Source organism: Coregonus clupeaformis, chromosome 1 (assembly GCF_020615455.1).
Source record: "Coregonus clupeaformis isolate EN_2021a chromosome 1, ASM2061545v1, whole genome shotgun sequence".
NCBI classification, from domain to species: domain Eukaryota; kingdom Metazoa; phylum Chordata; class Actinopteri; order Salmoniformes; family Salmonidae; genus Coregonus; species Coregonus clupeaformis.
The window spans coordinates 61,706,178-61,850,356 of NC_059192.1; the positions used below are offsets into that span (position 1 = coordinate 61,706,178).

The 144,179-nt window shown below is 44.1% G+C and overlaps 2 protein-coding genes across 3 annotated transcripts in view; both read left to right on the forward strand.

The window, feature by feature from the left end:
* Positions 1–7,571: 7,571 nt before the first annotated feature.
* LOC121571544 (AT-rich interactive domain-containing protein 5B-like) lies at positions 7,572–96,875 on the forward strand. 2 transcript variants are annotated; one of them, XM_041883075.2, is made up of 10 exons: positions 7,572–7,648; positions 7,932–8,192; positions 22,785–23,019; positions 37,421–37,651; positions 73,838–73,968; positions 74,397–74,649; positions 79,420–79,472; positions 80,876–80,973; positions 92,743–92,947; positions 93,110–96,875. In XM_041883075.2, the coding sequence occupies exons 1-10, from the start codon at positions 7,628–7,630 to the stop codon at positions 95,036–95,038; spliced, it is 3,417 nt and encodes a 1,138-aa protein (XP_041739009.1). In that variant the 5' UTR covers positions 7,572–7,627; the 3' UTR covers positions 95,039–96,875. The 2 variants fall into 2 exon arrangements, with proteins under 2 accessions (XP_041739009.1, XP_045078057.1); XM_045222122.1 differs by having other exon boundaries at positions 79,444–79,472.
* A 32,758-nt stretch (positions 96,876–129,633) lies between these two features.
* The window catches only part of LOC121571553 (protein ZNF365), a 20,717-nt gene continuing 6,171 nt past the window's right edge, over positions 129,634–144,179 (forward strand). The window contains exon 1 of the mRNA XM_041883093.1: positions 129,634–129,790. The gene's annotated coding sequence lies outside the window, so the exon portion shown is untranslated. The remainder of the gene's footprint in view (positions 129,791–144,179) is intronic.

The window sequence follows — 144,179 nt, forward strand, 5'->3', positions numbered from 1 at the left end:
CCATGTCACGGGTGTGATGCACGTACCCCTACCCCCTATTAATACCTGAGCATCACTTCCTCTTTTCTTCCCTCGGCTACACAGGTGAGTGAGAAGTGGATGTAGAAGACTCCATACGTGAGTTTTCCATTGTGTGTAGAGTATACTCCATTTTGGGCGAACCTTGCTCCTCGCAGGAGTGCTCTGCAGTGTTTTGTTGTCTGTTACGTTTTGTTTTTTTACAGGTCGACACCGTGCTACGAAGTAGGATGAACAGGTTGGGCCAACCTGTTCACGGCGCGAGGCTTAGTTGTCTTGTCTGTGTCTGTCCGTCGGTTAGCCTCCCGGCTAATTGCAATACCTGTTGCTTATTAGCTTCAGCTGGATGCTAGCCTCTTCTCTCTAGAGTTTGAGACTGGGACCCGCGCCTACCCAGACTAGGGGAGACTCTGTGTGTTATCTAGCTATAGCTAAACACTGTTGCTCTCCAGAAGTAGGACGGGTGATCTCAGAGTCGCACCTTAACGTCCAGCCTAGCTAGCATACTCTCTTACTGGCTCGAACTGCAGCTGTTGCCGGAGTGAGATTCAGAGCATGCGCGCCTCACTAATCTCGCGAGATTGTCAGTTGAGTTTGGCTCCTCACATCCATACCTTTTGGAGATTATAAGTGGAATTTCTCAAATATATTCTGATATCCATAGAATATATTACTTAATTCACAGATTTCCCTGAGAACATAACTACTTTATACTTACTCCTGGTATAGTATTAAAGGGGTGTTATACAGGTTATCTGGTCTATAAAACATATCTGTATTTCTGCTTCTGTCTAGACAGGGAGAAGATTATCCATGTCATACTACTGCGATAAATGCAACGCTGGCTTGCCTTCGGCTGATGCACATTCCACCTGTATGATGTGCCTAGGCTTAGAGCATGTCATTCAGGCTGTGGATTCCCCCTTCAGCTGCATGTATTGTGGTACTCTCGGCCCATGCCTATGTGAAGCATGATTAGCTATGATGAAGGAGACAAATTCTAGAGGCTCCGGGAGCGGCCTCAAGTGTAAACAACCCTCCTCAGTGCCCCCCCCCCACCAAGCAGTCCAAGAAGGACAGGGGATCTACTCTGGATGAGTTGGAGACCCAGGCTGCCTCTCTGTCTTCACAGCTCTGCTCTCTCAGCCCGACAGGCTCCATTGAAGACTTCAGACAGGATCCTGATGCTATCGCCATCCTTGCTGTTAATGACCTAGACGAAGAGACCTCTGAGGCCGGTTCTGGGTCAGCGAACCATGGCTCAGAGAGGGCTGAGAGTGAAGTGCCCGTTCATCAGCTGATATGCAGGAGCTCCTCTCTACGGTTCTGAAAGCTCTGGATATTAATCCAGACCATAACAGCAGCCCAGGCAGAGTGTACATTCCTCAGTGCCCCAAGTTCTCAGATGAACTGCGCCAATCTTGGGCTAAGGTGAACTCAAGGTTCCATGTCTCAAGCCAGTGCAAGTCTTGAACCATCATAGCTTCTCCCGATGAGTTGGGACTGGACCAGTACCCCGTCATGGACCCCATTGTTGCGGCCATGGTCCTCACAGACAATGAAGGATATCATTGGTAGGTCTACCCGCTGTCCTCCAGAACCTCATCGGGATGCTGACGACCACTTAAAGGACACCTTCCTGACCTTGGCCATGGTGGCTCGCCTCATGAATGTGACCACTCTGCTGCAGGCAAACCTGCACGGTCTGATAGCTCGCCTGTCCACCGACGGTGACCCTGAGCTGACGGCTGAAATGACTCAGGTGTCCACACTCCTCTCCCTCTTAAACGCTGAGATGTCACGTGCTAATAGCAAAGACCTGTCTACGGTCATCTATTCACGCAGACAGCTTTGGCTCTTACAGACAAAGATGTCGGCCTCCATGAAGAAAACCTTTATGGAGCTAACCATCTCCCCAGGCCAAGTTTTTGGTCCTGGTGTGGACGCCATTTTGGACCAAACGGCGAAGCTGCGGAAGGACAGAGACCCTGCAGTCTTTTATGGGTCCCCCTGCCCCACGTTACCCTACCCAGAGACGATTGCAGTGTATACCTTAGCTCTACCCTGCCTTGAAAGGCTGCTTGGGCCCTTGCCCTAATCAGCCACATCAACAGGCTCCGGGTCAGCAGTGGCAGCACCAGCACAGGCAGTGGCATAACAAGCACCATCCCTCTGCTCCGAAGAAGGATAGACCCCCTCAGTCATCCTGATGGGTGTGGCCCTGGCATCGGCCACTTCTCCCACGCCCATCGGGCAAAGTGGCAGGAGCTTGTGGAGTCCCCCTGGGTGCTGGATACAGTACTACAGGGGTACAAACTCCAGTTCTGATGCCGGCCACCACCGTTCAGAAGGGCTTGGTCAACTACAACAACCGACCCCCTGAAAAGAGAAGCTCTCTAACTGGAGATTGCATTCTTCTCCAGCAGGGAGGCAATCAGATAACTCGAACCATCAGAACAGCACAGTGGGTTCTATGAAATATATTTCCTAGTCCCCAAGAGGAATGGTGGCTTTTGCCCCATCCTGGACTTGAGGCCTCTCAACCGATGCTTGAAAACCCTCCCCTTCAAGATGTTATCTCCGTCCCGCATCTTACAGGCTTTCAGCCCAGGACAGTGGTTCCTCACTGTTGACCTAAAAGATGCTTACTTCCACATACCGATCCACCTGGCAAACAGGAAGTTCCTGCGCTTTGCATTCAACGGCATAGTGTACGAGAACCAATTGTTACCTTTCGGCCTCTACCTGGCACCAAGAACATTCACAAAATGCATGGATGCCGCTCTAGCTCCCCTAACATTACAAAGGATGATAGTACTAAATTACCTAGATGATTGGCTTATCTGCACTCAGTCACGAGAACAGGCAGCAGCATTCACAACATTTCTCCTGAAGCACATCTCAAAGCTAGGCCTCAGGTTGAACATGCAAAAAAGCCACCTGGTCCCCACACAAACTGTAATGTTCGGGGCATGCGGATCGACTCGTCTCTAATGAGGGCTCACCTCACCGAAGAGCGAGTCCAGAAAATTGTAGTTCACCTCATTCCTTTTGTCCAAGACCAGAAGGTGACTGTTCTTCAGTGTCAGAGACTGATGGGTCTCCTCTCTGCAGCCTCTCTTTTGACCCATTGGGCCTTCTACACTTCAGACCCCTGCAGAGGTGGTTCAATGCTCTGGGTTTACACCCCAAGGAACACAGGTATTGTTGCCTGACTGTGTCCAAGGAATGCATGTGAGCACTGGCAAGATGGCGATCCCTGAAATTCCTTTCAGGTGGGATACGCCTGGGCAGAGTCCATCGGAACTGGTTCAAACAGACTTCCTTGACAGGCTGGGGAGCAGTATTGAGAGAGAGGGCAGCAAGCGGGACATAGAGCCCCAGCTGGTCCAAACTCCACATCAACATGCTGGAGATGAGAGCAGTCCAACTAGCTATGCTACATTTTCTCCCACAACTGCGGGACAAACATGTGCTGGTACAGACAGACAGTACAACAGTGGTAGCGTACATAAACCACCAAGGGGGTCTGGGTTCCATCCGCCTCCACCAGATCACTAAGAGCTGTACACCTCCCAGGGATCCAGAATACTGCAGCGGACATGCTGTCCAGGGAAGGCCCTCCGGAAGTGGAGTGGCGGCTACATCCCCGAATAGTGAGTCGAGTGGCTGAGGAAGAGGCTATACGCCTTCCCCCCGATCTCGCTAATTCCAGAGACTCTGGACAGAATCAGGGAAGCGGGCCACCAGGTCCTTCTGATTGCCCTGAGATGGCCAAGATGCCACTGGTTCAGCACAATACTGTCACTCCTAGCAGGGACACCATGGGAACTACCTCGAAGCCTGACCTATTTTCACAGGCAGAGGGCACATTGTGGCATCTGAATCCCTCCTGCCTGCAGTTATGGGCCTGGCCGATTAACAGCGAAAATGGTCTGGTTTAGATCTTGAGCCCTCTGTTGTTAACATCTTACAGAGTGCCAGGGCCCCATCCACCATGTCAACCTATGACACGAGGTGGTGCGTGTTCTGCCAGTGGTGTGGAGAGCAGGGGGTTGCTCTAGAATCTTGCAGAATAAAAACTGTGCTCCAGTTCTTGAGGTCTTTATTTGATGCTGGCAGGGCTGCATCCACATAAGGTATATGCAGCAGCCATTTCAGCATGTCATGAAGAGCAGGGTGGACCACTTGGCAGTGTCACGCCCTGGCTCTGGGACTCTTATATGTTGAGCCAGGGTGTGTCGTTTCTATGTGTTTGTGTTCTGTGGTTAAGTTCTAGTGCTTGTGTTTCTATGTTGGCCGGGGTGGTTCTCAATCAGAGGCAACGTGAATCAGCTGTTGCTTGTTGTCTCTGATTGGGAACCATACTTAGGCAGCCGTTTGGGCATTGTCATTTGTGGGATCTTGTTCCGTATGGTGTGTATTGTAACCAAGGACTTCACGTTTCGTATCGTTTGTTGTTTTGTTCGTTCAATAAAAAAGTATGTTCGCATTCCACGCTGCGCCTTGGTCCTCTGTGTATGACCATCGTGACAGGCAGCCATCCGCTCATGGCAAGTTTTCTTAAGGGAGTCCGTCGATTATGCCCCTCAAGAGCCCCCTCAGCTCCCAAATGGGATTTAGATCTGGTTCTTGGATACTATCCAGACCTCCCTTCGAACCGTTAGATGTTATAGACTTGAAACATCTCTCTCTTAAGACTGTGTTTCTGGTGGCCATCGCCTCTACCAAGACAGTTGGTGAGCTCCATGCTTTATCTGTTAGTGATGAGGCCTGGGTAAGGCAAGCATTACTCTGCGGCCTAATCCTGCCTTCCTAGCAAAGGTCCTGCCCCCAGGTCACGAAAACAGGGAAATGGTGCTAACAGCCTTGTCCACCGCCATGCCCCCTGGGGCTCATGATGTTGATGTATGCGCTCTGTGTCTTGTGAGATCCTTAAATGCGTACGTGGAGTAGACTCAGGCGATCTGTCACCCTGATCAGCTGTTTGTGTGCTTTGGAGATACAGTACAGGTTAAGCCTCTCTCAAAACAATGGTTGTCACATTGGATTGTAAACACTATCCTGCAAGCATATAGCCTAGCTGGCCGCCCAGCGCCATCCTCTGTGGTAGCGCACTCCACAAGGGGAGTTGCCACCTCCTGGGCACTACTTAAGGGAGTCCCCCTCTCTGACATATGTGCGGCTGCCAGCTGGGCGTCCCCCAGTACCTTTGCAAGATTTTACCGGGTGAATGTGGCTGACCCTCGTGGTGTGAGCTCAGCTGTGCTTGGTGCTGCCCTTCCCTCCCAACAGTATCCTGTGGTTAGGCCGGGTACTGCCTCGAACACCTATGGTGATGTGTTGCTCTAGGCTGTGTCCTACGGGAACCGACTTACTCTGGTATTGTTATCCCATTGGGTGACTAGCATAGTCCCTCAAGCGAAACCATGATTCTATGAGCTAGGGACTATGCTAGTCCAGATGGCGGTTCCCTTGTAGCCTCAGGAAGTCTTGAGGAAGTGATGCTATGTGCCCAGGTATTTATAGGGGGTGTAGGGGCACGTGCATCACACCCGTGGGACGGAATTACTCAGATATTAATACACTACATGACCAAAAGTATGTGGGCACCTGCTCGTCGAACATCTCACATACCTTTGTATATATAGTGTATCTCATTGAGTAACTAGCATAGTCTCATTCAAACTCCCTCTGCAACCGTTATAATGTCAGAATATGTTCGTTACTCACAGAGCAACTATCTTAATTTACTCCCGTTATGGCCAGTATGTAATTCCAAAAAAGGGCTAAATAAAAATGTACAAGCAACCAAAAAAAATTCCTCTTTGACAGGTCATTCTCATTGTCAACATCTATAATGCACAGATACTGGAGCAGGCCTTACCCTGTTTCCTGCAGATATTGTCCTCAAATGTTAGGCGATCAAACTTATAGGTTCATCTTGCATAGGCCTACTGTATAATGTCAGTCATTTTATCTGTTGGTGGCTTTTTAACCACTGACTAATATGTTTGTCACTTTTCCCAAATCAGTCAATAAAAAAATAATAATGCTGATAAATGGAATGCGATCAATATGCCCTGCCTCCATAATTTGAAAGAGTTTATTGCATAAAACTGCACTTAAAAATAGCCGGTGTCAGTCATGTTGCTGTTGCTTCCCAGGTAAAGGGAGGGCAAGGGTGGATAACGAATGAAAAAACAGTTGGCTACTGGAGAAGGCTTTATCGGTGAATGAACCCTTCAATGAGCACTCTTCATTAACATCATTCAAATCACGGTCATCATTGACAATCGTGTTAATTAGAATTTGTTTGAAACTTGTACAAATCGTAAGAAATATCTACCTCAAAGAGTGTAAAAGAGAAGACTATCACAACTGTTATCCCCGGTCTACACAGTTTAAAGGTTCTCCTGAGTGGCGCAGTGGTCTAAGGCACTGCATTGCAGTGCTAGCTGTCCCACTAGAGATCCTGGTTCGAATCCAGGCTCTGCTGTAGCCGGCCGCAACCGGGAGACCAATGGGGCGGCGCACAATTGGCCCAGCGTCGTCCAGGGTAGGGGAGGGAATGGCCGGCAGGGAGGTAGTTCAGTTGGTAGAGCATGGCGTTTGCAACGCCAGGGTTGAGGGTTCGATTCCCATGGGGTATGAAAATTAAAAAGAATAATGTATGCCCTAACTGTAAGTCGCTCTGGATAAGAGCGTCTGCTAAATGACGTAAATGTAACTGATTTTAAAACCATTGAAAATATCTTACGTTTTACAATCTCACATCTCAGACATCTGTCTCAGGCACTCTGACATTAATAGTCCTCCTAATCGATTATTGCATATCGGTCCTCTGCACAATTGAGAGTAGACTAGCCTATGCACAGCCTATAACCTAGAGAGGCTATGCTTGTTATTTCAGCATAATGGCATGCTAAATACATTTCCATAGGCTCTCGTGACGCTTGGCCAAATTTGTGTTTGAACATTTGTCACTTATTATTTATAGGGTACTTCGTTCGAGAGCACAACCGAACGTCTTTGTTCCCACATTAGACAACATTTGATAGCCTTTAACTAGTTCCGAGTGTAACATTGTTTCTTGAAGGCATCCAGAACGAGCGCCCTTGTATCATTACTGTGAGAAATGTTCTTTCATACAAACGATTTTTACACAGGTCCTGGAAGAAATATATTTTAAAAGATTTTTTAAAAACAATTATAAGGTAACACAATCTTTTTCCATTGCACATAATTTAAATACACTATTGAGGAATTATCAGACTGATGCACAGTGTTAATCCCATAGTTATATTTGTCGAATTCAATTCAATGATAGTAATAGGCATATGTGGTTTTCCTGATTGAATAAGGACGATTGTATTAGTACAAGATTATCTACTGTGGATTTGTATTAATTTAACTGATGCACAGTAACAAAATACATGCATTTATGGTAATTCTGGAGGAACTCAATATTTTGTAAGTGTTCTATAATGACAACAAACTGATTTTTTAAACAACATAAAAACATAGGGTCCTTGCAGGACCTTCGGTAATCCGTTCAATCCAACAAGTTTGGAGAGCGTGTTGAGTTTAATCAATTCAGAACGTCGAGATGGAGCCCAACTCAGTGAAGGTAACATACAAACATAATCATCCACCAACATATTCTACTTTCGCATGATATTAACAATTTGGAGACAGCTCATTTACAATACTTGTATGTTTTTTTGTTTACACATTATTCAATATATAGTTACATGGTTCTAAATCAGTCAGGTGTTATTTAGTGCGTAATTTAAGAATCTCTCAAGCCATAACGTTAGTAATTGCGCATGTCGTGCCATTTAATGGGTTTCCTCATTTATTGAATATGAATAACTCATTAATTAAGTTGTTTATTGCTATTTTCTCCACAGTGGGTAGGCTCTTCTTGCGGTTTACACGGACCATATATATTCTACAAAGCGTTTAAATTTCACCGGGACGGTAAACCAAGAATTCTGTCCCTCGGAGACTTTTTCTTCGTGAGATGTAACGTTAAGCCTGGGGATCCGATTTGCATAGCGGAGCTACAGCTGTTGTGGGAGGAAAGGACTACTAAACAACTTTTATCAAGCTCAAAACTTTATTTCTTACCCGAAGATACTCCCTTGGGAAGGACAGTTTGCCATGGAGAGGTAATAACCTTATTTTGCTCTCACAACTTGCCTTATGCACCCAAATGAATAACATAGCCTATAGACTAACAAACATTCTTTGTTGATAAATCAATGTGACATTTTCTGCATTCGTTGGTCATTAATTGTATAATATGAGCATGCATGATGTGATACCCACATTGATCCATCACAAACGGCATAATGTGTCTATTACTGTGTTATTGTCTACTTAGCCTATTTGTTCATTGTGTCGACTGCTGAATGTGCAGTTCAATCTTATCCAGCTATGCGTAGTAACGCTCGTGCAGGGATAATTGTATTAGGGGCAGAAAAATCCCTATAGCCTACGAATCCAGCGTTTGTAATTTGATTTCTTCATGATGGGTGTCAAATGGTGACATATAGGCAGAAAGCATGAGATCAAAACTCCTGGATTCAATAACATCGAGTATTTCATCATAGCATATGAATGGTTGCTGAATAAGCGCACACAACCTATTGAAAACGAGTGCTAACATGTCTAACAGGTTAATCATTTTCAAAATGGCTATGAAATCATTCGCATTCCTAACGATATGATATTGTTGTCAGATCAAATTTACAGCCCTCTTACCCGAGGATCAGTACAGGTCGAAATGCCAAAGCATTACAAAAGGACACTTACTGAAGTCCGATATGTTGGCATTAGCAATATGATTAACTGAGGCATTTTGTTAAGTGGTCAAATATGACGCCTGTATCACATTTCATAAGCGCGTGGCAGAGAGCGAAAACGCTTGGGTTAGTTTTGTATATGCTTTTCTTGTGGGGTATATAAAACAATCAAATATGTTCTATATGCCACTGTAGCGTACCCAAATAGGCTATTCGACCGAAAAATATTTCAATTTGATGTTGTATCACTTGATTTTAAGGTCACATGAAATATGCCTGCAGTTACAGTTGCCATTAGGGAGGACAAAGCCTGGTTTGTATTTGATTAGCAATGCAAACATAACCGGATTTTCCTTTGCTGATGGTTAGCATTCTTTCCTCTTGAGTAATACAGTAGCTATCACATTTCCTTTTCATGAGAAAGGTATTTATAGTGGATGCTGCTATGAATAAATGTAACTTAATCCTTTTTTCTTTACTCAACCAGGATCATCCAAATCCTTCCTTTGCATTAGCCTTTATTTAACACAATGTAATGACTTTGTAATTACATTGAGTGCATGCACAGTCCATCATTTAGAAACACACTTGTGCAATAAGGACAAGTCAGCCCCACCCCTTGAGAAGCCCGATTTGCATTGTAAAGTGGTAATATCCACATGATTGGATATCTGGACAATATTATTTGACTCCTTCCAGGATCAAAGGACAGAGTGACTCCAGAGTGTTGGTAGTGGTAAATTGATAGTTATAGCAATAGCCTAGAGCACAGCTGAAGTAGAGTATGACATAACATATGATGATATCTAAAACTGTGATCTTGATGCCAAAATCAAGACCCCGTTAAATGTGATTTCAAACTTGACCCTCAAAGCAAATTGCTCTACTTAGATTACATTGGACATGTACTCAAACAGGTAGACTGGCTGCAGTTATTACCAGTCAGTTAATTATATTTATGCAAATCTGCATAGCCCGAGACAGCTTTCAATTTATAAGATTTACTTCGTAGTTATAGCCTCTGACTAAGGGGTATGTCTAACACTACTTATTTACAGCACAAATGTGCAAATGTCATGAGTACAATAAGTATTTTCCTCAGTGTGATAAAAGGAGGTTATAAATCTCTCTGGATATCCCTTCTTGAGTTCAATACTCAACGTATTATGTCATTTCCCCTCTGGCTCGGGTATTTGTATGCTCTTCGCCCCTCCCAGTGTAGGCAGGGACAAGAGAAACCCATGTCCTACTGTGCTCATTTTGCTTTCGCTGACCACCCCTCTACTCCACCAGCTAAAAAAAGCCTGCATGCTAATGTGAAAAGGCATTGTGTTGTGTGGCACACCCATTATGAATATGATACAACCTCTATTTGTCTCTGCATTCTGTGGTCTGAGAACCGCCTCTTGCAAAACAGTCACATGCGTTAAACTAGTTATTGAGTGACACAGTATTAGGTCTTGTCCTCAAAGCCCCCCTCCGGTACATGTTGGCTCAATACACTGTCTTTTTTTGGCTCATGTTTCAAGAGAGCTGTTTTAGATAACACTTACAGCTACAACCTCTAAAGTGCTGCTACAGCTAATTGCTTATGTGTTATCTTTGCCGTACTCTAGGTACCCTTTGTGGAAATGGAAAATTAGTAGTGTGGTATTTTTGCATCATAAGCTAATAATTTGTTATTATCTCTGATGTCACTGCTTCTCCACTCTTACTATAAATGACAAAGCAGTGAGGAAGGAGAGCAGTGACTGCAGCAGTTGTATTGATTGCAGTATAAATAAATGGTGGAATCTGTCCAGAATCAGCTTTGGTTCATGGCAACAATCCATACTGGTTATGTTTGAGTGCTTGGGACCTGTTTGTAGGGAAATCAGATGATATATTGTTTTATTTGCTTTTTCTCCGATTTTCCTGGAGGGAATATGTTTGCAAAAGTAATTTTCCATTTATGTTATCCGGGGGTCCAGATATTCAAACAATAACTTAATAGAAGATGTTATAACGACTTACACTACATGACCAAAAGTATGTGAACACCTGCTCGTCAAACATCTCATTCCAAAATCATGGGCATTAATATGGAGTTAGTCCCCCCTTGCTGCTATAACAGCCTCTACTCTTCTGGGAAGGCTTTCCACTAGACGTTGGAACATTGCTGCGGGAACTTGCTTCCATTCAGCCACGAGCATTAGTGAGGTCGGGCACTGATGTTGGTCGATTAGGCCACTCCAGAGAACGTGTTTCCACTGCTACAGAGTTCAATGGTGGCGAGCTTTACACCACTCCAGCCGACGCTTGGCATCGCGCATGGTGATTTTAGGCTTGTGTGCGGCTGCTCGGCCATGGAAACCCATTTCATGAAGCTCCCGACGAACAGTTATTGTGCTGACGTTGCTTCCCCGAGGCAGTTTGGAACTCTGTAGTGAGTGTTACAACCGAGGACAGACGATTTTTACGCGCTACTCTTTTCAGCACTCGGCGGTCCCATTCTGCGAGCTTGTGTGGCCTACCACTTCGTGGCTGAGCCGTTGTTGCTCCTAGTCGTTTCCACCTCACAATAACAGCACTTACAGTTGACCGAGGCAGCTCTAGCAGAGCAGAAATTTGACAAATTGACTCGTTGGAAAGGTGGCATCCTATGACAGTGCTACGTTGAAGGTCACTGAGCTCTTCAGGAAGGCCATTCTACTGCCAATGTTTGACTATGGAGAATGCATGGCTGTGTGCTCGATTTTATACACCTGTCAGCAACGGGTGTGGCTGAAATAGCCTAATCCAGTAATTTGAAGGGGTTTCCACATACTTTTGTATATATAGTGTATGTGAGATTCATACTGTTTAGTGAGCAGGACACCAAATCTGTCACAGTTCCCTCAGCCAGAACCCAGAAGCAGACCAGGACAAGGAGAGTTGAACGAAGGTGAGGGTTTATTTAGATACAAAAAGGTGCAGAATAATCCAGGGACAGAGCGGGCGGCGTGGATGAGTTGTTGGGGGTGCAGTTCTAGGTCCAGTGATGGCTCGGCAGCCGCCGACCATCAGGCAGAGGTGGGGTGAAGGTTCCGGACGTGTGACTGCAGATGGGACAAAAACGGAGGTAAGGAAACAATAACCCAACAAAGTACAAAACAACAAAACTCACGTAAGATACTCTAAACTGATACTCAGAACACCTACTGTTCATGGCTAACGATCCGGCAGGAACTGGATGTTTGGCCAGAGCCTAAGAAGGGTGATGATGAGGACCAGGTGTGCAGATTGCTGATGGGATGCAGGTGCGGAAAACCAGAGAGCTCCCCGGAGCGTTCCCGAACCCTCGGGAAACTGGAGACTACGAACAAAAACACTAGTCACCAGACAGGACCCGACTCAGACTGCCGGGATCGTTACAGTACCCCCCTCCGACGAACGCCACCGGGCGGACTCCCGGAGCGCCAGGATGGAGACGGTAGAAGTCGCTGATGAGGTCAGCATCTAGGACCTGTCGCCGCGGAATCCAACTCCTCTCTTCAGGACCATACCCCTCCCAGTCCACGAGGTACTGGAAACCCCGGCCCCGCCGTCTGGAATCCATGATGCGACGCACCGTGTAGGCAGGACCACCTCCGATCATCCGAGGAGGAGGAGGAGGAGGCGGAGGAGGCAACAGAGGACTGAGGAAGACAGGCTTGAGGCAGGAGACATGAAAGGTGGGATGGACTCTGAGCGTCCTCGGTAGTTTGAGTCGAACTGCCACCGGATTGATCACCTTCTCCACCACAAACGGACCAATGAACTTCGGTAACAACTTCCTAGACTCAGTCCGTAACGGAAGATCCCGTGTGGCCAACCAAACCCTATCTCCGATGGTATAGGTGGGAGCGGGGATCCGGCGACGATTCGCCTGGAGCTGATACCGGTCCGAACCTCTAAGGAGTGCCTTTCTGGCCCGATGCCAGGTCCGGTGGCAACGACGAATATGGGCCTGAACAGAAGGCACTGAGAGCTCCTTCTCCTGAGAAGGGAACAGGGGAGGTTGGTAGCCATACAGGCACTGGAAGGGAGACATCCCAGTGGCAGATGTAGGGGAGAGTATTGTGGGCATACTCAACCCAAGGCAACTGAGAGGCCCAGGAGGTGGGGTTGGAAGAGACCAGACAGCGTAGCGTGGATTCCATCTTCTGGTTGGCTCTCTCCGCCTGACCATTGGATTGGGGGTGAAAACCAGATGTGAGACTGACTGTAGCTCCAATGGCCAAACAGAAGGACTTCCAGACAGCAGAGGTAAACTGAGGGCCACGGTCGGAAACGATATCACTGGGCAAACCGTGGACCCTGAAAACCTCCCTAACCAGGATCTCGGACGTCTCGAGGCAGAGGGAAGCTTGGCAATAGGCACAAAGTGGGCGAACTTGCTGAATCTGTCCACGATAGTCAGAACGACCGTGTTCCCCTCAGAAGCGGGCAACCCCGTGACGAAGTCCAGGGCCAGATGCGACCATGGACGCCGGGGAATAGGAAGGGGGTGAAGTAGTCCAGAGCTGGGCCGATTGGTACTCTTATTCTGCGCACACACTGGACAGGCAGCAACAAAACCCCGAGTATCCTCGGCCATGGCAGGCCACCAAAAACGTCTGCGAAGAAACGCCATTGTCCGAGCCACGCCAGGGTGACAAGCCATCTTGCTGGCGTGGGACCATTTGAGGACAGCAGGACGAACCGACTCAGGCACAAACAACCGACCGGGTGGACCGTTACCGGGACCGGGCTGAGTCCGAAGGGCCGCCAGCACCTCTTCCTCAATCTTCCACATGACTGCTCCCACGACGCAGTTCCGGGGGAGAATTGTCTCGGTCTTGGACCCACTCTCCTCCGTCTTGGAGAACATCCGGGACAAGGCGTCCGCCTTGCCGTTCTTAGATCCAGGTCGGAACGTCAGGGCAAACTTGAATCGTCCGAAAAACAACGCCCACCTGGCCTGCCGGGAGTTGAGACGTTTAGCCGATTGCACGTAAGCAAGATTCTTGTGGTCAGTCCAGACAATAAACGGTTGCTCCGCCCCCTCCAACCAGTGGCGCCACTCCTCCAAGGCAAGTTTCACCGCGAGAAGCTCCCGGTTACCCACATCGTAATTCCTCTCTGCAGGCGAAAGGCGACGAGAGTAGTAGGCGCAGGGATGGAGTTTACTGTCCGTGGAGCATCGCTGCGACAGGATGGCGCCAACTCCCACATCAGATGCGTCCACTTCAACGACGAACTGACGGGCCGTGTCCGGTTGAGAGAGAATCGGTGCGTTGGTGAATCGCCTCTTCAAATCCAGAAACGCTCGATCCGCCTCCGGATTCCACTTGAAGGTCCTGATACTGGAAGTCAAGGCAGTTAATGGAGCGGCCACACGGCTGTAATCCCGGATGAATCTGCGGTAGAAATTCGCAAACCCCAAAAAATCTCTGGAGCTGCAATCTCGTACCGGGCTGGGCCCATTCCAGAACCGCTCTAACCTTCTCCTGATCCATCCTAATCTCACCCCTGGAGATGATGTACCCGAGAAAGGATGTCGTGTGGGCGTGAAACTCGCACTTCTCGGCCTTCACGAACAGGCGATTCTCCAACAATCGCTGCAGAACCTGCCGGACATGCTGGACGTGGTCGGAAGGTTCCTTCGAGAAGATCAGAATGTCATCCAGGTAAACAAACACGAAGAGACCGATCATATCTCTCAGGACGTCGTTCACCATACTCTGGAATACCGCTGGAGCATTGGTCAGTCCAAACGGCATCACCTGATACTCGAAGTGACCCATCGGTGTATTGAAACCCGTCAACCACTCGTCCCCCTCTCTGATCCGGACCAGGTGATACGCATTGCGTAGGTCTAGCTTGGTGAACACCGTAGCACCCTGTAAGGAGTCGAAGGCAGAACTCATCAAGGGCAGGGGATACTTGTTCTTGACCGTGATGTCATTCAACCCCCGATAATCAATACACGGTCGAAGAGAGCCATCCTTCTTACCCACAAAGAAGAATCCTGCCCCCAGGGGTGATGACGAGGGACGAACGAGACCCGCAGCTAGGGACTCCTTGATGTAGGTCTCCAACGCCTCACGTTCAGGTCGGGAGATACTGTATAACCTTCCCTTGGGGTAGACAGCTCCAGGGACCAGGTTGATGGCACAATCATAAGGTCGGTGGGGAGGAAGTGACAGAGCCTTCTGCTTACTGAAAACTTCCCCAAATCGTGATATGTCTCGGGAACCAGGGACAAATCTGGGGGTTTAGCCTCAATCACCTGACTGGGAACCGAATGGGGGCAGGCAGTCTTGAGACAGTTAGCATGACAATCAAGGCTCCAACTCGTTACCTTGCCCGTCACCCAATCGAACGTGGGATTGTGTTCCTTCAGCCAGGGGTATCCAAGGACCAGAGGAACATGGGAAGACGGCAGAATGAAAAATGAAATCATCTCAGAATGATTCCCCGACAACCGCATCTTAACCGGCTCAGTCCTCATCGTGATACGTGCCAGACTACTGCCGTTCAGAGTGGTCGCTTCAATGGCTTCCGGCAATTGCTCCTTGGAAAGCCCCAGCTGTTCCACCAACTCGGCATCAAGAAAGCTTCCATCGGCACCTGAATCGATAAAAGCGTTAAGCGCTAAGCTCTGATTCCTGTTCACAAGGGTAGCCGGGAAGCGGGGTCTGACAGAGGTACTGAGAGGTTGAAACTGGCTCGCTAAAAGTCCTCCCAACTTTAGCGAGCCGGGCAGTTTGACGACCGCCGGGAACAAGTGGAGATGTAATGTCCCGAGCGACCACAGTAGAGGCAGCAGTTGGTCTTACGTCTATGTTGACGCTCCTCCTTGGTTAACCCGTGCCGCCCCACTTGCATGGGTTCAGAATCGGGAGAGAGGTCCTCTCCACTAATCCTTTGTGGTGGAGAATGATCGACGTGTTCTGGTCCACCACCCGACCCGACTGGGAACTGAGAAGCTGATCGATTGGACGGACCCCATTGCTTCTCCCTCCTTCGCTCTCGGACTCGATTATCCACCCGAATAGACAAGGCTACCAAGCTGTCCAGGTCACTAGGCTCCGGATAGGAGATCAACTCATCCTTGAGCTGCTCCGACAGACCCTGGTAAAAGGCCGCTTGCAAAGACTCCTCGTTCCACCCACTCTCCACAGCCAACGTCTTGAACTCGATCACGAAGTCGGCCACGCTGCGAGTTCCTTGGTGAAGAGAAAACAGGCGCCTAGCTGCGTCCCCTCCTCGGACGGAATGGTCGAAGAGCTTCCTCATCTCGGCCGTGAACCCCTGGTATGAAGCCATGCAGGGATCCTGTCGTTCCCAAACGGCTGAAGCCCACTCCAGCGCTCGACCACGCAGCAACTCAATCACAAAGGCTATCCTAGCCTTGTCTGTGGCATAAGAGTAGGGCTGTAGATCGAACACTAATCCACACTGCATAAGGAAGGAACGGCATCTTCCCAGCTCCCCCTCATATTTATCCGGCGTCGGAACCTTGGGCTCACGGAGGGACACAACTTCAGAAGCGGCAGGCGAGATGGGTGAAACCGGTAGTGGGTCCTCCACCGGACACTGGCGTTGGTTCTGGACCTCCGTCAGGCCGGTAGAAAGGTTCCGAACTGACAACGCGATCTCCTGTAGTACCATGCTATGATGGCCCAACATCTTCTCCTGCTGGGTAATGGCATGGCGAACAGAGTCCAGGTCCGCTGGGTTCATTATTGGCCGGATCGTTCTGTCACAGTTCCCTCAGCCAGAACCCAGAAGCAGACCAGGACAAGGAGAGTTGAACGAAGGTGAGGGTTTATTTAGATACAAAAAGGTGCAGAATAATCCAGGGACAGAGCGGGCGGCGTGGATGAGTTGTTGGGGGTGCAGTTCTAGGTCCAGTGATGGCTCGGCAGCCGCCGACCATCAGGCAGAGGTGGGGTGAAGGTTCCGGACGTGTGACTGCAGATGGGACAAAAACGGAGGTAAGGAAACAATAACCCAACAAAGTACAAAACAACAAAACTCACGTAAGATACTCTAAACTGATACTCAGAACACCTACTGTTCATGGCTAACGATCCGGCAGGAACTGGATGTTTGGCCAGAGCCTAAGAAGGGTGATGATGAGGACCAGGTGTGCAGATTGCTGATGGGATGCAGGTGCGGAAAACCAGAGAGCTCCCCGGAGCGTTCCCGAACCCTCGGGAAACTGGAGACTACGAACAAAAACACTAGTCACCAGACAGGACCCGACTCAGACTGCCGGGATCGTTACAAAATCACCCTTTTCTCTCAACAATAGCAGGAATTTGAGGCAGAAGGGGAGGGGGGAGCCATTAAGTCTGAACTGAAAGTGAATTCCTTTTGCATTTCTAAAATACATGTAAATTATTATCATGTTTTTAGGGCAGTACTGGCAGTAATTTAAAATGTAATTTAAACTGAATGTCATGCACTTCAAAGACAAAAACACATAATTTTGGTTTATGTTATTTCCATACACATAAATGTGTTTTTATATGCTGCTATTCTTTGATATACTGTATGTAATAATGTGTTATAACAGTGACTTTTCCCTCCACAGATGAGAAATTGGTGGTATTTGGATTGATTTACACCTTGTCATTGACAAACAACTAACATCAAACATTTCCCATAATGCATGACTCTAAGCCCCAAGCTATAGTGGATCATTATAACCTTAGAGGACTGAAACCACAGATGAGCTGTTTGAATGTGCTTAGCATATTTTCATTATTTAGTGAATGCTCATAGCACTGCTTCAGCCTGATATGATTTAGTCTTTGATTACACACCCCACAGTCAAACTAAATCAGATAGTATTCAGTACTGTGTGTTTTAAGTATTTTTGAAATTACACACTGTACATTTACATTTACATTTACGTCATTTAGCAGACGCTCTTATCCAGAGCGACTTACAAATAGGTGCATTCACCTTATAGCCAGTGGGATAACCACTTTACAATGTTTTTTTTTGTGTACAAAACAACATGGTAGCTGCTTAAGTTTATAGTAGATCTGATCGCCAATATCTTGCAGGCATATAGATTGCAGGCATAAAACAACTATTTAACCCAGTTCCATTTTGAAACAGTCTCAGTAGAATATATTAGCCCTCTAGCATCTCATGGCCTCTTTTTTTAGATAGTTGGGTTTGTTTTGAGACACTGTAGCCAAGGTCAGTGCTGAGGAGGAAAGATAATGAACTCATATTGCATTTCACTCCCTCAGCCGAGCGCACCAAGGAGCATTGTTCATGTCACCATGTCCATTACTCAATTACTAATCTCCTTTTGGCCCAAGGAATTCCTGGGTTGACCCCCTGAGCCACCAGACTGAAACCTTCTCAGCATGACAGGGGCTGTCTGTGGGACTCTGACTCTTAACTGAAAGGCCTGTCCAACCAATGTACCGCTTTGCCCTACAATGGTGACATTTAGGAATGTCCCTTACTGTTCAAATACTGTGTTGTTCTTTTTACGGTATGATATGGAATAATATGGATTTTATGGACCTTTAGAGATCATGCAATTATTGTGTAGTAGCATTAATTGTTGAATTTTAACAGTCATCAAAGCACACTGTTCTCTGTAGTCAATAGGGACTTCAGCTCTACTTTGCATTGCTTTGATGCTAAGATTGCTCTTTAGATCTAGTCTTCCTAACATTACATATAGCCTTCCCCTGTGACCTTTGCTTCATGTCAATGCACCTGGAGCTTCAAGCACATCTGAAACTGGCTAATGACTCGTTATCACGTAATTGATATACTGTATCATTTATTAGTAGTCCTGGGGACATTAATTGCTCTTACACAGTTGACATTCCTTACATGTTATGTCAGCGCTCATATATTATTTGTTTTAAAGTTGAAAAAAGGGGTCATATCCAGTTTGTCCTGCAGGGGTGAAAGTAGATTTAATTTCTTATGGTACGGAACACAAATAGCCTACTACAAAAATTACAGGGTAGCCTACTCTGCTGACGCTGACAAACAGATCAATAAAAACGATGTTGTCTGATCCATATAATCGGCCTACGAAAAGGGGAGACACAAATACAATATGAAGTCCATCTAACCTGGAGGATGAAATTATTGTCCAAAAACAAACAAAAGTGGCACTGACCCAATGATAAAGACAGTGAATATGCATACTCACCAGGGGATATGGCCGATGTTCTCCGCTGGTGCCAATAAGATAGGCTACTGTTCACTCAATTAAGTTAAGAATTTTGATAACTAAAAGACAGATTGGAGTTTTCCCGTGATTGTATTTTAAAATATTGTTATATGCCTGGCTGGGTCTCTCTGCTTTTCACTGACAGTCGCAACTCAACAATCATCTATTTAGTATTTGCAGCGCTCGCTGCCCAAATTGCGGGCCCTTCCGACTGTAGGCTATGCAATTTAAGAAGCTAATGATCCTCTGTGGCCAAATCATGCTTTCTGGTGTAGTAGCCTATTTTGAATGATTTTATTTATTTATGTATAGACAGGAGTAAGCTAATTAGGCTATAGAATTTTGGCTATTAAATTTACTTTAGAATTTACCCCTAGCCTTATGGACACACTGCCTATGCCTATTAATGAGGCATAAACACAACCAGTCATGATATTTTCAACTGATTATCAAACAATCACTTAAGAAAGGTGCTCTAGTAGGCTACTCGTGCACATTTGTTCACTCACAAAATAATTTCAGCATCCAAACCCCAACAGTGCACCCGCAATTTGATGAATGGAAAGAGACATCAGTTACAAAACACCACGTGTATTGTAATGCCATTCTGCGATTGTCATTAGGCCTACACTCGGTCTCGGCCACTCATCTCCGTCTTGTCCGGGAGTGTCTCGGCCACTCATCTCTGCCTTGACAAAATGTAAGTGTTCTTCTCAAACCACAACGCAATTAGGAGGATATACCACCCAGTTTCCAGTTAATTCGCACATTTTTCATGTGGCTGACATGCAGTAATGTTAAATTAAGATTTAATAGCCTATAGTTTTTTGGGCATGTTGTATTTATTGTGATAGGCTCACGTTTACCGGTACGGCGTACCCCCACTATTTATTTTGCCGGGATGCCGTACCGGACCGTATTGCCTTTCTTTCACTCTTGATGTCTTGTATTATTTATCATGAACCTTTGTAATAAATCACATTGTAATATTATTGCTCCATAAACAACTAATATAATATAATAATATGCCATTTAGCAGACGCTTTTATCCAAAGTGACTTACAGTCATGCGTGCATACATTTTTGTGTATGGGTGGTCCCGGGGATCGAACCCACTACCTTGGCGTTAAAAGCGCCGTGCTCTACCAGCTGAGCTACAGAGCAACTAAGGTTGTTGTAAGCCTAGTCACAATATCAACCTTTATTTGCAGTCTGTCTTTTATGTTATTGTATCCAGTGTTGCCAACAAATTTTCAGGGGAAGTTGCTAGAGGCAGGTCGATTTGTTGCTAAAAGTTGCTAAATGACATTGTGATGTCATTGCGTGATGACGTCATTACGTAATAACGTAAAACTGCGTCATTACATAGAATACACAATGTTACTCAAATTGACTGGCCATCTCGGCGACAAATATGATTTGACATTTGTTAATTTAGATTTGTTTGTTTATTATCACATATTTTTATTTGTAAAAGTAATATAAACACAACACATTTTATATGATCAGATAATTTTATTTTTTAAACACAACACATTGAATTATTGAACAATTACACATTATTGAACAATTACATTTTTTTTTATTTTCTTATTAACTAGTAAACCTACACATTCTGAACAATTATAGTTTTAAGCAGTGTATTGGTAGTTAACATGCTACCTAACTGATCAACATTTATAGGTACAAGCTAATAACAAGGTATATATGCTATCTAATTGAACAAGCAACTTAACTCAAATAATGATGTGTGCGCTAGGCATCTCTCTCCAGCTCTCTCCAGGTTGTTGTGCTGCTTGGCTGGCCTGCTGCTGCCTGTGCACGAGCTGAGCGCCTGCTGCTGACGTCACTCACAATGCACTTTTGCAGCCAGGCACGTGTGTTGTGACTGAGTGTGTGACAGAGAAAATCGTTTTTTTTGTGTAATTTAGATGGAAAATGCGTGCACTTTAGCATTTGAGTCACTTTTCAAAAGTTGCTAAAAGTTCCAAATAAATGTTTAAAAGTAGCTAAATCTGTTGCTAGGTGCTGTTTGTAAAAGAAAGTTGCCAGGGTAGTCTGAAAAGTTGCTAAATCTAGCAACAAAATTGCTAAGTTGGCATCACTGATTGTATCATATGATAAAGAGCATGAAATGATATAGCAGCAACCTCTTGTGAATTGTTTTATTTGAAGTGTCACTTCTTTCAATTGTTAGCCTCACGAGACCTCTGACCTATATATGCAGCTTGGTGGTTTTATCTTCCAGTTCCTTCCACAGTACCTTAACTCATATGTCACTCAAGTAAATCAAGTTACAAAACAGGATAGTTGGTTACATGCTGGCACCCACACCTGTCACATAAAATGTAATGATGTTAGGGAATACTTTCTGTGAAGAAAACTATACAGTATGTTATGAATACACTCACTTGAAATACCTAATCCATTGTGAAATCTTCTGAGTGACGTAGTATCAATTATAATATATCCCCTATGAGTTGCCAGTTTAGTATGTTTACGTAGGCAATTGCATCAAAGCACAGGAAGAATTCCAGAGGATGTTTATGGCTGAAGGCATTATTGCTTAAGAATTTCAGCTATCTGCTGTAGATTGTTACTAAAATGGAGGTCTATGTCATGGAAATGTGTACCAAAAAAAAAAAAGGTTTCCTTGCGTCATGCCAGCACGCAAACAGTTTCAACCACCAACCAACCACCACTTGACAGCTCAAGACAGCTCATTATAGGAGGGAAGAAACTCATGTCTTATGTTTCCGTTTACTGAGAAGACGCAGAAATAGGAAGCTAACCAATACAGGTTTTCTTATTTACAGATTTGTTTTTGGTTAATTTGTTTTGTTAGCAGTGTGGAACTGGGATTGTGCAAATTTACTCTGTATGAAGAGTAATAAAGGGACTGTACAGATGTAGGATCTTAATTTGACACCCTGTTGTTGCAGGAAATTTCCTGCACAGCAGGAAATGCAAACTTGTAGTGTGTTTGAGGTTTAAAACGGCTTCTTAAATTTGTAATTTTCGCTTAAAAATCTGCATAAATTAGAATCCACACAATAATTCACATTTCCAGTTGCTGCAGGATTATGTTCCTGCTGTGAGAAAGTGGTCAAATTAAAAGATCCTATATCTGTATGTACGTGTATGTGTGTGTGTGAATGCTTAAAGGTAGCTTCAGGGGAGAGGTGTACAGACAGATGCAAGGTAAGCGTTAAAAAGCGTGTTTCTCCAGATGGACACATCTGTCCTCCAGATTCCGCAGCTTAATAACAATCTCGTACCACTCCGGCCCGATAACAAGCACAACAGCGCCCATTACTCCTCAAAATGAAACCACGTTTCGACATTTCTATGTTAGGATTTTTCCATTGCAATTCCTCGAAAAGGGAAAGATTGAAAAAGTTATTTTAGTTTGCCTCAAAGGGTTGAAACAACCTGGAAAACAACTTGTTCAAGGGTGTTAGACTAGAGTATTACATTTGAACAAAAGGTTGCTTAGAAAAGTTCACCCTAGTTACCATTGCAAGGTATGACCCCATCTCTAATAGTAACTCTTATATTAGTCTTAAGGTGGTGTTAGGAGTTGACATATCCCTGGTAGTTATTTTCCTCCTGACCTCACACTCCCTGCCCTCGCACCTCTCTGATTCATAAGGGTTGGGTTAAATGCGGAAGACACATTTCGGTTGAATGCATTCAGTTGTGCAACTGACTAGGTATCCCCTTTCCCTTTCCTTCTCTTGTCTCTCTTATAGCACGAGGTCATTGCTGTGTCAGAGAAGGTGATTGTTCGGTTGGAGGACCTGGTGAAGTGGACAGTCCCAGAGTTTTCGGAATGGTCCCACGGGCTGCGGGCAGCGCCTCTGAAGCCCTCTGTCCTGAGGGAGCTGGGCACCAACGGGCACAGAGAGGCACTCCACAGATACAGGGAGAGCACCTTCACCAGCGGCCTCAACTTCAGAGATATCCAAAGGGAGAGGTCTCAACTGGGTGAGGACAACAGATTTCCTGTCTTTTAAGCTATTTTGTTTGGCTGTCGATCTGTAGTTTGAACAAGCACTAGAATTCTGAGTTAGGATTTACATAATCTATACATGGAATTATAACTGTGTTATTAATTATAAACCTCTTATAGATGGAGGCTTTGTATAAATAATTACCAGTTTGGATTAAACATCACTGTAAGAACCACAAATGCACTATAACACATTTATGACCAATTCAAAATGGTTTCATTATGCATTTATTTTTGCTCATGTTACATAATTGTACAGTTATAATTGCATTTACATTCCTGTATAATTGCCTCAGACCTCTGGCATCCTTCATTTGTATCACTGATGTGTCATTGAGGTATTTGATAGCTGCATTGTGGCAGTGGCGAACCGTGGCTATTGGACCTAGGTCTTTAGTGGGAGAAAAAAATCTTCCAACACGTTGTACCAAACTCAAAAATCAAGAAAAATAACAGAAACATAGCATCAATTAATGCGCCCAACTGAATCAAACAGGCCTAAGGCTGAGCCACGCTTTGGGCTGCCATGCACACAGAGGCAGCACCCGCATGGACAATGCTACCAGCAACAACAACCACACTGCTTACACAACCTATGGTAGCCTAATGCCATCACTGTCACATTACATCACGTGGTCCTCTGTAGCTCAGCTGGTAGAGCACGGCGCTTGTAACGCCAAGGTAGTGGGTTCGATCCCCGGGACCACCCATACACAAAAATGTATGTATGCATGACTGTAAGTCGCTTTGGATAAAAGCGTCTGCTAAATGGCATATTTATTTATTTTTTATTTATTATCACCAAAAGCGAAAACAGTGACACGTCAAAGGATGTGAGTTTGACAGGCTTGTGATGCTGAAGGACAGCGACTGTAATATGCAGCGTGCACCATGGAATGTTTCCCAATTGATATATACAACTATTACTTCCCATTGTAAACACCTTTTTTACGTTCAGCACACAAAATCTAAAGTTTAAATGCAACAATGTTTCACACACAAGTTGTTATCAAAGAGATATCTAACAACAGCAAGCGAGCAGCAAAAAAAACACAGTTCCACTCACCAGATGATGATCATTTGAAACTTAACTTCTTGTTGAAAGTTCATTTTGAAAAAGGCGAAGCTAACAAATTAGCAACAACATCCTCTTCGATAACACCTGCTGCAGACGCTGCACACTAGCCTACAACAAAAGCTAGCTAGTTAGACCCTGGTCAAACTACTGCTCGCTACTGGGCAATGACCTGTCGGCATTCGAGAAGGTGGAAGTTTCCATAAGTTTTAGCAGAAAACAGCCCCACCCATTACAAATCAAAATGTGATTGGTTGATTCCACTATCACTCCAATATTCTGCCCTAATATAGTTGAATGGCAGATGCCATCTATTTACACTCATAGATAAAAGGGTTCCAAAATGGTTCTTCGGTTGTCCCCATAAGATAACCCTTTTGGGTTCCATGTAGAACCCTCTGTGGAAATGGTGTTACATGGAACCCAAAAGGGTTCTAGCTGGAACCAAAAGGATTCTACCTAGAACCAAAAAGGGTTCTTCAAAGGTTTCTCCTGTGGGGACAGCCGAAGAAGCCTTTTAGGTTCTAGATAGAAGCTACACTCTTAGTAAAAAAGGTGCTGAGGGCCCAGCCAGTGGCTGACTTAGCTAGCTAGATTAATCTCCCCAGAGACCACCAAAGAAAAATCCTGATTGGATATTTTTTTCTCTTCAGTGTTAACCCTTTCCTTTCCAACACAAACTGAAGAGATTGAAGTGATTGTATAATTTCAGCCAGTAGTTTTGAAAGTCGTGCTCACGAGCCAAAACAGGTCCCCGTTTTTTGTGCACTACGTCATCCAATTGTGTACTATGTCATCCATTTCGTGTGATATATGTTACGTCCTGCAAAAAAAATGTTATATATGTTTTTGCAATTCATATGATATGTTACGAATCCAATTTGTACAATATGTTAGGGATTTGTTGTGCGTAGCCTTTTCCACTGACGGCCCCTGTCATCCAGTATTGATAAGCGCCTGAATTGGCACATATTGGCTGAAGAGTAACATGCTACACATGATGTCAGAGCTCAGGTTCGTTCTCCGTTTCACAGCGCTGTATTGGTTTTGACTGAAAGCTGTTATAAACTTGAGCAACGCGCGCGACTTCAATATGCCCCATCCCTCCCGCTAATTGGGCTACTTTTGCACATTTGTTGTTGTCTGAGTAATGGAAATGCTGTAAATCAAGAGTCGGTGTTCTGAAAGATGAAACGTTGACGATTATAATAAATACCGCTTTGATGTCATACAAGCAAGCCAAACACCTGTGAGTCCAAATGTGCACTTCACATTTCCATATTTGAAAACTCATGTCAGTTACAGTATCAACTTTTATGATCACTATGTTTGATCCACAGTTACAAGGATGACATGCGTTATACCCTGAGTTGTCCTGAACAGAATGAGCCTATGTTTGTCGTATTGTGAAGAAAATTTGCTACGGAACACGTACTTGAATGCACTCATGACTCCATTTTATGCGCACCAAAATTACAATCTGTTTGTCTGAAGTACCTTGTGAATGTCTCCCACTGTAAGATCATATTTTATAACTTAGCTAGCCATGTTGGCAATAGAATAAGCTTTCAAATGATGACAACCTTACCCAGATTGTGATTTATAATGTTTTTGGATTGTGTAAACAACAACAGTAATTGTACGATGGTGGGGGCTGTGTTCCAAACAAAAAACTACAAGTGTGCTTGCCTCAGTTCCTCAACGAAAAAGTACCTTATAGTTGAAGGCTCTTTCCTTGAGTCATAAAAGTGCATTGAAATTACTTAGGAACTGTGCACAGTTTGGAGAGGTGTGTGGCCACTTGGAGACACCAGTTAGACCTTTCACTCAAACCCTTGTAATTGTTTTTTCTTATCTTGCACCTACTCCAAAATGTAAATTCATGTTCTTATTATGTTACTGAATGTACCCAGAGTATTCTCGGATTTGATTGTTGACAAATGCTGTGAAAGGTAGAGTAAATGTCAAATGCACATAAAAGCAACAGTGTAATGTTTGGATTCAGTCTTGTGTCAGGTGAACTGTTGTGTCCTCACCTTTCAATTGCTACCATGGTCATGCATATGCTTTTTATAGTTATTTTATTAGAAACATTTCAAACTATCCATATAGGCCAAATTCCATGAGTGTAAGGGGTTTTAATTAAGATCCCGGACTGCATCTTTAAATCAGAATATCATTAAAATATTATTGAAAAGATTAAATAGAAATGAAAAGGACAATTATTTCATAAATCCTTAGGCCTTCTCTTAAGGCATAGAAGGCCCTCACGGCTCCCCACTGCTCATTGTGGTATTTTACTGCTGCATTGAACAGAACATGAATCACAAGATATAAAGGGGGCTGATGAGTCATGCTAATCGTTGCAGATATAAAACATTTGTTTGGTTTATTTAGAAGAGGGACCTAACATTCCCTTTGAATAATTTTTTGTTTTTACCGCTTCAGACGATAGTGAAGCAGCAGAATTGTCATATAATGTTAATGATACATTCAGCATTCTCTAACTCCAATTTCATATTTTTCTATTTTGGTTTTTCTTTTTATTCGTAGTTAACAGAATCCTTCCTGTCTTCATTTAGAAATCTCCCATTGAATTCAATACAAGTAGAAGGTCTAGTCACACATAGTTGTATCAATTTGGGATTGGGCCCAACATAATCACCATATTCCTGTCTCTTTCTAGAGATACTGCTGTAATGTTTTTCAATAAATAAATTTTCCAGTACCAAAAAACATTCGACTAGAGAATGACTGAAAGAAGAAACAACATAGACAAAGAAAATGGAGAAAAGGCACTTCAGAATGAGCTATTGATGGTTGTTATTGTTTTGGGTGTTGTGTATGATGCACATATCCTCCAGTAGCTGAAGAGCTTGCTTGTTTTTGCCTTTGAGTGTTGCATTGCCCTTGAATACACTCTATATCATTACATTCTCATACAGAAAGTGGATTGGAGAATCAATAATGGCCGCTTTGTCGTTCTACTACATGAGGAATCAATAGTGTGTGCCTGTGTGTGTGTGTGTGTGTGTGTGTGTGTGTGTGTGTGTGTGTGTGTGTGTGCCAGTGCTTCTCTATATGTGTGTTTTGGTGATTGTGTAATAGGAATAGCAGAAAATATCGGAGGGACAAAAAAAGCTGTATTGATTTATTTTTATTTTATGTCAGTCTCGTCACCTTCTAATATTGTCTGTGTCTGTGTGATGCTAATGAGCGATGTAGCCATTAATGACTCCATCAGGCTGTGTAAATGCACTTGTCCCTCCAGTGGAGTCTCTCCCTGGCTGCCTGCTGAATGTACCGGGTCAGCAGAACTCCCCTGGCAGGGCACCAGCAGCCCTAGCCCTGTGGCATGTGTTCCTTCGCTTGCCTGCCATTGTCTCTCTAATGATAAGAGAGGAATCATTCAACAAGGGCATGCTATTCCAGTGAGCTGCAGTTTGGATAGCAACATGGCTGTGATGAGTTGATGATTTGAAATGAAATATGACTCAAAAAGAGATATTGCAAGCATTCCTCAAGTGTCCTGCTGCTGTCTTTGTAGGTTTTGTTAAAGCTTCTGAATCATTATTTGATATTTTTTTGAAATTATTATTTGTAACTCAATGAGTTTCTTATTGTTGGATAGAGCTTTTCTGCTTTCTCAGTTATATTCAAAACATGAATGATCTACAGTATATATCAGAGCCATTTATTCATTAAAATAACAGGATACGGCCCGAGATTGCATAGAAATCAATTTTGCGCTAAATAGTAATACACTGTTCTATTGTTAGAGGGAAACATTTTTTATGCGAGTGCATCCTAATATTTCCTGGCAGACAGCCAATGAGAAGTACAGCCCATGGAAAGCTTAAATAATGCTCTCTACAATTGTGTCATGAATAGCAGAATCACAGTGCTATTGCTCTTTATGTGAATTATATGATGTGATATTATAGCAACTAAGCTACATGCTCTGTTCACAAAGGATATGAAAACAGAGGTCTCCACTGTAATTAATTTGAACAACAGTGCCCTTGCCTTGCCTGCTAGCTAGAGCGCCGCATCGACCACAGTGATTTTTAACAGTGTGAAGCGAGAGTGGAGATTGCTGTCATAATTCAAGTGCCAACTTGAGGAAGAATTAACTGTTTTCAAGGCTCTCCACATACTAAATGGTCAGGATTAAGAGCAAAATTACACTTATCTGGACCTGCAGCTGTAAAGAGACCAATTCCACCATGCAGCCTTTGCAGGGAAAGTTTACATTCATGTCCATCCATCCCCAAGAGAACTGTCCCAATTTTGGGCCTGTCAAAATTGGTTTCTTCTTGTTCTATTCCAGTGGACTGGACAGGAGACTGATAGATGTTGTGTAATACAGTGAGGAATAAAGAGATTGTACAAATGTAATCTGGTGTTAAACGGAGCACCTGTGTTCTATGTGACAAAGATGTAATTTCTGGGGAAGATATAGGAGCAACCTCAATGTGTTGTTACAAGAATAATATGATATGAGATCTCTACCATACAGCACATCTGGCTAAATACATATGGCTTAAGATGTTTGTTTTTATATATGTTTTTACATTAGAGCTTTTTACATGTAGTATATTACTGTGACATCAATATCTGCATCTAGCCATCTACTGTATGTTCCCACAATTAAGAAACGCCCCGATGTTGAGGAAGGAAATTAGGGTTGAGAGAGAGAGACAGAGAAGAGAGAGTGAGAAGAAAGAGAGAACATGTGTGGATCATTTGGGTCATGATTAATCCTTCACAACTGCAGCTCCTTCACCCAGCAAGACTTGTGCTGTGACATGATGACAGGGATTGTGCTAGGTCACATTTTTGACTCTCTCTCTACCCCCCCTCTCTTACTTCTCACCTCGCTGGAGGTCTATGATGAAATTATTTACAGGAAGAACATTCAACCATGCTGCTTTCTAGTTAACAACATGTACATTCCTACTAGAATAAAAATTTTATTTTTCACAGGTGCTCCATATAAATATAATTAATCCAGTGCATGAAGCATTATACATTATTTATGTCTATCCAGATTCTGCCACTGGCAATCTTCAGAAAATGTTTCAGTTTGAATATATTGAATTGATACAGTCTATAGATTATAACCTTCGCATTATCGTTCAGAGTTCAGCAGAATGATAAGAGAATAGAAACCAGATTTCTTTCTCTAGGTTGAATTATCCCAGTAATAAACATATGATTGTAGTTTATGTAGCTTTTCTATTATACTGTGGGAGGAAACAGACCATGACAAATATATTGTGATCCTATAGACAAAGGCATGGATTTGAAATCAAAGGATGTCTTGTTGTAAAGCATATTCTTCATTCAACTGTGTATTAATCAGATAGCTGCCATACGCTCCCTTTGTCATCTTCTCTCCCCTATGCAATTTCCTCAAACGAATTCTTGAACTATCCAAAGCTTTTGAAGTAATTCAATGGAGTGTTCTATTGATTGTGCGACTCTGATAGCAGTGGGTTTTGGTTTATGGGCATGTCCTTTTCATTATATTCAGACCTGTTGGAGAGAGAATCACAAGCTGTTTTTCCCTCACTGATCTGCTCATATCATTAATTCCCTTATGACTGAAGTTTGGCCGGAAGCCAAATAATTCTAAATCTGTAAGCAGTAAATTGTGTGGTGGGGTGGAAAAATCTATTAGATGTGGGGAGTGTTTGAGCATGCCTCGAATTTGAATGGCCAGAAAAACACATCCTAGCAGGCATGTGCTTTGTAATCAAATTTGGATTCCGATGGCAAAACCGGTTTATTAATTTCATTTTCTTTCAAAATGTCAGATAATGTTTGTGTAATTTCAAGCTGTTTTTCACCTGTGTGCTCCAGGGGGTGAGATGCTTTGCTGGTGGACTGTTAAACAATGGGAACCCAGTGGTGATCTCACAGAGGAAATGAAGGGTTTTGTCTGTCCATTAACCAGCTCTGAAACAACAGACCTGTTATTGATGTGACCTCTCCTATAACATGAAAGGCATCCCAAACAGCTAGATACATAGGGGGAGCATTACTCCACTCAAAGGTTCCCTAATCAAGTTATCTTTATTGGATTCGTTTCATTAAAGTTGAGCAGAAAAAGACAGTAAAAATAGACATCATCATGCTTACATGCATGCATAGACACACGCATACACAGAACCAAACACACACGCACACACCACATCTCTTAAAGCCATCATAGTGACATTATTAATTTCAACCTGAAGGCATTCACTTTGTTTGCGAATATACAATGTGGCTTTTATTATATAGTTTGCCAAGGCTCGTAGAGTCAGTATGCCTTACCCTTTAGTATTATTGCCAGCCCATCATCCCACCATAATATCCTTGAATATTTCATAAGAACATATATTAGTCCATCTGTGTTATGAATGCATTTCAAGCTGCTCCAGTTGCAGTCTTTTTGTGCACATTACAGTTAAACGCTGGAATTCAATCAGATCTGCACTGCGGGAAACCCACACTGCAAAAACAGCTTTGCCATTCATATTCACTGCACAGGAACAAAGCAATTTTTGTCAGTGGGGGGTTGTTAGTGCTGTCAAACTCAGGGTCAATGATTGCCTTCCCACTGACATTGTTTAAGAAAAGTTGCAGTATTCGTAAATCATATTGAATAATGTGCATATTTAAAGGTAGACTCAGCAAAATGACGTTGCCACGAGCAATACCGCAGATATTGCGATGAGCGAGATGCAATACTTCGCTCTCACACAGTCACACACAGTATCTGTGCGTGCACACGTTCGCTTCACGTTGTTAGAGCGTGGTAGGTACAGGACCAAAACCGCGAAGAAGTTTAGCCTTGTGCTTCAACGTTCTTAGTTGTTGCGGAAATTGACCCAGTATTCTGTTTACTTTGTGCACCTGAGTCTACCTTTAAAATGTTATGGTTAGTTTACCCATACAAAGTGTTACATTTGGGAAGTACCTTTGGACAGTTTGAGCAATGTTTTGTTGTTTCTTAAAAAGTGTGATACTTTTCACAGGTAGAACAAAGAAAGACATAGGCCTAGTTCATAGACTTAGTAATTCATAGACTCTTTTCCATGCTGTTGTCCTGGCAGTTATTTCATTTCCGTCTTTTGTTCATTAGCCCTGTTACTCTCCACCATTTACCCCAATTATTGTTGTGAAAACTAATTAAAAAGGAGAGTGAACAGTTTATTTTAGGCATACATCATGGATTTTTGGAGGCAGTTTATGGCAATCTTATTTTTACACAACAATATGAATATTTGTATATCTAACTGTTCAAGGTTTTACATTTTGAGGACAAAAAAACAACATTATTTCATCAATATGGCACTAATGTCATTATTCCGTTATTAGAAATATATGTTTCAGTAGTTGTTCTTACATTAATCCATGTAAATTGTTAATTGTACTGGATGTAATTATTTAATTAGTTCCAGTTGGCTTAGCCTATCTACTGTTTATTTTAAGCTTCCCTGTACAGATCTGCTAATATGAGAGGTTCTTACATAATGACAGGAATTCACAATGGGCTCTGTTGAGTGACTGCCCCCTCTTCTCTCATTAAAGTCCTTAGAATGGGAAACATGCATGTCCTCAATAGTCTGTAGTTCACTCCCCTTTCCTTTCTGTCTTTAACTGAAACATTAAATCATGTTCCTTTTTATACTCTGTATGCCCTCAGTGATCTGCCATGATTTACAATGGGGGGCTTTGAGGAAATATACACAGCAAGTTTCATCAGGAATGACATGTAATTCCCTCTGACCCAATTCCCAATCTTGGCTCAAATGGGAACTCTGTGTCCCATTAAGGGTATATTTAAAGGAAAACTCACATCAATTATATTCTAGAATACACAGAAAATGTACAGGCCAGGAACTCAGTCACGATCGTTATGATCCAAGATAACAGCTGCTCAGTTGAGTTTGTGTCGAACAACGCCACGTGACAAATGGAAAGGCCGGCCCATCAGAAGAGATAGTATATCATCACCTGGGAGAAAAAGCCTTTAGACTTAGAAATAGTGGAATTAAATGCCTCAGATTTTCCCTGACCTTCTTTTCATCCTCAGAACCAGTCATTTACACTGATAATCTCTTTTGGGCAAGGTTTTCTATGTAACAGCCTGGCCAGTGTTAATAATTTGTAACTGAGGAGTAGTGCTACACTGCAGTATCTGGATTGGGAAAGGCAAACAGAGCCATTAATCTCACTGGATGAATAAAACAAAGACTAAGGTACGCTGTTGGGGCCTGTTTACCACGGACAAAAGATATTGACTGTCAGTTCGGTCAAATCTCTGTTTCTGCTTGTCTAAGTCGACTTTCTTGATCCTACCAATTGTACCTTTCTGGTATAGGCAATTACCGGTCTTATGTTTGGAGTATGGTTGTGGTGATGCAGGGTTGAAGCTATAATTTGGTTCAGGCATAAAATACCTCTGGAACATTGGGATGCTGCCTTGTTTGTAACAGCCATAGTCTTTGATAGTCAAAGGAACCAATTTGGCGCAAGGAGCTCTGAATAATTTCATCATGTATTACAGAGCCTATTAAATGCAAACTTTTCAATCTAGCAATCAATAACGCAGACAGCTTACACTGGCCCCATGCCAACGACATTAGAGCTGCTAGCGCTTGTTGCTAGGGAGCAGAGCCCGCTTAGGGGAAGGAATGTTTAATGTAATAGAATCACATAAATCAACTCAGGGAAAGTGCTGCGTTCTTTTTCTAAACCATTTGAAATAGGAGTATGTTTTTAAAAATGTCGTTTAAGAACAGTGTGTAGAGTAATTGTGCTGTTTTTTTATTCTTCTGTATGCATAAAGCTGGCCTAAATTCTTGCGCAGCACACTTGAATAAATGGAGGTGAACATTTATTTTTGTCTCAGGAGGACACCCTCCCCCTCTCCACTCCTTAAAAAAATCTAGAACAGAAAGAGGCACTTTAGTGCTGTTAGATAATTAAGAACAGGAACCAACTTGCAGAGAGAGCAGCCCTCTGCTGCCCTTCATACCATTTCAATAGAACATTTCCTCTGGGTGTTTGTGGCCTTTTGTGAGAATACCATTCACTTTGAAGGCTTTATGGACATGCCTTGTGAATATAACAGGGACTAATAGTTCTCTTAGGGCTGATCTAAACCGGGAAATGTTTTGCTGCAGCTGATATTATTGGTTGCTGTGAAGAGGCGAGTCAATACTTGAGTGTAATGCAGCAGTGGTGATTGGAGCCCATTGAATCAAGCTAGTTGTTACTGAAATATTATTGTTTTTTTGCATTCCGTCCAATATTTATTACTGGCAGATGCCATGCTTTTTTGGTTCAATAAAAACAAACAGCTTGAGAGCCAGCATGCATATAGCTCTCTGTCTCACGTCCTTCATACGAAAAGTGTATATACTGCAGGAAAGAAAGGAGGATGAATCCGATATGTGTTATACATTATGAAAGGAGTCTTTGGTAAATGGAAACAAGGCAACCTCTGAAATCAATACAGAGCTGAACAGCAAAAAGGTAGTGGATGGAGAGAGAATACAAAATAGTCTCCTTCTCCAGTTTCCCTCATTTATTCTCTACTTTGAAAAGCTTTACATGTTGTTTTGATATCTGTGGGGTACATACTGTAAGAACAGATATCAATGTGACGTTATTGGCTCATACATTTATTACCTCTCGCAAACCCCATCACATATAGCTCCAGTAAATTCCTTGGCTGGTTAGATAATGTGGAAATGTTGACAACAGCAAATTTCAGCCGAGTGAGTGATTTAGGACTTAGCGACTGACAGATAGTATGAGAATAATGTATGTCCGCATTTTTGCCTCAGTGAACAGAACTTCAGTCACAGTCTTTTGAAAGATCTTGTCAGTTTTTTTGCCTGGTGAAATTATTTTAAGCTTGTTTGAAATGTAAGCCATACAGTTTACAAAAGCTATTTGGTTAATACATTGGGTTTTTCCTAGTTTTTTGGAGTCTGTGTTTGAAAATACATTTTCCTTTACTCTTCACCATGTAATCTCAATTTGAAGGAAACCCACAAGTAGGTTTGAAAGGGTTGCTATCATTGACCGGAGAAGTGAAAAGCAAAAATGCACTCATTGCCTATGGTTGTTCAAAGTAATGGTGATGCAGGAAGCAGCGGTATTATAAATAGTAGGCCTATATCCCAGATTCATCGACCTTGTCCTTGAGTTGCCTTGTAATTGAGTTCTGCACTTAGATTGCTTATGCAGGCACTATAATCCATCTACTGTATAGTTACAGTTGAATTGCATATTGTGTAATACACTCTTATATGTCCTCGGTTATGAATAGTAATGACCTGTCTTGAATGGTTGTGTTTATGCTGATGATACAGACACTGTGTTGTGTTTATTAGTTTTGAGATGGCTTGACGATGCATGAAAAAAAAAAATCTGTTACATGGTAGTTTAATCATCACAGAAGTGCCTCTAGGTCCTACACAAAAGCTGTTTGTCAAAACCAGCTGCTTTAGTCGAAAGTAGTAAAGAGAGAGAGAGATCAATTACATCATGTCCCTTCTCTCCGGCTTTTAACTCTCTAGTGACAGAACTAAGGCCCCAGCCAATTAAAATTATTATGTAAAGATAACAATGTCCTTTATTTGGAAAGGTCAGACTTTATGAACAAAAGGACATAAAGTGTGTATACCATTACGCACACGCACCTTCTCTCACACACACACACACGTACTTAGTCCTACTATACAGCAAATGCCCCATGGCTTCTTCCCCAGCAATTTGAATCTAATCAAGAGAATGCTGGGAGGGCCCTCAGGAGATTGCCAGGTTCCAGGGTTGGCTAGTTCAAATAAAATCCTTGACATTTGGAAACAAACCAAGTGCCACCAAGCAGTAATTGCATGCGACCACGGAAACACACATCTGTGGTGTTTGTGTTTGAGGAGGGGGCTTTCAATCCCTCCCTTTTGAAGTATTAGTCATGTGTAGTTAACTGGCTCTGTTGTCTGTGAAGGGCGGCTGTATTGGACTATGGTACCAAATAGGGCTGGGCTGTGGACTCCAAATAGGAGCAAATGGTGTCAAATGGAGGTGTGCCACCTGGCCCTGTCCAATATAAATTTTTGTAGGACTACTCAGATCATATTTCATATCAATAATTATCATCGACAATGTCAATGATATTGATAATTATGATATTTATTATTATTAATATCACCCAAAACCTAGTACATGTACAGTACCTCATATAAAAAGCCCCATTGTTATGTTGTGGAATGTTTGAGTAGGTGCTGCTGCAGAATGCCTACATTCAACACCTCATTATGCATAACACCTCCGGCTGGATATTTGCCAAGTAATGCTACCCAGGGATTGTTCAACGAATTCTAATAGCTAAATATTCAGTCTATACATACTGTATGCAGAGTGAAAGAGAGAGAATAAGAGAAGTAGGGAGAGAGAAGGGAGGTTGAATGAGTGAGTGTTCCATTTCTTTATGATTTATCTTTCCTTTGCCCTGTTCTAGCAGTTTTGCCAACTCAACCTTACATTTCCGTAGATGTGTTGCAATGCATACATGGTGGATTTTTATGATTATATGGGCCAAGGGGTATATTTTATTATTTCACATCTAACAGGACACGGTTTGGGCTCAATACTAGTATAAGTTAATTTGTGGAATTTATTTCCTTAATGCGTTTGAGCCAATCAGTTGTGTTGTGACAAGGTAAGGGGGTATACAGAAGATATCCCTATTTGGTAGAAGACCAAGTCCATCATTATTTTAAGACATGAAGGTCAGTCAATACGGAACATTTCAAGAACTTTGAACGTTTCTTCAAGTGCTGTCGCAAAAACCATCAAGCACTATGATGAAACTGGCTCTCATGAGGACCACCACAGGAATGGATGACCCAGAGTTACCTCTGCTGCAGAGGATAAGTTCATTAGAGTTACCAGCCTCAGAAATTGCAGCCCAAATAAATGCTTCACAGAGTTCAAGTAAGACACATCTCAACATCAACTGTTCAGAGGGGACTGTGTGAATCAGGCCTTCATGGTTGAATTGCTGCAAAGAAACCACTACTAAAGGACACCAAAGAAGAAGAGACCTGCTTGGTCCAAGGAACACGAGCAATGGACATCAGACCGGTGGAAATGTGTCCTTTGGTCTGGAGTCCAAATTTGAGATTTTTGGTTCCAACCACTGTGTCTTTGTGAGACGCGGTGTGGGTGAACAGATGATCTCCGCATGTGTATTTCCCACCATAAAGCATGGAGGAGGAGGTGTTATGGTGTGGGGGTGCTTTGCTGGTGACACAGTCTGCGATTTATTTAGAATTCAAGGCACACTTAACTAGCATGGCTACCATAGCATTCTGCAGCGATACGCCATCGCATCTGGTTTGGCTTAGTGGGACTGTCATTTGTTTTTCAACAAGACAATGACCCATCACACCTCCAGGCTGTGTAAGGGCTATTTTACCAAGAAGGAGAGTGATGGAGTGCTGCATCAGATGACCTGGCCTCCAGAATCCCCCGACCTCAACCCAATAGAGATGGTTTGGGATGAGTCGGACCGCAGAGTGAAGGAAAAGCAGCCAACAAGTGCTCAGCATATGTGGGAACTCCTTCAAGACTGTTGGAAAAGCATTCCAGGTGAAGCTGGTTGAGAGAATGCCAAGAGTGTACAAAGCTGTCATCAAGGCAAAGGGTGGCTATTTGAATATAAAATATATTTTGATTTGTTTAACACTTTTTTGGTTACTACATGATTCCATATGTGTTATTTCATCGTTTTGATGTCTTCACAATTATTCTACAATGTAGAAAATAGTAAAAATAAAGAAACTGGTACTGTATATGTTTTTTCCGGTCATAAATTGCATGATATACATAGCGAGATCAGCTGATAGATTTTAATGGATTGTCTGGGGTTTTCTCTAACAATGTTACCACATTTTCTACCTAAACTGCCTGTTTCTGAATGACAAGACTGCCTTAAGTGGCATTTCTTACATGCTTGTCTTCCTAAAATGAACAATCCTGGGAAAACTGCTGCTTGAATTTACGTGTAAGTTGCTTGTTACAACCTGTCAATCTAGATGTGAAAATCTCTCAGTTGCCTTGACATTTGCTTGCCCTTTGCCTCTGCTATTATCAGTTCACGTCATACATAAAGTATTATTAATTCCCCTATCCAAGTGAAATGTGTCATTATCAGGGGGTGTGTATGGGTTTAAACTATATTTGTTTGAAACTAGGGCTAACTGTTTGTTTCTACATTTGTTTTGTTCCAGGCCAGGAAGATGACGGCAAGAAGGTGCTGGTGCTGAGCTACCCCCAGTACTGTCGTTACCGCTCGGTCCTGGCCCGGCTCAGAGAGCAGCCGTCGGCCCTGCTGACGGACCACACCGTGCTGGCTCTGGGCGGCATCGCCTCCCTACACGGCACCACACGCATCCTCTACTGCAGGGACACCTTCGAACACCCCACCCTGCTGCAGAACGAGAGCGTCTGTGAAGAGTTCGGTAAATCCCAAAGCGCTAGGGTGCAGGTAGTAACTGCTCTGTTTCAAAAGGTTTTCTCAAATTTTGCGCCGACGGAACACCACCCAGGGTGGGGTCACTTCTACTTTGATTCAAGTCACTTCAGGGGATGAATTGAAATTCAATTCATGATTTCAAAATTGCTCTATATGGACTTGAGATGATTCAATTCACTTCCTAAATTGACTGAATTGAAATTGAACTGACCCCAACCCTTCAAAACACACCAGACTGATGAGTATCATTGGTCCTTAAGATAGTCTTTCTTAAAAAAAAAATGTGTTTCCACAAAGAGCACTGTTGTATAGCTTAACTCACAGTAATTGTGGAACTGGTCAAATGTTTTGGAGAGATTGTCAGTGTGGGTAATTATATTTTAAAAGAGAAGCGAGGAGGTGAGGGGAAACTGTTTTACACCTAGGAAAATACGGTATGAATAGCAAGCTCACATCCTGCTGCTGCTCATACTGTTGGCTCATAGTGCCAGCGCCGATTAGTGTTACACCACATTCAGGCACAAGTCTTTTTCACACTGACTGAAATTCCTATATGTAAACACCACTTCTCTCAATACGCCACATTAATGTGTGTTTTATTCGTGTTAGGAAATATTAAATTCACCAATGATTAATCCAGATTTTTATTAGGTCAAGTGCCAGGGGCAGTGAATAATGGGCCGTTGTTAAAGCTAGAAATGTATTTATTTACTTTTATTTTACCTTTATTTAACTAGGCAAGTCAGTTAAGAACAAATTCTTATTTACAATGACAGCCTACACTGGCCAAACCCGGACAACGCTGGGCCAATTGTGCGCCGCCCTATGGGACTCCCAATCACGGCCGGTTGTGATACAGCCTGGACTCGAACCAGGGGGTCTGTAGTGACGCCTCAAGCAATGAGATGCAGTGCCTTAGACCACTGCACCACTATTGTATTTATGCTTTTCCAATGCTAATCCTGACCTTTATCATTGGCCAAATCTTTTTCTAGGGGTTGCCCCTTTAACAGACGTTCTGTTGACAAACCGCCACCTCAGGGCGTATGGACATAATGTCATTTGTGTAACTGCAGAATTACTGGAACACTGCTGATAATTACAACTTTGCTATCTAGAGAGGGCCAATGAGTGACACTGTCATTTATATAAACTTGAAGGTTTATTTTGGTTTGGTTACTCAAGGGCCTAGTAATAGCAAGGCAGCTTGACATGTCAGACAACTTTCTTCCGATTTCTATATTCATGTAGCCTCATTTCTACCAAACGGAGAGGATATTGACAATGTGACTATCACATATTATTATCACATTTTCTTTGAAAATACTCTTCTGTACAACCGCACAGATATGACAGAACAAAAATGGTTAATTACATAACATAATCTAGAAAGAAAAGTTTGAAGTAATATTAGCGTTCCAAGGCTGTTCCTCTGAGAGATAGATAGATAGATAGATAGATAGATAGATAGATAGATAGATAGATAGATAGATAGATATATAGATAGATAGATAGATAGATAGATAGATAGATAGATAGATAGATAGATAGATAGATAGATAGATAGATAGATAGATAGATAGATAGATAGATAGATAGATAGATAGATAGATAGATAGATAGAAGCAGTATGATTACCTTTGCTCTTTGGGAATCATACTAGAATTGTAATTCTGTGAGAGAACATGTTATCGTGAGCATTAGTATAATTACCTGCCTGGCAACTGTGGATCCATGCTTTCAGAATATTGTGAGACATGTTATTCTTATTTTCCTGTGACAAAGTAATAATGTTGCTTACCCTCCCTGCCCCCACCTCTGAGAAACATAATACCCATTGCTTAAACAAACAGTGTTTTGAAAGCTGGTGAGGCACTCATGTTTGAGGTGAAACTACAGGCTCATTCCTTTGTTTAGTCTTTTATTCTAACTGCTATGTCTGGAAAGGAAATAGAATCAATATCTATTTGTGCAAAAATGGTTGTTATTGTTTGCCTGTTTGGGATGTTTCCACTCATATTTGGTTTTATGTTCATTAAAGAGGAGCATTTTCTGGAATCCATCTGAATTATTTTAGTAATCCTCGGGGGGGCGGGGGATTTATTGCTGGATATTAATGCTTACAAGATGCATAGATCCTAAAGAGATTCTATTTTTAACATATTGTGAAATGGAGGACACTCGCTCTGGAGTGTAAACTGTGTTAATGTTCCTGTAAAAGCACTGTAGCATGGCCAGGATGAGGCCAGAATGTAAACACACTGATAAAGGAATGATTTCCTTTGTGTGCTTGTGTCACTCCCCTCCACTGAATCCCAGTAAAGCTGGAGATTGCCTAAGACAGGCCCATTTTATCCTGCTAAACTGTTAACATGTGCTCCCAGATAGATTGGGAGAATTTCTGCTCTGAAACCTTTTTTCCAAGCTAAGATCAGGATATATAGCTGGCACTGTTTTTGTGTATTTGGGTAATCATAGAGCTTTCATTTTCTCATATACACTGAGTTTTTCCATAAGATGTTAGCAAGAACCTCACATTGGTATTGAACTAAAAGCATTTTCGGTCCACTGAATTAGCATGACTGTGTGGTGAAGCATAATATCCCATATTTTTCATCCTAATTAGAAACATACAGGACAAGCTGCCCAGATGCACATTATTTCAGGCCTTTAGTCTGTACAGAAAAAAGCCTGGAGAGATATCATTTATCTGGACAGAGCGAAGAGGGAGAGGACTTTCACAGGCTCTTGATGTGGCTTCATTCCTACACAACACATCTTATAGAGGTTGAGGAGTAGCATGCTGGAGCCTGGCGTCAAATCCATGAGTCATGAGTGATGATATTTTACACCCTTGTAGTTTGTATTTTAAGTATGTTGTGAGGGGGCTCTTTTGTGCCTCATATTTGCAGGTAGGGGCATGTCGGTCTTTTTGAACATAGTTTATGAGTATCGTAAATAGCATCATTCTTACTTACACTACTCTCTCACATCCTCATTACAGTACAATGGAGGAAGGCCTCTGTGTTAGTCATCGAGGGAAATATCTCACTATTTCTCAGAGGAATAAATTGCCCTACAACCAGACAATAGGTAAAGTGGAAAAGCATGCCCTGACCTATTTGAAATTAATATGATTATTTATAATCACCATGCTGGAAGATTTTACATGACACAGTCGCAACGATAGCTCTTTGGTTAACTCAATCCCATCAAATGTAACTGGAGCGTAATCTATGAGAATAAATATGGTTTATTGATGAATGGGTGTGTTTATCCGTGCATTCATTTATTTATAGGTCGCTGTGATTTCTCCCTTCCGGTAATGAATAGCATAAGTCTTGAGCTCCTCCACTGCTCGGTAGTTATATATGAAACAGATTGTTTGGTTATTTAAAACCCCAGACCCATTTAGTTTTTGTTTCACTCTGTCAATAGCAATAATCTGAAAACGTTTGAAGGTTAGCCCATTTTTTGCAAATCCCATATTACGTAATTTTGTCTGTTTTACATTCGCGCTCATGGAAAGACATGCCATATTTGGGACAGCCCCTCTGTGTGTTGTTAGGCTTGACTTTCATCCTTAAAAGTATTTTTTTTCTCTTTAAACAATAGCTATTAAACGACACTGCCAACTCATAGGCACTAGGCAAATCTGAAACTGGACTTCATGTAAACTCTCCAGATATGTATTTTTAGTTCATGACACTATTAATATATCTGTTTTATAGTTTCTAATTATATATATTTGCTAATGGGACAGGGCAGATGAGATGTATGGTGGTGGGGTGGGGGCAGAACATTTGTATATTAAAATCACGCACTGTGACTGGATCTAAATGGAGTAGGGTGATGTTATCAAGATTGAGGTCAGAGTTCAGTGCAATCCTTACTCTTCTTGTCAGACTTGTTTTGGTTTAAAGCTGGCAGAGTTTAGAGAATGATGTGTGTTAATGAGTCCCAATGACACACTGCAAAGAGCATGAGTGTGTCATATGAAGAGGAAAGTGGACAGAAAGAATGAAAGGCAGAGAGGGAGAGGGAGAGATTTAGGTGCGCTTAAGTTACATTTTGATTAGCATATGCATGATTCTGAAAGAGTAAAGAAAACTTGTTAATCTCTACATTTTAAATTAAATTGATTGTATTGTACATGTGGGAATGGTATAGAGGGAATTCAGTGCTTGAATGTACTTTTATATTAGTGTACATTAGTGTACACTCAAGCACAACAATTATGAGTTTGCACAGCACAAAGCATACACATTCACACCCTCAAACACACTCCATCCAATGAGAATGATATCATAATAAATGTATTTGAACAGTTTAATTGGCGCTTCCTGGAATCACTCCGTTTCACTTCATTTGATATGATGAAAGAGTAATGTTCCCTCCCAAAGGGTGCATACACAACACTGCATAAATAAAGCTGCAGTGGAAAATGACAGCAATAATAAACAAGGCAAATTCATGTGCACTTCTGCAAATTTTAGTTCAAATTGCTTTTTGTTTATTCGCTAATCATGTTAATTAGCAGATCTTGTTTTAAGTAAATTGAATATTAATTCTAGAAAAATGAAAGAGCATGGTATTCAGTATAAGTAAAGTATCAGAGAGTTGTTGGGTAAGATGTGACATTTTCTCATTTAATTATATTTCCCAGAAATATAATCGATTTTCCATTGAATTTATGTGACCTATCCAGGATGGTGGCAGAATTTAATTTACCAATTATTGCGACAAACAAAAGGATAGAGGGTGTTGTGGCGGTAGTTGCATATTGAAATTTGAGCATTTTAAAATGGCTATTGCATTTATTTATTTCTGTTATTCAAATGACATTTGTTGTATTTGTCATTTCCATGTTAAGAGCATGGCATTGTGCTACTTGTTAGCTCACATAAACACAGGCAATTGGAAGCCATCTCATTACAGTATTCAGCTCTGAAAGGATAACAAGCCATCACATTATTTCACTACCTAAACTACCGACTGTGTCACTTACAGGCATACTACAGTAGACTACTTGTCACACTATATTTATGAGCCCCTGCAGTAATAGTAAACCACTTTGATGAGAGGAAGTAGTCATTGTCTTACATCAGATGGCGTCACACCTACGAGACTCTCGTTCCTCAACTGATCTGTCTTGTAGGATGTGGAACTCATCTCTAAAAATCGAGATTTTGCTCATCTGCCTAACACTAGTTCCTAATTCTGAAAACCACTCTGCTCTCCGTAGCTATGACGCACTGGCTACTACGGCAGACCATGCTCGATCGGCTGAGCAAACTTGCTCCAGCTAGCAGCCTAGTGCAAGCTTGTTTGAATGGCAATATGGTAGCTAGTTTGCCAGCTTGTTGATGAAGTTGTATGGCACCAAAGTTACAGGACTGTTCTCAGAAATCACATGTATCTGACTCTGACAGCTGGCACCGTGCCTTGCTACTTTGTAACATTTGGCGAACGCGAAAACGTCGCAAAGAGCAGTCAGCTGTGCTGTAGAACTCGGCGCAGTAATCACGGCAGAGCAGATATCATGAAAGCTAGTTTTTGCATTAGCTAGAACTTCACTACGCTAGCTAACTAGCTAGAGGGAGTATTCAGCATTGAGTGTGTGAACTGGCATTGTTAGCATTCCTGCCTTTCGTTTCATATGGATTGATTTGAGACTGGTTAACACGTTAGCTAGCAAATGTTCATGCACATTTTGAATTTCATACAGTGATGGAAAAGGACTAAATGTTCATACTTGAGTAAAAGTAAAGATACCTTAATAGAAAATGACTCAAGTAAAAGTGAAAGTCACCCAGTAAAATACTACTTGAGTAAAAGTCTAAAAGTATTTAGTTTTACATTTGCTTAAGTATCAAAAGTAAATGTAATTTCAAAAATATACTTAAGTATCAAAAGTACAGATCATTTCATTTTTTTGTATTTATCTTTTACAGATAGCCAGGGCCACACTCCAACACTCAGACATCATTTACAAACGAATAATTTGTGTTTAGTGAGTCCGCCAGATCAGAGGCAGTAGGGATGACCAGGAATGTTCTCTTGATAAGTGCTTGAATTGGAACATTTTCCTGTCCTGCTAAGCATTCAAAATGTAACGAGTACTTTTGGGTGTTAGGGAAAATGTATGGAGTAAAAAGTACATTATTTTCTTTAGGAATGTAGTGAAGTAAAAGAAAGTTGTCCAAAATATAAATAGTAAAGTACAGATACCCCAAAAAACTACTTAAGTAGTACTTTAAAGTATGTGGTTCAGTGGACGATGTCACCTTGGTAACATTTTCGAATGTTAGGACAGCATATTGTAGCCAAACTTATTTTAAGCTATCCCATGTGTTTGTGAGTTATCAGACAGATCATTGCAGATGGCCGTCGCACTAGCTGACGTGAGACAATGACGAAATAGTCCCAACTCAAATATGAGTTACAAAGACTATAGGAATGCAAAGAAGCCCGGGTTCTGTTAAAGAGATAATGATCACTCAACCTCCCCTGTCAGCAGGGTTGGGGAGTAACGGATTACATGTAATACGTTCCATGTAACTGATTGCAAAAAAACTGTAACTGTAATCTGTTACGTTACCAGCAAAAAATAATTTAATACGATTACAGATACAATTGAAAAACTAGATTACTTCTAGAATTACTTTTAACTTCAGAAAGGATGTTTGCGAAAAAATGATTTGACACCTTTCTGTTTTCTCAATGATATTCAAATCAGCATTGAAAAAAGGCGCAAGTTTAAGTTTGTTCTGCCTGATCGAGTCTGACCACAAGTCAGAGACCAATGATGACATGCCAAATGTGTTTGATGGATCGTGGGAAAGAGCAGGAATAGGCTTTTTTTTGTAGACTACAGTCCAAGCTATGTCTTCCAATGGTATGTGCTGTCGGCATCCAAAATTATCCAACTTGAATAAACGCTTGGAGGTAAGGACGACAGCATTGTTGTAGCCTACGGGTGATACGGATATAACTTATTATTGATATCTACATAGTGCATTGATGTGGCTCACACTACTGCTCTCTCATTTAGCTATTTGCACCTTAAGGATTGTGGTTGTTGTGGATGGCTGTTCACAAATGTATATGTGCATTTTAACCCAATAATGGTTGAATTGAAATGTAAGCTGCTTATCAATCTTTGTTTTTTGTGAGCAGTGGACAGCCAGTGAAAAATGCGCTTTTGCAACACCTGCATAGTGCGGGAGTTCCTAAGAAGACCACGAGTGGGGCTTTTATTGCTCAATCTAATTAATACTGATTCAAAAACAAATGTCCATAGGCCTAATGGACACATGCTCAAACTCGCACACTTTTTGATAGACTTAAACAGCTGCAAATGATCGAGATATCAAAGTGTCACCAACAAAAACGTGAACAATAGGCCTATAGCAAATGCAGCATATGGCATACATTTTTCACATACAAATAGCACTTTTTGGTAGTGCTCAGATCATGCCATTCCTTGAGAGGAGCATTTATTTTTCAACTCGAAGCAATAAGCCCAATCAGTCCTCCATGACAACAACATAAACAGAGTAGGCAAACGATTCCTTACTTTTTGGGTTATGCACAGGCAAAACAATTTGGCTAATCTACTGTATATTTCCATATTTGAAGATCAAGGGGTATTTAATTCATTAGAATGTCTGGAAATCTGACAGATTTTGGTTTTTAAAGTAAAGATGAAGCCTAATTGTATTATTTGTAGTAGCAGCAATAGGTTAGAAGAAGCCTACATAACCAACCCATTTAGTAAAATGCAACATCAATTTATGGCCATCTATGTAAACTCAAACATTGATTTATCCTGCAATAGATGTCGTTCAATTGGTAATATTCATTTTTGTCTTCTAATGCCTCATCAGGGGAAAGTAATCTAAAAGTAACTGAATGTAATCAGATTGCGTTACTGAGTTTGGGTAATCCAAAAGTTATGTTACCGATTACAATTTTGAACAGGTAACTTGTAATTGTAATGGATTACATTTAGAAAGTAACTTACCCAACCCTGCCTGTCAGTCAGGATTGTCTTTGAGGAAAATAACCACTTAATAACCTTTTACTGCAGTGGGTTAAATCAGGGTCACACAGAGTTTCTTGGTAGTCTTAAATAAATCTACAGTCGTGGTCAAAAGTTTTGAGAATGACACAAATATTAATTTTCACAAAGTCTGCTGCCTCAGTTTTTATGATGGCAATTTGCGTATACTCCAGAATGTTATGAAGAGTGATCAGATTAATTGCAATTAATTGCAAAGTCCCTCTTTGCCATAAAAATGAACTTAATCCCTAAAAAACATTTCCACTGCATTTCAGCCCTGCCACAAAAGGACCAGCTGACATCATGTCAGTGATTCTCTCGTGAACACAGGTGAGAGTGTTGACGAGGACAAGGCTGGAGATCACTCTGTCATGCTGATTGGGTTAGAATAACAGACTGGAAGCTTTAAAAGGAGGGTGGTGCTTGAAATCATTGTTCTTCCTCTGTTAACCATGGTTACCTGCAAGGAAACACGTGCCGTCATCATTGCTTTGCACAAAAAGGGCTTCACAGGCAAAGATATTGCTGCTAGTAAGATTGCACATAAATCAACCATTTATCGGATCATCAAGAACTTCAAGGAGAGAGGTTCAATTGTTGTGAAGAAGGCTTCAGGGCGCCCAAGAAAGTCCAGCAAGCGCCAGGGCCGTCTCCTAAAGTTGATTCAGCTGTGGGATCGGGGCACCACCAGTGCAGAGCTTGCTCAGGAATGGCAGCAGGCAGGTGTGAGTGCATCTGCACGCACAGTGAGGCAAAGACTTTTGGAGGATGGCCTGGTGTCAAGAAGGGCAGCGTGGAAGCCACTTCTCTCCAGGAAAAAAATCAGGGACAGACTGATATTCTGCAAAAGGTACAGGGATTGGACTGCTGAGGACTAGGGTAAAGTCATTTTCTCTGATGAATCCCCTTTCCGATTGTTTGGGGCATCCGGAAAAAAGCATGTCCGGAGAAGACAAGGTGAGCGCTACCATCAGTCCTGTGTCATGCCAACAGTAAAGCATCCTGAGACCATTCATGTGTGGGGTTGCTTCTCAGCCAAGGGAGTGGGCTCACTCACAATTTTGCCTAAGAACACAGCCATGAATAAAGAATGGTACCAACACATCCTCCGAGAGCAACTTCTCCCAACCATCCAAGAACAGTTTGGTGACGAACAATGCCTTTTCCAGCATGATGGAGCACCTTGCCATAAGGCAAAAGTGATAACTAAGTGGCTCGGGGAACAAAACATCGACATTTTGGGTCCATGGCCAGGAAACTCCCCAGACCTTAATCCCATTGAGAACTTGTGGTCAATCCTCAAGAGGCGGGTGGACAAACAAAAACCCACAAATTCGGACAAACTCCAAGCATTGATTATGCAAGAATGGGCTGCCATCAGTCACAATGTGGCCCAGAAGTTAATTGACAGCATGCCAGGGTGGATTGCAGAGGTCTTGAAAAAGAAGGGTCAACACTGCAAATATTGACTCTTTGCATAAACTGAATGTATTGTCAATAAAAGCCACTTATGGAATGCTTGTAATTATACTTCAGTATACCCTAGTAACATCTGACAAAAATATCTAAAAACACTGAAGCAGCAAACTTTGTGAAGACCAATACTTTTGTCATTCTCAAAACTTTTGACCACGACTGTATTTTGAAACAAAAGTATACACTTCACTTATACAGTATGGTTATGGGCTTAAAAAATAAGACACCTGTACCATGTCTGATATAGAGTTGGAATGTATTACATTTTGAGTTTGCATCCCAATATTAAACTTTATATACATCACAGAAGACTGAAATATAACAAAACCGTTTGTCATAGAACCACCGGATTTTCGTGTATTAATTATGAAATTATGAAAAATATTAATAACATTCCACCCATGAGGCCACTAGAGGGTGATTTGGGCCTTTGACTGCAGGAAAGGGCTGCTACACAATTTGTATAGGAAATTAGGAGGTTGGCTGGGTAATAGCATAATGCCACAATGCTACCCCCATATCACCCCCACCACCCCCACCTACCTTACCCCTCGCCTCTCTGTGTTACCTTCACTGTGTGACATTTCTAAATGAGGATGAAAGGCAGAGAGATAGACTTGTGTAAACATTAGACCTTTAGGTTGGGTGGGTTACACCATAGGCTGTTGTTCACGGGGGATTTAGCTCATTTGTAGAAGTCTGTTTAATCCTACAGTACATGTAATATCATGGCCTGACATGTGTCAGGAGTATTGAGCTGCCCTCTGTTAGAGCCTCCTTTCAACCACATCAGGCTCAGTGGCTGTGAAAATGTCACAACAGTGGAGCTACCCAGCAGGAAAAACATACACAATCAGAAAGTTTGCTGCCAGTAGGGATTTTGTTATGTGTTGTTATTTGTTCAATTTTTTTGTTTGTTAGAAGCTTATTGGCTGTAAAGTTGTACATATGCTTGGTTTGCTTCATAATCTGTCATATGGGTTACAGAAATCATGAATAATGGGTGTTCACTAAAATATCATGGAAATTAGGAGGAAAATATGTATGCAAATCCTCTTTCTTTCAACCACCTCCTCTCGCTTCCTCCAAGGGCCCGTGTGAGAACGAATTGGATGGGCATCTGATATCCATAGGGGGACAAAAAAAATTTCATGGGACCTCCTATGTGCACACATTTTTTAAATGGGTGTTATAGTAAAGACCATAGGCAGCGCACAAGTTTCAAGTTTGTGGAAGTTTACAATTTATCCTACCATTTCTACCGATCTGCGTTGCGTGCCAGTTATGAAATTCTATTTGCATAATCAAGTTTTTGTTTCTGAAAATCATTGTCACGTGGTTAATCATAAAAATCGGAATTAAAATGATAAAAATCAAAAAGTTAAAACTCAACTAATGCGAGAGCACCAGCCTCTGCCATATGGACACATTGATACACCGTGATCCATTGGTGACTAAAGAAATGAGTGCATGGAACTCAGAGATAGCCAATAGGCTAATGCAGCACTAGGCCTATAACTTCCATCGTCAACTACATGAACAAAAATATAAACGCAACATGTAAAGTGATGGTCCCATGTTTCATGGCCTGAAATAAAAGATCCCAGGAATCTTCCACAAAAAGCTTATTGCTCTCAAATTTTGGCCACAAATTTGTTTACGTCCCTGTTAGTGAGCATTTCACCTTTACCAAGATAATCCATCCATCTAACAGGTGCGGCATATCAAGAAGCTGATTAAACAGCATGATCATTACACAGGTGCACCTTGTGCTGGGGACAATAAAAGGCCACTCTAAAACGTGCAGTTTTGTCACACAACACAATGCTACAGATGTCTCAAGTTTTGAGGGAGTGTGCAATTGGCATTCTGACTGCAGGAATGTCCATCAGAGCTGTTGCCAGTGAATTTAATGTTAATTTCTCTATCATAAGCCGCTTCCAACGTCATTTTAGAGAATTTGACAATACGTCCAACCGGCCTCACAACCGCAGACCACTTATAACCACGCCAGCCCAGGACCTCCACATCTGGCTTCTTCACCTGCGGGATCATCAGAAACTAGCCACCCGGACAGCTGATGAAACTGTGGGCTTGCACAACCAAAGAATTTCTGCACAAACTGTTAGATACCGTCTCAGAGAAGCTCATCTGCGTGCTCGTTGTCCTCACCAAGGTCTTGACCTGACTGCAGTTTGGTGTCGTAACCGACTTCAGTGGGCAAATGCTTACCTTCAATGGCCACTGGCACGCTGGAGAAGGTGTGCTCTTCACGAATGACTCCCGGTTTCAACTTTACCGGGCAGATGGCCGACAGTGTGTATGGTGTCGTGTGGGCAAGCGGTTTGCTGATGTCAACGTTGTGAACAGAGTGCCCCATGGTGGCGTTGGGGTTATGGTATGGGTAGGCATAAGATACGGACAACGAACACAATTGCATTTTAGCTATGGCAATTTGAATGCACAGAGATACTGTGATGAGATCCTGAGGCCCATGTTTCAGCATGATAATGCACTGCCCCATGTCGCAAGGATCTTTAAACAATTCCTGGAAGCTGAAAATGTCCCAGTTCTTCCATGGCCTGCATACTCACCAGACGTCACCCATTGAGCATGTTCGGGATGCTCTGGTGTGTTCCAGTTCCCGCCAATATCCAGCAACTTCGCTCAGCCATTGAAGAGGAGTGGGGCAACATTCCTCAGGCCACAATTAACAGCCTGTTCAACTCAATGTTAGGAGATGTGTCGCGCTGCATGAGGCAAATGGTGGTCACACTAGATACTGACTAGTTTTCTGATCCACACCCCTACCTTTTTTAAGGTATATGTGACCAACAGATGCATATCTGTATTCCCAGTCGTGAAATCCATAGATTAGGGCCTAATGAATATATTTAAAATGACTGATTTTCCTTATACAGTGGGGAAAAATAGTATTTAGTCAGCCACCAATTGTGCAAGTTCTCCCACTTAAAAAGATGAGAGAGGCCTGTAATTTTCATCATAGGTACACGTCAACTATGACAGACAAAATGAGAAAAAAAATCCAGAAAATCACATTGTAGGATTTTTTATGAATTTATTTGCAAATTATGGTGGAACATAAGTATTTGGTCAATAACAAAAGTTTCTCAATACTTTGTTATATACCCTTTGTTGGCAATGACACAGGTCAAACGTTTTCTGTAAGTCTTCACAAGGTTTTCACACACTGTTGCTGGTATTTTGGCCCATTCCTCCATGCAGATCTCCTCTAGAGCAGTGATGTTTTGGGGCTGTCGCTGGCCAACACAGACTTTCAACTCCCTCCAAAGATTTTCTATGGGGTTGAGATCTGGAGACTGGCTAGGCCACTCCAGGACCTTGAAATGCTTCTTACGAAGCCACTCCTTCATTGCCCGGGCGGTGTGTTTGGGATCATTGTCATGCTGAAAGACCCAGCCACGTTTCATCTTCAATGCCCTTGCTGATGGAAGGAGGTTTTCACTCAAAATCTCACGATACATGGCCCCATTCATTCTTTCCTTTACACGGATCAGTCGTCCTGGTCCCTTTGCAGAAAAACAGCCCCAAAGCAAGATGTTTCCACCCCCATGCTTCACAGTAGGTATGGTTTTCTTTGGATGCAACTCAGCATTCTTTGTCCTCCAAACACGACAAGTTGAGTTTTTACCAAAAAGTTATATTTTGGTTTCATCTGACCATATGACATTCTCCCAATCCTCTTCTGGATCATCCAAATGCACTCTAGCAAACTTCAGACGGGCCTGGACATGTACTGGCTTAAGCAGGGGGACACGTCTGGCACTGCAGGATTTGAGTCCCTGGCGGCGTAGTGTGTTACTGATGGTAGGCTTTGTTACTTTGGTCCCAGTTCTCTGCAGGTCATTCACTAGGTCCCCCCGTGTGGTTCTGGGATTTTTGCTCACCGTTCTTGTGATCATTTTGACCCCACGGGGTGAGATCTTGCGTGGAGCCCCAGATCGAGGGAGATTTTCAGTGGTCTTGTATGTCTTCCATTTCCTAATAATTGCTCCCACAGTTGATTTCTTCAAACCAAGCTGCTTACCTATTGCAGATTCAGTCTTCCCAGCCTGGTGCAGGTCTACAATTTTAACAAGTTCAACAAGTTCAAACAGGTGCCATTAATACAGGTAACGAGTGGAGGACAGAGGAGCCTCTTAAAGAAGAAGTTACAGGTCTGTGAGAGCCAGAAATCTTGCTTGTTTGTAGGTGACCAAATACTTATTTTCCACCATAATTTGCTAATAAATTCATTAAAAATCCTACAATGTGATTTTCTGGATTTTTTTTTCTCAATATGTCTGTCATAGTTGACGTGTACCTATGATGAAAATTACAGGCCTCTCTCATCTTTTTAAGTGGGAGAACTTGCACAATTGGTGGCTGACTAAATACTTTTTTTCCCCACTGTATGAACTGTAACTCAGTAAAATCTTTGAAATTGTTGCATGTTCCGTTTATATTTTTGTTCAGTGTAAGTAAAATACGTAGGCCTAAAGCGACAAATAAAAACAGTATAGGATGCTTTTTTAAATGTGCCTTTAGAGGCCATGCAATTCAGTACTCATCTCTAAAACAAAAGCAATTTATGTCAAAAGAGTCCATATTAATAAAGGAAATGGAAGGACTAACAGTACATATAGATAGCAATAGAAACTGTACCATAGAGGCACAGAATACGTTAGAGGAAAAACATGCTGTGGGGATGTCTTTCAGCGGCAGGGACTGGGAGACTAGTCAGGATCGAGGCAAAGATGAACGGAGCAAAGTATAGAGAGATCCTTGATGAAAACCTGCTCCAGAGCGCTCAGGACCTCAGACTGGGGTGAAGGTTCACCTTCCAACAGGACAACGACCCTAAGCTCACAGCCAAGACAACGCAGGAGTGGCTTTGGGACAAGTCTCTGAATGTCCTTGAGTGGCCCAGCCAGAGCCTGGACTTCTCTGGAGAGACCTGAAAATAGCTGTGCAGCAACGCTCCCCATCCAACCTGACAGAGCTTGAGAGGATCTGCAGAGAAGAATGAAAGAAACTCCCCAAATACAGGTGTGCTAAGCTTGTAGCGTCATACCTAAGAAGACTTGATGCTGTAATCGATGCCAAAGGTGCTTCAACAAAGTACTGAGTAAAGGGTCTGAATACTTATGTAAATGTGATATTTAAGTTTTTTATTTATAATTTATTTATAATTATTATTATTATTATTATTATTATTATTATTATTATTATAATAAATTAGCAAACATTTCTAAAAAACAGTTTTTGCTTTGTCATTATGGGGTATTATGTGTAGATTGATAAGACATTTAAAACAAAAAATCATTTTTAGAATAAGGCTGTAACGTAACAAAATGTGGAAAAAGTAAAGGGCTCTGAATACTTTCCGAAGGCACCGTATTAATATTTACAAAAAAATATATGGGGGATTGGAAATGATGCAGACAGTTACATTAATGGAAGCTACAATCTATCTGCAGTTTTAAAGCTGATCTACCCCCTAAAAAAACAAAACTGTAGAAAATATCCTGATGAAAATTCAGGTTCTTTCAATCACATTCATCTCTCTACTCCGCCTGTCTGCCTCCCTTTCTATCTGACTTGAGCTATCATTAGTTAAGTGCAACATTGTATCAAATCAATCAACTGGGTCCGGCCCGAATGCTAGTGAACTTGCAACATTATATCAACTAGCCTTTTCCGGGACATCAGAGTTTCTGTGCCAGTGAGCTTGGGACAGACAGATTCTTTTGCGCAAGGGAAACATTTTCAGGTATTCTATGACGTTTCCACTGGATATACAGTACCAGTTATACGTTTGGACACACCTACTCATTCAAGGGATTTTCTTTATTTTTACTATTTAATAGTGAAGACATCAAAACTATGAAATAACACATATGGAATCACGTAGTAACCAAAAAAGTGTTAAACAAATCAAAATATATTTTATATTTGAGATTCTTCAAATAGCCACCCTTTGCCTTGATGACAGATTTGCACACTCTTGGCATTCTCTCAACCAGCTTCATGAGGTAGTCACCTGGAATGCATTTCAATTAACAGGTGTGCCTTATTAAGTTTATTTGTGGAATTTCTTTCCTTCTTAATGTGTTTGAGCCAATCAGTTGTGTTGTGACAAGGTAGAGGTGGTATACAGAAGATAGCCCTTTTTGGTAAAAGACCAAGTCCATATTATGGCAAGAACAGCTCAAATAAACAAAGAGAAATGACAGTCCATCATTACTTTAAGACATGAAGGTCAGTCAATCCGGAAAATGTCAATAACTTTGAAAGTTTCTTCAAGTGCAGTCGCAGAAACCATCAAGCGCTATGATGAAGCTGGCTCTCATGAGGACCGCCGCAGGAATGGAAGACCCAGAGTTACCTCTGCTGCAGAGGATAAGTTCATTAGAGTTAACTGCACCTCAGATTGCAGCCCAAATAAATGCTTCACAGAGTTCAAGTAATAGACACATCTCAACATTAACTGTTCAGAGGAGACTGCGTGAATCCGACCTTCATGGTCGAATTGCTGCAAAGAAACCACTACTAAAGGACACCAATAAGAAGAAGGGACTTGCTTGGGCCAAGAAACACGAGCAATGGACATTAGACCGGTGGAAATCTGTCCTTTGGTGTTATGAATCCAAATTTGAGGTTTTTGGTTCCAACCACCGTGTCTTTGTGAGATGCAGAGTAGGTGAACAGATGATCTCCGCATGTGTGGTTCCCACCATGAAACATGGAGGAGGAGGTGTGATGGTGTGGGGGTGCTTTGCTGGTGACACTGTTGATTATTTATTTAGAATTCAAGGCACACTTAACCAGCATGGCTACCACAGCATTCTGTAGCGATACGCCATCCCATCTGGTTTGCGCTTAGTGGGACTATCATTTGTTTTTCAACAGGACAATGACCCAACACACCTCCAGGCTGTGTAATGGCTGTTTGACCAAGAAGATGGAGTGCTGCATCAGATAACCTGGCCTCCACAATCACACGACCTCAACCCAATTGAGATGGTTTGGGATGAGTTGGAACGCAGAGTGAAGGAAAAGCAGCCAACAAGTGCTCAGCATATGTGGGAACTCCTTCAAGACTGCTGGAAAAGCATTCCTCGTGAAGCTGGTTGAGAGAATGCCAAGAGTGTGCAAAGCTGTCATCAAGGCAAAGGGTGGCTACTTTGAAGAATAGAAAATATCAAATATATTTTGATTTGTTTAAAAACAATTGGGTTACTACATGATTCCGTGTGTTATTTCATAGTTTTGATGTCTTCACGATTATTCTACAATGTAGAAAATAGTAAAAATAAAGAAAGACCCTTGAATGAGTTGATGTGTTCAAACTTTTGACTGGTACTCTATGTGATCATTAGGTCATGATATTTTGTTCTTTCACATCGAGGTTTGGTGATTATCATGAGGAACTATTATAATTTGCAATGCATGTTAAAAAAACAGACTTCGTTGACTTACTGTGTGAGGTGAAGAAAAAATGACTGAGAAGCACAGATTATTAGTGGTGGATGTGGTGTGTTAAGACAATCAGAATGAAATCAGACATCCCCAAATGGGCACTTTCCTACATTTGCGCACAGCAGACCAGGTACTTATATGCATGCTCAGGCGTGCGTGCTCCCTCAACATTATCAGGACAGAGGAACCATACATATGCTCATTGCTCACATGGAGCACTCCAAACAAAAGACAATTAAAAAATTGACAAAACTCGTAAATTATGTTTATGAAATAAACCAAAACTTGTTTCTCATAGGTGTAGCAGGTTATGAACTCTGCAAACTATGTTTCCACTCCGAGAATGAGAACGGTAAATTACTGTAGGTAATTAATACTTGCATTAGCAGAAATTAATTTAACTAAATGACGGGGATTAAAGGCCTACTGGTGACATACGTATGTAATGGGGAATTGATCAAAATAAACAATCAAATGCAAACAATTCACACAATGAAACAATGAATGCACATGAATTGGCAGGAGACAGCTGAACGCATTCTGGAGAGCTGAGTGCATGCATTCTGGAGAGAGACAAGCCATATACACTGTTAGAATTAAGTGCTTTGTAACACCAATACTAGTGGCAACTGAGCTGCCACCAACTTGAAGGACACAACCTTAACTTAGATGGAGTATTGAAACACATCATCCTGAGATGTTTTTAAATATGACACTGTGTTGTAACACCACTTAATGAAGTGTTGTACAACACCTTGCCAGGGACTGGGAGCACTAACAGAAACTATTGAAAACACTATTTTGGTGTTTAGTGTCCTGTTTAGTGCAGAATTAGATACCTTCTCTTTTGGTGTTGTTTCCTCTCTCTAAAGCTTCTAAACACCATTATGATGTTTTGAATCCTGTCATTCAAAACAATCCTTTGAATCCTTTTTCTGAAGTGTCTTAATGTTTAACATTGTTTTATGTATTTGATCAGTTGCAATTTTATACCGTTTTGACAGGCATTGTCAAGCACAGTGTTCAAACCACCAGCACTAACTGGAGGTTGAACTGCAAGAATTGACAATCATGAATGTGGGAATGGGTGCTGTCCTCATTGAATGTAAATTTGCCTGACGGTTTGGATATCCATTCATCATGAGCCATTACACCTCATGGCACAACAAGCTTAATACTCATATAGAAATATACACTATATATACAAAGGTATGTGGACACCCCTTCAAATTTGTGGATTTGGCTATTTCAGCCACACCCGTTGCTGACAGGTGTATACAATTGAACACACAGCCATGCAATCTCCATAGACAAACATTGGCAGTAGAATGCCTTACTGAAGAGCTCAGTGACTTTCAATGTGGCACCATCATAGGATGCCACCTTTCCAACAAGTCAGTTCATCAAATTTCTGCCCTGCTAGAGCTGCCCTGGTCAACTGTAAGTGCTGTTATTGTGAAGTGGAAATGTCTAGGAGCAACAACGGCTCAGCCTCGAAGTGGTAGGCCACACAACCTCACAAAACGGGACTACCGAGTGTTGAAGTGCGTAGTGCGTACAAATAGTCTGTCCTTGGTTGCAGTTCCAAACTGCCTCTGGAAGCAACGTCAGCACAAGAACTCTTCGTCGGGAGCTTCATAAAATGGGTTTCCATGGCTGAACAGCCGCACACAAGCCTAAGATCACCATGCGCAATGCCAAGCGTCGGCTGGAGTGGTTGGGCTCTGCACGACTTGCATTCAGTTTTATTAAGTATATGTGTCACGCCCTGACCTTAGAGATCCCTTTTATTCTCTATTTGGTTAGGTCAGGGTGTGATTTGGGTGGGCATTCTAGTTTTTCTATTTCTTTGTTGGCCGGGTATGGTTCCCAATCAGAGGCAGCTGTCTATCGTTGTCTCTGATTGGGGATCATACTTAGGCAGCCTTTTTTCCACCTTAGTTTGTGGGATCTTGGTTTTGTGTAGTGGCTTTGTAGCCTGCAGTACTTTACGTTCGTGTGTATTATTGTTGTTTGGTCTGTGTTCATTTATTGAATTAAAATGTTCGCCTAACACGCTGCACCTTGGTCTGAGCCGTCAATCCACGAGTGTGACAGAAGATCCCACCACAAACGGACCAAGCAGCGTGGCCAGGAGGAGCAGACATTGTGGACATGGGAACATGGGAGGAGATCTTGGACGGAAAGGGATCCTGGACGTGGGGAGAGATCCGGGCAGGTATGGAGCAGACGGAGGCAGCGAGCGAGGATCAACGGCAACTCCGAAGGTCACGACCACGCTGGAAGCCCGAGAGGCAACCCCAAAGATTATTTTGTGGGGGCACACGGGGTGGTTGGCGGAGCCAGGTTTCAGACCAGAGCCAACTCCCCGCACTCGCTTTAAGGAGCGTGTGACTGTTCAGGCACCCTGTTATGCGGTGATACGCACTGTGTCTCCAGTGCGCATTCACAGCCCGGTGCGCTTGGTGCCCACGCCCCGCATTTGCCGGGCTAAATTGAGCATCCAGCCAGGACGGGTTGTGCCAGCTCTACGCTCCAGACCTCCAGTGCGCCTCCACGGCCCAGTATATCCTGCGCCGGCTCTATGCACTGTGTCGCCAGTGTGCCTTCACAGCCCAGTGCGTCCTGTGCCAGCGCCCCGCACTTGCCGGGCTCCAGTGATGATCCATGGCCCGAAGCCACCAGTGATGATCCATGGCACGAAGCCTCCAGTGATGATCCATGGCACGAAGCCTCCAGTGATGATCCATGGCACGAAGCCTCCAGTGATGATCCATGGCACGAAGCCTCCAGTGATGATCCATGGCACGACGCCTCCAGTGATGATCCATGGCACGAAGCCTCCAGTGATGATCCATGGCACGAAGCCTCCAGTGATGATCCATGGCACGAAGCCTCCAGTGACGGTCCATGGCCCGGAGCCTCCTGCGACGGTCTGCCGTCCAGCGTTTCCGGCGACGGTCTGCAGTCCAGTGTGTCCGGCGACGGTCGGCAGTCCAGAGTGTCCGGCGACGGTCTGCAGTCCAGAGTGTCCGGCGACGGTCTGCAGTCCAGAGTGTCCGGCGACAGTCGGCAGTCCAGAGTGTCCGGCGATAGGTCGGCAGTCCAGAGTGTCCGGCGATAGGTCGGCAGTCCAGAGTGTCCGGCGACGGTCTGCAGTCCAGAGTGTCCGGCGACAGTCGGCAGTCCAGAGTGTCCGGCGATAGGTCGGCAGTCCAGAGTGTCCAGCGACAGTCGGCAGTCCAGAGTGTCCAGCGACAGTCGGCAGTCCAGAGTGTCCGGCGACGATCCACGGTCCGGTTCCTCCGGCGACGATCCACGGTCCGGTTCCTCCGGCGACGATCCACGGTCCGGTTCCTCCGGCGACGATCTACGGTCCGGAGTGTCTGGCGACAATCCATGGTCCGGTTCCTCCGGCGACGATCCAAGGTCCGGAGCTTCCGGCGACGATCCCCGTACCAGAGTCTCCACCGAAGATGGCGGATCCGCGAGCGGAGCGGGGTCTACGTCCCGCACCGGAGCCGCCACCGAGGCTAGATTCCCACCCGGACCCTCCCCTAATGAGTCAGGTTTTGCGGCCGGAGTCCACACCTTTGGGGGGGGTACTGTCACGCCCTGACCTTAAAGATCCCTTTTATTCTCTATTTGGTTAGGTCAGGGTGTGATTTGGGTGGGCATTCTAGTTTTTCTATTTCTTTGTTGGCCGGGTATGGTTCCCAATCAGGGGCAGCTGTCTATCGTTGTCTCTGATTGGGGATCATACTTAGGCAGCCTTTTTTCCACCTTAGTTTGTGGGATCTTGGTTTTGTGTAGTGGCTTTGTAGCCTGCAGTACTTTACATTCGTGTGTATTATTGTTGTTTGGTCTGTGTTCATTTATTGAATTAAAATGTTCGCCTACCACGTTGTACCTTGGTCTGAGCCGTCAATCCACGAGCGTGACAATATGTTAGTTGTTGTTTTTTGTCAATTTCAATTCATCCCAGAATAATTTCTTAGTCTGGCTGTGTGTTTGAATGGGTAAAATTCATTGAATGTCAATTTGCCTGATGGTTTGGATATCCGTTCATCATGATCCATTACACCTCATAGCGCAACATGCTTAATACTAATATAGAAATATAATTGTATTTCTTAAAACATGCATACACCATTGTGTGAAAGAATCATAAAGTATACAAATGTTGAATTACCCACAATTCTCTAAAAAATTAGCATTTTTAAACCATTGATTGTATGATGCCTTTTACATGCACTGAAACCCTAAGTGTTGTCACAACACTCTCTTAAAAACACCAATATTCAGGTTGAAGAACCACTTTAGGTGTTTCAGAGTACATTCTGTCTATTAAAACAATTACATTGGGTTTACATTCAAACATCCTCCAAACACCAGATCTCAGTTTAGGTGCACTACTTTTCATGGTTTCATTACACAATCATGGTGTTTTGAGACTATCTATTTTTACAGTGTATCTTAGCCACACACCCCTCCCCTTCTTCTTGTCTCAACATTTTCAATTATACTCAAGACACTTTATCTTCACACATAATTTAGATGCATTTCACTGACAGCCACAACTCAAACAGCCGCAACACAGGCCTATTGCCACGCACGCATCCCAAATTGGCACTTCTCAAATAGGCAAAGGCCTACGCACTTGCAATTTGAAACAATCCACAGCTATAAAAAAAAATTAAAAAATGAATGACCCTTTGTGGCTAAGTATTTCTGGTGAAGTATTTTGAATTATTTTATTTAGACAGGAGTAACCTATATAATTTTGGCAAAATGTCAATTTACTTTAGGGGAAGCCAGCACCTGCCAACATTCCTTTCCAATTCGCAAGTGGTTGATACCAGAGATCTGTATATAATGATGAGATGCTCATGTCTCCGCCCTAACAATGGGAGTCGTTGTCCCAGAGGCGGGAAAGCAGGCGACAAGCTTAGGTCTGCATATTAATGCCATAGAAACGCTTATTCTGGACAGATTTTGGCGCGAGTGAGCCCTTTTGCTTCGCCTCTTCCACTCTGCTGAAAATATCTCACCGGATAAAGCATCCAAGCGAGCGAAACAGCAGCCCTCTGTCTTACTATATGTAACCCATGTATCTGACACTGTCTGGACAAAGATAATACGACATGCCATTTTTGCTTGCTCGGATGCTTTATCTGAGATTGATGCGTCTTTCTGTCGGCGTGCGTCTCGGTCAAATAAATGATCCATTTTCAATATTTTATTTGGACGGGCAAGCAGGTACGATAGGGCGGGCCAGGCCACTTAAAGCCCGCCCATAATGCCGACCCTGCTTTCTCCATCTTACTGTCTTTCTGTCTCTCTTTCACTGGTTAATGAACAGAAAGAACAGTAAGTACTAACTAGTGTTTGCATGCTTGGCATTATGTGTATGTGTTGTGTGTCAACATTACCAGTGTTTACTGAGAATATGCAAACCACATTCTTCATTAAATTTAGAATAGCTCTCAGCAACTAAATTATGTCTTGTGCTGTGGTTCCATTATATTCTACATGGCCTGTTCACTAACAAATCATTTTTTCTGAAATAACTTACCAATATTCGAGTGTACATGACGATCATGGAAAGTCTACGTATAGAGTGAAATACATTTAAAAAAAAATGTACATTCATAATAAGGGTATAATAATAAATCAACCCTTTATAGTTCTGATTTTGAAAACGTTGTCATCTGTAACAATTGCTATTATTTTTTAAATATAGCGTATCATTTCAATTTAGAGGCATATTAAATTGTGGTGTTCTGAAAATGTTGTGTTTACCACTTAATTGTCACAATTTTCTAAATGACTAGGCATGGAAATAAGCCTGGGGCTGCGCAAGGGGCGTAGCTCACCTATCAAATGCCAGAGTGAAAATTATGAGCTTTTCAGTCAGACACTGGCTGCTGTTCATAACTTAATAACACAGATCAAATGTGCAGCTCACCACATACTAATATACTATCTGAAATAAAAGTCGACTTTATGTAGACATTAGCCTTGTATTGTTGTTCTAATAATACCTGACACTTTACACATGAATGGCAGTCAGTGGGGATTTTCAGCCTGATGGATTTTTCACTGCGCTTCCCTCTTCTGTATATAAACTTTGGCCTCATTTGGGTCACAGGGTTGTAGTGAAACCATTTCTCCCTTTTGCTGGGAAGATGTCGGACTCTCAAAAGCATATTTGGACGTCAATGAAATATAGGCCCTATAATTAGTTTCAAAGTCATGTGGGAATAAAAACAAAGAAGTTGCTATTTTGGACCAAGAGTCAAAGTGGCACTTGCGTCAGCAGTGATTCAGTAAAGAGTGCAGCTTATTTGTATGTGGTTGTGGATTTATTTCACTGAGTACAGTAGCATTTCATAAGATGTTGTTGCAGCAGCACTGTATTTTAGCGAGGAAGCATTTTAGTGTTATATTGCACCATCGCTCTACAGTATATACCAATGCCAGCTCAGATTTAAATAGTGCATTAGGTTCAAAACAAGATCGTACAGTATGTGTATGAAAGCTATAATTTCAAACTATCAATACATCATTAAGGTAGTATTTAGGTTGAATGTTATTCTTCACTTTTATACAGTGTTTTTTATTCATTGCTGCATAATCCCAGGGAATCTGTCAGATGAACGTCCCCTGCTGACGTGTTCTGCAGATCCCGTGGCCACGCTGTCGATGTGGAATGTCAGAACCCATTCTGAGGTGTCTAATGACTTTTTCAAACGTGGTGTCCACGGAATGATAATGAAGTGCTAGTTCTTAATTGAATTGTAGAAATTTAGACAAAATACTATCAGACATTAAGAGGAGCATTGGACTGCATCAAAATATCAAGTTGTCAGCTTGTATCGCTGCTGAATTCATTGTGACTTTAATGCCTCTGGGGTGATGCTCAATGACAGAAATGATGGATTTTCCCCAGGGTGTGATTTTATGTCTGCCTCTGCCAAGAGAGCAAGCTTTTATCCAAGGTAACTTATGCATTTGACCTGCACTCTAAATCTCTGCCACTTTTTACAGCTGGCCATTTAAACAGCTGTGTATTCCTCTAGGGGTTTGAACCAGCAACCTTCATATTCAACCTTAAGTCAGGTCAGTGACCCCAAAAAAGCCAGAGCAGACCTAATGCCTGTGTGTTATTGTGAGGAGGTTTCCTTATGTAACTACCATCAGGGAACATGATCAGTGGCATACAGGCTCAGAATAATAAAATGATTCCTCACATTCCTCAACTTGACCTTGAGGCTCATTTGAAGTCGATATACTGAAAGTGGGGGGGGCTTTCTGATGTTTTTAAACTAGCACAGATGTCCGCAGATCCATGTCAAACCAATGGCATCAGCTCAAAGACAAATATCTGATGTAGTCAGAGGAGTTAACACACACGATTCATTGTGCCCCAGAATTTTTTTTTGCACTATAACCAAATCACGCGTTATAAATTGTGAGTGAATTGCATTATCAGTTTCTAAATCAAGTGTCAACTCCCTCCATCCAGGATACACTGCTGTGCAAATCAAACAAACTTCTAAAACCACTATCTGGAAATCGGTGAATCTCAACCACAGTCATCATAAACGGCATGTAACATTTATCTCCCAGTCTTCACATCTGTAGCATTTGATCTGTGAAATGTGCACCGCAAACAACGTGTTATTACACAATATGCTCTCCTCTGAGTTACACTACCGTTCAAAAGTTTGGGGTCACTTAGACATTTCCAGAATAGAAAGAGGAGTTGGAGGACCCGGTGCACAACTGAGCAAGAGGACAAATACATTAGAGTGTCTAGTTTGAGAAACAGACGCCTCACAGGTCCTCAACTGGCAGCTTCATTAAATAGTACCCGCAAAACACCAGTCTCAACGTCAACAGTGAAGAGGCGACTCCGGGATGCTGACCTAGGCAGAGTTGCAACTCCTCTTTCTATTCTGGTTAGAGCGAGTTTGAGCTGTTCTGTGAAGGGAGTAGTACACAGCGTTGTATGAGATCTTCAGTTTCTTGGCAATTTCTCGCATGGAATAGCCTTCATTTCTCAGAACAAGAATAGACTGATGAGTTTCAGAAGAAAGTTATTTGTTTCTGGCCATTTTTAACCTGTAATCGAACCCACAATTGCTGATGCTCCAGATACTCAACTAGTTTCAAGAAGGCCAGTTTTATTGCTTCTTTAATCAGCACAACAGTTTCCAGCTGTGCTAACATAATTGCAAAAGGGTTTTCTAATGATCAATTAGCCTTTTAAAATGATAAACTTGGATTAGCAAACACAACGTGCCATTGGAACACAGGACTGATGGTTGCTGATAATGGGCCTCTGTACGCCTATGTAGATATTCCATAAAAAATCAGCTGTTTCCAGCTACAATAGCCATTTACAACGTTAACAGTGTCTACACTGTATTTCTGATCAATTTGATGTTGTTTTAATGGACAAAAAATGTGCTTTCCTTTCGAAAACAAGGACATTTCTAAGTGAACCAAACTTTTGAACGGTAGTGTACATGCTGAATGTCATGAGCTTATGGATTGGGTTTCTAAAAAAGGCCCACATTGAGGGCTCTATTTGAACAAACCTAACTCAGTGGTAAATCTAAGCGCAGACGGTAGCGCTATAGGTTCAGGGGTGTGTCAGAAATATTTTTGCTATTTTCACTATTACAATTATCGGCGTACTTGTTGGCGTTGGCGCGAAAGGGCTGGGTTTTGATGAATAAACAAGTTGTGGGTGTTTCATGGCGAAATATGTGGTTGCTTCAAGTTGTGTATTTACGTTCTTTTGTGTTGCCTTGGAATCAACTCCAATTCCAATGTTAGTCCGTTATAGTTTGTTAAATGGCTTACAGAAACGAAATAACAAAATGTAGACCTATCTTTGATAAATAGTTAACTTGAACCCAGTCCACATTGTTCTAAGTAATTGCATGGCTTCAATAGCATTCACACTGATATAGGGTCTAGGCCTACTGTGAATTGCATTATCGCTGAGCATGGACATGCCAAACATTCTCAATAAGCAAGATTAAGTTCATTATTGATAAGGCCTAAAAAGAGAACAAATAATTATAATCAAATTCTAAACAAAATGAAGCAACAACTTGTTTTAAGTAAGCAATGTCACACTTACAGGCAACATAATTTCTCCCCGTGGGCATTTAATATTAAAAAAACACAGACTATGGAGGGTTTTACGCACATCCAAACTTTTAGTAGCTGGACAAAGATCCAATATAAAGAGAAAGGGAGAATGTCCACTCACCGTTATACTGCTCCCAAATAGGCCTATGTTTTATGAACATAATCGGAACCATCTTACAGATCAGATCACATTCACACACCAGAAGTTGCAACCAATTTTTACAGGTTACAGATAACTTCTAAATAAGAGGTTCATCGGTATTATGGTTCTCATCTCTTGTTTCAAGATGGGCATGGACACATAGCCTACATCAAGGAGGGGGTTTTACGCAGGTCCTAAACGCAACTCCTCTCAAACTTGATATTTGAATAAAGCTTTGGTGATTAAGATTTATTTCCTAGCGGTCTCAGGAGCCAAACCCTTTATCGACAGTCTTGACTACTTTGCGATTGCATTGGGCAGACAAAAAAAAGCCTTAATTGAGAGGAGGGGAGGCTATGCTTGGTTTTTTATCAAATAAAACTAAATGGAGAAAAACAGTATACAGGCATCAAAAGCACATTAGGCTACTCTTGTTCTATGCGCAAATGGGCAGTGTGCGTCACGGCTGGATAGGCTGCGTTTCCGCTGTCAACATTCATACTACAACCAACTGCGTTACCGCGAAAACCAGCTTTTGGTTGGTTTTAATTATCCCCATCAGCGCTGCCAGAAATTAGCACATTGGATCATGTTTCTAAGGACACACCTCAAATATTTCCACCCTGTCAATCTGAGCGCAACGAGCTGATATAAGACAGGTACAGTGAGGGGAAAAAAGTATTTGATCCCCTACTGATTTTGTACATTTGCCCACTGACAAAGAAATGATCAGTCTATAATTTTAATGGTAGGTTTATTTGAACAGTGAGAGACAGAATAACAACAAAAAAATCCAGACAAACGCATGTCAAAAATGTTATAAATTGATTTGCATTTTAATGAGGGAAATAAGTATTTGACCCCCTCTCAATCAGAAAGATTTCTGGCTCCCAGGTGTCTTTTATACAGGTAACGAGCTGAGATTGTCATGAGCACTCTCTCTCCCTGGTAGCAACATTAATTGCATTCAATTATCTTCCACTCTGCTCACCTCCCTCTCTCTACTCAGCCTAACTAGCTCCACCTTGCCTCACTCTGTTCTAATTACTCTGCCAGCTGAACTGCATTTCCCCACTACCTCTCCCAGTATATCAAGCCCTGGTTTTCAGCCAAGCCCTGTCAGATCGTCTTCAAACCCGGACCAGTAACCTGCCTGTCTGCGCTCTGACTTCTGTTTGTGATACCGATCCTTTCTTGACTGCCTCCTTGTTCTACTGCCCCGTCTATCCCAACCTGCCTTCTGGACCTCGACTACTCTCCGATCTTCAGCCCCTCCGGTAACTCGTTTCTGCCTTCTGTCTCTCACCACGATATTTGCCCAGCCCTGATCTGTACTTCTGCCTGCCATTCATATTGCTGTTGTGTGTGTGTGTTCCCCCAGGTCTCCGACCACCAGATGAGCGTGCCCAGACGTTTCACCACCCTCAGCCCGATACGCCGCTCCATCACTGGGGAACACACACACACAACAGCAATATGAATGGCAGGCAGAAGTACAGATCAGGGCTGGGCAAATATCGTGGTGAGAGACAGAAGGCAGAAACGAGTTACCGGAGGGGCTGAAGATCGGAGAGTAGTCGAGGTCCAGAAGGCAGGTTGGGATAGACGGGGCAGTAGAACAAGGAGGCAGTCAAGAAAGGATCGGTATCACAAACAGAAGTCAGAGCGCAGACAGGCAGGTTACTGGTCCGGGTTTGAAGACGATCTGACAGGGCTTGGCTGAAAACCAGGGCTTGATATACTGGAGAGGTAGTGGGGAAATGCAGTTCAGCTGGCAGAGTAATTAGAACAGAGTGAGGCAAGGTGGAGCTAGTTAGGCTGAGTAGAGAGAGGGAGGTGAGCAGAGTGGAAGATAATTGAATGCAATTAATGTTGCTACCAGGGAGAGAGAGTGCTCATGACAGGACCCCCCCTCCAAGGGACGGCCCCAGAAGTCCCAAGAACAACATCATGCCGGGAGGGTGGAGGGGAGCAGGCGGCGGGTCAGAACTCCTCCGAGCGGTCCGAGTGAATCTCCTCATCCTCAGAAGGAGCTGGAGGGTCACGGTCGGGGAGACAGGACAGGCACTGAGACAGGAGCAGGGCGGGCCGGACGGCTAGGAACCCCTCTTGGACGGCCCCTACGGATTGCAGGCTGATCAGGATGTAGTCGGTGGAAGTCAGTGATAAGGGTCCGGTCCACTATCCTCCTGGCCGGGATCCAGGTCCTCTCCTCTGGACCATATCCCTCCCAATCAACGAGGTACTGGAGACCCCTACCCCTTCGCCTAGAGCGGAGCAGCCGCCGGACGGTGAAGACAGGACCGCCATCTACGAGGCGCGGAGGAGGTGGCGCCGGAGCTGCAGGGACCAGGGGACTTTCATGGACCGGCTTGACCTTGAGACGTGGAAGGTGGGGTGGACCCGCATGGAAGCGGGCAACTGAAGTCGGACCGCCGTTGGACTGATGACTTTCTGCACAGGAAAAGGACCAATGAAGCGAGGGGCCAGCTTTTCGTGATACAACCCGCAGCGGCAGATCCCGGGCAGACAGCCAGACCTTCTGACCAACCCGGTAAGTAGGTGCTGGGGTCCTCCGTCGGTTGGCACCGACGGCGTAGCTGGTTCCAGACTTCAGGAGCACAGTGCGAGCCTGGGCCCAAGTGCGGCGGCAGCGGCGGGCATACGCAAGAGCAGACGGACAGGTGGCATCCGCCTCCTGGCTGGCAAACAGTGGAGGTTGATACCCGTAGACACACTGAAAGGGGGAGAGCCCGGTGGAGGAACTGGTGAGTGAATTATGGGCATATTCCACCCAGAGCAGGTGTTGAGCCCAGGCCCGGGGATTTTGGGAAGCCACACACCTCAGTGCCTTCTCCAGCTCCTGGTTCATGCGTTCAGTCTGGCCGTTTGACTGGGGTGGAATCCAGACGATAGGCTGGCGGTGGCCCCAAGGAGATGACAGAACTCCTTCCAAAAGGTTGCTGAGAATTGCGGGCCCCGGTCTGACACTATATCCTGGGGTAGGCCATGGATACGAAACACATGTTCCAGGACCACCTGGGAGGTCTCTTTAGCAGAGGGTAGTTTGGGAAGGGGCACGAAGTGGGTCATCTTACTAAAGCGGTCAACAATGGTAAGGATGACTGTGTGTCCGTCAGAGGGCGGAAGGCCCGTAACAAAGTCCAGTGAAACGTGGGACCAGGGCCTCTTGGGTATGAGTAGGGGTTGCAGCAACCCAGCAGGAGGCTGGTTGGGAGTCTTGTTTCGGTTACAAGTGGGACAAGCTCGGATGAATTCTCGGACATCCCGTCTCATCCCCCGCCACCAGAACCGCTGGCGGACCAGATGAAGGGTGCGAGTGATGCCGGGATGACAGGCCAGACGGGATTCGTGCCCCCACTGAATCACAGGTGACCTGAGATTTGCAGGAACAAACAGACGGTTGGGGGGCGCTGGTGCTTGGACCTGGCTGGTCCCGAAGAGCCTCCATGACCTGCTTCTCGATCTCCCAGGTGAGGGCCGCTACGACCAAGTGGCTGGGAAGAATGGGAGCTGTCATGGCGGTGGTCTCGTCCTTCTGAAACATCCGGGAAAGAGCATCAGGTTTGATGTTGCGAGATCCCGGGCGGTAGGAGAGCGTGAAATTGAAGCGCGTAAAGAACAGAGACCACCGCTGTTGACGGGAGTTCAGCCTCCTGGCTGTTTGGATATACTCCAGGTTCTTGTGGTCTGTCCACACTACGAATGGTTCCTTTGACCCCTCTAACCAGTGCCGCCATTCTTCAAGGGCGAGCTTGACAGCCAACAGCTCGCGGTTCCCAATGTCGTAGTTGCATTCGGCAGGGGTTAGCCGACGGGAGTAGAAGGCACAGGGGTGCATCTTGCCATCCTCAGCTGCTCTTTGAGAAAGCACTGCACCCACTCCCACGTCCGAAGCATCTACCTCCACCACAAACTGCCTTGCTGCATCTGGCATCTGGAGGATGGGAGCAGAAGTGAAACATGTCTTGAGGATATTGAAGGCCTTATCAGCAGCTGATGTCCATTGGTACGGTTGTTTAGTGCTGGTTAGCGCCGTGAGGGGTGCAGCCACTGTGCTATAGTTTCTGATGAATCTCCTATAAAAGTTGGCAAAGCCCAGGAACTGTTGCAACTTCTTCCGAGACTCAGGAACTGGCCAGGAAGTGACAGCCGACACCTTCGTGAGATCCATCTGAATGCTGCCCTCGGTCACCACATACCCCAGGAATGAAACGGTCTTGGCATGGAACTCGCACTTCTCTGCCTTCACGAAAAGAGAGTTCTCCAGCAGGCGGCGCAGGACCAACCGGACGTGGTGCGTGTGTTCTGACAGAGTCTTTGAGAATATTAAAATATCGTCAAGGTACACAAATACGAACGTATTTAGCATGTCCCTGAGGATATCATTCACTAGGGCTTGAAAAACTGCTGGGGCATTGGTGAGGCCGAAGGGCATGACGAGATATTCATAGTGGCCGGTTGGTGTGTTGAACGCTGTCTTCCATTCGTCTCCCTCCCTCATCCGCACCAGATGGTAGGCATTGCGAAGGTCCAGCTTAGTGAATACAGTGGCTCCCTGCAGCAGTTCGAAGGCAGACGAAAGTAAGGGCAGTGGGTAGCGATTCTTAACCGTGATGTCGTTCAGACCCCGGTAATCTATGCATGGACGAAGAGAACCGTCCTTCTTGCCGACAAAGAAGAATCCCGCTCCTGCGGGGGAAGACGACGGTCTAATTATCCCGGAGGCAAGAGAGTCATTAATGTAGTCCTCCATGGCCTTTCTTTCCGGGGCTGACAGTGAATACAGACGACCCTTGGGAGGTGCTGTGCCAGGCAGGAGATCAATCGCGCAGTCATAGGGTCTGTGTGGGGGGTAGAGATGTCGCCTTGGATTTGTTGAACACCTCTTTCAGGCTGTGGTAACAGGCCGGAACATTGGATATGTCGGAGGTAGCGCTAGATCCTTCCCGGTGAACGGGCAGGGTGGCCCCCCCTTAAACAGGTCTGGTGACAACTCCTTCCCCACTCACGGACTGTTCCTGTCTCCCAGTCGATGTGGGGGTTGTGCTGACGGAGCCACGGGTATCCAAGAATGAGTGGTTGGCCAGGTGAGTGTAGGAGGTGAAACTGGATGGACTCCTGGTGGTTTCCTGACAGCAGGATTGTCACAGGGGCGGAGATATGAGTGACAGTGCCAAGATGATGCCCATCCAGGGCTCGTGCAGGAATGGGTTGTGTCAGTTGATGATGGTTCACGCCCAGTTGCTGTGCAAGCTCAGGGTCCATGATGTTTGCTTCGGCTCCGGAATCCACAAGGGCGGCCAATGTATGAGTCTTGTCAGAAAGCTGAAGGCGGAGATGAAGCAGGGTCTTTCGGATGGAGGGAGACTGAAGGCTTGTTGAGCTCACCCGGATCTCCCCTACACCTGGTGAGCTGCGGCTTTTGCCGGACAAGTAGCGACACGGTGATTCTCGCCACCACAGTAGAGGCAAAGGTTGGAGCTTAGACGGCGCCGACGCTCCTCGGGAGTCAGAGAGGCACGGCCAATCTCCATGGGCTCAGGCTGATTGAGTTGGCTATGGGACTTGACAGGCAGGGGCTGGACAGAAGCGGTATCGACCCGAGTACGGATGGCAGGTTGACTGAGACGGCCCTTCTCCCTCCTCCGGGTCTGTATACGGCGGTCAATGCGAACGGCAAGGTCAATGGCGGCATCAAGCGTTGAGGGCGGGTCATGGGAAACAAGCTCGTCCTTGATATAGTCCGCCAGGCTATGGAGGAAGGCTTGCACCAGTGCCTCTGGGTTAAACGAGCTTTGACTGGCCAGGGTACGAAAGTCAATGGAGAAGTCTGCCACTGTCCGATTGCCCTGACGGATGGTGAGCAGAGCTTGTGACGCTTCGGCTGTTGGCGAGCCTAGGTCAAAGACCTTTAACATCTCCTCCTCAAAGGCACTGAAGGAGGCACAGGCTGGGGTTTGCCGGTCGAATTCCGCCGTTCCCCACAACCGAGCTCGACCGGTGAGATGTGTGATGACATACCCCACCTTGGCTCCCTCTGTTGAGAAAGTCCTGGGCTGTAGTGCAAACTGGATTCGGCAGCTGCTCAAGAATGGTCTTACTTGCTTCTGGTTGCCATCAAAACGTTCCGGGTTCCCAATCCTTGGTTCAGGAGCGTGGGGATCTGGTGGCAGCACTGCCGGGCCTGCAGCATTGGGACCTCCAGCGGAGGGATGAAGGAGTATCGGTGGTACAGGAACAAAAGGACCAGGGGGTGCAGGTGGAGTAGCCGGGCTTGAGAGTAGTTGCAGGGCTTGGGCTAGCTGTTGTTGCTGCAGTTGGAACTGTTGTTGCTGCTGGTTGAATAGCTGGAGAAGGGAAGCGATGTCGCCAGCCATCCGATTTATGTCTCCCTCAGAGCGTTCCAGTCGCTGTAGGGCAGTCCTCTCTGGCTCTTCCTCCATCGTGGTCAGGGGAGTGCGCTGGGTCCATGATGGTCAGATCGTTCTGTCACGAACAGAAGAGGACCCAAGAGCGCAAGTTCAAATTCAGAGTTCTTTATTCAAGGTTACAGGCGGGAAGAGGAGTCCCAGGGGTGTCAGGGGTCTTTCAGGGTCCTCCTGTGGGTACCTGTGCTCCGGGGGTCACCAAATGTCCGGGGTGTCCAGTCCAAGTGCTTAGTGTGTGTGTTCCCCAGTGATGGAGCGGCGTATCGGGCTGAGGGTGGTGAAACGTCTGGGCACGCTCATCTGGTGGTCGGAGACCTGGGGGAACACACACACACAACAGCAATATGAATGGCAGGCAGAAGTACAGATCAGGGCTGGGCAAATATCGTGGTGAGAGACAGAAGGCAGAAACGAGTTACCGGAGGGGCTGAAGATCGGAGAGTAGTCGAGGTCCAGAAGGCAGGTTGGGATAGACGGGGCAGTAGAACAAGGAGGCAGTCAAGAAAGGATCGGTATCACAAACAGAAGTCAGAGCGCAGACAGGCAGGTTACTGGTCCGGGTTTGAAGACGATCTGACAGGGCTTGGCTGAAAACCAGGGCTTGATATACTGGGAGAGGTAGTGGGGAAATGCAGTTCAGCTGGCAGAGTAATTAGAACAGAGTGAGGCAAGGTGGAGCTAGTTAGGCTGAGTAGAGAGAGGGAGGTGAGCAGAGTGGAAGATAATTGAATGCAATTAATGTTGCTACCAGGGAGAGAGAGTGCTCATGACAGAGATTAGGAGCACACTCTTAAAGGGAGTGCTCCTAATCTCAGCTTGTTACCTGTATAAAAGACACCTGTCCACAGAAGCAATCAATCAATCAGATTCCAAACTCTCCACCATGGCCAAGACCAAAGAGCTCTCCAAGGATGTCAGGGACAAGATTATAGACCTACACAAGGCTGGAATGGGCTACAAGACCATCGCCAAGCAGCTTGGTGAGAAGGTGACAACAGTTGGTGCGATTATTCGCAAATGGAAGAAACACAAAAGAACTGTCAATCTCCCTCGGCCTGGGGCTCCATGCAAGATCTCACCTCGTGGAGTTGCAATGATCATGAGAATGGTGAGGAATCAGCCCAGAACTACACGGGGAGGATCTTGTCAATGATCTCAAGGCAGCTGGGACCATAGTCACCAAGAAAACAATTGGTAACACACTACGCCGTGAAGGACTGAAATCCTGCAGCGCCCGCAAAGGTCCCCCTGCTCAAGAAAGCACATATACAGGGCCGTCTGAAGTTTGCCAATGAACATCTGAATGATTCAGAGGAGAACTGGGTGAAAGTGTTGTGGTCAGATGAGACCAAAATCGAGCTCTTTGGCATCAACTCAACTCGCCGTGTTTGGAGGAGGAGGAATGCTGCCTATGACCCCAAGAACACCATCCCCACCGTCAAACATAGAGGTGGAAACATTATGCTTTGGGGGTGTTTTTCTGCTAAGGGGACAGGACAACTTCACCGCATCAAAGAGACGATGGACGGGGCCATGTACCGTCAAATCTTGGCTGAGAACCTCCTTCCCTCAGCCAGGGCATTGAAAATGGGTCGTGGATGAGTATTCCAGCATGACAATGACCCAAAACACACGGCCAAGGCAAGAAAGGAGTGGCTCAAGAAGAAGCACATTAAGGTCCTGGAGTGGCCTAGCCAGTCTCCAGACCTTAATCCCATAGAAAATCTGTGGAGGGAGCTGAAGGTTCGAGTTGCCAAACGTCAGGCTCGAAACCTTAATGACTTGGAGAAGATCTGCAAAGAGGAGTGGGACAAAATCCCTCCTGAGATGTGTGCAAACCTGGTGGCCAACTACAAGAAACGTCTGACCTCTGTGATTGCCAACAAGGGTTTTGCCACCAAGTACTAAGTCATGTTTTGCAGAGGGGTCAAATACTTATTTCCCTCATTAAAATGCAAATCAATTTATAACATATTTGACATGCGTTTATCTGGATTTTTTTGTTGCTATTCTGTCTCTCACTGTTCAAATAAACCTACCATTAAAATTATAGACTGATCATGTCTTTGTCAGTGGGCAAACGTACAAAATCTGCAGGGGATCAAATACTTTTTTCCCTCACTGTAAATGGCCGAACCTGGCGTTAGGGCTGGAAAATGCGCCAGTTTTTACATGATGAAATTGCAAACTAATGTGCGTTTGACACTAGTGCCACCTTAACGCCAGCTGAAAAAAAGAGCCCTGAGAGTATTATTTAGGCACTTTTTCCTACATAGGCCTGTTTTAGATATATAATCTCTTGTTTAAACTGATGTCACATGGTGAAAAACAAATCTCAATGAGGTAGAGCTCAGGTCAGCTTGTTTGTATTAACATTCATGAGTCATCCATTACGCAAAGGATTGGACTTCAGGGTATTGTAAGACTTCAACTTTATAGAGGGAGAGAAAGAAAGAAAAGAAAAAGAAAATACAGTGCACTGTCCTGTATTACAGTCAGGCCAAGTATTGTGAAAACTTGCAGTTGCCAAGCTGATTACAGAACATGGTGTCATTTTCCTTGCCTTTTTTCCTGCCTGTTTTGGAAAGAATGTGAAGTGAAAGGTCATTGAGTCACTATAGCGTTCACCAACTGTAATTACTTCCTCCTCGATTTCATTGGGCTTTGTTTTTGTAACATTTTCTTTCTTCAAACCATGATGAGAATTTGATCCGGCAAAAGATTATTCCCCTGGCTGCCTCTAACCTTGGACGTGATTTAATTGTCATTGCACACGGAATGTCGCTCTGAACTACTTGACTTAACCTGGCTCAAATCGAGTGCCTCGTCTCTCCTTTTAGTTTATCATTGTTATTGTTACTGAGGAAGGCAGTCTGCCAAGATGTTACAGTACAGTTGGTGGTTGACATAAAATGTGGCCGTAGAAAGACTTTGGAGGTTTTCAAATACTTTGTGTACTGTGGAATTATCTGCCTACCTCTAAAAAAGGAGTCCAATCAGACAGGTTTATGTGTTTTATAACTGACAATGTTAAAGATCTCAAATCAGCGAGTTACAAGGAAACTAAGAATGGAAATAATGATTAGATCAGTGTATGTGTTGTGCAACAACATTACCTAATGTTCTCATGGATTTAACTTTAGAGGATTGGAATTGTTATTCAGATGTTTACATAGTTTTTATGCTACACTCCTGTGACCTAGAAAATAAATGTTTATTTGCTAAATGCTTATTACACAAATAATCCAGAAGAATTAGCTTGCTTATCTTCCTTCCCTAGGCCCTGTGTGTGGTTGTGTCTTCCATTCCCCAGAAACATTGTCACTAGGATACTAACCAGCATGTGTTTTGTCCCCATACTTTCAGCCCCTAACCTGAAGGGTCGGCCACGGAAGAAGAAACTGTCAGTGTCCCAGCGAAGGGACTCCCAGGGCCACAGTCAGGGGCCTCAGGGACCCCAAGAACCCAGCACCCCAGAGAACAAGTCTCCCACCAAGGTACACCACTCACGTAACATTTTATTTAATAGCGGACATGCATAAAGATGGTGGCCCCCACGTACTTACCACAAATACCTATTTTGCTAAGTTCGTATTGTATCTGCATTAGCACAGTAAACTTGATCCCAATTCTAGTTCCAAGACGGCAAAAAAAAGATAAGTAGATTATGCTGATTTATTTGCACATTAAACCATCTCACAAGCCGTAGTTTAAAACAATGACATCATATCTGAATTCCTCCATCTTTGTGTGCCTTCGCCTTTCACTTCACTTTATTTCACTTTGGTTTAATAAAACATTTAAAGGTCGCAATTTATATGGGGTGATATGATAATCCTTTTGACAGAATCATGCATTCATTAAATAGCCCCCACTTCACGTTGAGTGTTAAATCTTTCAACTCCCACTCTTATATTTCCTACAGGTAAAACCTAACTGCAAGGTAACAGTTCCCACCAGCAAGGGCACAACGGCCAAACCCAGGATCTGTAAAAAGGCATCTGTGGAGGAGAAGGTGGAGAGGGAGGAGAAGCAGGAGAAGGAGGAGAAAGAAGAGGATGAGGAATCATCAAAGGAAAGTGGTGCAGACGAGCAGGCCTTCCTAGTAGCCCTATACAAGTACATGAAAGAGAGGGACACACCTATCGATAGGATCCCCTTCCTGGGGTTTAAGCAGAGTGAGTGAAATATCTTTCTTTTATATTCATATAAGCTTTGAATATAGGATATACAGTGCCTTGCAAAAGTATTCATCCCCCTTGGCGTTTTTCCTATTTTGTTGCATTACAACCTGTAATTTAAATGGATTTTTTATTTGGATTTCATGTAATGGACATACACAAAATAGTCAAAATTGGTGAAGTGAAATGAAACAAATAACTTGTTAAAAAAATTGTACAAAATAAATAAAGGAACAGTGGTGCTTGAATATGTATTCACCCCCTTTGCTATGAAGCCCCTAAATAAGATCTGGTGCAACCAATTACTTCAGAAGTCACATAATTAGTTAGATTGCACACAGGTGGACTTTATTTAAGTGTCACATGATCTGTCACATGATCTCAGTATATATACACCTGTTCTGAAAGGCCCCAAAGTCTGCAACACCACTAAGCAAGGGGCACCACGAAGACCAAGGAGCTCTCCAAACAGGTCAGGGACAAAGTTGTGGAGAAGTACAGATCAGGGTTTGGTTATAAAAAAATATCAGAAACTTTGAACATCCCACAGAGCACCATTAAATATTGAAAGAATATGGCACCACAACAAACCTACCAAGAGAGGGCCGCCCACCAAAACTCACGGGGGGGTGAATAGTTATGCATGCTCAAGTTTTGTATTTATTTTTAATTTGTTGTTTGTTTCAAAATAAAAAATATTTTGCATCTTTCAAAGTGGTAGGCATGTTGTGTAAATCAAATGATACAAACCTCCCAAAAATCCATTTTAATTCCAGGTTGTAAGGCAACAAATTCTGAAAAATGCCAAGGGGGGTGAATACTTTCGCAAGCCACTGTATAATCTTCCCACACCAGGTCCTGTCAAAAGCATCATATGTGGGTCCATATCGCTTCTTCTTACACTGTCAGAGCGTCGCATGTATGGGAAACACATCTCGCTCAGATCAAACGCTTCTCATGTAGGTCATTTGTTTCACTTCACAACAATGAGGTTTCACATGCTAGGGAAGATTATGTCTTATATAGAGAACCATACAAGAACCGTCATTCAATATTCTTTCTCGGCACAACCATGCGTCATTGTGGTTAAATTAACTCTATACGAAAAGACGTGAGCTGTTTTACATGTTAGTCTCTCTATACAAATGTAAGCTGTGGTTCACAATTAACACCATGTATGTATTTGGAAAGAGATGTCATCTTCACACCAAAGATGCTGTTCTTAAGTAGGCCAATGTGGTTGAGATGATAGTGACTCAGTATGCATGCATACTGTAGTTACTGAGTCTACAGCAAAGCATCGGTTGTATCGAGGCATAACGCCAACTGTTTTACATGCAGTACATGTTCTGAATTACAAACCAAGCAAGACTCTTCTCATTAAAGCCTCCAATAATGCAGTTTATACTCGTCCTTGGCAACTTGACTGTTTAAAAAAACATAACTACTACAAAATATGCTCAGACGCAATCAGCTTTCATTATTCCTTTCAGTCACTGCAATAGCCTCAAGTATCAAAGCAAAACTTTCCTGTTATGGAAATTGTGTTTTTGGTATTTGCTTTCATGAGTGGTCTATAATTAAGCCAACAACTGTTTTAAAAGCACTGGATTGTCGAACAGTAATACACATGTATTCCTGTCCTCTTTCAATGTGCCTCTTACACGCTTTGTGTGATTGTTAACAGAAGCCATATAATTACATCTTCTTCTTTAAACCATTGGCTCTGAAATGCACACAGAGCTTCCAATTCCACTTCCTCTAAAGCACAATCTATCCCTTTTTATTTGAATGGCATATTCTACACAGTGCAAGGCTATAGCTCCGGCTCAAAGTTTGTTATCTGTTCCACCAGAAAGGAAGCTTCTTTGGGTCTTCTTTGCCTTCTATTTAGCTTTAGCAGTGTGCCTGCTCGCTGCACAGGACGTAAGATAAATGAACTTCAGAGGAAGAAAAGCCACATGACAAAAATAGGTTTCATTATCTTCCATTCACTTGGGTAAACAACTATTCCCAGTGTTGGTACCACATTCTGAATGTGCAATGGAAGTATTAGGGGGAAATGGTGCAATGAGGGGGCTGGGAGGGTGTGTCAGTGTTGGTACAGTTTGACATTACATTGCACATTTTAAATGGCATTGGTCGCAAATAGGAGAATGAGTTAGGGAATTGGTATGCGTGTGTTGGGCGGGGGAGGTGATGCACATTATTTCAGGCTGCCTTTAGAGAGGTTATTTTTGCCTTGTTTATAATTTACCTGTTTGAACGGGTCTGTTTTAGTCTACATTGTGTTTAGTCTGTTTTGCAATCCTTATCTCTGTGATAATTGCCCTGTTGAATAGAGTGAATTAGAGAAAAAACAGGCAGCAAATAATCTAAGAAAGAAGTATTCTCTTATTTTCTTTCTCTTTTCTGTCCTTCCTAATTCTGCTCGCTATTGTGGTAATTACAGTCTATGCATAACAACCCCATTAATAGGCCATAGCTGCTATCCAGTTGAAAACACAATGCCACTCTGCAGTTCAAATAGAACCCACTCAGCTTCCTTTGTTATTCTGCCTGTTCATTGACAACAGCCACGGAAGAGGAGAAAGGAAAAATCAATGCTGTCAAATGCAGAGATAGGAAAATGTCATTTTGAAAAATGCAAGCCTTTGTGTACGCAAAGATTGAATTTTGATGGATTTCTCCCCAGGCGAGCCTTCCTTATTTATAGGTCTTCATATAAAAATGATGTTACAATGATGTAACAGAAAGCAGATACAAATGACATTGTTTGGAAAATCGCACAATAAAGTGGGTTCATTGTTTGCGGGGAAAAAACTGTCAGAGATGGAATGATTTCAAGCTGAAAGGGTCTTTGTTGGATTTTTATCACCTGCCTAATCACTATGCTACACAACCCCTCTAATCCATGTGATATCATCTGTCATTGGATCTTTGCATGTAAAATTCTATGCAAAATGGCATTGGCATTTGTGCCAACATTGGTAACAAGTGCTAACATGTCAAGTAATACTTGATGCTCATAATGGTGTTTATTTAAATCCCCTTCAGCTGAAGTGTTACAGAGCTAGCTAGGTGTCAGGCTGTATCTACAGTACTTTATGTAGTACAGTGCATTCGGAAAGTATTTTCACTTTTTCCACATTTTGTTATGTTACAGCCTTATTCTAAAATATATGTTTTTTTCTCATCAATCTACACACAATACCCCATAATGACAAAGCGGAAACAGGTTTTTATAAATTTTTGCAAATGTATTACAAATAAATAACAGAAATACCTTATTCACATAGATATTCAGTTCATTTTCTATGAGACTCGAAATTGAGCTCAGGTGCATCCTGTTTCCATTAATCATCCTTGAGATGTTTCTACAACTTGATTGGAGTCCACCTGTGGTAAATTCAATTGATTAGACTTGATTTGGAAAGGCACACACCTGTCTATATAAGGTCCCACAGTTGACAGTCCATGTCAGAGCAAAAACCAAGCCATGAGGTTGAAGGAATTGTCTGTAGAGCTCCGAGACAGGATTGTGTTGAGGCACAGATCTGGGAAGGGTACCAAAACATTTCTGCAGCATTGAAGGTCCCCAATAACACAGTGGCCTCCATCATTCTTAAATATAAGAAGTTTGGAACCACCAAGACTCTTCCTAGAGCTGGCCGCCCGGAAAAACTGAGCAATCGGGGGAGAAAGGACTTGGTCAGGGAGGTGACCAAGAACCCGATGGTCACTCTGACAGAGCTCCAGAGTTCATCTGTGGAGATGGGAGAACACCACCAATCCGGCCTTTATGGTAGAGTGGCCAGACGGAAGCCACTCCTCAGTAAAAGGCACATGAAAGCCCACTTGGAGTTTGCCAAAAGGCACCTACAGGACTCTCAGACCATGAGAAACAAGATTCTCTGGTCTGATGAAACCAAGATTGAACACTTTGGCCTGAATGCCAAGCATCACATCTGGAGGAAACCAGGCACCGCTCATCATCTGGCCAATACCATCCCTACGGTGAAGCTTGGTGGCAGCAGCATCATGCTGTGGGGATGTTTTTCAGCGGCAGGGACTGAGAGACTAGTCAGGATCGAGGGAAAGATGAATGGAGCAAAGTACAGAGAGACCCTTGATGAAAACCTGCTCAGGACCTCAGACTGGGGCGAAGGTTCACCTTCCAGCAGGACAACGACCCTAAGCACACGGCCAAGACAACGCAGGAGTGGCTTCGGGTCAAGTCTCTGAATGTCCTTGAGTGGCTCAGTCAGAGCCCGGACTTGAACCCGATCCAACATCTCTGAAGAGACCTGAAAATAGATGTGCAGCGACGCTCCCCATCCAACCTGACAGAGCTTGAGAGGATCTGCAGAGAAGAATGGCAGAAACTCCCCAAATACAGGTGTGCCAAGCTTGTAGAGTCATACCCAAGAAGACTCAAGTCTGTAATCGCTGCCAAAGGTGCTTCAACAAAGTACTGAGTAAAGGGTCTGAGTACTTATGGAAATGTCATATTTCCGTTTTGGTTTTTTATATACATTAGCAAAAATATCTAAAAACCAGTTTGTGCTTTGTCATTATGGGGTATTGTGTGTAGATTGCTAAAGATAAAAACGATTTCATAAATTTTTGAATAAGGCTGTAACGTAAGAAAATGTGGAAAAAGTGAAGGTCTGAATACTTTCCGAATGTACTGTATGTGACAGTATCTTTGTATTTGTTGATCTGACTGAATACCATTGATCTCCCTGTTTGTTGTCCCTCTAACAGTAAACCTTTGGACTATGTTTCAAGCTGCTCAGAAACTCGGAGGATATGAGTTGGTAAGTGTTTGCATATGTCCTGCACCATACTTCACAATCTTGGTCAGGCCCACATTTCGCAAAATGATACCGTTGTTGTAAACCCCCTCTAAGTGGAAAACACATGTTACCCTCCCATGTCAAGGAAATTTGTGACGTCTGTCATTTTCTTCCCATGTTGAGGCGCTAAAATAAAGCTGACTATTATACACAGTGAGACAGCAGAGCAGGGACCTTTCACTTGGCAGACTACCTCACATTTGTTCAGTACTAATTTGGGAAGTGTTTCCAAAATGTGTGTTTTGATGTGAAGTGTAAATGCATTGTGAATGTTGGTTAGTTCATTAGTTACATATAGTCATACAGAGAGACGAGCCGGCAAAATATAAACAGGAAACTAGTCATGTAATCGGGATGTGTTTCCTTTTAAAGCCTTTTTATCTGCAGATGATTATCAATATTTCATGCCTGCTGCTGTCTTTGTGAGCAGGAAGCCATGTGGTTGGTTTGTGTAGTTACAGTATGTATCTAATGGTATAACTCATCACTCTTAAGCCTTCCGCATGCTTCGGTTCGAACGAATGAGTGTGCTCACATACTCCTTTAAAAGACCTTCGCTTGAAAATGAGAAAAAAGCAGCAATAGGTGTTTGTCCATCTTGAGACGCCTTAGTACTTCCTCAAAATAGTCAGAATAAATCTAAGATAACTCAAGAAATCTGTCGTTAATTTTGACGTTTTTGCCGAGGTGCTCTTAGTCGCGCAATTTTGCATCTAAGTAACGTCATTGGTTCATTATTTCTCAAGTGAAAAAAATTGCATGGAAACGATTGGTCTCTTGTTGAATGACAACAAGCACTTCATTGAAGAATCCATATTGTTGACCAATCACCGACAAAGGTGTGTAGACTTTGGCTACCGACTTCGGTTTACGACTTCGGCTTGCCTCAAGTTTTTTGTGTGCATGAACAGCCGAAAAAAATCTTGCTGAAGACCAAAACGAACAAAAACGTCAGAAAATGTCATCATAATATATGCACAAACTGTTCCGGATTGTTTCGGATGGGAAGAATGTGGACGTCTTTAATGAACTCTACCACTGTACTGTACTTTTCCCTGTTTTGCCCATGCTGTGGTAGAGACGGCGGTAGCCAGCTACAGCTGGTGGCATGTTATGGAGATGGTTTTGCATTAGAGAGTGGTGATTAGATTTGATGTATTTTATTTCAGTGTCATACACCAATTGGTGCCCAGCCAATATGGGCTTAAAATACACAATTCTTTATGGTCTCTGTGGCACACTTCATAACTTTGTTAGTATTAACCACTCACACTGGGAAAATTACTAGTATCTATAAAGATGTTATCACAGCATTATATACAGCATCATTAAAATCACTTTCTTTCTTACTCTCTCTCTCTCAGATCACAGTTCGCAGACAGTGGAAAAATGTATATGATGAGCTGGGTGGAAACCCAGGAAGCACAAGTGCCGCTACATGCACACGAAGACACTACGAGAGGTGAGTTATTAACAAAGCCCTGTCCCATTTTCCTAATGCAGTGGAGGAAGAGGAATGCTACTCTCAGCCCCAGTATCAGGTGTATGTAAACCCTGTTTAGGGAAGTAAGGCTTCCTTCCTATTCCTGAAATGATGTCCTTAGCCATGTCCGCAGACTCTCTCACCCTGCTGCTCCATGCATACTAACACAGAGCACAGCTATATTCACCAAACCAGTCACACTTCTCTCTCTAACCAGCCTTTTCTATTGAGAGGGTCTGAACCAAAGCAAACAGCAAACGGATATGATCCTGGGGAGCCTTGAGGATATTATGCATGCACACACATATTTTCAAGGTTAAACAAATGGCAAATGCTGTGTGCTTAATACGAGAACCTCTCTTTCATAAATCTTTCCTGTTACGGCTAGCCATCTCTGAACCCCCCTCGGGCTGATATTTTCATGCCTAAGCAATGCTATGGAACAGATGTACGTGTCAAAGAGGGCATGCAGAGCAATATTGTGCATGCATATAATGAGTATGTGTATAGATCTAGGCAATTACAAACAGTCAGGCCGAATTGCTCAGTCAATATGTGTAGGTTTATCTATGCTCTATGTACGAGTGCATACAAAATTGGATACTTGAATATGGTTGAGCAGTTAGATTATACCAAATAGCACTGCAGCTTAATTAAACTTCCTGAGCAGCCAGAAGGGACTGTATTTGCTCTGCCTTTTAAAAGCCCTTTCACAACCCTGCATGAGTAGGAGGACTGGTATAGACAGTGTCAGCACAGGGGGTTGGGGGGGACCAGTGAGGTGTGACTGCTGCGCTGGCCTTTCTCAATACAGCCACAGAAAGCTGAGAAATTGTGCTGAATCAATACAAACCAATAATATCCCCACTGCAGTGAATATCACCCTGTCAGAAAGAGAGCGGGAAATCTCAGCTGAACACAAACAGGCCAGGGGAGGAGAATTTTAGCTGAGGCTCACTATTCCAGCAGCTAGGAGGGCAATTAACTTCATTGTATTAGCTCAGCAAACAAAGCTATTCTCTCTCCCTTGGAAGTGTATGATAAATGACCCTGTTTGTTGATTTGGTGAAGTATATGTTTGGTCCCTGGTGGCGTTTTTGTTTTCCCTTAATGATTACTCAGCATTGAGAACACAATAAGTAATTTTAAACTAGAGCATGCAACATTTATCCTAACGTCTTTTGATTTACCCCCCTAAGTTACAAGTAGTGGAAACATTTGGTTGTAATTGCACTATATTAACTGAACATGCTGATCTTGGTCTTTTGTTTGGGACTTTGAATGTCCTCAAGCCCTGACTGTAATTTGAAATGATCCACATTATCCATTTACCTCTTTAATGGAAGTCATCTGAAACGGTTGCCTTGGAGACATTATTTTGAATGATAGAGATCGAAATAATGACTGTATTTATGGTGTTGAGCAGCAGGCAGTAGAGAACACAGAATGAACAGAACAAAAGATAACCTGAGGTACTTGTCATTTGGAAAGTTGCTCATTGCAGCCATTCTACTGTGCATTAGCTTAAAGGGAACAATCTATAATTAACGTCCAACCCAAGGTCTAAAGCTCCAGCTGGGAAAGCTTTAATGATATTTATTTAAACCGTTTCCCAAGATTAGCTGTCAGAGCTCTGCTCCCTGAATTAAAAATGAGGTCATGAAAAGATGGCATCAATAACCTTGAAATAGACTGCTGCATTCTCTCCCTGCATGCCGCTTCATGCTGATTCGTTGATTATACAGGTCATGCCTTTTTGCTGCCGTTAGTTATTTAAGCTCTCACTTTGTGTGAGCTGCTACTGCTACAGAAACATGACATGTATACCATACATGTTGTCACTCTGATAGTTCCTATGTTAATGCAGATGTAATGCCTGCCATGCATAGGAATTTGTATGTAATTGCAGGGGGGAATATCCATGGCAACAGTGGAGGCAATTGAGAATATTTATCTCAGAGGTTGTACAGAGTATAACAAAGAACAATCAATTTCACTCATATTAGTTAATATACCAGCTAATGTCAGTTATTTATCTTATGAATACCACATGTACACACTAGTGTGAATATTTATTTGGTTTGGATACAGGGTTAGTTTCTATTGGATACATTGCAGATTATATTATTGATTATTGTATGCATTCCTCCAGGTATTGGTGTGCCTCTGCACTCACTCAAACTGCACCTCAAATTGAAAATGCATCCCACAGTGTATAGGCTCATGACAAATTGGAACAACTTGGTCAGTCGCCTCCCCGTGGATCGTGTTAGAGTAGACTAAATCCTAAACACAGCTCTTACTCGGTGTTGCTTCTTGTTCCTCTATGCAACACTCAAGTCTCTTTGTTACAAATCTAACAACATGAGTTTTAAAAAAGCACATTGCTGTAAGAGCCTAAAATGACTAGCTATAGGAAAAAACTACTGGACAGATTACAGCTGTGATAGCATTTAAATGAATGCCGTTTGATTGCTCTCTCTCATTCACCTGACAACAAAGAAATAACTAACCCACATGAAATATACTAGGCTTTTAAACCTGGTGTTTGCATTTAGGGGCTTGCAAAATGTGTCATACTTGCAGAGTTAGACATTTGGAAATACTGATAAGTCACAGTATTATTTAAAAATTATTGCCTTTGGCTTAGGAACAGTTAATGTGATTGTTGTTGATATATAATGATGAACAGACTCTTTTCACTATTATAAATCTGTTCCTAATGTTGAGATTGGATCAAAGAACATAATATAAGAGTGTCTGCTAAATGACGTAAATGTAAATAATGTTCTACACAGTGAACAACAGACATAATATCTAGTAGTTAATACAAACACTTACCATCCATTGCTCAACACCTGTCATGATTAAGGTTAGCTGTGTGCAGTTGAATATGGTTTAGCCTTGGGGGAATGGTAAAGGTCATTTTTAGATCTGTTATTTCCAGACTCGACAAAAGGCCCTTCACTGCCCTGTTTAACTGCGTGAAGCAGGATCACTTGAAGTGGTTGACTTTCGACAAAAGAGAGGCTTTGAAGCCAAGTCTTTCCAAAACTGAGGGAACAATGTCTGTTTATCCCGCTCTGACTCGGCTCTGAAGATTGGTATTTGCTTTTGTACAGACAGGAGTTATTGTTTTGCCAGTTCTTTGAAGCCGCCTAATCATAACAGTTGGTGATGAATATGGATTTGATGTTATGCTGCTTCTCTTCAAGAGGTTGTATTAAAACTATCCCAAAATAGTGTTCCGTTAACGCATTAAGTAAACCTCTGAACCAAACAGAACGCCAGCTCAAATTAATTTCAGCACCAGGAAAAGTGCTGAATGGAATAGCTTGCAGGGGTTTTCTACTGCTTTGGTGACTTAGGCATTTCTTGGATTCCACAGGTCAATCCCCTTTAACTCAGATGACAGACCAGTTTATTGTTGATAAAAATGTTTTTCCTTGTTTGGCATGTAAGTCCATTATTTTAATGGGACGGACATGTTTAATTGACTATGTCACTGAATTACAATTGTATTGATTTCCAAAGAATCTTACAACAATACATTATATTAAGAAATGTATTTAGTCTAATTACATTCCAATATGCAAGAGAAATCACTGTCTCTTTTGCCTATTTAACTTTTCAATGTTTTATTAGTGGATCGGTTACGTACTCAAATGTACCATGAACATCATAGAAAATAGCTGCTCATGTAAAGGCTCAATGATGAATAGCCATGAGCGGAAGTTAAGTATTTATTGACCTCACAAAAATGTAAGCTCTCCTTCCCTCATTGAGTTATTCCCTCATTGACTTTTCCATGTCATGTTGTGCTCCTTCCGCCCTCTAGTGTGCAGGAAAGTATGTTGCATTTGATTTTGATATTTTGAAATTGCCTGTGATATTCATAACTAGAAGTGTTTCTCAGAGAGGAATTTCCTTCTTTGAACTCCACCAAGGATTTATATAAGAAAGCCCTATATTTACATAAATGTAGCCTATTACTGTGCAAAGAGCCTCCATGCTGCCTTCACATGTGGACTGAATTCCTTTCATGGCCTCTCGATTGCACACTCTCCCTGGCCCCCTGCTTTCAGGAAATTACTACTTACATAAGTCATATTGTATTATCATTGCTGTATTATGTGATCAGGAGAATGTTATATGCTCTCCCTGTACTTATTCTCTGTCTTTTACAGAGTCACTGGGTGCTATTTATAATGACTTTTCATAGTTAACTGTTCAGCAACAGAGAATAAGAAAATAATCAAGCACCCTGCCGTGCTAAAATAACATTGTTACTTTTTGTTAATTTAATAAATAATAATAAATAAAATAAAAGACTGTCTGGAATATTGAGTTTAACAATTGGTGTGATGTAACATGGATTTTAAGGAGAATGTTCCACTGAGGTGTGACAACCACACCAGTATGGACGGTACTCCCATCAAAGTTGCCCTGCCCTATATCAAAATGGAATTTCATCATGAGGGGTCTGCATACCCACATCCATATCCCCAAGGGGTGAATTGATCTGATAGAACTGTGGAACTGTTCGTCTGTAGCCTAGCTCCTAAAACTCAATGCAGGATTATTTCATTCTCATCCAGGTCTGCCGATAGATACTGATTTGTAATTGGTATTGCTAGACGCCAAACTCAGCATGGTATTCATTCTTACAGCAGATGGTACAGTATCTTTGCAGATTTGAAATGTGAGTGTATATGAAATTGCTCACTATTTTCTTTACTCTATTTATACAGTAAGTCACGTCGAGTTCACCACATTATTTCTCAATGGTGCAGTGGTTTATGGTGAATACTTTTTTCACTCCATTAACATCTGTCTTTCTACTCTCTCTCTGTCTCTCTTTTCTCCTTCTCTCTCTTTCAAATAAGTCACATTTAATCGTACATTTCCTTTCTTGGCCTGGGGCCCGGTGCCAGCTGTATGAAATTGAGTTTTTCTGCTGCCAGCAGTTTGGTTCTGAGAATAAGAAAAAATATCCCACTGAGCCGCTTGAACCAATGCAGCCGTTTTGATCTCAATATCAAATTTCTCGGTAACAATTAAGTACCTTACTGTGATTGTTTTCAAATAAAATGGTCAAAAAGAAACAAAAATACCTTTCTTAGCAAAGAGCAGTTTCTAAAGCAAGAATCTTGCCAGGAGTGTCAGGGAGTGGTCTGAGTGGGGAGGGGAAAACTAAATGTTATTGGCAGAGAGGTTTTAAACTCTCTTTCTTAGGCCTATTCCCACTATGAGATACTGTATGAAGGATAGTCTGAGGAGCAGGGTGGTGAAAGATAATTCTACTTTTCAATTCACATTACATCCTTGCCTTACCTTTCGTTGTGGCTGGCAACGCGACATTCTTGGTCCGCATCTTAAATTGACCGTAAATATCACAGTAGCGACTAGCCAGTAAGCACAAACTATTCAACAATAACAGAAAAGTTTATTCTAAAACATATCACACTATTGAATAGTGCAACCAAACCATATTACACTCTTGAATAATGCAACAATTCACAAGCATGTACAGTGCCTTGCAAAAGTATTCATCTCTCTTGGCGTTTTCCCTATTTTGTTGCATTACAACCTGTAATTTAAATGGATTTTTACTTGGATTTCATGTAATGGACATACACAAAATAGTCCAACCTGGTGAAGTGAAATGAAAAAAATTCAAAAAAATAAATAACGGAAAAGTGGTGCGTGCAGATGTATTCACCCCCTTTGCTATGAAGACCCTAAATAAGATCTGGTGCAACCAATTACCTTCAGAAGTCACATAATTAGTTAAATAAAGTCCACCTGTGTGCAATCTAAGTGGCACATGATCTGTCACATGATCTCAGTGTATATATACACCTGTTCTGAAAGGCCCCAGAGTCTGCAACACCACTAAGCAAGGGGCACCACCAAGCAAGTGGCACCATGAATACCAAGGAGCTCTCCAAACAGGTCAGGGACAAAGTTGTGGAGAAGTACAGATCAGGGTTGGGTTATAAAAAAAATATCAGAAACTTTGAACATTCCACGGAGCACCATTAAATCCATTATTAAAAAGGGGAAAGAATATGGCACCACAACAAACCTGCCAAGAGAGGGCCGCCCACCAAAACTCACGGACCAGGTAAGGAGGGCATTAATCAGAGAGGCAACAAAGAGACCAAAGATAACCCTGAAGGAGCTGCAAAGCTCCACAGCGGAGATTGGAGTATCTGTCCTGTCACGTTCGTTGAAGGACGGGTCAGACCAAGGCGCAGCGTGAAATGCGTACATGTTTATTTCACCGATAAACACACTAACAAAACCACAAAACAACGAAACGTGAAGTCCTAAGGCTAAAACACAAAACAAGCCTACTCACGGAACAAGATCCCACAACTAACGAGTGCCAATAGGCTGCCTAAGTATGATCCCCAATCAGAGACAACGAGCGACAGCTGTCTCTGATTGGGAATCACACCTGGCCAAACATAGACATACAATCCTAGAATGACAACATAGAAAACACAACATAGAACACCACACCCTGACTCAACATACCAGAGTCCCATAAGTCAGGGCGTGACAGTACCCCCCCCAAAGGTGCGGACTCCGACCGCACAAACTTTACATAACAGGGTAGGGGCCGGACGACCACATACTCTCCGCCTCCCTGTTGCGCCCCTGGTCTGGTCTGGACCTCGCCGCGCTGCTTCCCCTCTCCTTCCTCCCACGAAGTACCAAGCCCTGTCTGGACCCTGGTGTGGGAGACCCCGAACCTGGAGAGGGGCTGACGTCTGGGTCTGGACTGGAGCCGCTGACCGGAGCTGGACCGGGCACCGGTGGAGCGGACTGCTCAGGCTCCGGACTGGATCCGCTGACCGGAGCAGGATTGGGCACCGGTGGAGCGGACTGCTCTGGCTCTGGAGTAGAGCTGCTGACCGGATTTGGACTGGGCACCGGTGGAGCGGACTGCTCAGACTCCGGACTGGAGCCGCTGACCGGAGCTGGACTAGGCACCGGTGGAGCGGACTGCTCTGGCTCCGGAGTAGAGCTGCTGACCGGAGCTGGACCGGGCACTGGTGGAACGGGCACGGGCCGTGCCGGACTGGACACACGCACCACTGGTCTGGTGCAAGGAGCAGGCACGGGCCGGACCGGACTAGGAACACGCACCACTGGCTTGGTGCGAGGAGCAGGAACGGCCAGGCCGGACTGGCGACACACACCACTGGCTTGGTGCGAGGAGCAGTAACGGGCCGGGCCGGACTGGCGACACACACCACTGGCTTGGTGCGAGGAGCAGGAACGGGCCGGGCCGGACTGGCGACACGCACCACTGGCTTGGTGCGAGGAGCAGGAACAGGCCGGACTGGGAACACGCACCCCTGGCTTGGTGCGGGGAGCAGGTATGGGGCGTACCGGGCTGGCGACACGCACCACTGGCTTGGTGCGAGGAGCAGAAACAGGCCGGGCCGGACTGGGAACACGCACCACTGGCTTGGTGTGGGGAGCAGGAACGTGCCGGGCCGGACTGGGGACACACACCACTGGCTTAGTGCGGGGAGCAGGTACGGGTCGTACCGGGTTGGCGACATGCACCATTGGCTTGGTGCGGGAGCAGGAACGGGCCGGGCCGGACTGTGGAGGCGGACTGGAGGTCTGGAGCGGAGAGCTGGCACAACCCGTCCTGGCTGGATCCCTACTTCCGCACAGTACGTGTGTGGCATTAGCACAGGACGCACTGGGCTGTGCATGCGCACTGGCGATACAGTACGTAGAACCGGCGCAGGATATGCGGGACCGAGGAGGCGTACTGGAGACCAGGAGCGTTGAGCCGGCACACCCCATCCTGGCTGGATGCCCATTTTCGCACGGCACGTGCATGGTGCTAGCACAGGACTTACAGGACTGTGCCGGCGCACTGGCGACACAGTACGTAGCTCCGCATAACACGGAGCCTGCCCAGTCACACGCTTCCTAGTGTGAGTACGGGGAGTTGGCTCTGCTCTGAACCTAGGCTCCGCCAACCACCCTGTGTGCCCCCCCAAAAAAATGTCTTGGGGCTGCTTCTCGGGCTTCCTCCTCGACCGGCGCACTCCGTGTTGCCGTTGCTCCTCTCTAAACCGGGCCTCCACTGTCTCCTCCCAAGGACGGCAATCCATCCCAGCCTGAATCTCCTCCCATGTCCAGGATCCCTTTCCGTCCAGGATCTCCTCCCATGTCCAGGCTGTCTGCTCCTGGGCACGCTGCTTGGTCCGTGTTTGGTGGGATCTTCTGTCACGTTCGTTGAAGGACGGGTCAGACCAAGGCGCAGCGTGAAATGAGTACATGTTTATTTCACCGATAAACACACTAACAAAACCACAAAACAACGAAATGTGAAGTCCTAAGGCTAAAACACAAAACAAGCCTACTCACGGAACAAGATCCCACAACTAACGAGTACCAATAGGCTGCCTAAGTATGATCCCCAATCAGAGACAACGAGCGACAGCTGTCTCTGATTGGGAATCACACCTGGCCAAACATAGACATACAATCCTAGAATGACAACATAGAAAACACAACATAGAACACCACACCCTGACTCAACATACCAGAGTCCCATAAGTCAGGGCGTGACATGTCCATAGAACCACTTTAAGCCGTACACTTCACAGAGCTGGGCCATGTGGGAGACTCCCCAAACATATTGAAGAAGGTACTCTGGTCAGATGAAACTAAAATTGAGCTTTTTGGCCATCAAGGAAAACGCTATGTCTGATGCAAACCCAACACCTCTCATCACCCCGAGAACACCATCCCCACAGTGAAACATGGTGATGGCAGCATCATGCTGTGGAGATGTTTTTCCATCGGCAGAGACTGGGAAACTGGTCAGAATTGAAGGAATGATGGATGGCGCTAAATACAGGGACATTCTTGAGGGAAACCTGTTTCAGTCTTCCAGAGATTTGAGACTGGGGCGGAGGTTCACCTTCCAGCAGGACAATGACCCTAAGCATACTGCAAAAGCAACACTCAAGTGGTTTAAGGGGAAACATTTAAATGGGGGGTGAATAGTTATGCACGCTCAAGTGTTCTGTTTTTTTTTGTCTTATTTCTTGTTTGTTTCACAATCAAAAATATTTTGCATCTTCAAAGTGGTAGGCATGTTGTCTAAATCAAATGATACAAACCCCCAAAAAATCAATTTTAGCTCCAGGTTGTAAGGCAACAAAATAGGAAAAATGCCAAGGGGGGTGAATACTTTCGCAAGCCACTATGTGCAGACAAAGGGTTTATTTTCTCGTCTGTAGGCTACACTCATTACATTTTAGCTTCAAGACAAAAGCACAGAGTTGCTAACAGCATGTCTTCATCAATTAATGTTAGCCTATCAAAAATGAACAATTAACCTGCTCATACGAATATAAAACTACAGTAGGCCTACCTTACAACATTACAACAAACCAGGCTTCATTTTTATCAATATCATGCAAATCATCACGTGGTAAAAGGCATATTGTGACTGAAACCATGGATATAAGTGAATTCACCACAACAAACTGTTTTATATGGAAGCCCATACCCGCCACCAAAAAATAAAATGCCTCATGACTTGTCAACGTGTACAATTAGTCTGTGCTTCAGTCTGATCAAATGTAGCCTACTGATAACAACCACAGATGCAGGTAGCCTAGAGAAGCCTATGCTCTCTGATCCCATCTGGGCCTGGCCAAGGGAAACGTAACGTCATGTTTTTATAGCCTAAGCTCTGTATTTATAGCATAAAATAGGCCCATTTAATTTGTGTTCTGAGAAAATGTGAATGTGATCAAATTTGGTTTATATTCACACTTCTGGTGGCTAGGCTACCTAGGCCTTTTTAATCCAAAAGAATTGATTGGAATTAAATCAATCAACAGTGATGACATACTGTGTGAGTATCTTTTTAATTACAGATGCAAAGGCCTACACGATGCAACCCTGCATACAGCAACCTCAGCCCAGTTAGTTTTTGTCCAATTGCAGTTGTCTCTTTGTCTGTGTAAAGGGTTTTAATGTATTCATCCTCCCTAGGGCCAGGAGTTTTCCAGGAGTTTTTTTTAAACCATATGACCTGATAAGAAAAACAATCTTGTCCCATCATAGCCCATATAAAACATTTGTTTTTTCAGCTGATTTATTACTATGTCGTACGCTACCACTAGAGTCCGGAGTTGTTTAAATTACTACCAGATTGGGTAAAACTCTGGGCCCTAGGAAAACAATTTACCCTCCCACCACTCTGGAACATGTGGTGGCACCTCTGAAATGTCCACACAATGTTACAATGAAAAAACATATCCTATTTGTATGATCTACATTTGACATGTTTTTGGTGGTGGGGATGGGCTTCCATAGTTTTATGTGGCTCAGTGCAGCCAGCAGCTACTGTGACAATTTCCGAATGTAACAGGCTGTTACTGCAATTTCTGGTAAAAACTCAATAAAACAAGTCTCAAATATTAGGAAAATTTCTATACATTTCAGCTGTTTCAAAACCATTGCTCTGCTATTATCATTTAGACTGTATGAGTATTAGCTCAACGAGACAATTCTGCTTACACTGTCATGCTTCAAGGGGGGCAACTGTTGTGCGCTACCTCGGGCGAGTGTGGTGATGTCACCAGGCAGGCTAAAACTCCATCCCACTTAAACAGACTGAAATTTCAGGCGGTCTTTTCAAACAGCTCTTACACTAAAAGGGCATTATCATAATTTTCAACATTTCACAGTATTATTCCAACCTCATAGTGTATATTTAAAACACAGGAAAATCACGTTTTTGACTGCAGTGGGACTTTAAAGGCATTTCTCTTTGAACAAGCGAACCAATAATGATTCCTTGTTTGTTCTACCACAATGTCTCTTAAAAAGGGAATTGAGCAACTACTTAATGTGCACATGCCTAAGTTGTTTCCCAATAGCATTTGGATTGCTATCATAAAAGCTGGCCTCACAAAGAAATGGGCGAGGCTTTCCAAAATAATATTGAACATTCCATCACTGGCTGGTACCTCTTTTCGATATTTGATACTGTAATGTTTTGTGGTGTTTAACATGTTTTTCTCAGCATTTTTGTCAGTCCATATTTTGTTTCACACATTTGATAAGATCTTGGTGATGATAACCTTGGTGATGATGTTGTTTTAGTTACTCTAGCAGCTGTAGTGTGTTAACTGTTTCCCTAGTAATGTGATGTAAAGATTAACACGCCCTCACTGCGGGCCTCAGCCTTGCCTCATCTCCTGGCCCAATGCCAGGTGTTAGTTGGCTTCCCAGCGCTCTCAGCACATACCAGCTCTGTGTTGAAGCATGCTCTCTAGTCTATGCTAACTGACTCACGCCCACCACCACTGTGTACTCTGGTCAGTCAAGTTTCAAAATGAAGGTTGAAACTTCCTTTCAGGTTTTCAGATGTAATTAAAGTTGTGTCTTTGTCTATGCCACAGTTGTAGGGCTAGCATCTCTGGTTTATCTAGATATAACTTCCTAGAGCGAATTATCTTATAAATTGATTGAACTTTGTGTTTTTTTTTCCTAGCACCACTTATGAGAGACCGCATGGTGGTTTGCATGTAAACATTCATCTTTAAAGATGTGTTGATTTTTCAACATGTTTCATTGCAGCTACATGGGCAGGGTGTTTAACAGCATTCCTAAGAGGTGGTGCGTTTATAGGCTTAACTTTGTTTCAGGTTAAGGTTAACTCGGTCTCTTCCCCTCTGACGTTTCAAGGCTCCTCCTACCCTACGAGAGGCACACCAAAGGAGAGAAGGACAAACCCCTCCCCTCAGCCAAACCCAAAAAACAGGAGCATGGGGCCCAAGAGGGGGGTGCCAAACCCAAAGCGAAACGACCTAAAGGTGGACTAAACCAGAGACAGGTGGCCAGGAAGGAGAGGGAGAGCGATGACACAACAAAAAGCCGGGAGCTCTCACAGGTCAGTCCTACTCATTTTCTGTCCGTCTGTCTCACACTATCTCAAGCTCTCACAAGCACTCTCGTTCACACACTCTTTCTTAGAAAGATAACATATACCAACATCACACATGCATCATATATATGTGTCGAATAACCGTATGGCATATGTTTTCCCACTAAGGTATCTGAGGAGAAAGAGGAGAACCAGGAGCTTGCAGTGATGAAGCAGGATCATCTTCCCAGAGAGGAGCCTGAAGAGGAGTTACAACACACCTTGAAGAAAGAGGAGACATTGAGCCAGGAGGAACCATCCCGCCTGAATCCCTCCAACACAGACTGCCACCAAGCCACACCTGTCCTCCACAGTGACCTGTGTCCACAGCCCGAGTGGAGACATCCCAACCAGCCACAATCAGACAAATTCAACCCTGAGCAAAAGAACCAAGCCAATGGAACCCTCTCTAAGACCCCATATCCACACAACTGGGACAACAACAACAGTAAACATGGGTATAGCAGTCTAGCTGACCCAAGCACACCTGACACTCCAGTAGCTAAAGACACAGACTGTCACGGTTATGGACATGGTGGGAGGGTGGGGAAGGTGCTGCCCATGTGTAAGCAGAGCCCACCCCCACTGCAGCTGTACTCTACAGAGCCACTCACAGACAAACAGGACTCCCCCAGTAAAAACAAAGCAATAAATCAGTGTCACATGCACATGCCAACAGCGTACTCCAAGGACAACCTGGGGGTCATGTCCCCACTAGCCAAGAAGAAGCTCCTCTCCCAAGTCTGTGAGACAAGTCATTACTCATTCAGTTCCCCTCCTCTCCCTCCTCCCACTCCGTCAGCCAGCGTGGGTGATGTGAGCGACAGTTGTGTTGAAGAGGTGGTGAAACTGAGGCAGGACTCCCTGCCGGACAGCCCAGAGATGGCTCCCGTCTTCAGGCCTTCTGTCATCCAGCACGCCCAAAGTGTCAAACCCCAGCAAGAGAGGAGTCCTCTGGGGGATCTGTCTGAGCCTTTCACTTGCAGAGTGAGCCACTTCCAGCCCCGGCTCAACCCCCCCTGGCACCCCTACCTCCACAGGACTGAGCACCAGGATGGAGTGGAGAATGCAGGGGAGACACGGATGCAGCAGCACCCAAGTCAGGCACCACCAGGCTATGCAGGCGACTGCTACTCCTCCCCTCACCTACACAACCTCTACCGGCAGACAGAGAACTGTCTGAGTCAAGAGCGAATGGCCAATTATCCCAACAGAGACAAACAGGGACATTTTATCGGGGAATGTCAGAGCAGTGAGGGCTTTAGCTTAAACAATCCTGATAGAGATGGGTTGGCTTACAGAGCTCCCCACTTCTCTGAGAGGACACAAACACATGGGGATAGACCATTGGACGAGGAACCTCGAGATTTCAGTATTTCCAAGCCTGTCACTCAAAGGATGTCTTTCACAAAGCCCTCTTTCTGTGGCCTCCCGTATCCCATGATGCACCAGAGTTTAGACTATCACCCCAAAGCATGCAGAGTCCCCCCCATGACTATATCTACCCCCAAACAGAACCCAGACCCCCCTCAGCCCTTCTTCAACCCTAAAAGCCACGCTGAGACTGTCAGTGCCTCCAGACCCAGTAAGAGAAGCCTGGGGGAACTAGAGAACGAGGGGGTGCCAGACCGCAAGGTGCGAGTGGTGACCCCCATGCACCCCGCCGGCTCTGTCCGCAGGGGTGACCCACAGGGGGAGGAGCTCAAACCAGCTGAACCGGCGCACGCCGTCCACCTCCACAGCCACATTCCCGAGGGCCACACCTACCCTCCCCACGCGCCCTTCTACCCAGGGATGTACCCCGGGATGCAGGACGCCCTCCATCACAACCTCCAATACCTGAAGAGCCAGACAGCCGTGTCCCCCCTTGTCCCTCCACTAGCCTTCCACTCCATGATGCTACAGAGGCAGCTGATGGCCTCACAGCCCAGTCCCCATCACTTCTACAGGCACCCTGGGGGGGCGGCCCTGTACGGGGACCTCCTGCACCACCTGTACCCCCTGTCCACCCTTAACCACCCACAGCTGTCCTCCATGCACCCCAGCACCAGACTCTAACAGACAGACCCACATGGAGCTTAACTGTCTCTACCTGGGACAGTGGATCTAGTGTTCTATTCTTCAGTAAGCATGACAACACTGGTTAACTGTAGCTGGTGGATTTAGTCAGGCACACAGTTCAATTTTTTGTATTCTTTGTTTGTTTTTGCACTGTGCTGGATCACCACTTATGTTATTCCATTTGCACTCTATGTAGTGTTTGTGTTCACCAACCAGGTTCATTCTCTCGCTCAACAGTCAGGTTCTTACTATCTTTGAGTGTGGAGGGACGGGAAACAGAGAAAAGCCATTGGCATGCATGTTGGGGGATAATCATATTTGCTGGGTCTCCAAAGGGATGGACTACATCACTGCAATGCAACAACCTCATCCTCCAAATGTGTTCTGGGGATTTTATCAGGTTAAAACACTAAAAACATGAGGGGACTATGTAAAATAGACTCTTTACGCAAAGTTTACCATTGGAAAAGTTTAATGCAGCTGTTAAGCATTAGGCTACTCCACCTTCAATCAAGTTTTTATTTTATTTTTTATAGCTCTCTAGTGTGGTGCTTTGGCCTGTTTGTGTTCATGTATAAGTCAACTACACCTTTATTCTTATGAATTACTGTGTTAAACCACGGTGCTGTACAAAACCACAAGGTCCTGAGGTATTGTATGTAGATAAAAGCTCATTTTCATCAGAACGCCCAAGCTGTGAAGAAACCACATTTGATGTTTTTCATCGTTTTTTAAGGCGAGTCGTATCGTTTGTCAGGAACATTCTCTCAATGTTTTGTTGACCCCTGAGAGATGGGAAGGTGACCCAGATACATTAATATATTGAACAGAAAGCATTTGTACTACGCTTCACATCTGAGTCACTGATGCTGCCTACTGTGACATCTGACAGTGCTTATCTTGACATACTGTAGCTCTGAAAAATCACTCATTATTTTGTCTATGGCTGTTTACTCCGCCTCCTTCGTTCAACAGCATACTGTATGATAAATAAAAATGTGTCTTGTAGATTATTGCTTTGTGAATATCTGTGCCTTTCTTAATCTTCGATTACTGGTTGCAGCACTACAGTTATAAGGTTCCATTCTATCGTCACATTGCAGTGCAAACTCATTGGACTGTAATTGTATAGTATCATAGTTACTGTTTAGCAAAGGGATAGTTAAGCACTGGTGTAGAGAATGGCTACTAGAATAGACTTATGTACCACAGCCAGGCTCCGTGATCAAAAGGAACCCTGTAGAGCCTGAGGACTAATAGCACCTGGCCTGGGTTTACAACCATCATAACTGCTTTTAATGGGTATTTGGGACATATGAAATATAGGTAACACATAGCTGTTTAATTTAGTCATAAAGCAAATCAGCTGAGATTTAGCAGACACTTAAGATAAACATTCATTCACAATTACATGTTCTGAATGTCATGTTTGCTTCAGCAGCATTAGTAACTACTGTTTAGGCTACTTAACATTCAAAACAATTCTCTGGTATCTTTCTCTGTCTGACATCTTCTGTAAATAATAATGTAAATACTGTTGACTTCTGACAGTCTGTTATCATGTGTTATATGTTATAATCTGTAAATAGTATAAATGCATACAGCTGCTTACACAATCTAGATGTGTCAAAGGTCACCTTATATTAGATCTGAACACTATTGTAGGACACTTTTTATTTGCTTGTTTTCCACATTGTTTCCATATTGTTAATCTTTAACGTGTTTTTGATACAATGTGCCATCTGTTTACCAATCATTTAGCTGGCAAACAAGAAGAAAAACATTTTGTATTATATGATCCTCTGTATATTTAATTAAAATATTTTACTATCTACGAATGTCTTTCTCCCCTTAATTGTGGTGGTACTATACCACAGATGGGTGAGGTTGGAAAATATAACTCATTCTCTAAGAAGATTCATGGTGAAATATTAAAATGTCATGTAGACCCAACTACAAAGGTACAAGTAACTGCCAAAATAAAGGAGACACCAACATAAAGTATCTTAATAGGGCATTGGCCCATTGCGAGCCGCCAGAAAGCTTAAATGCGCCTCTGGAACTCTATTGGAGGGATGCGGCACCATTATTCCATGAGAAATTCCATCATTTGTTGTTTTGTTGATGGTGGTGAAAAACGCTGTCTCAGGTGCTGCTCCAGAATCTCCCATACGTGTTCAATTGTGTTGAGATCTGGTGACTGACACACACACACATCCCCTATGCTCCTTTGAGACCCCTTTTTCAAAGTCAAAGCAATCTCTTCTTTTAGCCATGGTAGCCAAAATAATGGGCAACTGGGCATTTTTATACATGAACGTAAGCATGATGGGATGGTCATTGCTTAATTAACTCAGGAACCACACCATGTGTGGAAGCACCTGCTTTCAACATACTTTGTATCGTTCATTTACTCAAGTGTTTGCTTTATATTGACAGCTACCTGTATTTCAAGGCATATTGCAGGCATTTTGCCAGTGTTGGGTCTAATTCAATGTCTTAAGCCTTAATTACTGTGCAATTTGCTGACAGTATGTCTGGAATACATTATATATTTTTTTCATACTGGCCCCCCGTGGGAATCGAACCCACAACCCTGGCGTTGCAAACGCCATGCTCTACCAACTGAGCTACATCCCTGCCGGCCATTCCCTCCCCTACCCTGGACGAAGCTGGGCCAATTGTGCGCCGCCCCATGGGTCTCCCGGTCGCGGCCGGCTACGACAGAGCCTCAAACCAGTGCACTTGGCAAATACTACCATACCCCGTTCAAAGGCACTTAAATATTTTGTCTTGCTCATTCAACCACTGAATGGCACACATACACTATCCATGTCTCAATTGTCTCAAGGCTTAAAAATCCTTCTTTAACCTGTCTCCTTCCCTTCATCTACACTGATTGAAGTGGATTTAACAGGTGACATCAATAAGGGATCATAGCTTTCACCTGGATTCACCTGGTCAGTCTACATCACGGAAAAAGCAGATGTTCTTAATGTTTTGTACACTCAGTGAAAGTATTCACACCACTTGAATTTTTCCACATTCTGTTACGTTACAGCCTTATTCTAAAATGGATTAAATTAACATTTTTCCTCATCAATCTACACACATAAAAGACAAAGCAAAAACAGGTTTGTAAAAATTAGAAATACCTTATTTACATACAGTTGAAATCGGATGTTTACATAAACCTTAGCCAAATACATTTAAACTCAGTTTTTCACAATTCCTGACATTTAATCCTAGTAAACATTCCCTGTTTTAGGATCACCACTTTATTTTAAGAATGTGAAATGTCAGAATAATATTAGAGAGAATTATTTATTTCAGCTTTTTTTATTTAATCCCATTCCCAGTGGGTCAGAAGTTTACATACACTCAATTAGTATTTGGTAGCATTGCCTTTAAATTGTTTAACTTGGGTCAAACGTTTCGGGTAGCCTTCCACAAGCTTCCCACAATAAGTTGGGTGAATTTTGTCCCATTCCACCTTGTAGGCCTCCTTGCTCGCACACGTTTTTTCAGTTCTGCCCACAAATTGATGGCCACTCCAATACCTTGACTTTGTTGTCCTTAAGCCATTTTGCCACAATTTTGGAAGTATGCTTGGGGTCATTGTCCACTTGGAAGACCCATTTGCGACCAAGCTTTAACTTCCTGACTTATGTCTTGAGATGTTGCTTCAATATATCCACATAATTTTCCTTCCTCATGATGCCATCTATTTTGTGAAGTGCACCAGTCCCTCCTGCAGCAAAGCACCCCCACAGCATGATACTGCCACCCCCGTGCTTCACGGTTGGGATGGTGTTCTTCGGCTTGTAAGCCACCCCCTTTTTCCTCCAAACATAACGATGGTCATTATGGCCAAACAGTTATATTTTTGTTTCATCAGACCAGAGGACATTTCTCCAGAAAGTACGATCTTTGTCCCCATGTGCAGTTGCAAACCATAGTCTGGCTTTTTTATGGCGTTTTGGAGCAGTGGCTTCTTCCTTGCTGAGTGGCCTTTCAGGTTATGTCGATATAGGACTCGTTTTACTGTGGATATAGATACTTTTGTACCTGTTTCCTCCAGCATCTTCACAAGGTCCTTTGCTGTTGTTCTGGGATTGATTTGCACTTTTCGCACCAAAGTACGTTCATCTATAGGAGACAGAACGCGTCTCCTTCCTGAGCGGTATGACGGCTGCGTGGTCCCATGGTGTTTATACTTGCGTACTATTGTTTGTACAGATGAACGTGGTACCTTCAGGCATTTGGACATAGAGCTCTGAGACAGGATTGTGTCGAGGCACAGATCTGGGGAAGGGTACAAAAATAATTCTGCAGCATTGAAGGTCCCCAAGAACACAGTGGTCTCCTCATTCTTAAATGTAAGAAGTTTGGAACCACCAAGTCTCTTCCTAGAGCTATGGTCACAAGATTCTCAGGTCTGATGAAACCAGGATTGAACTCTTTGGCCTGAATGCCAAGCGTGACGTCTGGAGGGAACCTGGCACGATCCCTACGGTGAAGCATGGTGGTGGCAGCATCATGCTGTGGGGATGTTTTTCAGCGGCAGGGACTGGTAGACTAGTCAGGATCGAAGAAAAGATGAATGGAGCAAAGTACAGAGAGACCCTTGATGAAAACCTGCTCAGGACCTCAGACTGGGGCGAAGGTTCACCTTCCAGCAGGACAACGACCCTAAGCACACGGCCAAGACAACGCAGGAGTGGCTTCGGGTCAAGTCTCTGAATGTCCTTGAGTGGCTCAGTCAGAGCCCGGACTTGAACCCGATCCAACATCTCTGAAGAGACCTGAAAATAGATGTGCAGCGACGCTCCCCATCCAACCTGACAGAGCTTGAGAGGATCTGCAGAGAAGAATGGCAGAAACTCCCCAAATACAGGTGTGCCAAGCTTGTAGAGTCATACCCAAGAAGACTCAAGTCTGTAATCGCTGCCAAAGGTGCTTCAACAAAGTACTGAGTAAAGGGTCTGAGTACTTATGGAAATGTCATATTTCCGTTTTGATCCCTACGGTGAAGCATGGTGGTGGCAGCATCATGCTGTGGGGATGTTTTTCAGCGGCAGGGACTGGTAGACTAGTCAGGATCGAAGAAAAGATGAATGGAGCAAAGTACAGAGAGATCCTTGATGAAAACCTTCTCCAGAGCGCTCAGGACCTCAGACTGGGGCAAAGGTTCACCTTCCAACAGGACAACGACCCTAAGCACACAGTTAAGACAACGCAGGAAAGCCTTCGGGACAAGTCTCTGAATGTCCTTGAGTGGCCCAGCCAGAGCCCGGACTTGAACCCGATCGAACATCTCTGGAGAAGCCTGAAATTAGCTGTGCAGTGACGCTCCCCATACAACCTGACAGAGCTTGAGAGGATCTGCAGAGAAGAATGGGAGAAACTCCCCAAATACAGGTGTGCCAAGCTTGTAGCGTCATATCCAAGAAGACTCGAGGCTGTAATCGCTGCCAAAGGTGCTTCAACAAAGTACTGAGTAGAGAGTCTGAATACTTATGTAACTTATATTTTTTATAAATGTGCAAACATGTCTAAACCTGTTTTTGCTTTGTCATTATGGGGTATTGTGTGTAGATTGATGAAGGGGAAAATACTATTTAATCCATTTTAGAATAAGGCTGTAACGCAACAAAATGTGGAAAAAGTCAAGGGGTCTGAATACTTTCCGAATTATTTTTGCAATGGCAAATGATTTAGTACAATAATGATGCATCTACAATTCCAAATATTTCCTTAAAACCAATTAGACAAATATTAAAAAGAGAATAAAGTGATAACTGGCTGGGTTATTGTTGGACAGACCACCAGGACACCTCTGCAGCTGCTGGATGATGGCAGAGAACTTGGCGTCCAGCGAGGGCCGTCCTGTCTCAGCCCCAACGTTCTCCTGATACGGAGGAGGGGGTCTGGCTGGTGGGAGGCCGTAAGGCTGCTTGTCAGCGGGTTTTGGCGGGGCACGCCTCTTCTTGTTGCCGTTAGAGACAGAGCAGGAGCTGGAATTGGGGCTGGGACACTTCTGTACCACCATAGTGCAGGCCCTGTCAAACAGAGTGGACCATTTAGGAGATTCCCTTGCCCCCTCCTCACCAATGAGGAAGCGGCCCCGTTTCCTTGATTTTGTTGTGGATGATGTCTGTGATACTCAAACTTTCCAGGAGAATTTATACCTTTACAACAAATGGGAAAACTGACTAAAGGAATCATATAGTATATACAGTAAGTAGTATCTGACCGCTAGAAGGTCGCAACATTGGTTTCAGTTTTTTGTATAAGGCAGTTCTACAGAAACTTTATTAGTGACCTCTTCACAGAGGAGTGCACATGATCTGACTGATTATTTGATTAATTGTATTCATATTTTATATACACTACCTGTCACGTTGTATATAAGACAGGCGCAGGAATACATATTAGGGTTTTTTATTACTCCAACCAACACAAGATACGTCATGAAAAACGACGGGGACGAAGCCCAAAACAAACACGTGAATATATAACACTGGGATGTAACCCAAACAAAAGAGCGAGGTGTAAACCTCAAAACAAATACACGGGACGAGACCCGTAATAACAAGAGCACAATACACGGTCCTCACGAGACCAACGGACATGGGACAATAATCGACAAGGACAATGGGGAACAGAGGGCACATACAGTGAGGGAAAAAAGTATTTGATCCCCTGCCGGTTTCCCTCCTGGAACCGGCAGGGGAAGGAGCTTTCCATAAGGGAGGTGTCTGGGTGTCGTAGACTGGGCACAGATGGAGCAGGAAGAGACGTAAACCCGGACGTCCCTAGCCAAGGTGGGCCACCAGTACTTCTCAGTCAGGCAGGCGATGGTACGGCCTATCCCAGGATGACCCGACACAGGCGGCGTGTGCGCCCAGGAAAGGAAGCGGTCCCGCACACCCGTGGGCACGTAGGCGCGGTTCTCCGGGCACTGTGTAGGTGCGGATTCCGTACGAAGGGCCTGCCATATTGGTGTCCACGTCCCACACCACTGGCGCGATGATGCCAAAGGGAGGGATGATGGGGGTCTCCTCTCCCTGCCTCTCCTCTGCGTCAAGCCTGGCCTATAGGAAAGAGTGAATTGGAACCTGGCGAAGAATAGAGCCCACCTGGCCTGTCTCAGGTTTAGCCTCTTTGCTGCCCTGATGTACTCCAGGTTGTGGTGGTCTGTCCACACCATGAAAGGGTGTTTGGACCCCTCCAGCCAGTGCCTCGATGCCTTCAGAGCCTTCTTGACCGCCAAGAGTTCCCGGTCCCCTACGTCGTAGTTCCTCTGGGCGGGGCTCAACTGCTTGGAGTAGAAGGCGCAGGGCCGCAGTTTTGGAGGGGTTCCGGTGCACTGGGACAGCACTGCCCCGACTCCTACTTCGGAGGCATCCACCTCGACGATGAAGGGGAGTGAGGGGTCGGGATATGCCAGCATGGGAGCAGTGGTAAAGAGTGCCTTCAGCGTCTCGTCCGCCCTCTCCGTCTCCGCCGTCCAACAAAGCCGCTAAAACCTCCTCTCAGCAGGGAGGTAAGAGGCGCAACCACTGTGCTGAAGCCCCGGATGAACCTCCAGAAATAGTTGGCGAACCCCAGGAATCGCTGGACTGCTTTCACGGAGTTGGGGATGGGCCATGACCTGAATGCCCTAACGCGTTGCTCCTCCATCTCCACTCCCTCCGTGGATATGAGGTAGCCCAAGAAGGACACAGACCTCTTGAAAAAAAAAAAACTTTTCTTGTTTAACATAGAGATTATGCTCTAACAGTCTTCCCAGCACAGACCTGACTAACGAGACATGCTGGACTCGGTCAGCAGAATAGACCAAAATGTTGTCTATATAAACCACTACACCCCGTCCCAGCATGTCCTGAAACACTTAATTAATAAAGACCTGGAAGACTGAAGGAGCATTAGCCAGGCCAAAGAGCATTACGAAATACTCGTAATGCGGCGTGGTCGTGGAAAAGGCCATTTTCCATTCGTCACCTGCACGAATGCGCACCAGATTGTAGGCGCTCCTCAAGTCCAGTTTCGTGAAGTACTGCGCCCCATGCATTTTTTAGATGATGTTTGGGATGACGGGTAAAGGATAATCAATGCAGGGGCGCAGTCCCCCATCTTTCTTATTAACAAAGAAGAGGCTCGAGGAGGCTGGTGACGTAGAGGGGCGGATAAAGAGAGCTGTATGCTCTCCTGTACGTAGGTCTCCATGGCCTCGGTCTCCGTGTAGGAGAGGGGATGGACGTGTCCTCTCGGGTGAACTGCGTCAGACAGCAGGTCAATGGCACAGACCCAGGGGCAATGACGAGGCAGGTGTGTAGCCTGGGTCTTAGAGAAAAACCCCGTCCAGATCCTGGTATTCCTCCGGTAAATCCACTTGAGTGGCGTAGTCCAAACTTTCCACCGTAGTGGTGTTGACAGACACAGCGAGACACCTCCCCTGACACTCCTGCGACCAACCCAGCGGTCTCCACTCAGACCAGGAAATAACAGGGTTATGCAAACTCAATCAGGGGAGACCTTGTAGTATCTGAACAGTTTATAATTTTGGCTGACGTTTGCAAATGGTGTGATAGATGAACTTTACTCTGCTTTGCTGAAACATCTGGAAAACATTACTACAGGGGCCCCTTGGAATAGAGGACATTTGGAGATATGTGGAGGCCAGGGATTGGTCTATCAAAAACCACCCATCTTATGTTACATAGGATAAATACCATGTTTCAACAAAGGACGGGGAGAATAATCATTTTTAGATTGGGTTTAGTTGTTCTCCGGATTTCTGCAGAAATCTGTAAATTGACGCTGGAACCTTTGATATAATAAACCTTTATAATCAAGTACAGTGTCAAGCGGATTTCTTGTCTACACAGCATATCAGCATTGTTGTCTCGACACCACATTAATTGGCGACGAGGATTTGGGACGTGTTGCGTCTTTTCTCAGCGTTTCATCATGGGCCGCGAGCTGACTCCCGCTACAGAGGCCGGCAGATAAGGTGAGTTTTCTCACAACTTTGGGCGCTGGTCAGTTCGTGTGGCTGTGTGTGTGCGTTGAGGGGATGTACCGTCAAAGAACTTGTGTGTGCGCTTTGCTGTTATTTGCTGTGGGATGACAATTTAGAACAATTCCGTTCTAAATTTCTACATTTGTTTGCGTTGAAAACAACGCAAACAGGGGGGAGTGTCTATAGGAATTGATAACACTGGGCACAGGGATATTTGGCTTGAATACATTTAAAGGAGTGTCCAGGAATAGAATGAAGGAATAAGACAAGGAAATAAGGAAAAAAGTATACTGTTAGGACGTCGCTGATCTACGGAAGCCCTCAAACGAGGCGATCATTAAGATGGGCCGCAAATCCTAGGAAAGTCACTAGGTTGACTTTCGGGTCAGTTCTGGGAACTGTAAGATTGTGCAATATATATTCAATTGCATGTTACCTCTCGGAATATACAGTGGGGGAAAAAAGTATTTAGTCAGCCACCAATTGTGCAAGTTCTCCCACTTAAAAAGATGAGAGAGGCCTGTAATTTTCATCATAGGTACACGTCAACTATGACAGACAAAATGAGAAAAAAATATCCAGAAAATCACATTGTAGGATTTTTAATGAATTTATTTGCAGATTATTGTGGAAAATAAGTATTTGGTCACCTACAAACAAGCAAGATTTCTGGCTCTCACAGACCTGTAACATCTTCTTTAAGAGGCTCCTCTGTCCTCCACTCGTTACCTGTATTAATGGCACCTGTTTGAACTTGTTATCAGTATAAAAGACACCTGTCCACAACCTCAAACAGTCACACTCCAAACTCCACTATGGCCAAGACCAAAGATCTGTCAAAGGACACCAGAAACAAAATTGTAGACCTGCACCAGGCTGGGAAGACTGAATCTGCAATAGGTAAGCAGCTTGGTTTGAAGAAATCAACTGTGGGAGCAATTATTAGGAAATGGAAGACATACAAGACCACTGAAAATCTCCCTCGATCTGGGGCTCCACGCAAGATCTCACCCCGTGGGGTCAAAATGATCACAAGAACGGTGAGCAAAAATCCCAGAACCACACGGGGGGACCTAGTGAATGACCTGCAGAGAGCTGGGACCAAAGTAACAAAGCCTACCATCAGTAACACACTACGCCGCCAGGGACTCAAATCCTGCAGTGCCAGACGTGTCCCCCTGCTTAAGCCAGTACATGTCCAGGCCCGTCTGAAGTTTGCTAGAGTGCATTTGGATGATCCAGAAGAGGATTGGGAGAATGTCATATGGTCAGATGAAACCAAAACAGAACTTTTTGGTAAAAACTCAACTCGTCGTGTTTGGAGGACAAAGAATGCTGAGTTGCATCCAAAGAACACCATACCTACTGTGAAGCATGGGGTGGAAACATCATGCTTTGGGGCTGTTTTTCTGCAAAGGGACCAGGACGACTGATCCGTGTAAAGGAAAGAATGAATGGGGCCATGTATCGTGAGATTTTGAGTGAAAACCTCCTTCCATCAGCAAGGGCATTGAAGATGGAACGTGGCTGGGTCTTTCAGCATGACAATGATCCCAAACACACCGCCCGGGCAACGAAGAAGTGGCTTCGTAAGAAGCATTTCAAGGTCCTGGAGTGGCCTAGCCAGTCTCCAGATCTCAACCCCATAGAAAATCTTTGGAGGGAGTTGAAAGTCCGTGTTGCCCAGCGACAGCCCCAAAACATCACTGCTCTAGAGGAGATCTGCATGGAGGAATGGGCCAAAATACCAGCAACAGTGTGTGAAAACCTTGTGAAGACTTACAGAAAACGTTTGACCTGTGTCATTGCCAACAAAGGGTATATAACAAAGTATTGAGAAACTTTTGTTATTGTTATTTTCCACCATAATTTGCAAATAAATTCATAAAAAATCCTACAATGTGATTTTCTGGATTTTTTTTCCTCATTTTGTCTGTCATAGTTGACGTGTACCTATGATGAAAATTACAGGCCTCTCTCATCTTTTTAAGTGGGAGAACTTGCACAATTGGTGGCTGACTAAATACTTTTTTCCCCCACTGTATATATATTAATTAAGAAATTAATAAAAATAAATAAATAAAATAATGTAAAAAATAGTAGGGAATGATAAGCTACATAGCTTAAAGTTTTTTGGGTTTACTAATTAATTGGTTTAAAATAATAATAATAATAAAATAATTCACAATAAAGGAATATGAAAGAGTTGTTACAATGGGGATAAAGGACATCAAAACTATGAAAGTAATTACTCCTGTTGATGTAGTACAAAATAGTAATCCATTAGTTAATGGTATTGCAAGGTTATCTGGAAAATGGAATAAACGTTGGCCTGACATTGAACAACCATGGCCAGTGGAAGGGACTCTTAACCCAGACGTCATCAAGATAATGCAAGTGCTTGTGTCGACGTATAAGGCAGATCAAAAGAAGGGGGGAAAAGGGGAACAACGTAAAGAAAAGAGACAAAGAGAGCTGGGGGTTCTTAAGTTGTTTGAAAATGAGGGACAAAAACTGATAAAAGATACAAAAGATAAAAGAGACAGAGGTATAGAGAAAATGGCAAAAGAGGCGAAGGTAACAGAAAAACTAATGGCAGAAGTCAATACACCTTTCTCACATGTGTGGGGACTGCGGTGAATGATCCTGAATTGTTAGCTGCAAGTAGAAATCGGCTGTGGAGAGCACTGAAAGATACGTTTCCAACAAATGTGCATCCTGACAACATTCTGATTGACCCACTAGGACAACAAGAAAATCCGAGAGCCAATGTGTCAAGAGTTAATCAAGTGTGGAGAAATATTACTGGAAATGATCCAGATGTGAGTCAAATAGAGCAGTCAATTTTGCGAGCTAAACTGCAGATGGGACTGCCGTCACCAGTAAGGAGCAAACTGGCAGAGGTGGTTGGACTTGGAAGCATGACAAAAGGTGTCTATACAGATCATATAGTCCATCAAGTGGATCTGTACCGGAAAAAGGAACACAACCATAAAGAACAGGACCAAGAAACTCTCAGAAAACTCAATCAAATACAACTTGTGGAGAATAAGAAGGAGAAGAAACAGGCTTTGGTTATGCAGAATCAGTGTTCACCAAATCAACAATCACTGCCACAGCTTCAACCGAACCAAGTCCAACCGCAATTGTACCAGCCACCACTAGTGGGACCAGTTGTTTCATATCCACAACCAGTTTCTGGACAGACACAGAATTGGAGAGGAAGAAGACGAGAAGGCTTAGGAAGAGGAAGAGGAGGAAGATTTAAGCCATACTTCCAGCAATCTTCAGAAGTGTGTTATAATTGTTGACAGGTTGGTCACCGAAAGGGGGGTGTCAGCTGATAGCGTCAGGACCGGAAAAAGATCCAACAATTGAGGTGAAAGTAAACAACTGACCATTGGAGGTGATGGCGGATTGCGGAGCTGCTTTCACCTGTGTTCGGCCTAAAGATGCTACAAATCTCCCTATGTCCAATCAACTAATTAGGACAATCGGATTTGAGGGAGTGAAACAGCTGATTCCTCTTACGGAACCAATTGAGCTCTGCTATAAAAATCAGAAAATTACAATACCCATACTGGTATCAGAACATACACCTATTGCATTGTTGGGAAGAGATGCATTGTGTAGATTGAATTGTACAATAAAATGTACGCCAGACGGCTGTCTGGTAGAAGATAATTATGGAGAAGAAGTGTTGTTATCAGGACCAGAAGTAGAAGCTGTGCCCCCTAGTCAAAGGAAGTATATTTTGTACAACGATATGAAGTGGAAGAGGGTTATGAGTGATTGCTCACTTCTTTTGCGTAATGTTACATGGGAAGATCAGGGAGAATATACTTGTACTTATTTAGAGCCAGCGTTCAAATTTGTTCCGGTTAAGAATTACTGGTTAGAAGGCTATGTAACTCGTAAGGTGACGCTTATGATGGAAGATTTTAAGTCTGTTGAAGTTTCCACAGTCACCAAAGGAGTTCAGGAGCAGTATATTACAGTAGTCACTCCAATAGTAAATAATACACAGAGGATATCTGCCACTTTGCCCCTGGAAATAATTAAGAGTGTTAATACATCAACTAAAGCCACTATCTTAACAGTAACTCTGAAAGAGATGAATGTTACGACGGCGATAACACATTTCGGAAATGTGACACAGACACCAACAACAGCTTTTCTGAAATTAAAGGATGTAGTAAATGTGACTCAGAAGTCTATGATACAGATGGAGATTGGTGTAAATGGTAGTAAGGATAGTGTTGAAATAGGAGAGCAGATGGTAGCAGAGAATGATGAAGATTCATCTGAAATAGTGCAGAATTCTATCCCGGAGGTACAGGATGAGTTCTTTAATTTTGATGGAACACCAGAAGATATATCTGATCAATACCGCTCGTTAGGGAAGAGAGAAACTAAATGGAAGGCATATGGATTTGATTCTTCTGTTTTGCAAATTAAAGATGGATGGGCAGGTAGGAATCTATGGTTCCAGCAGTTAACTCATTCTGTAAGATCAGTGAGGAATCTTGAGGGTCCATGTCTGTTGAGAATTCCAGCACCAGACACATGGGGTTCAATCTTAGAGATGGTGGCTCAACCTCTATCAACTGGGTGTCAATCTTATGCTTTATCATGGCTGTTGTATCAGCAACAATCATTAACATATATAATGATGTCGTTGTCGAAGCATTTGTTTAGGCCTAGGTTTAATTGTTCTTGGTTAAATGAATTACCCTATGTGAATTTGTTAGATCGGAAGGAAAATCAGTTAACAGCGATTCCTGAAGCACTTGAGGTAAAACCCGTGAGGGCTAAAAGCTGTTTTTGTTCAAATAAAACATATGATGGACCAGGTATGTTTATGGGAGTATCAGATTGTGATGATTATATGATGACTTTGGGTATGCATGACCGTAAGGTTAGTGATGAGATATATAAAGTAACTTTTTCTGTTCCATTTAGTAAGAAGAGCAGGACTTTGATGGTAAAATATCAGCTTTTGCCTGGCAATGTGACTATAGGGAATTTTCGAGATATTTGGTGGGTTTGTGGTGATAAAGCCTATATATTCTTACCCTATGGATGGACAGGATGTTGTTACATGTCGATGTTGAAGCTTCCATATGAGGTTTATACCATTCAAAAGGGGGAAGCACCGGACACAGCTCAATCTGATTCTAGGTCTGGAAATAGGGTGAAAAGGGAAATGGCGCAATTTCATAATCTGGAATTCTACCATTGGAGGATAAATCTAGGAGAGAAGTGGGGACTTGGACTTTTTCCATGGTATGGTGTATCATTTTTGGCAGATCATATTGATAATATTACCTATACGTTGCAGGGTTTTGCAAACGAAACGATACGAGGGTTTAACCTTCTGTCAAATACTCAGAGAAGTCACCGACTGACGCTATTGAAACATGACATGGCTCTTGACTATATTTTAGCCAAACAAGGTGGCTTATGTGTGGCTATGAACTTGACGGGGGACGATTGTTATACTTTGATCCCCGATAGTTCCGATAATATCACTAGTGTTATAGATGCATCGAAGAGTATAAGGGATGCGTTTGGTCAATCTGAAGGAGCTGGATGGTCAGCGAAGGCTTGGTTGCAAGATCAGTTAGGCCCAGTGGGAGCAGTGATAGTTCAAATTTTAGTAGCAGCTCTTGCAGCGCTGTGTGTGATGTTTTGGTTTTGTACTTTGTTATTGACTTTTGCAAAGGCTATGATATTGAGATGGGTTGGAGTTGTGATGCCTGGAGACAACACTCAGATGCCGTTGGTAACTGTTACTGATCTAGATGGAGATAAACAAGTGGGACTGGATGGAGTATCGATGGATAGATATCCATTTTGAATATCCGATCATTTTTCACGTCTTTACATATTATTGTGATATTTAGTATTTTCTTATGAATCAAAGGGGGGAAATGTAATGTGATTCATTTTATATATCATTTTTATATTATTTTTGATATTGATGTTTTAATTTGCATGTGTTATTTTGCAAAAGATACTGGTTGGTGTTTTCTTTTCTTCCAGAAGTATATGGGGAATGTGTAGAGTGGGACTCAAATACTCAAACATGGACAATATGAATGGACTGGAGGAAGTGGAACAAGGAAGGTGTGGAAATGTTCAGATTCCATCATCGACGTTACATTGAAAGTCGACACTGCTGAGGAGATGCAGTGTAGTGGACTACATTCCAGTGTCTGCAATGATATATAGACATATTTGCATGTGTAATACATAATTTGTGTCATATTCTTTCTGTATTAATTGTTTGAAGAATGATGTTTTCTGTTGTTGGGTACATGTGGGGACCTCAGATGTTTTTTGTTTTTTCGTGGATGCTTAGGGATATTGGGTCTAGGCAGGGACAGAGAGAATCCACAGGAGGGTCCGATGGGTCGACCAGCCTGAATGTGGACATTTTTTATTGTATTTTGTTTTCTGAGGTTTTCATGTGTATTCAATTGCATCATAGTTTAAAATGCATTGATAAAGATTTAGAAATTGATCTGGAGTACGTAGGTGGTCGCCTGGGGCAGAGGGGCCGTGAGAGAATTTTCCTGTCTTGATTGATTGATGGATATTTGGAATGAAAGCTGCCAGACAGGTTTTTCGCTCTTACACTCCACAAAAATGTGTCTACATAAAAATGTGTTTACTCTCCATAAATGTTGGTTTATTGCTAAAGTTACTCAAGAAGAAAAATTGTTATTTGTCATAATCAAATTCTTTTTGTTTTCGATACTTAATTAGTCTCGAAGAGGGGAAATATGTAGTATCTGAACAGTTTATAATTTTGGCTGACGTTTGCAAATGGTGTGATAGATGAACTTTACTCTGCTTTGCTGAAATATCTGGAAAGCATTACTACAGGGGCCCCTTGGAATAGAGGACATTTGGAGATATGTGGAGGCCAGGGATTGGTCTATCAAAAACCACCCATCTTATGTTACATAGGATAAATACCATGTTTCAACAAAGGACGGGGAGAATAATCATTTTTAGATTGGGTTTAGTTGTTCTCCGGATTTCTGCAGAAATCTGTAAATTGACGCTGGAACCTTTGATATAATAAACCTTTATAATCAAGTACAGTGTCAAGCGGATTTCTTGTCTACACAGCATATCAGCATCGTTGTCTCGACACCACAACCTAAAACAACGGGGTGCGTGGGGGTGTCTATAATCAAAATGGTGATCTGTTCTAAATGAGTGTCATGGGTCAGCAGAGAAACGGGAACAGTGATGTGATGTACGAGCCCTGTCCATATTGAACGATTATCCAGGGCTTGAACCAGAATGGGTGACTGGAGGGGAACCAAAGGAATGCGTAATGCAGTGGCCAGTGCGCTATCTAAAAGATTCCCGGCAGCTCCGGAATCAATCAGAGCTAACGGGAGTGAGGGGCTAGGGTATTCAGGGAATTTTATGGAAAAACACACTGGTTGAGTTGACAGAAAAGGAGAGGAGATTTTGCATCCTCCCTGGGTTGGGGCAGGGGAATTCCCTGGCTTGTCATCTCCTCGCCTATTAGTGGATAGAGGGCAGGTTGGGAAGAAATGACCACCTCCATCGGCTCTGGCCACGGAGCAGGTGTAGCCATGGACTCCGGATTCCACGCAGGTCTTCGTCGAGACCACAGGAGGTTGTCCAACCGGATCGCCATGCTGATGAGCTGGTCGAGTGACAGGTTGTCATCATGGCACGCTAACTCCATCTGTACCTCCTCCTGCAGTCCACTGTGGAAAACGGTGACCAGAGCCGACTCGTTCCATCCGGTGGAGGCCGCAATGGTCCGGAACTCCAGGGTGAACTCCGAGGCGGTCCTAGATCCCTGGCGTAGTCGGGATGCTCACCCCCCTCTCGGCCCTCCACAGGATGATCAAACACCAAGCGGAAGAGGAGGGTGAAGCGCTCGTAGGACTCGACTTCGGGTCCGCCCGTCTCCCAGACCGCCCGGAGACAGCCTCGTCATAGCGAGAGAGATACAGGTCGCATTGCAGAAGGAATCCCTTGCATCTCGCTGGCGCGCCATCAAAGTGCTCAGGGGTATTCCACGGACCGGCTCAAATGGGACGGAGGCAGGTAGTGGTGGTGTGGGGGCTGGTGCCGGAACCGGTGCTGGAGACTGGAGGGACTGCACTTTCCCCTCCAACCGCAGGATGGTTGCCAGCACGCTGTCCATGGCGCTGCCGAGTCTGGAGAGACATTCCTCGTGATGCTGGACTCTCTACGATGGTCGCCAGCTCTGCCTTTCCCACCGTCTCCATTTTTATGGGTTGATTATTCTGTCACGTTGTATAATGATTTGAAGACAGGCGCAGGAATACGTGTTAGGGTTTTGTATTACTCCACCCAACATAAGGTATGTCATGAAAAATGACGGGGACGAAGCTCAAAACAAACACGTATATATATAACACTGGGATGTAACCCAAACAAAAGAGCGAGGTGTAAACCTCAAAACAAATACACGGGACGAGACCCGTAATAACAAGAGCACAATACACGGTCCTCACGAGACCAACGGACATGGGACAATAATCGACAAGGACAATGGGGAACAGAGGGCACATATATCCACATACTAATCAGGGGGAATGGGAACCAGGTGTGCGTAATGAGACGAGACAGTCCGGGGTTGGTGGTAATGAACCAGGTCAGTGACGCCTAGAAGGCTGGTGACGTAGACCTCCGGAGCTGGTGAACGGGAATGAGCAGCAGTACTGGGGGGATCCGTGACACTACCAGTCAAAAGTTTGGACACACCTAGTCATTCAAGGTTTTTCTTTATCGTTACTATGTTTTACATTGTAGTAGGGGGGTATATACAGAAGATAGCCCTATATGGTAAAAGACCAAGTCCATATTATGGCAAGAACCGCTAAAATAATCAAAGAGAAAAGACAGTCCATCATTACTTTGAAAGTTTCTTCAAGTGCAGTCTCAAAAGCCATCAAGCGCTATGATGAAACTGGCTCTCATGAGGACCGCCACAGGAATGGAAGACCCAGAGTTACCTCTGCTGCAGAGGATAAGTTCATTAGAGTTAACAGCCTCAGAAATTGCAGCCCAAATAAATGCTTCACAGAGTTCAAGTCACAGACACATCTCAACATCAACTGTTCAGAGGGGACTGCGTGAATCAGGCCTTCATGGTCGAATTGCTGCAAAGAAACCACTACTAAAGGACACCAATAAGAAGAAGAGACCTGTTTGTGCCAAGAAACACAAGCAATGGACATAGACCGGTGGAAATGTGTCCTTTGGTCTGGAGTCCAAATTGGAGATGTGGAGTTCCCACCGTAAAGCATAGAGGAGGAGGTGTTATGGTGTGGGAGTGCTTTGCTGGTGACACTGTCTGTGATTTATTTAGAATTCAAGGCACACTTAACCAGTATTGCTACCACAGCATTCTGCAGCGATACACCATCCCATCTGGTTTGAGCTTAGTGGGATTATCATTTGTTTTTCGACAGGACAATGACCCAACACACCTCCAGGCTGTGTAAGGGCTATTTTACCAAGAAGGAGAATGATGGAGTGCTGCATCAGATGACCCGGCCTCCACAATCCCCTGACCTCAACCCAATTGAGATGGTTTGGGATTAGTCGGACGGCAGAGAGAAGGAAAAGCAGCCAACAAGTGCTCAGCATATGTGGGAACTCCTTCAAGACTGTTGGAAAAGCATTCCAGGTGAAGCTGGTAGAGAGAATGCCAAGAGTGTTCAAAGCTGTCATCAAGGCAAAGGGTGGCTATTTGAAGAATCTCAAATATAAAATATATTTTGATTTGTTTAACACTTTTTTGGTTACTACATGATTCCTTATGTGTTTTTCATAGTTTTGATGTCTTCACTATTATTCTACAATGTAGAAAATATTAAAAAATAAAGAAAAACCCTTGAATGAGTAGGTGTGTCCAAACTCTTGATTGGTACTGTATGTATTATTTAATATATTTATTATTTTATTGATAGCATTTTATATTTAATATGTGTATTTGTGTATTGCAGGGTTCATTTGAAAAAGAGACCTGTGTCTCAATGTGACTCCATGTTAAAATAATGTTTTATTTTATTGTATTATTATTTTAAGTATGTTATAATTTCTCACCCAAACTGCATATCAGCAAAATCAAAGACAATATAATATGTGGTCATAGGGTAAAACTTTTTGCCCGTGCTGCAGATGGTCCGCTAATGCAGGACTATTAAAGGCCCATTGCACTACTTTTGTGAAAAAATATATGATATATATATCTTATTATTTTTATTCCGATTTTTCAGGGGGTGATGCAGCACCCTCAGCACCCCTACTTCCCACGGTTATGGGTAGGAGGTGCTTTTCGGCATATGATTCCGTTTTTCACCACCACTGGTGTGCATGGCGAAAGAGCTCTATTTTCATGTCATCTAAACATAGCACTGGTTCCAATCGAAGTGCCAATGCCGTTTATCAAACTCCAGGCGGTGCTAGCACACATTAAAATCCACAAAAAAATGGTTAATTGAACACAAAATATTTTTTTTGCAATGACAATCTCAGTCTCTGGGCTTGAACGTCATTGAAAACCTGTGGTTTGAATTGAAGAGGGCATTCATAAGTGCAGACAAAGGATATCAAGGATCTGGAAAATATTCTGTATGGAGGAATGGTCTAAGATCCCTCACAATGTGTTCTCCAAACTCATAAATCATTTTAGAAAAAGGCTGTGTCATTATCCTCGCAAGGGTAGGGTGATGGAGGACTGAAAACAGGGGTGCCATTAATTTTGACCCCTATCCTTTCTAGATTAGTTTTTTACTTGTTAAACAAAACATTTTTCTCTGAGCAGTTGTAATAGTATAAAATAATATGATTTTCCCATTTGTTTGAGCATACAATATAGCTCAGTATTTGTATCAGCACCTATCGTTTTTCCTGACCACGAGACGTGACCATGGAAAACTCTGGGCCTTAACAACAGCACACATATAGGGGTATTGGGCTGGACTGCAGGAAAGCATCGGGTCTCCAGCGTCCAGCCGGGGGCAGAGTTTCCTCCCAGAGGCCCTGCCGAAGGAGTTGCTGAACTTCTTGGCCAGTTTCTTTGGGGTGTTGACCAGGGTGGTCTCCTCCTCTATGTTACAGCTATAGAGCTCCACCTTCAGCTCGAAGGCAGGACCAACCTCGTTGCTGTGAATCAGGATGGAAATGTCAGACTCAGAACACTTAACAGGAGGCTGGAGAGAATATGATAGGGTCCTGTAGTCATAGAACCAAGGTATCCCATTTCAACAATATGAGTTTGTATTTGTTGTGAATAGTTACAAAATTGTTACACCCTCAAAACAAATGTCCGTCATCGATATGTCCATAACCCGCGCAATCTGCCGTGAGCCTAAAACCAGGATTCACAATCATAACTACGGTATATCGAAAAGTGTTGCACTATCAAAATCAACAGTTTATTGGTACACAGATGTTATCGCAGGTGCAGAAAATGATTATATACTGCTGTGTATAGACAGTATGGACAGTATATGAATAGAAAAGGTGTGTACAGCAGTAGTTACAGTGCCTTCAGAAAGTATTCACACCCCTTGACTCTTTCCATATTTTGTTGTGTTACAGCCCACATTTTAAAAGGATACCATTTTGATTTTGTGTCACTGATCTATACACAATACCTCATAATGTCAAAGTGGAATTATGTTTACAAATTGAGTCAATAAGTATTCAATCCTTTTGTTATGGCAAGCCTAAATAAGTTCAGTAGTAAAAATGTGCTTAACAAGTCACATAATAAGTTGCATGGACTCACTCTGTATGCAATAATAGTGTTTAACACGATTTTTTTTTATTACTACCCCTTCTCTGTACCCCACACATACAGATAATTGTAAGGTCCCTCAGTCGAGCAGTGAATTTCAAGCACAGATTCAACCACAAAGACCAGGGTGGTTTTCCAATGCTTCGCAAAGGGCACCCATTGGTAGATGGGTAAACAAAAAGCAGACATTGAATATCCCTTTGAGCATGATTCAGTTATAAATTAGTCTTTGGATGGTGTATCAATACACCCAGTCAGTACAAAGATGCAGGCACCCTTCCTAACAGTTGCCAGAGATGAAGGAAACCGCTCAGGGATTTCATCATGAGGCTAATGGTGACTTTAAAAAAGTTACAGTTTAATGGCTGTGATAGGAGCTAACTGAGGATGGATCAACAACATTGTAGTTAGTCCACAATACTAACATAAATGACAGAGTGAAAAGAAGGAAGCCTGTACAGAATAAAAATATTTCAAAACATGCATCCTGTTTGCAATAAGGCACTAAAGTCATACTGCAAAAAATTGGCAAAGAAATTAACCGTTTGTCCTGAATACAAAGTGTTATGTTTGGGGCAAATCCAACACAACACATCAATGAGTACCACTCTTCATATTTTCAAGCATGATGGCGGCTGCATCATGTTATTGGTATGCTTGTCATCGGCAAGGACTAAGGCATAAAAAAAATAAAAATAAAAATAATAATACAGCTAAGCACCGGCAAAATCCAAGAGGAAAACCTGGTTCAGTCTGCTTTCCAACAGACACTTGGTGTCACGCCCTGGCTCTGGGGACTCTTAAATGTTGAGCCAGGGTGTGGATTTGCTATGTTTAGTTTTTCTATGTTTTTGTTCTAGATCGTTTGATCTATGTTAGCCAGGGTGGTTCCCAATCAGAGGCAGCTGTAGCTCGTTGTCTCTGATTGGGGACCATACTTAGGCAGCCTGTTTTGCACTAGTCTTTGTGGGATCTTGATCCGTAAAGGTTTGTTGTGTTATAACCTCAGGACTTCACGTATCGTTTGTTTGTTATTTTTGTCGTTAAGTACGTTAATAAAAGTATGTACGCTTATCACGCTGCGCCTTGGTCCGTGTCTTCAGTCAACGATCGTGACAGAAGATCCCACCATAAGAGGACCAAGCAGCATGCCCAGGAGGAGAAGATGGCGATGTCGCAGGTGGGCAAATGGTGGTCTTGGGAGGAGATATTCGCGGGGAAAGGGCCATGGGCAAAGGTGAATGCCCAGCCAGGAGAGGAGACTGTGGAGGCGCGCTACAGAGAGGAGCAGCGGCAAAGCAGAGGGTACCGGCCGGGGAGGAAGCCCGAGAGACAGCCCCAATAATTTTTTTGGGGGGGGCTAAAAGGGTGGTTGGCGGAGCCACGTACTGTGCTGCGAGTGTTCCGGCACAGTCCTGTACGTCCTGTGCTAGCACCACGCATGTGTCGTGCTAAGGTGGGCATGCAGCCAGGACGGGGTGTGCCGGCTCAACGCTCGTGGCCTCCAGTACCCCTCCTCGGTCCCGTATATCCTGCGCCAGTGCCACGTGCTGTAGCGCCAGTACGAGTGCACAGCCCTGTACGTCCTGTGCTGATGCCTCACACATATTGTGTGGAAATAGGCATTCAGCCAGGACGGGTTGTGTCAGCTCTCCGATCCAGACCTCCAGTCCGCCTCCACAGTCCGGCCCGGCCCGTTCCGGCTCCCCGCACCAAGCCAATGGTGCGTGTTCCCAGTCCAGCCCGGCCTGTTCCTGCTCCCCGCACCAAGCCAGTGGTGCGCGTCGCCAGCCCGGTCCGGCCTGTTCCTGTCCCTCGCACTAAGCCAGTGGTGCGCGTCGCCAGCCCGGTCCGGCCTGTTCCTGTCCCTCGCACCAAGCCAGTGGTGCGCATCGCCAGCCCGGTCCGGCCTGTTCCTATCCCTCGCACCAAGCCAGTGGTGCGCGTCGCCAGCCAGGTCCGGCCTGTTCCTGTCCCTCGCACCAAGCCAGTGGTGCGCGTCGCCAGCCCGGTCCGGCCTGTTCCTGTCCCTCGCACCAAGCCAGTGGTGCGCGTCGCCAGCCCGGTCCGGCCTGTGTCTGTCCCTCGCACCAAGCCAGTGGTGTGCGTCGCCAGCCCGGTCCGGCCTGTTCCTGTCCCTCGCACCAAGCCAGTGGTGCGCGTCGCCAGCCCGGTCCGGCCTGTTCCTGCTCCCCGCACCAAGCCAGTGGTGCGCGTCGTCAGCCCGGTCCGGCCTGTTCCTGCTCCCGCACCAAGCCAGTGGTGCGCGTCGCCAGCCAGGTCCGGCCTGTTCCTGCCCCTCGCACCAAGCCAGTGGTGCGCGTCGCCAGCCCGGTCCGGCCTGTTCCTGTCCCTCGCACCAAGCCAGTGGTGCGCGTCGCCAGCCCGGTCCGGCCTGTGTCTGTCCCTCGCACCAAGCCAGTGGTGTGCGTCGCCAGCCCGGTCCAGCCTGTTCCTGTCCCTCGCACCAAGCCAGTGGTGCGCGTCGCCAGCCCGGTCCGGCCTGTTCCTGCTCCCCGCACCAAGCCAGTGGTGCGCGTCGTCAGCCCGGTCCGGCCTGTTCCTGCTCCCCGCACCAAGCCAGTGGTGCGTGTCGTCAGCCCGGTCCGGCCCGTTCCTGCTCCCCGCACCAAGCCAGTGGTGCGTGTGTCCAGTCCGGCACGGCCCGTGCCTGTTCCACCGGTGCCTGGTCTGGCACCGGTCAGCTGCTCCATTCCGGAGCCAGAGCAATCCCCTCCACCGGGGTCCGGTCCAACTCCAGTCAGCGGATCCACTCCGGAGCCAGAGCAATCCGCTCCACCGGTGTCCAGTCCAGCTCCGGCCAGCGGGACCAGATCAGGGGCGCAACGGGGGGGTGGAGAGAGAGTGGTAGTCACGCCCGGAGCCGGATCCGCCTCCGAGGCGGAATGCCCACCCGGCCCCTACCCTCTTGTGTTTGTGTGTCTTTGGGGGGTACTGTCACGCCCTGGCTCTGGGGACTCTTAAATGTTGAGCCAGAGTGTGGATTTGCTATGTTTAGTTTTTCTATGTTTTTGTTCTAGATCGTTTGATCTATGTTAGCCAGGGTGGTTCCCAATCAGAGGCAGCTGTAGCTCGTTGTCTCTGATTGGGGACCATACTTAGGCAGCCTGTTTTGCACTAGTCTTTGTGGGATCTTGATCCGTAAAGGTTTGTTGTGTTATAACCTCAGGACTTCACGTATCGTTTGTTTGTTATTTTTGTCGTTAAGTACCTTAATAAAAGTATGTACGCTTATCACACTGTGCCTTGGTCCGTGTCTTCAGTCAACGATCGTGACACTTGGAGACAAATTCACCTTTCAGCATGACAATTACCTAAAACACAAGGCCAAGTGGAGTTGCTTACCAAGACAACATTTAATGTTCCTGAGTGGCCTAGTTACAATTTTGACGTACATCTGCTTGAAAATCTATGGCAAGACTTGAAAATGTCTTTAATAATTTAATATATTACATGACATTACATTTCATAACACTATTCACAACACATTACGTGTTCCCTCAGGCCACTACTCTACTACCACATATCTACAATACTAAGTCTGTGTGTACGTGTGTGTGCCTGTGTGTGTGTGTGTGTGTGTCTGTACCTCTGTATGTGTCTCTTCACAGTCCCCGCTGTTACATAAGATGTATTATTATCTGTTTTCTAAATCTGGTTCTAATGCTTGCATCAGTTACCTGATATGGAATAGAGTTCCATGTAGCAATGGCTCTATATACAGTGAGGGAAAAAAGTATTTGATCCCCTGCTGATTTTGTACGTTTGCCCACTAACAAATAAATCATCAGTCTATAATTTTAATGGTAGGTTTATTTGAACAGTGAGAGACTGAATAACAACAAAAAAATCCAGAAAAACGCATGTCAAAAATGTTGTAAATTGATTTGCATTTTAATGAGGGAAATAAGTATTTGACCCCCTCTCAATCAGAAAGATTTCTGGCTCCCAGGTGTCTTTTATACAGGTAACGAGCTGAGATTAGGAGCACACTCTTAAAGGGAGTGCTCCTAATCTCAGTTTGTTACCTGTATATAAGACACCTGTCCACAGAAGCAATCAATCAATCAGACTCCAAACTCTCCACCATGGCCAAGAACAAAGAGCTCTCCAAGGATGTCAGGGACAAAATTGTAGACCTACACGAGGCTGGAATGGGCTACAAGACCATCGCCAAGCAGCTTGGTGAGAAGGTGACAACAGTTGGTACGATTATTCGCAAATGGAAGAAACACAAAATAACTGTCAATCTCCCTCGGCCTGGGGCTCCATGCAAGATCTCACCTCGTGGAGTTGCAATGATCATGAGAACGGTGAGGAATCAGCCCAGAACTACACGGGAGGATCTTGTCAATGATCTCAAGGCAGCTGGGACCATAGTCACCAAGAAAACAATTGGCAACACACTACGCCGTGAAGGACTGAAATCCTGCAGCGCCTGCATGGTCCCCCTGCTCAAGAAAGCACATATACATGTCCATCTGAAGTTTGCCAATGAACATCTGAATGATTCAAAAGAGAACTGGGTGAAAGTGTTGTGGTCAGATGAGACCAAAATCGAGCTCTTTGGCATCAACTCAACTCGCCGTGTTTGGAGGAGGAGGAATGCTGCCTATGACCCCAAGAACACCATCCCCACCGTCAAACATGGAGGTGGAAACATTATGCTTTGGGGGTGTTTTTCTGCTAAGGGGACAGGACAACTTCACCGCATCAAAGCGACGATGGACGGGGCCATGTACCGTCAAATCTTGGGTGAGAACCTCCTTCCCTCAGCCAGGGTATTGAAAATGGGTCGTGGATGGGTATTCCAGCATGAAAATGACCCAGAACACACGCCCAAGGCAAGAAAGGAGTGGCTCAAGAAGAAGCACATTAAGGTCCTGGAGTGGCCTAGCCAGTCTCCAGACCTTAATCCCATAGAACATATGTGGAGGGAGTTGAAGGTTCGAGTTGCCAAATATCAGCCTCGAAACCTTAATGACTGGGAGAAGATCTGCAAAGAGGAGTGGAACAAAATCCCTCCTGAGATGTGTGCAAACCTGGTGGCCAACTACAAGAAACGTCTGACCTCTGTGATTGCCAACAAGAGTTTTGCCACCAAGTACTAAGTCATGTTTTGCAGAGGGGTCAAATACTTATTTCCCTCATTAAAATGCAAATTAATTTATAACATTTTTGACATGCTTTTTTCTGGATTTTTCTGTGTTATTCTGTCTCTCACTGTTCAAATAAACCTACCATTAAAATTATAGACTGATCATATCTTTGTCAGTGGGCAAACTTACAAAATCAGCAGGGGATCAAATACTTTTTTCCCTCACTGTAGTACTGTGCGCCTCCCATAGTCTGTTCTTGACTTGGGGATTGTGAAGAGACCTTTGGTGGCATGTCTTGTGGGGTATGCATGGGTGTCCGAGCTGTGTGCTAGTAGTTTAAATAGGCACCTCGGTGCATTCAGCATGTCAACACTTCTTACAAAAACAAGTAGTGATGAAGTCAATCTCTCCTAAACTTTGAGCCATGAGAGATTTACATGCATATTATTGTTAGCTCTCCGTGTACATTTAAGGGCCAGCTGTGGTGCCCTGTTCTGAGCCAATTGTAATTTTCCGAGGTCCCTCTTTGTGGCACCTGACCACAAGACTGAACAGTAGACCAGGTGCGACAAAACTAGGGCCTGTAGGACCTGCCTTGTTGATAGTGTTGTTAAAAAGGCAGAGCAACACTTTATTATGGACAGACTTCTCCCCATCTTAGCTACTGTTGTATCAACATGTTTTGACCATGACAGTTTACAATCCAGGATTGCTCCAAGCAGTTTAGTCACCTCAACTTACTAAATTTCCACATTATTTATTAAGAGATTTAGTTGAGGTTTAGGGTTAAAGAATGATTTGTCCCAAATACAATGCGTTTCGTTTTTGAAATATTTAGGACTAACTTATTCCTTGCCACCCATTCTGAAACTAACTGCAGCTCTTTGTTAAGTGTTGCTGTGATTTCACTCGCTGTAGTAGCTGACATGTATAGTGTTGATTCATCCGCATACATAGACACACTGGCTTTACTCAAAGCCAATGGCATATCATTAGTAAAGATTGAAAAAAGTAAGGGGCCTAGACAGTTTCCCTGGGGAATTCTGTTCGAGAGGCTTCCATTAAAGAACACCCTCTGTGTTCTGTTAGACAGGTAACTCTTTATCCACAATATAGCAGGGGGTGTAAAGCCATAACACATATGTTTTTCCATCAGCAGACTATGATCGATAATGTCAAAAGCCGCACTAAAGTCTAACAAAACAGCTCCTGCAATCTTTTTATCATCAATTTCTCTCAGTCAATCATCAGTCATTTGTGTAAGTACCATGCTTGTTGAATGTCCTTCCCTATAAGCGTGCTGAAAGTCTGTTGTCAATTTGTTTACAGTAAAATAGCATTTTATCTGGTCAACACCATTTTTTCCAAACGTTTACTAAGGGTTGGTAACAGGCTGATTGGTCGGCTATTTGAGCCAGTAAAGGGGGGCTTTACTGTTCTTGGGTAGCGGAATTACTTTTGCTTCCCTCCAGGCCTGAGGGCACATACTTTCTAGTAGGCTTAGATTGAAGCTATGTTGACAGAGCTTGAAGAATGTTTTAAAGAATAATGTATTAAAGAATAATGGGCAAATATTGTACAATCCAGGTGTGCAAATCTCTTAGAGACTTACCCAGAAAGACTCAACGCTGTAATCGCTGCAAAAGGTGATTCTAACACGTTTTGACTCAGGGGATTGAATACTTATCTAAAAAGACACATTAGTGTTTTCTTTTCCATTAATTTTACAAATAAATGTTAGAATTATTCTTCCACTTTGACATTAGAGTATTTTGTCTAGATCAATGACAAAAATGACAATTATATCCATTTTAATCCCACTTTGTAACACAACAAAATGTGGAAGAAGTCAAGGGGTATGAATACTTTCTGAAGGCATAGGATGAGCCATGTCTAGAATACAATATATACATATAAAGTGGGTAAAACAGTATGTAAACATTATTAAAGTGACCAGTGTTCAATGACTATGTACATAGGGCAGCAATCTCTAAGGTGCAGGTTAGAGTACCGGGTGGTAGCCGGCTAGTAACAGTGACTAAGGTTCAGGGCAGGGTATTGGGCGGAGGCCGGCTAGTGGTGATTTTAACAGTCTGATGGCCTGGAATCTGTTTATCAGTCTCTTGGTCCCAGCTTGGATGCACGTGTACTTCTCCACCTTCTAGATGGTAGCGGGGTGAACAGGCCGTGGCTCGGGTGGCTGAGGTCTTTGACGATCTTCTTAGCCTTCCTGTGACACCGGGTGATCTAGATGTCGGCAGGGAGTCAGGTAGCCTAGCAGTTATTGGGCCAGTTATTGAAAAGTCGCAGGTTCGAATCCCCGAGCCAACTAGGTAAAAATCAGTTCAATGTGCCCTTGAGCGAGGCATTTAACCCCAATTTCTCCTGTAAGTCGCTCTGGATAAGAGCATCTGCTAAATTATTAAAGTGTAAATGTCCTGAAAATTACATGCCCCGGTGATGCGCTGGGCTGACCACACCACCCTCTGGAGAGCCCTGCGGTTGCTGGTGGTGCAGTTGCCATACCAGGTGGTGATACAGCCCGACAGAATTATCTTGATGGTGCATCTGTAAAAGTTTGTGAGGGTCTTAGGGGCAAAGCCACATTTTTTCAGCCTCCTGAGGATGAAGAGGCGCTCTTGCACCTTCTTCACCACACTGTCGGTGTTGAGGGACCATTTCAGGTCCTCAGTGATGTGCACGCCGAGGACCTTGAAGCTCTATCTGCTGTCTCCTGTAGTCCACGATCAGCTCCAGCATCCAGACTCAGAATACATATTTTGAATATTGTATATGAGAATTGCTTTAATTATTAGGTTCAGTCTCTATGAACTGAATTTCTACAGCATCTGTTATTGTTTTTCCCTGAACAAATATCTGCTTTCCTTTCCATTCACTGAAAACAACAAATGACATAAGCTACTCACGCTCTTTGTTATTGAAGTGGTCAGAATCTTTCCACATCAACGGCATCTGCAGCCCTACAGTGTGGGACAAAGACAAACCTGTCAGTAAATTATTTACTCTCTCCAACAATGGTTATAAGGCATGCTGCTCGGCTCCAATATATTCATGACATGACAAGGAAAAAGAAAGATAGGATACAGGATATTAATAGTTCTCTTCTCCTACCAAAAAATAGGATCTTACCAGACAAGGCTACTTTTCCTCTTCAGGCCACACGATCATTTGAAACTGGATCTGATAGTCTATGGCAGACCAAAACATATTGTAAATTCAACTTCACTGTAGGCCTTGTTCTCTTCTATGACCCCAGTTAAAAAGGACCTTACCAGACAAGGCCACTTTTCCACTTCAGGCCACATGATCATTCGAAACAGGATCTGATAGTCTATGGCAGACCAAAACATATTGTAAATTCAACTTCACTTATGGAGCACGACTCCACAAAAATAAACACACAAACAGACACAATAGAAGGTCCGTTATCTTTACCTCCTCAGAGATTTGACTCTCATATCGTGGTCCTCCTTCTTGTGCAGCTCTGTCATGTAGGCCTTGATCCGAGAGTTGCAGGTCAGGAGGTTCTTGGAGGCATTCAGGATCTACTCTTTTATCTCCTGAGTGGCGCAGTGGTCTAAGGCACTGCATCGCAGTGCTAACTGTGCCACTAGATCCTGGTTCGAATCCAGGCTCTGTCGCAGCCGGCCGCGACCGGGAGACTCATGGGCGGCGCACAATTGGCCCAGCGTCGTCCAGGGTAGGGGAGGGAATGGCCGGCAGGGATGTAGCTCAGTTGATAGAGCATGGCGTTTGCAACGCCAGGGTTGTGGGTTCGATTCCCACGGGGGGCCAGTATAAAAAAAATATGTATTCACTAACTGTAAGTCGCTCTGGATAAGAGCGTCTGCTAAAATGTAAATATATATATCTATATATTTATGGTGCTGGCCACCAGGAGCTTGTAGGCCCCGTCCCGCATGCAGATCTCAACGTCTATCTTCTCCTGCATGTTAGTGTCATGTCGAGGGGGATAACACCATAGCAATATAAATAGAGTGAATTACAATAGTGTGGATTCACAGGAGACAGGTAGCTAAGGAGTTTGGTGATATATACTGAACAAAAATATAAATGCAACATGTAAAGTGTTGGTCCCATGTTCAAGAGCTGAAATGAAAGATCCCAGAAATTGTCCATACACACAAAAAGCTTATTTCTCTCAAATGTTGGGTTAGGGTTACAGTTTTGTTACACAACACAATGCCACAGATGTCTAAAGTTTTGTGGGAGCGTGCAATTGGCATGCTGACTGCAGGAATGTCCACCAGAGCTGTTGCCAAATCATTTAATGTTAATTTCTCTACCAGAAGCCACCTACATCATCGTTTTAGAGAATTTGGCAGTACGTCCAACGTGCCTCACAGCCGCAGACCACGTGTAATCACGCCAGCCCAGGATCTCCACATCCGGCTTCTTCACCTGCGGGATCGTCTTAGACCAGCCACCTGGACAGCTGATGAAACTGTGGGTTTGCACAACCAAATAATTTCTACACAAACTGTCAGAAACCGTCTCAGGGAAGCTCATCTGCATGCTCTTCATCCTCACCAGGAGCTGACTGCAGTTTGGCTTCGTAACTGACTTCAGTGGGCAAATGCTCACCTTTGATGGCCACTGGCATGCTGGAGAAGTGTGCTCTTCACGGATGAATCCCGGTTTCAAATGTACCGGGCAGATGGCAGTATGGCGTCGTGTGGGGGAGCGGTTTGCTGATGTCAACGTTGTGAACAGAGTACCCCATGGTGGCGGTGGGGTTATGGTATGGGCAGGCATAAGCTACAGACAACGAACACAATTGCATTTTATCAATGGCAATTTGAATGCACAGAGATACCATGACGAGATCCTGAAGCCCATTGTCGTGCCATTCATCCGCCGTCATCACCTCATGTTTCAGCATGATAATGCACGGCCCCATGTCGCAAGGATCTGTACACAATTCCTGGATGCTGAAAATGTCCCAGGTCTTCCATGGCCTGCATACTCACCAGACATGTCACCCATTGAGCATGTTTGGGATGCTCTGGATCGATGTGTACGACAGTGTGTTCCAGTTCCCTCAAATATCTAGCAACTTCGCACAGGCCACAATCAACAGCCTGATTAACTCTATAGTGAAGGAAATGTGTTGCGCTGCATGAGGCAAATGGTGGTCACACCAGAAACTGACTGGTTTTCTGATCCACGCCCCTACCTTTTTAAAATCTGTATCCCCAGTCAAGTGAAATCCATAGATTAGTGCCTAATTTATTTATTTCAGTTGACGGATTTCCTTATATGAACTGTAACTCAGTGAAGTCTTTGAAATTGTTGCATGTTGCGTTTATATTTTAATTCAGGGTATGTTCTAGCTAGATCAAGGATTAGACGTGCAGAAAAGACCGGCATGAAAATAAAGTAACCATCAATTTAAAAAATATATACACTACTCATTCAAGGGTTTTCTTTATTTTTTTACTATTTTCTACATTGTAGAATAATAGTGAAGACATCAAAACTGTGAAATAACACATATGGAATCATGTAGTAGCCAAAAAAGTGTTAAACAAATCAAAATATATTTTATATTTGAGATTCTTCAAATAGCCACCCTTTGCCTTGATGACAGCTTTGAACACTCTTGGCATTCTCTCTACCAGCTTCACCTGGAATGCTTTTCCAACAGTCTTGAAGGAGTTCCCACATATGCTGAGCACTTGTTGGCTGCTTTTCCTTCTCTCTGCCGTCCGACTCATCCCAAACCATCTCAATTGTGCCTTGAATTCTAAATAAATCCCAGACAGTGTCACCAGCAAAGCACACCCACACCATAACACCTCCTCCTCCATGCTTTACGGTGGGAAATACACATGCTGAGATTATCCGTTCACCCACACCGCATCTTACAAAGACACGGCGGTTGGAATCGAAAATCTACAATTTGGACTCTTTATTTATTTTATTTTTTTCACCTTTATTTAACCAGGTAAACCAGTTGAGAACAAGTTCTCATTTACAACTGCGACCTGGCCAAGATAAAGCAAAGCAGTGCGATAAAAACAACAACACAGAGTTACATATGGGGTAAAACAAAACAAAGTCAAAAATACAACAGAAATACATATAATATACAGTGTGTGCAAATTTAGCAAGTTATGGAGGTAAGGCAATAAAATAGGCTATAGTGCAAAATAATTACAATTAGTATTAACACTGGAATGATAGATGTGCAAGAGATGATGTGCAAATAGAGATACTGGGGTACAAATGAGCAAAATAAATAACAATATAGGGATGAGGTAGTTGGGCGGGCTAATTTCAGATGGGCTGTGTACAGGTGCAGTGATCGGTAAGGTGCTCTGACAACTGATGCTTAAAGTTAGTGAGGGAGATAAGTGTCTCCAGCTTCAGAGATTTTTGCAATTTGTTCCAGTCATTGGCAGCAGAGAACTGGAAGGAATTGCGGCCAAAGGAGGTGTTGGCTTTGGGGATGACCAGTGAGATATACCCGCTGGAGCGCAGACTACGGGTGGGTGTTGCTATGGTGACCAATGAGCTAAGATAAGGCGGGGATTTGCCTAGCAGTGATTTATAGATGGCCTGGAGCCAGTGGGTTTGGACTCCAGACCAAAGGACACATTTCCACCGGTCTAATGTCCATTGCTCGTGTTTCTTGGCTCAAGCAAGTCTCTTTTTCTTATTGGTGTCCTTTAGTAGTGGTTTCTTTGCAGCAATTTGACCATGAAGGCCTGATTCACACAGTCCCCTCTGAACAGTTGATGTTGAGATGTGTCTGTTACTTGAACTCTGTGAAGCATTTATTTGGGCTGCAATTTCTGAGGCGGGTAACTGTAATGAGCTTATCCTCTGCAGCAGAGGTAACTCTGGGTCTTCCATTCCTGTGGCGGTCCTCATGAGAGCCAGTTTCATCATAGCACTTGATGGTGTTTGCGACTGCACTTGAAGAAACTTTCAAAGTTCTTGAAATGTTCCGTATTGACTGACCTTCATGTCTTAAAGTAATGATGTAATGTCGTTTCTCTTTGATTAGCTGTTCTTGCCATAATATGGACTTCTAATTTAGTTTACCCTGCGCAGCAGTGCGCACAAAACCCATGTGGAATTCCTAGTCTCCAGCTGCATTTGGAACTGCCGATCTGTGGTCAAGAAGGCTGAGTTGAAGGCTGAGTTGATCTCAGCCTATGTCGCCCTTCAGTCCATACACTTTTTGACCCTGACGGAGACATGGATTACCCCAGAGAACACTGCTACTCCAGCTGCTCTCTGGTCATCTGACTATGTGTTCTCTCATAGTCCAAGAGCATCTGGTTGTCACGGTGGTGGCACAGGGCTACTTATTTCTCCTACGTGAAGGTTCTCTTTTCCACCTCTCTTCTCATTTTAAATTACATGCTGTCACTTGTACACTCAAGCTTAACATTGTTGTCATCTATGGTATACTATGAGTGGTATACTACGAATCAAGCTAGATCTACTCAGGCTTTTATAAAGCTAGCCAGCTTCAAATAGCTTCATCCATACTACGACGATGGATATTGCTCGTCCGCCTGCCGCTAACTCTAGCAAGCTTGTAAATGCGCGTGCATGACGTACATGGCGAGTCGAATGCCGAACTCTTCATTGAGACATTGCTGAAACATCAATCCATGGGTGAGTCAGTGCCACATTTTAATTTGTGCTGAAATCAAAATGAAAGAAAAGTTTTCTTGCAAATTCAGCAGGCTATGGTTGAAATAGGCTTTTAGAAGTGTCGTCTTTATTTTATTACTTATCGTTAATGTCGTCTTTGGTGTGCTTATCAATGCACAAGCACCTTTTTCCCCCTCCCATCCTCCTTCTCCTATCTGTGGAAGAGCTTGTTGCTTTGTGGCCATAGACCTATAATCCATAGAAGGGTTTTGAAAGCTCTAAACCTGGCAATTTGACTGTTAAACTCGTGGGTACACTAGCAATGGCTGCCAGTCTTGACTTGAATGGGAACTGCCATCTATGGATTATATGTTTATGGTTGGTTGCGGCTGTCATTTGCCTTTCCCAAATTTCAAAATACAATCATGCAAAAAACATACAGTTTGGAAAGCAAATGCTGTCATTACTAAATGTGTCATGTGATAGGGATTTTAACATTTAGGGCTGTCCCTGACTAAAGAAAATCTTGGTCGGCCAAGAGTCAACTGTTCTTTCGACCAATTGATGGTAGACATTTTTAAACGTGTATTTTTCCATATATGTGACCCGTTTCAGGAAAATAGGCGTAAGTCGCAAGTCACGACTTCACAGGAGAGCCATTTGAACATTTATTTTTATTTTTATCAAAGTTTTTGGCAGAAATGCCTTCTGGAACATGTGAACTTTCATGTGCCTTAATAACAAACTTGTATACAATCTGTAAATACGAATACAATTGTTAAATTATGAGCCTTGTTGGTTAAGCCACAGAAAAAGACAGCAACCTTCTCACAAGCCATGATTGGCTGAGATAATGAGTGGGCTGGACATGCCGAGAGAGGAGTTCAGATTGGTCTATTTGAGCTGGGCAGTCTGTGTTGGTAATCCTCTCGAACGCGGCTTTTTAAAAAATGAATCGTATAGTGGAGCTGCACAAGTGTTGCTCTCCATTTTCTGGAAGATCGAGTTTTGAAATCAGTGGAATTAGGGTATGATAGCTAAAGAGATGGCGAAAACACCTGTCTCCGGATTACATCTTCAAACTAAGGGCAGCGGTGGCATGATGATGTATACAGGTAAAATACATTGTTTACCTAGCTAGGTTCAATGTTTACCTAGCTAGCTAGCTAGCTACATGTCTTAAGCTATTTACCTAGCTAGGTTCATTGTTTACCTAGCTAGCTAGCTACATGTCTTAAGCTAAAGTGTACAACACCTGTTGAATATGGCTGGTGTCAGTAAACGTCGGCAAAAAAGCGTAATGAAATTGTTGCCAGCTGAGCTGGTTAGGCTGTTTTCATGTCATCGGCTAGAGCATCAAATGTGCGCTCTGAACGCTCCGAGAGCGGAACGAGATGGGTGGGGCTAAAGCTTAAGATGGTGTGAACGATGCTGAATGTGTGTAGACAAAGAGCTCTTCACTAGATACCAAAACATTCAAATGCCATTTTCTCAAAAGGGAGTTTACAAGTTTATCAACTTTCAAAGCATAATTACTTTCCCACTGTTCCTCAAAAATGCAGTGTATGATATACCATTTTGTAGCTCTCAAAGTCTCTACTTTTATCCAATTGAAAAAACAGCATTTCAAATGTTGCTACATATGACAAAATCGAGGTGGTGAGTCACATATTCACACATTCTATGTTTTTCATCAAATCAACTATATTCACTGAGTTTGTCTGATGCTTTAAGCACACTGTTTGATTAAATAATTAAGACACAAATGACTAGAGGGAGTCCGACCAGCAATTTATTTGATGGTGCTGGGCCAGGCTCAGACTTGCTGCCCTGTGTTTTTAAAAAAAGACAGCGAGTGACTGTGTGACTAGCACCCATTCTCTCTCTCTCCTCCCTGGTGCAGCGACCACCACAGAACATCAGTGTTTATAGCACTGTCTGTGTTGCTGAAGCTACAACATAATTACAGCCATTTCTGACTGAAAAGTTCTGTTAAACAAAATCCCTCCTTTTTTTAGGAAAAACATTCCCTATTCCCTCAACCATTGCTCTTTTTACGTGACACATGAATGCATCGCATGCATGTGACCAATAGGGCCTGACCTATAGCATATCATAATCACATCAATAAATCAGTTATAACAAACTCTGAACACCGTAACATGTGACAGCAAAATGGATGCAGAGGAAGTTACAAATAAACTCGAAACGGGGGAATGTTTACTGGTTGATCAGGAGGTAAAGGGAAAGTCAGATGTGTGGAATACATTTGACTTGTGGAAACTACTGGAGATCAAGAAGAGGAGGGTAAGGAGCAAGTGCTGTGTGCATATTATGTGTGCCAAACAGGTGCTGTATAGATTACAATATAATCTTTCTGACGGTTTGGAACAAACAACACTAAATAATTTCTAAGCGCACCAGAGAGTCTGTTGTAACGTTTATTTTTGTTAAGCCTTTATTACAGCAAAGACTGAAAACAGTCGCTTTCATTCGTGAATGCAATTTCCGAAATGGAATGGTTTATTTATTGTTTAAGCTAATTATTCAAGGGTCACTTTTTTTATTTAAAAACTAAAATGCTTGATTGCATTTAAAATCATGAATTACTCGTATGCTGTGTGATGACATTAACAAATGAATGATTGATTGATACAGTAGCCTATAGAAGTATTGAAATATAGGCCTAAGTAAGTTACGGTATTAAGACTTAACAGAATGCGCTCTTAGGCCTACAGCTCAATGGTGGTTATACAAGGCTGCTATACTAATCATACTAATGATAATTACATTACTTACAGTATGATGATTATAATAATAGTAATACTAACAATAAGAAGGAGATCAAGAAAAAGGATCGTTATTAGTATTATTATAAATATTATTTTTCGGACAATTTGGAACAGTGTAAACAACACTAAATAAATTATAAATAATATCAGAGAAGCTGTTCTAACAATAAAAAGTGTAAAGCCTTTATTGCAGCAAATCAAATAATTAAAACAGCTGAATTTGTGAAATTGTTTACTTGACAATTGGTGCTTGGTGCTCACGGAATCAGTAGGCTATTAAACAAACACTCAAACAGGCTACAGAGGCAGGATCTGTCTTATTTCTGTAGATATACAGTATATTGATTTATAAAGCCAGGCACATTTAACAGTTAGGCTATTGATTATATACCTAATTAAGTTGGTTTCCTCTCTCTTCACTTTTCTTAGACAATAGGGCAAGGGCTGTTCTCTCATCTCCTCATTCTGCTGTTGCCTCTGCTGCATTGTTCTCAACACCAATATGCTGGTTAACTTTGCTATTATGCACATAGCAACATTGTCTAGGAAAAGGTACCAATTCAACAGCGCACTGATGTGTTTCTGAACCGTGGACAGTGACCACATGCAATGCGGGAGAACGCGCATTTCTTATAAAATAATATTATTTTTATTAGTGTTGCACCATTGTTCTCATGTAATATAAACATATACAATTTCAGTAGCACATGTCTTAGAGTGATGGACTGTGCCATCCACATGGCCTCCACAATGGATCAGTCCACTCAGACAGGCGCGAATCAGACAGGTGCCTTGTACACCATGATGATATATTTTTATATAAAGAATCTGTCGACCAACAACCTATCAACCAAAGAATCGACCAGTCGACTACATGGGGCCAGCCCTATAACATTACAATTTTGTTACACATTTGTTTAAAATAATTAATAAAATATTTAATCAGTCATCTACCTCAAATGAAGGGGATGATGACACAATCTTTGCGAGAGGGAGGGTATCTGATTTAATTGGTCTTCAACTCGTGGCTCAGACACTTCATTCAGGATAAATGGAGTTAGCTCTGAGTTTGCCTGCCCTGGAGCAGGTTAGTTCTGAAGGATTCATTGCCATAGAAATGTACCTGGCTAAAAGGTAAGCCACTTTTGTATGACTGATTATCCCGAGTTGAACTCAATAGTTGGCCAAATTACTTACCTAACTCCTCAAACCTGCTTCATAGGATAACCCTCTGGTGCCCTTGGACAGTTCCTCAATGAGCGTGACACCTTGATTAGCTAATTTCCCGACGAAGGCTCACAACTCATCGTACAGGGCAACTTCAACCTCCCAATGCCTGACTTTGATTCATTTCTTTCCACCTCTTTCTTTCCATTCCTTTCCTCTTTTGACCTCACAGTCCCCTCCCACTCACAAGGTAGGCAATATGCTTGACCTCATCTTTACTAGAGGCCTACTAACCTCACTGAAACCCCCCTTGACTTCTCTGATCACTACTTTGTTTCCTTTTCTCGCCATCTCTTCCAACGCTACCCAGATGGTCATGTGCCACTTTCTATCACTGTAAATGTCAAGCCTCTGCTGCTAACTCTGGGAAACTCTTCTCCACCTTCTCCCCCCTCCTTAACCCTCCTCCCCCTCCCTCCTCCCTCTCTGCGGACGACTTCGTCAAACACTTAGAAAAAAAGGTTGACGACATCCGCTCCTCATTCACTCAGCCTACTGAGTCCACTGGTCCCACTCACACAGAACTACCCTATGCCTTGACCTCTTTCTCCCCTCTCTCTCCAGATTAAATCCTGCGACTAGTGATGTCCAGCCGCCCGACAACCTGCCCACTTGACTCATCCCCTCCTCCCTTTGCCAGACCATCTCTGGAGACCTTGTACCATTCCTCCCCTCCCTCTAACTTATCCCTGACCACTGGTGTCCCCTCAATTTCAAGATGGTCAGTCACTCCCCTCCTCAAGAAACCAACACTCAACCCCTCGGACGTCAAAACCTACAGACCAGTATCCCTTGTCTATTCTTTCCAAAAGTTATCGCTCTCAGAATTATCTTCTTGACCCTAACCAGTCAGGCTACAAGGCAGCTCACTCAACTGAGACCGCTCTCCTCTGTGTCACAGAGGCTCTCTCCTCTTTCTCATCCTCCTAGATCTATCAGCTGCCTTCGACAACATGAAACATCAGATCCTCCTCTGCACCCTCTCAGGTCTGGGCGTCTCAGGCTCTGCACACTCCTGGATTGCATCCTACCTGGCAGGTTGCTCCTACCAGGTGGTGTGGCGAGAATCTGTGTCTGCCCCATGTGCTCTCACTACTGGTGTCCCTCAGGGCTCGGTTCTAGGCCCTCTACTCTTTTCTCCATACACTAAGTCGCTCGGCTCTGTCATATCCTCACATGGTCTCTCCTACCATTGCTATGGGGATGACACTCAACTACCATTTCTCCTTTCCCCCCTTCTGACACCCAAGTGGCGACACGCATCTCTGCGTGCCTGGCAGAAATCTCCACTTGTATGTCGGCCCACCACCTCAAGCTCAGCCTCGACAAGACGGAGCTGCTCATCCTCCCGGGGCCTTACTGCAACTCTCTGTTGGCTGGGCTCCCCGCTTGTGCCATCAAACTCCTGCAACTTATCCAGAAACGCCACAGCACACCTGGTGTTCAACCTTCGCAAGTTCTCCCATATCACCCCACTCCTCCGCACACTCTACTGGCTTCCAGTCGAAGCTCACATCATCTTCAAGACCCTGTTGCTTGCCAATAGAGCAGCAAGGGGAACTGCCCCTCCCAACCTTCAGGCTATGGTCAAACTTTACACCAGTGGAGGCTCCTCAGAGGAGGAAGGGGAGGACCATCCTCCTCAGTGAATTTCATATCATTTTTAGATACAATTATACTAAATATATTCACGTCACCAAATAATTGATTAAAACACACTGTTTTGCTATGAAGGTCTACAGTAGCCTCAGCAGCACTCTGTAGGGTAGCACCATGGTGTAGCCGGAGGACAGCTAGCTTCTGTCCTCCTCTGGGTACATTGCCTTCAATACAAAACCTAGGAAGCTCTTGATTCTCACACCCTTGCATAGACTTACACCGTAATTATGACAACTTCCGGAGGACGTCCTCCAACCTATCAGAGCTCTTGCAGCATGAACTGACATGTTGTCCACCCAATCAAAGGATCAGAGAATGAATCTAGTACTGAAAGCATAAGCTACAGATAGCTAGCACCGCAGTGCATAAAATGTGGTGAGTAGTTGACTCAAAGAGAGAGAAAGACAATAGTTGAACAGTTTTGGAGAAGCAAGAGAAAGAGCTAGCTATATCTGGTTGTATTTTGTTGTACTTTCACTTAGCTAGCTAGTTTAGCCTACTCAAAGAGAGAATATGTAGTTGCTATGTTTTTGATTGTAGTAGGTGAAACATGCTTATAACCCTGTCAAAAGAATGAAACACATTAATTTGCTGTAGGATCGAAGTTCCAAAGACATCGTATTGGTTGATAGAAATAAAAGGTTGATATTCGGTTGTTTTTGGCTAAATAGAGCTTGCAGGGGCCTCCTGGGTGGTGCAGCGGTCTAAGGCGCTGCATCGCGGTGTTGAGGCGTCACTACAGCCTGGGGTTCGATCCCAGGCTGTGTCATTACTGGCCGTGACTGGGAGTCCTATAGGGCGGCACACAATTGGCCCAGCATCGTCTGGGTTACGGGAAGGTATGGCCAGGGGGGCTTTACTTGCACTCTAGCGACTCCTTGTGGCGGGCCGGGTGCCTGCGGGCTGACTTCAGTCGTCAGTTGAACGATGTTTCCTCCGACACATTGGTGTAGGTGGCTTCCGGGTTAAGTGAGCGGGTGTTAAGAAGCGCGGTTTGGCGGGTCATGTTTCAGAGGACGCATCACTCGACCTTTGCCTCTCCCGAGCCCGTTGGGGAGTTGCAGCGATGAGACAAGATCGTTTGGCCGGCCGGGATGTCCTTGTCCCATCGCGCCCTAGCGACTCCTTGTGTTGGACTGGGCGCATGCACACTGACTTCGTACGCCAGTTGTTTCCTCCGACACATTGGTGCGGCAGGCTTCTGGGTTAAGCGAGCAGTGTGGCTTGGCAGGGTCGTGTTTCTGAGGACACATGGCTCTCGACCTTCGCCTCTCCTGAGTCCGTACGGGAGTTGCAGCGATGGGACAAGACTTTAACTACCAATTCAATATCACGAAAAAGGGGTATTAAAAGAGAATGGTGGAACCTCTTTGCACATGTCGTCTGATGATAGGGATTTTGGTTTTCCACCATTTTAAGTGCTGTGCACCATCTGTTGTGTTTGACCTCCATCATCCCAGACACCCAACCCTGTCTTCTCCACGTTGGCCCCATCCTTCCACGATTCTACTGAAAGATAGAACAGAAATTTGCATCCTGTAGCACTAACTCCAAAAAGTTTTGGGACACTGTAAAGTCCATGGAGAATAAGAGCACCTCCTCCCAGCTGCCCACTGCACTGAGGCTAGGAAACACTGTCACCACCGATAAATCTACGATAATCGAGAATTTTAATAAGCATTTTGCTACGGCTGGCCATGCTTTCCACCTGGCTACCTCTACCCCTGTTAAGCTATGGTTAAACCCAGCACTCAGAGAAACAAAACACGACTAAGGGAGTGGAAGAAACAAAAATTATTTTAATAAAAGTTCAATTTGTCTTAGTCCAAAAACAACTGAAGAAAAGGAACAGAGTGGGCTAGTCGGCTCCAGAGGAAGGAGAGGCTGAGGCAGGCAGGCAGGCAGGCAGTGCAACCCGCAGCTGCACAGGAGAGGCAGATCCTGAGCACGCCCCCCGATCCACTTCAGACCCACACCGGCAGACGCACCAACATAATGGGGACAAACACACATACAGATACAACAGACAAAGAGGGGACAAAACAAGGAGGAAGGGAAACAGAAAAGGGAGAGACAAGCTGCCCACATAACAGTACCCCCCCCCTCAATGGTCGCCACCTGGCGACCCACCAGGCCTATCAGGGTTGTCGTGATGGAAGTCCGTGATCAGCTGAGGATCCAACACAAAACGCTTAGTGACCCAAGACCTCTCCTCTGGTCCATAACCTTCCCAATCGACTAGGTATTGGAGACCCCTACCCCGTCTCCGAGAGTCCAGGAGCCTACTGACGGTGTAGGCCGGATGGTCGTCAATGAGGCGAACAGGTGGAGGTGGATCTGCCGGCGGACACAAAAGGCTGGAGGACACAGGTTTCAGTTCGGAGACGTGGAAAGTAGGGTGTATCTTCATGGCTGAAGGCAACTTCAAACGAACCGCAGCGGGGTTAACGATGGACTCCACCACAAACGGACCCAGGTACCGAGGAGACAGCTTGCGTGATTTGGTACGAAGAGGTACGTTCTTTGATGACAGCCAAACTTCTTGACCAGGATGAAACACAGGTGCGGGAGTCATGCTCCTATCCGCTGTCGTCTTGTTCCTGTCGGTGGTCCGAAGCAACGCTTCCCGAGCGTCGCTCCACACTCTCTGGCAGCGGCGGAGGTTCTCCTGAACCGAAGGAACAGCCAATTCCTTCTCCTGAGCAGGAAACAGAGGGGGTTGATAACCCATGGTTACTTCGAAGGGTGAAAGGCCGGTGACAGAGGTGGTGAGGGAGTTGTGGGCGTACTCTATCCAAAGCAGATGTTTGGCCCAGGATGATGGATGTTGAGCAGCCACACAACAAAGGGTTGCTTCGAGGTCTTGATTGGCTCTTTCTGTTTGACCGTTGGTCTGGGGATGAAACCCTGAGGACAGACTAACGGAAGCACCCAAAGCAGAACAGAAAACCTTCCAAACACGGGAAGTAAACTGTGGGCCTCTATCAGATACGATGTCCACAGGTATTCCATGGGGACGGAATACATGTTGGACTAGGAGGTCCGCTGTCTCACTGGCAGACGGTAATTTTGGTAATGCTATATAGTGAACAGATTTAGAGAATCTGTCCACAATGGTAAGTATAGTATCATTACCTTCAGACTTGGGTAGGCCGGTGACAAAATCCATGGCTATGTGGGACCAGGGACGGCTGGGAACTGGGAGGGGTAGCAGCAGCCCCGAAGGGGACTGATGGGAGGCTTTGCCCCGAGCACAGGTTGAACAGGCTGCCACAAAAGCCCGAACGTCAGTTTCCATTGAAGGCCACCAAAAATGTATCTTAAGCAGCGTCAACGTGCGTCTCATCCCAGGGTGACCAGCAAAACGGGAGGTGTGAATCCACTGCAACACCTGAGACCGGACCGTCTCGGGAACAAAGAGTAGGTTGGGAGGTCCATCACCCGGTCCCGGGTCCGTGGCAAGTGCAGTCTTCACCAGAGACTCAATCTCCCACTGTACTGCCGCCACGACGCATGAGGAAGGTAGGACTGCCTCAGGCTCGCTGGTCTCCGAAGGGTCAGCAAACTGGCGGGACAAAGCGTCTGGTTTAACATTTCTTGACCCCGGTCTGTATGTTAGAATAAAGTTAAACCTACTAAAAAACAGGGCCCATCTGGCTTGGCGTGAGTTGAGTCTCTTAGTGGCTTGGATGTAAGCCAAGTTTTTGTGGTAGGCAGTTCAGCTCCATCCAGCCAGTGCCGCCATTCTTCTAGTGCTAGCTTGACCGCCAGCAGTTCCCTGTTTCCAACGTCGTAATTCCGTTCTGTGGGTGACAATTTCTTGGAGAAAAAAGCACAGTGGTGAAGCTTTTGGTCAGTGGGGGAGCGCTGGGAGAGGACTGCTCCCACACCTGAGTCAGACGCGTCCACCTCCACAATAAACTGCAGAGAGGTATTGGGGTGTATCAACACAGGGGAGGTGGAAAACAGTTCCTTCAAAACCCCTACCGCCTGCTCCGCCTCAGGGGACCACAGAAAAGGGACTTTTGGGGATGTGAGTCTAGTAAGGGGTGCCACCACTTTACTAAAACCCTTAATGAATCTACGGTAGAAGTTAGCAAAGCCCAAAAATCGTTGAAGTTGCTTACGGGAGGTGGGTGTGGGCCATTCCGTCACTGCCCGGATCTTCTCGGGGTCCGCCTTCACCTGCCCGCTCTCAATGATGAAACCAAGGAACGATGTAGACTGTTTGTGGAACTCACACTTTTCTGCTTTGACGTACAGCTTATTCTCCAAGAGCCGTTGAAGGACTTGACGGACGTGTGACTCATGCTCCTCGGGTGACTTGGAAAAAACAAGAATATCATCCAGGTATACAAAGACAAAACGGTTCAAAAAATCCCTAAGAACATCGTTCACCATGGCTTGGAATACAGCAGGGGCGTTAGAGAGCCCAAAGGGCATGACCAAATACTCAAAATGCCCCAGTGGAGTGTTGAAAGCGGTTTTCCACTCATCTCCCTTTCGGATTCTGACAAGGTGATAAGCGTTCCTGAGGTCGAGCTTGGAGAAAACTGTGGCGCCATGCAGAGGTTCAAAAGCTGAGTTGATGAGTGGAAGGGGATACTTGTTTTTAACAGTTATGTTGTTTAAACCCCTGAAATCGATACAGGGGCGTAACGACTTGTCTTTCTTTTCAACGAAAAGAAACCTGCACCCAAAGGAGACGACGAGGGACGGATTATGCCCGAGGCCAGAGAATCACCAATATACTGCTCCATTGCCTCTCTTTCCGGTCGGGACAGATTGTATAAGCGACTAGAGGGCAAGGGAGCACCAGGAAGCAGTTCAATAGGGCAATCATAAGGCCTATGTGGTGGTAGAGACAGAGCCTTGTCCTTACTGAAAACCTCAGCTAAGTCATGGTATTCTTTGGGGACAGATGACAGATCGGGAGGAGCTGAGGGATGAGTTGGGTTACACTTAGTGGGGGAACCGCTGACCTAAGGCACTCTGAATGGCAGTTAGTGCTCCAACTGAGAATGGTGTGACGTGTCCAATCAATTTGTGGGTTGTGAAGAGCCAACCAGGGGAAGCCAAGGATTAGGGGGGTAGCTGAGCCAGACATAACTCTTAACTGAATGCTTTCACAATGATTGCCAGAAATCACTAGGGAAACGGGGGTGGTTTGATGAGTTATCTCCGCGAGGAGGCGCCCATCAAGGGCTGTGACTCGAATGGGGGTAGGTAGTGGCTCCACGGGGATACGAGCTTGTGTAACGAACTGGTGGCTAATAAAGTTGTCTTCTGCACCTGAGTCTATGAGAGCTGAGAGTGGCAGGGAATGACTCTGGAAACGTAAGGTTACAGGTACTTGTAATCGGGGAATGATGGGTTCATGATCTAACTCTGGGCTCGCAAGTAGACCCACCGTTACGAGCGAGCCTTGTCTTTTGGTCGCTTAGGGCATGTAGCCAGAATGTGTGTGGCGTCTCCACAGTACAGGCACTCACCCGCCTGGAGGCGCCGTTGCCGCTCCGCTGGAGGTAGTCGAGCTCGACCCACTTGCATTGGTTCCTCCTCTGTGCTCGGGATGGGATCAGGAACAAGAAGCTGCCGGCTCCGGGGAGGCGAGACTCGAGTGGTTGAAGGCTGGGGAACTCGTCCTCCTAGAGGTGGCCGACCGCCTCTCTCCCGACGCCTCTCCCGCAACCGGTTGTCTAGCTTAATGGACAGGGAAACGAGAGAATGTAAATCATGTGGCTCGTCACGAGCAGCCAGTTCATCCTTAATGGCTTCATTCAAACCGTTTAGAAATGCTCCTTGAAGTGCCACATTGTTCCACTTGGAGTCCGCTGCCAAAGTCCAGAACTCAATAGAGTACTCAGCCACACTGTTAGAACCCTGGCTCAAATTAAAAAGTATCTTGGAGGAATTACCCACATGGTCAGGATGGTCAAAAACAGTCTTCAATTTAGCAGAAAAATCAGCAAAAGTCAATCCAGTCAAAGTTTGATTTGAGCACACAGCCTCAGCCCAAACCAGAGCTCTCCCTCTTAACAGCCCCAGAACATAATGTACCTTAGAGGAATCAGTAGAAAACGACAGTGGTCTCTGCCGAAAAATCAAGTCACACTGAAGCAAAAATCCCCGGCACTTGTCCAATTCTCCATTGAACGGTTCAGGCGACGTGACAGGGGGTTCCCGATGGAACGATGCCTGCATAATGTCCGAGGAAACAACTTGGGGTGCATCAAACTGGGGGTCAGAGAGAGATGGAGAACTGATAACAGACAATTTAGAGACTTGTGTTGTTAACTGAGTCACCTGGTTCAGCAGTTGATGATTATTTTCCAAAAGAGTCCGAATCAATTGGTCATGCTGTCCTAGCAACGTTCCTTGAGCCTGGATAGCTTGTTGGAAGCTGTCTTCGTTTGCCCCGTGCTGTTTCTCTGTTGGGTCCATGGCCAGATCGTTCTGTTAAGCTATGGTTAAACCCAGCACTCAGAGAAACAAAACACGACTAAGGGAGTGGAAGAAACAAAAATTATTTTAATAAAAGTTCAATTTGTCTTAGTCCAAAAACAACTGAAGAAAAGGAACAGAGTGGGCTAGTCGGCACCGGAGGAAGGAGAGGCTGAGGCAGGCAGGCAGGCAGGCAGGCAGGTTGGGAGGTATGTCTGAACTGAAGACAAAACAAACGACAGGTTAAGGAGAGTAAAGAGCCAGGCTGAAGACAAAGACAATTAAACTCTACTGGTGAGCCAAGTTACCGCTCTAGTAAGAACAACGATCTGGCGCCGGTGGAGAGCCATGCCCAGGAATTAGTAGTGCAGGTTGATGAGAGAATAGGATGCAGCTGCGTAGGCAGGAATCACTGGAAACAACCCGCAGCTGCACAGGAGAGGCAGATCCTGAGCACGCCCCCCGATCCACTCCAGACCCACACTGGCAGACGCACCAACAAAATGGGGACAAACACACATACAGATACAACAGACAAAGAGGGGACAAAACAAGGAGGAAGGGAAACAGAAAAGGGAGAGACAAGCTGCCCACATAACAACCCCGGCCACCAGCTCTGCCCCCCCCCCCAATTCTCGGGCCGACTCTCAATTCTCGGGCCGACTCTATTCTCTGTGTATATCAATGATGTCGCTCTTGCTGCTGGTGACTCTCAGATCCACCTCTACGCAGACGACACCATTTTGTATACATCTGGCCCTTCATTGGACACTGTGCTAACAAACCTCCAAACAAGCTTCAATGCCATACAACACTCCTTCTATAGCCTCCAACTGCTCCTAAACGCTAGTAAAACTAAATGCATGCTCTTCAATCGAACACTGCTTGCACCCGCCTGCCCGACTAGAATCACTATTCTCGGCGGGTCTGACTTAGAATATGTGGACAACTACAAATACCTAGGTGTCTGGTTAGACCGTAAACTCTCCTTCCAGACTCACATTAAGCATCTCCAATCCAAAGTTAAATCTAGAATCGGCTTCCTATTTCGCAACAAAGCCTCCTTCACTCATGCTGCCAAACATGCCCTCGTAAAACTGACTATCCTACCGATCCTTGACTTCGGCGATGTCATTTACAAAATAGCCTCCAACACTCTACTCAGCAAATTGGATGTAGTATATCACAGTGCCATTCGTTTTGTCACCAAAGCCCCATATACTACCCACCATTGTGACCTGTACGCTCTCATTGGCAGGCCCTCACTACATATTCGTCCCCAAACCCACTGGCTCCAGGTCATCTATAAATCACTGCTAGGCAAATCCCTGCCTTATCTTAGCTCATTGGTCACCATAGCAACACCCACCCGTAGTATGCGCTCCAGCAGGTACAGTTGAAGTCGGAAGTTTACATACACTTAGGTTGGAGTCATTAAAACTCGTTTTTCAACCACTCCACAAATGTCTTGTTAACAAACTATAGTTTTGGCAAGTCGGTTAGGACATCTACTTTGTGCATGACACAAGTAATTTTTCCAACAATTGTTTACAGACAATTACATTATTTCACTTATAATTCACTGTATCACAATTCCAGTGGGTCAGAAGTTTACATACACTAAGTTGACTGTGCCTTTAAACAGCTTGGAAAATTCCAGAAAATGATGTCAAGGCTTTAGAAGCTTCTGACATCATTTGAGTCATTTGGAGGTGTACCTGTGGATGTATTTCAAGGCCTACCTTCAAACTCAGTGCCTCTTTCAACCAGGCGGTGTCAGAGGAAGGCCCTCAAAATTGTCAAAGACTCCAGCCACCCTAGTCATAGACTGTTCTCTCTGCTACCGCACGGCAAGCGGTACCGTAGTGCCAAGTCTAGGTCCAAAAGACTTCTCAACAGCTTCTACCCCCAAGCCATAAGACTCCTGAACAGCTAATCATGGCTACCCGGACTATTTGCACTGCCCCCCCCACCCCATCCTTTTTACGCTGCTGCTACTCTGTTAATTATTTATGCATAGTCCTTTAACTCTACCCACATGTACATATTACCTCAACTACCTCAACTAGCCGGTGCCCCCGCACATTGACTCTGCAACGGTACCCCCCTGTATATATAGCCTCCCTACTGTTATTTTATTTTACTTCTGCTCTTTTTTTCTCAATACTTTTTTTGTTGTTGTTTTATTTTTACTTTTTTTGTTAAAAATAAATGCACTGTTGGTTAAGGGCTGTAAGTAAGCATTTCACTGTAATGTCTGCACCTGTTGTATTCGGCGCATGTGACCAATAAAAATTGATTTGATTTGATCTTTGCTTGACATCATGGGAAAATCAAAAGAAATCAGCCAAGACCTCAGAAAAATTATTGTAGACCTCCACAAGTTTGGTTCATCCTTGGGAGCAATTTCCAAACGCCTGAAGGTACCACGTTCATCTGTACAAACAATAGTACGCAAGTATAAACACCATGGGACCACGTAGCCGTCATACCGCTCAGGAAGGAGAAGTGTTCTGTCTCCTAGAGATTAACGTACTTTGGTGCAAAAAGTGCAAATCAATCCCAGAACAACAGCAAAGGCCCTTGTGAAGATGCTGGAGGAAACAGGTACAAAAGTACCTATATCCACAGTAAAACGAGTTCTATATCGACATAACCTGAAAGGCCGCTCAGCAAGGACAACCGCCATAAAAAAGCCAGACTATGGTTTGTAACTGCACATGGGGACAAAGATTGCACTTTTTGGTCTGATGAAACAAAAATAGAACTGTTTGGCCATAATGTCCATTGTTTGGAGGAAAAAGGGGGCTTGCAAGCCGAAGAACACCATCCCAACCGTGAAGCACGGGGTGGCAGCATCATGCTGTGGGGGTGCTTTGCTGCAGGAGGGACTGGTGCACTTCACAAAATAGATGGCATATCATGAGGAAGGAAAATTATGTGGATATATTGAAGCAACATCTCAAGACATCAGTCAGGAATTTAAAGCTTGGTCGCAAATGGGTCTTCCAGATGGACAATGACCCTAAGCATACTTCCAAAGTTGTGGCAAAATGGCTTAAGGACAACAAAGTCAAGGTATTGGAGTGGCCATCACAATGCCCTGACCTCAATCCTATAGAACATTTGTGGGCAGAACTGAAAAAGCGTGTGCGAGCAAGGAGGCCTACAAACCTGACTCAGTTACACCAGCTCTGTCAGGAGGAATGGGCCAAAATTCACCCAACTTATTGTGTGAAGCTTGTTTAAGTCTACCTGAAACGTTTGACCCAAGTTAAACAATTTAAAGGCAATGCTACCAAATACTAAATGAGTGTATGTAAACTTCTGACCCACTGGGAATGTGATGAAAGAAATAAAAGCTGAAATAAATCATTCTCTC

Coding starts and splice junctions, on each gene's coding strand:
- LOC121571544 (XM_041883075.2), top strand. CDS start 7,628: ATGGAGCCCAACTCAGTGAAG. Junction 7,649..7,931: donor TGGAGCCCAACTCAGTGAAG/GTAACATACAAA, acceptor TTTTCTCCACAG/TGGGTAGGCTCTTCTTGCGG. Junction 8,193..22,784: donor GGACAGTTTGCCATGGAGAG/GTAATAACCTTA, acceptor TCTCTCTTATAG/CACGAGGTCATTGCTGTGTC.